Consider the following 144,179-nt stretch of genomic DNA (forward strand, 5'->3'; position numbering starts at 1 on the left):
GGGGTAACAAACCCAACTAGTACCCATGAGGATGCAGTTTTGATCCCTGGCCCCTCTGAGTGGGTTAAAGATCCGGTGTTGCCATGAGCTGTGGTGTAGGTTGCAGACTCAGCTCAGATCTGGAGTTGCCATGGCTGTGGCATAGGCCAGCAACTGCAGCTCCAATTTGACCCCTAGCCTGGGAACTTCCATATGCTGAACATGTAGCCCTAAAAAGCAAAGAAAGAAAGAAGGAAGGAAGGAAGGAAAGAGAGAAAGAAGAAAAAGAAAGAAAATGGAGTGCTTGTTGTGGCGCAGTGGTTAACGAATCCGACTAGGAACCATGAGGTTGCGGGTTCTATCCCTGGCCTCATTCAGTGGGTTAAGGATCTGGTGTTGCAGTGAGCTGTGGTGTAGGTCACAGACGCGGCTCAGATCGGCATTGCTGTGGCTCTGGAGTAGGCCGATGGCTACAGCTCTGATTCGACCCCTAGCCTGGGAACCTCCATATGCCATGGGTGTGGCCCTAGAAAAGAAAAAAAGAAAGAGAGAGAGGGAGGGAGAGAGAGAGAGAGAGAGAGAGAGAGAGAGAGAGAGAAAAGAGGAGAGAGAGAGAAGAAAGAAGAAAGAAAGAAAGAAAGAAAGAAAGAAAGAAAGAAAGAAAGAAAGAAAGAAAGAAAGAAAGAAAGAAAGAAAGAAAGAAAGGAAAGAAAGAAAGAGAGAGAGAAAGAAAAGGCCAGCTCCATCCAATCTCTCCATTTCTTACACTCCTACCCACCTACCCCTTGGGTGCCCAACTCTGTGGACCTCAAAGAGTTTAAATACCAGAGAAGAAAGAAAAGAGAACAGATTATGACAACGGAAAGTGATATGCAATAGTTTCCTGGTGTCTAAGTAGGTTAAGGATCTGGTGTTGTCACTGCTGTGGCTTGGGTTCTATCTCTTGTCTGGGAACTTCTGCATGTCCCAGGCACGGCCACCAAAAAAAAAAAAAAAAAAAGGAATGAAGAAGGTGATATGTAAGACTAACTCCTAAGCCAAGCTGAGGAGTTGAGGTCCTAACCTGGCTGAAGTGACAGCCATTGGTGACTTTAAAGCCAGGGTGGGGAATTGCATGACCAGCCTTGCTCATTTACCCAACCGCTAAAGCAATGCCACAGAAAACAGATGCTCAATCAAAAGGGAAGAATAATGTCATTTGTGGACACGTGGACGGACCGCGAGATGATCATATGGAGTGAAGTAAGTCCCAGAAAGACAAATATCACATGACATCACTTATATGTGAAATTTTAAAAAATGATACCAAAGAACAAAAACAAACTAACTCACAGACTTTTTCTTTTTAGGTCCGCACCTGCGGCATAGGGAAGTTCTCTGGGTCGAATCAGAGCTACAACTGCCAGCCATGCGACAGCCACAGCAACTCCATATCTGAGCTACATCTGCGACCTGCGCCACAGCTCATGGTAACACTGGATCCTTAACCCACTAAGGGAGGCCAGGGATGGAACCCACAACCTCATGGATATTACTCAGGTTCTTAACCCACTGAACCGCAATGGGAATGTCATGAACTCACAGATTTCTAAATCAAACTTACAGTTACCATAGGGGAAACCCTGGTGGGTTTAATTAGGAGGATGGAGAGGACATGTACACACTACTGTATAAAACAAATGACTAACGAGGACCTACTACAGAGCACAGGGAACTCAACTCAATAGTTTGTAATAACCTATACGGGGAAAAAAGAATGGATATATGTATATGTATAACCGATTTGCTTTGCTGTACATCTGAAACTAACACACTGTAAGTCAACTATACTTCAATAAAAAAAATTTTTTTCCTAGGGCCACACCTGCGGCATACAGAGGTATCCGGGCTAGGGGTCTAATCGGAACTGTAGCTGCCGGCCTACGCCACAGCCACAGCAATGCAGGATTCTTAACCCACTGAGCAAGGCCAGGGATCGAACCCTGCAACCTCATGGTTCCTAGTAGGATTCGTTAACCACTGAGCCATGATGGGAACTCCCAAAGTTTTTAAATAAAAATAAAAACAAGAAAAAAAAATTATTTTAATGGAAGAGAAAAGAGGAGAAGAGACTTCAGGAAAGGCTACTGTAACGGGGTTCTGTTGGGCTTCTGGATGCAAGATTATTAGTAAGGAAACACCCTCTGCTTCCCAGGCCAGCTCAGCCCCATAAAACCCAAGGCAGGGATCTGAGCTGGAGAAGACAAACCGCCAGCCAACAATGCCACATTCACACCACTTAACATTCTGAGCCCATCTGCCAATACCCACGTGTGATATCTGCAAAGTGACTGCCTTTAAGCACAAAGAGACTGACTCCCGAGCTGGAGCACTGCTCCTCCCCCCAGTTTGCTCATAAAAAAGTACATTTCCCCCTTGCCGCTTCAATCATTTCTATTGCCCCCATTTCATTCTTCAGTTCTTCCCTTCGAACAATAACAATAATAGTAACAATTGAAAAGACCGTTATCGAGCCCGGCACCGTGACAGATGTGAGTTCAGGTAATTGTTGAGACTGCCAACCTAATGAGGTCACTGACATATAAAGAGCATGAAGGATACACCCCCTCAGACAGCAGCACAGTCCAATGACAGAGCCTTTCAGGGGCTGTAGGACGGAGCCATGCTGATGAACTGAAAGGAACACATCTCCCTGCAAATGCAGAGGCCTCACCTTACTGAGACACATTATTTTGCTTTCAGCATTTGCAGCCCTCCCCAGCCCACTGCGGCCGAGCTTCCTGGAAGGCCTCGGCGACTTACCTGCTCTGAGTGTCCGGCCGATGGCCCACACAGGTGAGGGTGGCCGTTGTCTGATCACTGCCGTTATCGATCTCCTCCTGGACGGCCCACTGGTCTTCGCTGCTGAGTCTCACTGCCGTTATTTTCACACCCGCTGCTGCCTTAATTCTGTGGGGGAGGAAATAGAGAGAGATGTATGACCATTTTAAGTTCAAAACAGGGAGTCAAAACAGAGCCCTAGAGGGTGTAACCACATGGAAAACAGTATGGAGGTTCCTCAGAAAACTAAATATGATCCAGCAATCCCACGCCTAGGCATATATTCAGACAAAACTACAATTCAAAAAGGTACATGCACCGCTATGTTCCCTGCAGCACTATTCACGATAGCAAAGACACGGAAACAACCTAAATGTCCAACGACAGAGGAATGAATTAAGATGTACATACAATGGAATACTACTCAGCCATAAAAGGAATGAAATAGTGCCATTTGCAGAACATGGATGCAACTAGAGATTCTCATATTAAGTGAAGTAAGTCAGAAAGAGAAAGATAAATACCATATCATTTATGTGTGGAATCTAAATTATGGCACAGACGAACCTATCTAAAAAACAGAAACAGACTCATGGACATAGAGAACAGACTGTGGTTGCCAAGGGGGAAGGGGGAGCAAGTGGGAGGGACTGGGAGTTTGGGGTTACTAGATGCAAACTATTGCATTTGGAGTGGATAATCAAAGAGGTCCTGTCGTACAGCACAGGGAGCTCTATCTAGTCTCTTGGGATAGAATATGATGGAAGAGAGTATGAGAAAAAGAATGTATGTAACTGGGTCACTTTACTATACAGCAGAAATTGGCAGAACATTGTAAATCAACTATAATAAAAAATTTAAATGTATATACACCTAGAAGAGAGCGCCCCTTGCCTCTGGGAGAGGTAGAGAAGAGTGGCAGTAAACGGCTTTCCTTTGAAAACTAAGCATCCTGTTATTTTAACAAATGCCCCCAAGTCAGAGCCCCAGCATTTTGCTACATGAGTTAATTTTCTGTTCAATCAGCATGTTGGGAACCAGATCGCTTTCTGCTTCGGGGGTCCCTGTGGGACAGAGATGAGACAGACGGGTCTGGCAGGAGTGGATGGGATCTGTGGAGCCGGTTCTTCTGCTGGGGATGCCGAAGGGTCCCCTCGAGGTGGGAGGGTCTGAGAGGCTGCAGGGGCCACACAGGCCCAGGAGATGGCACCACCCAGGAGACAAGGGGGAAGTGGGCTGAGCTGACTACACTGTGGGGAGGACACAGGGGGACCAAGCCAAACTTAAGAGAAAAAGAAACACAGCATTTAGGCAGGATGAAGTGGCCAAAGCCTGCCTGGAACAATGTTTACGAAACTCAGTTTCCTAAGGAAAAATCCAAGGTGCTTTGGCCACTGAGAAAAAGGCTAAGGAGAGGTCACAGCCTGAATACCTGAATACTACCCTCATGTTGCTACTAAACCAGAATACATCTCCTTTGTAACCACATGGATTACAAAGCAGCCTCTGAATCCTCTAACAATGGCCTTGGAAGTTGCCCAGCTATTGTGGGCTTGTGGGGGTGCAGGGCGGGAGGCTGCCAAGGGCTGAAAGGAGTAGAATGAGGAGTAACCGCTTAATTAACAGGGAGGGGGATTCCTTTGGGAATGATAAAAATAGAGGTGATGTCTGCACAACACTGAGAGTGTACAAAAGGCCCCTGAATTGTTCACTTGGAAGTGCTACGCTGTCAGCAGTTCCCATTGTGGCTCAGCGGGTTAAGGACCTGACATTGTCTCTGTGAGGATGCAGGTTTGATCCCTGACCTCATTAGTGGGTTAAGGATCTGGAGTTGCCGCAAGCTTCGGTGTAGGTCGAAGATGTGGCTCGGATCTGGTGTTGCTGTGGCTATGGTGTAGGCCGGCAGCTGCAGGTCTGATGAGACCCCTGGCCTGGGAACTTCCATATGCCACTGGTGTGGCTATAAAAAGAAAAGAAATGGTACATCTTTTGTGAATTTTGCCTCCATAAAAAAAGAGAAAAAAAGAAGGAGAAAATCCAGGTGAACGGACCCTCCCAAGAGTGGCTGAAACTTTAAAAAGGGGATTAATCAAAAGGAAGGAGGAAAAAAAAGACCTGGAGCTCCCTGGTGACCTAGTGGTTAAGGATTCGGCATGGTCACTGCTGTGACTCAAGAAAAAAAGATGCAAAGAAGAGAACCTCTTTAGAGGCAGGATTTAGAGCAGCAGGAGGGATTGTTCTGGACTCAAGGGTTGTCCTAAAGCTCTTGATGTTGCTGCCCATCCTAAGGAATTCTGGAGTGGAATTAGGGGGTTCGAAAACTTGCAGAGCTAATTAAATTCAAAAGAAACATTTCTGGAAGTTCCCACTGTGGCTCAGTAGTAATGAACCCACCTAGTGTCCATGAGGACTCAGGTTCGATCCCTGCCTCTCTCAGTGGGTTAAAGATCCGGCATTGCTGTGAGCTGTGGTGTAGGTTGCAGATATGGCTCGGATCCGGCGTTGCTGAGGCTGCAGTGTAGCCAGCAGCTGTAGCTCCAATTGGACTCCTAGCCTGGGAACCTCCATATGCCACGGGTGCGGCGCTAAAAAGACAAAAGACAAAAAACAGGCATCATGATGGCTAAAATGAAAAGACAGAAAATAGGAAGTCTTGACATGGATGTGGAGTAAGAGGAACCCATATGCATTGATGGAATGAATGTAATTTGGTCCAGTCTCTCTGGCACACTATTTGGTGATGTCTACTAAATCTGAACTTCTGCAGACCCTAGAGCCCAGCACTTTCACTCGTAGGCATACGCCCAACAGAAATGCACATGTCTGCTCCCCAAAAGACATGTACAAGAAAGTTCACAGCAGGGCTGTCATATTAAACTCAATATGGAAACAGCCTAAAACATTCATCAAAAGCAGAACTGGTAGAATATATAGTCATGCAATGGAATATGACCACCATAGCAAGAAAGAGCAGCATACCAACACACAAGATATCATGGACGAACCTCCAAATATAATGCCGAGTGACAGAAGTCAAAGGTCAAAAAGTACAGAGTATATAACCCCATATATAGAACGTCTGAAACAAGCAAACTCATCTATGAGGTTGAGGTCAACATCGTGGTTACCCTTTGGAAGGGGGAGTCCTGGACCAATTCCCAGGGGGGAATTCTGGGACACTGACAATGTTTTATTTCTTCTTCTGGATGTTGATTGGGTGGTGGGTTGGGTGAATCCATCAGGCTGTATTCACGGGTACCTTTCTGTATGTTCCGGGTGCACTTTTATGTACATATGTTATAATTCAGGATAAAGTTCAAAACAAAGCAAGCAGACCTGGTGTGGGTAGCAGGAATGCCAGCTGCAACCATGGAGAACATCCACCATTGGATGTGCTTTCTCCAATGTCTAAGTTCAGTGAGAAGCCCCCCAAATGAGTCAGGCCACTGCCACCCTGGACACACATAGGGGCTCTTCCTCCAAACCTCCACCACCTCTTAAGGAGTCCAGGGTACAGTGTAACCTGAGACTTGACCTTGTCTATGATGGGGAAGCATCTTAGAGTCCAGATGAGCATTCCTCCTGGTTGGACCAATGACAGTTAATATCCCAGCTGTTGTAGACAAGCCATGGAAAGACATCTGGACTGCAGACCAGGCTCCACTCAGCAAGGATGAGAGATTGGGCAAAGACCCCCACCCCGGCCCCTGGCCCCTCCCTCTCATTTCCTCTATGTCTTTCCAGCTCACAGCACCTACCACCTAGTGAGGCACTAGAAAACTTGCTTGGTGAATACATGTAAATCTTTCTGTCTTATACCAAGGCCATGGTTTTGGTCGTCTACATCATGGATGTTCGGTAAAGGATTAACATTGATGGTTTGGTTGTCTACATAGTAGACATGCAGTAAAGGATTAATGTTGCCTCAGGAGAAGATGAATCCTTGCTCTCAGCTCTTGGGAACTGAGATCTAAGCCCTTGGACATCCTGCCTGATGAGAGTATCTTTGTTTACCTGGAAGCCTTGGGCCATGCCAGACCATCTATGCTCCTATATTTATAGTAGGGAGCTTTGGGCCACAGGGTATCAACCTGACCTCTGGAGGGACTCAGGACTAAGGTCAGCCAAGTGGGCCATTAGCCGTGTTTAAGTGACCAAGCTCTACAAACCAAAGCCTTGGTAAGGGTTTCTGAGGGCCATGCCCCTGGACCTCTACTGGATCCCACCCCATGTGCCTCTTCCTTGGCTGGTTTTTACCTGTATTCTTTCACTATATTACTATATCTGTACCTGTACCAGCTTTGCTGGGTTCTGTGAGTCCTTCCAGCAAATTATTGAACTTGAGAGTCATCTTGGAGACCCACAAACTCACAGCTGGTGCCAGAAGGGTGGGTTGGAGGACTTCATACGTTACGTCAAGTCTTTCACTGTCTGCTTGGGAAGGCATGCAATTAGAACTCTGAAATCATCAATGCCTTGAAATAATTTTCTACCACACATTACCCACTCAGTCCTAACATTTAAGAAGAATTTCTTGAGTGCCAGGTGCTGTGCACGAAGCACTAGGTAACACAAGATGAACAAGACTCAGTCCAGACCAGTCAATCTCCAATGATCTTGGCCACAGAACAAAGCATGGCTGACCTTCCTCCAGTATCCACTGTACTGTAGAAAAAGAACTTACTAACAAATGCTAAAATATTGTGGGCACCTTTTATGTGCCAAATACTGTCCAATACCTTACAGCATTAAGATGTATAATTCCCATACCACCCAAAAGTGTAGGTATTACTCCTGCTGCCATTCTCTGCATGACGAAACTTGAGCTGTCACAGGACTGGCAAATTGTGTGGGTGTGGCCAGGGGAGGGATATTTTGCATTCTGCTTTAGCCATAGGAAATAAAGAAGATTCCTATTTGGACAGCAAAAGACACGTGTAGACTGGTTATTGGAAATTCACCAGCTGAAATATTTAGATAAGCATGTTTACTAATGTTAGAATTAACCCAACAACCCACCACAAGGAAACTAAACTAATGATCATTCAAAAGCAAGAATGACTACAACTTTGAGATCACAACCATCTATGGACAATACTGGTGACGCCCTGAGAGTAAACTGTCCTTCTGTCCAAATACCGGTGGTGGCCCCCTGCCAGGAGCTTTATGCACACTGGAGCTGCTCAGAAATCTTGTGTAATTATAAGTAAGATTTTCTGAGGCCATGCCCAAGGGCCAGACACTTTCCCAGGAGCTTTACATAAATTGCATCGTGTTTTACCTGTCTGAATTCCTTTCGTCTCCTAACAACACAACGACCATGAATGGTATTGTCATTTCAGGTTTCCAAAGGAAAATCTGTGGCGCCAAAAGACTATACAACAGGATCACAGTTGGAAGTTGACTCTGTTGTGGAGGCAGGACCGAGTCCACCCATCTGACAGGTACATCTAAGGCACAATAGCTTGTGGTCACTCCAGGCTGCCCTGGCCTGGTCCCAGCCCCACCACTCACTCTGTCAAGCTGAGGCTCCTCCTCTCTCAAGAGAGGAAAATATAAGAGTGGTTGCAGTGGGTTGAATAGCATCCCTCAAATATTCATAACAACCCAGAACCTCAGAAGGTGACCTGATCTGGAAACAGGTCTTCACTGATGTAATTCATTAAATATCTTGAGATGGGATCATCCCAGACTTAGGATGGGCTTGAAGCAGTGAGTGGTGTCTTTATAAGAGAGAGAAAAGGAGAAGACACAGAGACACAGGAAAGAAGGCAACTGAAGACAGCAGGAGAGGCTGCAGCGACCTGTTCACAAACCAAGAAGTGTCAAGGATGGCCAGCAGCCCTCCGGGGGGAGGAGGGAGGGGGAAGGGAGTGGGATGGACAGGGAGTTTGGGGTTAGTAGATGCAAACTATTACATTTAGGTTGGATGGGCAGGAGTTCCCATCATGGCTCAGAGGAAATGAATGGATGCTGACTAGCATCCATGAGGACACAGGTTTGATAATACCTGGCCTCACTCAGTGGGTTAAGGATCTGGCGTTGCTGTGAGCTATGGCATAGGCCAGTGGCTACAGCTCCAATTGGACCCCTAGCTTGGGAACCTCCATATGCCAGAGGTGCGGCCCTAAAAAGATTTAAAAAAAAATAGATTGGATGGGCGATGAGATCCTGCTGTACAGCACAGGGAACTATATCCAATTTCATGACAGAAAATGATGGAAAATAATATGAGAATAAGAATGTATATGTGTGTATGACTGGGTCACCTGTTCTACAGCAGAAATTGACACAACATGGTAAATCAACTATATAGTCTAATAAAAAATTATAGAAAAAATTTTAGGAGTTCCCACTGTGGATCAGCAGAAACGAATCTAACTAGGAGCCATGAAGTTGCAGGTTTGATCCCTGGCCTCGCTCAGTGGATTAAGGATCTGGCATTGCCATGGACTGTGGTGTAGGTCACAGACTCAGCTCAAACTGGTGTTGCTGTGGCTGTGGTAGAGGCTGGCATCTGTAGTTCTGATTAGACCCCTAGCGTGGGAATCTCCATATGCCATGCGTGTGTCCCTAAAAAGCAAAAAATAATAATAATAATTAATAAATAAATAAAATAATTTTTTAAAAAAAATACATAATGACAAATTAAAAAAAAAAAAAAAGATGCCCAGCAACCACCAGAAGCCAGGAGATATGCATAGAATGGATTTGTCCTCCAGAGGGAAACAACCCTGCTGACATCTTGATATCAGACTTCCAGCCTCGTCAACTGTGAGAATACATTTCTGTTGTACCCAGTTTGTGATAAGCTGTTGGGACAGCCCTAGGAAATGAAAAGAATGGCCATCTCGTAACACTGCTTCATGGACAGAAAGATAACACAGTATAAAATGTGGGCATTGAAGTTCCCGTTGTGGCTCAGCAGTAATGAACCCGACTAGCAACAATGAGGATGCAGGTTCAATCCCTGGCCTCACTTGGTGGGTTAAGGATCCAGCATTGCTGTGAGCTGTGGTGTAGGTCACAGATGGGGCTCGGATCCTGTGTTGCTGTGGCTGTGGAGGAGGCCGGCAGCTGTAGTTCTGATTCAACCGCTAGCCTGGGAATTTCCATATGCTGCAGGTGCGGCCCTTAAAAAAAAGAGAAAGAGAGACTGACTCATTTACTGTTATCTTGAACACTTCTTCTTTTTTTTTTGTCTTTTTGTCTTTTTTGTTGTTGTTGCTATTTCTTGGGCCGCTCCCGCGGCATATGGAGGTTCCCAGGCTAGGGGTCCAATCGGAGCTGTAGCCACCGGCCTACGCAACAGCCACAGCAACGCAGGATCTAAGCCGCGTCTGCAACCTACACCACAGCTCACGGCAACGCCTGATCGTTAACCCACTGCGCAAGGGCAGGGACCGAACCCGCAACCTCATGGTTCCCAGTCGGATTCGTTAACCACTGCGCCACGACGGGAACTCCTTGAACACTTCCGATAGCACTCCTTTAAAAAAAATGTGGGAGTTCCCGTGGTGTCACAGCGGAAACGAACCTGACTAGGAGCCGTGAGGTTGCAGGGTCGATCCCTGGTCTTGCTCAATGGGTTAAGCATCCCACCATTGCCATCAGCTGTGGTGTAGGCCACAGATGCAGCTTGGATCCTGTATTGCTGTGGCTGTGGCGTAGGCCAGCAGCTGTAGCTCCGATAGGACCCCTAGCCTGGGAATCTCCATATGCCAAGGGTGCGACCCTAAAAAGCAAAAAAAAAAAAGTGGGCACTGGAGAAGTGCTATATACACATATATATTACATTATGTTATGTAATATTATATTGCTTTCTGAAGTAAAGGAAGAGATTAAGAAACTCAGTTGTCTGGGGAAACACATGCTTATATATTAATAACATATGTACATGATAAGGAGAAATACATTCTAATTTTCTTTGATTTGAGATTTTTGTGAAGACTGAGCATTCCTACATGCCTAGGGAAGCTGGATGCTCCAGGGTTAAGGATCAAGGCAGTGGTGGAGTTAGTGATGCCAACAATTAACTAGATCTGAGACTTTGAATAAACCATTGAACTTCTTTGAGTCAGTTTCCTCATCTACCAAAGGTGGGTTATAATAATATCTACCTATAGTGTTTTTATAATGAATATTAAGTGAATCACTGTATATAAAGTGCTTAGAAGACCGGACAAAACTCTACTTAAAAGAGACACATGCACCTGCATGTTCATTGCAGCACTATTCACAATAGCCAAGGACATGGAAACAACCCAAATGTCCATCGACAGAGGATTGGATTCGGAAGATGTGGTATATATACACAATGGAATACTACTCAGCCATAAAAAAGAATGACATAATGCCATTTGCAGCAACATGGATGGAGCTAGAGAATCTCATCCTGAGTGAAATGAGCCAGAAAGACAAAGACAAATACCATATGATATCACTTATAACTGGAATCTAATATCCAGCACAAATGAACATCTCCTCAGAAAAGAAAATCATGGACTTGGAGAAGAGACTTGTGGCTGCCTGATGGGAGGGGGAGGGAGTGGGAGGGATCGAGAGCTTGGGCTTATCAGACACAACTTAGAATAGATTTATAAGGAGATCCTGCTGAATAGCATTGAGAACTTTGTCTAGATACTCATGTTGCAACAGAAGAAAGGGTGGGGGAAAAAATGTAATTGTAATGTATACATGTAAGGATAACCTGACCCCCTTGCTGTACAGTGGGAAAATAAAAAAAAAATATTAAAAAAATAAAATAAAAAGTAAACAAATAAACAAAAAAAAAGTGCTTAGAAGAACACCTGGGACCAAAAAAAAAAAAAAAACAGATCAGAGTTAGCTATTGTTATTTTTCTGGCAATGAACCACCATATACTCTCCAGAGGTCACACACCCGGGCATCAAGCCCCAGCACCCCCCTCCCCCGTGAAATGTCCTTTTGGAACTGCCCTAGGTTCCAAAGGACCCCAACCATCTCCCCTCCAGATATGACTTCCTTGATCCTACTCCTTTTCCTTGGCAGAAAATTCCCCTCATATCCTAATATAGGGCAAAGTCTTCATTTGCTGTAGTAAATACACTTTTTTCATAAAGCTTACGCTAGAGAACATCCAACTCTCAACCCTTTGGGTTCGAAGGACATCAGTGTACACCTGACAAATTTTCAGGAATTTTCTGTGATTGCAGTTGACCAAAGAAATAATCCAATTCTTGTCTGTGTCTATCTAAATGTCAGAAGTGGGGCCAGTTTTAGAAGTGGCTCACTACAGAGGTTTAGATGATGTCCCCAGTTCCCTAGGCACCTGACTCTGTTCAGCTCTCACGTATGTGGGTTTTATGCACTGACAATTTCTCTTCTTGTGGTCACAGTGTGGTTGCAACAGCTCCAGATCTCACATCCTCATCCATAAAGGAAAAGCAAGATTCTTTCTCCCAAAACAAAATCCTGGAGCCAGGTTTTCGCTCATTGAATTTGACTGCATGTTCAACTTGGGACCTGTAACCCTGGCCTAGGAGGTGGAAGGACAATGTTCATTGGCCTGGCCAGTCAGTGACCATCCTGCACTAAGAGCGAAGTTAATACTATTTGAAGCACAAGGAAGGGGTTAGCAGGGAGTGGCTCCCCAAAGGAAATTCAAGTTACAGCAGAAGAAATAAATGTCAGGTATCAAAATCCCAAGCCTAAAGCCAAATTACTAAGATTCTGGCTCTCTCCTACACATGTTATAAAATTGTTCCTAATTCCAGTTCTTAGTCCAAATCCTTCCCAATTTTAGATTCTATTTGTTAGAACAATTTAAGCCCAGAAAAAAAATCCATGTCTTGAATATTCATCAAGTTTGTTTTAGAGAAATATTTTTAGGCTTGGTGATATTCTTAACGCTTGTTATTTAAAAACTACAATAATTTCAAACTATGTGACAACGATTAATGGTCTCAGCACTGTAACCAGCTTGAGGGATTTGGGGGCTGATGGAGGGAAAGATATGACCACAAGGTGGCAGTAGCACGCAACAAGCGTTGTCTGAGCAATGATTTGACAGGTTTGCTCGTTATGGAAGTCCCTCATAGCCTAAGACCTTCTAAATGATATGACACAGAGGTCACTAGCCAGGAGGGGAGGAGAGCAAGGGAGCCCAGCGGGGAGAGGAAGCAGCACACTGGACGTCTTTGGGTCAAAAGGCTCCAAAGGGCAGCCGCAGCTTGGGATCTTTTTTTTTTTTTTTTTTAAGTCTAGTTGATTTATAATGTTGTGCCAATTTCTGCTGTACAGCAAAATGACCCAGTCATACACATATATACATTCTTTTTCTCATATTATCTTCTATCATGTTCTGTTCCAAGAGACTGGATATGGTTCCTTGTGCTGTACAGCAGGACCTTATTGCTTATCCAGTCTAAATGGAATAGTTTGCATCTACTAACCCCCAACTCCCAGTCCCTCCCACCCGGTCTATGGCTAACAGACACTGGGAACAATTCTGCAGGGTATGCAAACCAAGCAGACTCTAAATTGCTAAAATAGGCTTATTTAGGGTATATTTAAAACAATGAGATGTGTAAAAAATTGTGTGGTTCTGACAGGCTTTTGAGCTAAGAGGTCCCAATCTGTTGTGAATAAATTAAAAAGATAGGGGCCAACCTACAGAGACCATCTTTGGCTCACTTATATAATAACTACTTTCTGACAGTTACCAAAACTTACATTTATACTTCCATAGGGTCTACCTTATACAGATATATCTTATCTGTATCCTTGAAGTTGTGGAATTACATGGGGAAGAATACATTGGCAGAATAAGGAATTATTTGTTGATGAACTGAGCCTTCAGGAAATCAGTCCCCACTCACACTTGGCCCTTGAATGACAGTGGCATGATCCCCAGCCCCAACGCCAACATCTCTGCTTCTTGGGGTGTGGTGGGGTTTCAGACTCTGCTGACTGTCAGCCTTACATACAGTGCAAATACAATGCAAATCTACTGCCAAGTGGAATTGGCTATCTTGCAATATTGGAGGATTGAAGAAGGCCAGCAAAGCTCCTGAGAAAAGGAATCCAGCAGGGAGCCACCAACCACCCCTCCAGAGATATTTACTGGCAGTTCACAAGTAAAGAAGGGGGGCGGGGGGGGGAATCACCAAGAAAGGCTAAATACTTCAAAAGAGGGCAGGATGAATAGCCAAGCAGAGTGAAGCTCTTGAGGAAAATGGGGAAGCCCTTAAATTCTTCTGCTAAGTTGATCCTTTTTGTGATCCTGCTGGCAATGTCAAGTGTGAAATGAAAAATGTAATATTGGGTAGTTACATAAAATAAGAGAAAAATAACCACCAAAAAATTGTCAAACAGGCAACACATGCTTTGTTCTGAGAAGGGGAATTAACTAAGACCGAAGTTTGTTTACGGTAAGATAAAAGAAATTTGTCGATCTGTATTTCATTTCTCAAGGAGGATGAAAAATCTCAATCAGGTTTCCTTTTTCACACGATTTAGACGATTTTATGTTTGCATTTTCAGTGGATTAATTTGAATTGGCCAAATATTCTTGGATTAAAGAAAACCTTCCCTCAATTTTTTTTTAAAAAAAGAAAAACCTGTAACACTTTTGTAGCTTTAAATGGCAATGCTCTAAAAAATGTATATTTGGAGTTCCCTGGTGGCTCAGCAGTTTAAGGATCCAATGTTGTCACTGCTGTGGCTCTGATTACAGCTGTGGCTTGGGTTCCACCCCTGGCCTGGGAACTTCCACATACCTTGGATGTGGCCAAATAAATAAACTAAAATTAAAAATGCATATTTTATGTGTAAAATACACTAACACTATGTTTTGGCAGGGAGCTGGCCTCCTCACAGTTCCTAAAACAGCACTTGCCTTCCTGCCTCTAAGCCTTTGCTCTTGCTATTCCCTCCACCTGGCAAAGCTTCCCCCACCCCCACCAACATCCACAGGACGCACTGCCTCATCTCCTTCAGGTTTAGGCAAATGTCATCTCACTGAGCCTTTCCCAGACCACCTGATCCAAAATAGAGCCCTGGGAGTTCCCATTGTGGCTCAGTGGTAATGAACAAGACTAGTATCCATGGCAATGCGGGTTCAATCCCTGGCCTTGCTCAGTGGGTTAAAGATCTGGTGCTTCCATGAGCTGTGGTGTAGGTCACAGATGCATCTTGGATCCTGCGTTACTGTGGCTGTGGTGTAGGCTGGCAGCTGTTGCTCCAGTTCGACCCCTACACCCTGGGAACTTCCACATGCTGCATGTGTGGCCCTAAAAAGCTAAAAAAAAAAAAATAGAGTCCTATTTCATATCCATAGCCTTTACTTCCCTTTTTTATTATCTGTCTTCCCAAATGGATGTAAGCACCAGGAGAGAGGGGATTTTTCCTTTTTAACTAGACAAAGATTCTATTTTTTTATTTTTTATAAGGAATGAAATTTACTATTTCTTTTTTATTCATTTTTATTATAGTTGATTTATAGTGTTGTGTCAATTTCTGCTAAGCATAGTGACCCAGTCACACTCACACACACACACACACACACACACACACACACACACTCTTTTCCGCATATTATCTTTTGTCATGGTCTAGCCTATCTATAAAACAGAAATAGACTCACGGACATAGAGGACAGACCTGTGGTTGCCAAGGGGGAGTGGGGAGTGAGTGGGATGGACTGGGAGTTGGGGGTTAGTAGATGCAAACTATTCCATTTAGAATGGATAAGCAATGGAATCCTGCTGTATAGCACAGGGAACTCTGTCAAGTCTCTTGGGAGTTTTTTCTTTTCTTTCTTTCTTTCTTTCTTTCTTTCTCTCTCTCTCTCTCTCTCTCTCTCTCTTTCTTTCTTTCTTTCTTTCTTTCTTTCTTTCTTTCTTTCTTTCTTTCTTTCTTTCTTTCTTCCTTCCTTCCTTCCTTCCTTCCTTTCTTCCTTCCTTCCTTCCTTTCTTCCTTCCTTCCTTTCTTTCTTTCTTTTTTTTAAGGGCCACACCCATAGCACATGGAAATTCACAGGCTAGTGGTAGAATCAGAGCTGCAGCTGCCAGTCTACACCACAGCCACAGCAACGCCAGATCCTAGCCACGTCTTTGACCTATGCCCTAGCTCATGGCAATGCCGGATCTTTAACCCACTGAGCGAGGCCAGGGATAAAATCCGCATCCTCATGGATAACAGTTGGGTTTGTGGCCACTGAGCTACCGCAAGAACTCTGGAATTTTTTTTTTTTTTTAATGTTTTGTTTCCTGCTTTATCCATGGCTCTGAGAGCCATGGCTGGGAAACTGGAGGTGCTTCATAAATGTTGGTAGAATGAAAGATCTCTATCTAAGGCACCATCTCTCTCTAGGTTGCTCTATAAATATCAGACTTTGAGGGCTGAAGATGTTCAGTAAGAGACAAAAGCTGCCAAGGACATGGGAGGGAGGCGTGTCGAAACCCCGAGGTCCACAGGTTCTTGGACTCTTAAGCACAGCAGAATCACCTTGTTACAGATATCTGGACCCCATCTCCGAAGACTGTGATTCGATAGGTCTGGGGCGAAACCCAACAGTACTGTGATTTTAAACAAACTGCCCCTCTGATGTAGGTGGTCCCCAGAACATGCTTGAGATAACGGTGTTTGGGACACACTGCAGACAATCACATTCTGTCAAGGAGAGTAACTGCCAGGGGACATCTGGCGTTCAGTTCACTTACTGAGATAAGCCCAGGCCTGGGCATTGGAGCATTTTCACATGTGATTCAGGAAAACTGTAAAGATACTTTTAATTTGGGTTCTCCCCACCATCCGCTTTCTTGGTGAGAAATTAACCCCAGAGAGAGAAGCATGCATCTCCCACCAGGCCCCTGGAGGCTGGCGGAGGCTGGAGGAGGCTGGCTCTGTTGAGAGCTCATTTCAAACTGTGACTGAAACTTATAAAGACTACAGGGCAGGGGAAAAAGTCAAGGTGAGGAGCCTATCTGCTGAGATGACCACAGAGCAGGTGGGGCTCCCTCCTGTCCAGGTGGCTAAAAACCTGGACACTGAGGATAGGTGATTTTTTTTTTTTTTAAGGGCCGCAAGTACAGCATATGGAGGTTCCCAGGCTAAGGGTCAAATCAGAGCTGCAGGTTCCAGCTTACACCACAGCCCCAACCGAGCCGCATCTGTGACCTACACCACAGCTTGGGGCAACGCAGGATCCTTAACCCACTGAGCAAGGCCAGAGATAGAACCTGAATCCTCATGGATACTAGTCGGGTTCTTAACCCGCTGAGCCACAAAGGGAACTCTGAAGATAGGTATTTTTGGTCTTAGTCCAAGAGAGAACGGGAGCCAGCTTGAAGGATAGACAACCATGCAGGAAAAATCACATCCATCAGAGCAGAGTATTGGGGTGGGCACGCATTTCAGCCCCCAAAACAGGGATGTACGGAGGGATCTTCACACAAGTGAGAAATACTCCAAAGCAACTCGTGCTGATTCCTGCGGGACTGTGCCACGCCCCCTCTTTTCTCACTGTTGTGCTTAATCTGTCACCTAAGAAAGTCAAACTGTAAGTAAACTGTATGTATAGCTTTTGACAAGTCAGAAATTTAACATTTTAGACAAGCCTAGGAATGGTTTTAATCACTTCTGTGTTTCTACCACGACAGGTGCCTTGATTTCGTTGGGTCTGTTCGTTTGCTATCATCTCCTGGGACACAGCTCATGTCAGCAAAGTTGACCTGTAAAGCCTTTGGGTCCCTCAAAGCAAGAGGGAACTGCAGATAAGAAGGGGGAGTTCCCATTGTGGCTCAGTGGGTTAAGGACCCAACGTTGTCTCTATGAGGATGTGAGCTGGATCCCTGGCCTCACTCATTGGGTTAAGGATTTGGCATTGCCATGAGCTGCAGTGTAAGTCACAGATGTGGCTCAGATCCAGTGTTGCTGTGGCTGTGGCACAGGCCGGAGGCTGCAGCTCTGATGTGACCCCTAGCCTGGGGACTTCCATGTGCCACAGGTGTGGCCATAAAAAGAAAAAGAAAGAAGGAACTTTGAAGTTGCTTCCACTCATTCCCAGAAATTTCCGCTCCTCTAGCCAAAGGTGCTCTGAGTGTGGAAATGCCAACACGTTCCCCTTTGCAGGAAGCTCCATGCAGCCGGTGAAGCTCATCTGATCCTCAACCACTCTCCATGACTTGATGAAACTGCCATTACATCATTTCCCAACCAAAGGAGACCTTCTGCAAGGCAGTCCTTTCTTCCCTGACTCCTTAGATGCTCAGCCAATCTCAAATCACAGCCCCTCCCACAGGCAAACCAACATCGCACACTGAACCTAGAACTTCCTATTGGGTCTCTCTTACTCTCCACTAGCTGGGCTGGTTTCCTAGGGCTGTTACAACCAAGTACCCTAAACGCATGGCTTAAAACAATTTATTTATTCTTTCTCAGTAACGGAGACTAACGGTCCCAAATCAAAGTGTCTGCAGGGCTGTGCCTTCTCCAAAGGCTCTGAGAGAGAAGCCTTCCTGGCCTCTTCCAGCTGGAGGCTCCCAGCAACCCTTGGCTGGTGGTGGCATCCCTCCCATCTCTGCCTCCATCATTACATGGGACTCCCCCTGCATGTATCTCAGTGTGTCCTCTCCTCTTCATATAAAGACACCAGCCACTGGATTCAGGGCCCACCCTCATCAAGTATGACCTCATCTCAACGAATTACATCAGCAATGACCTTTTTTCCAAATAAGGTCCGATTCTGAAGTTTCAGGCAGGACGTGAATTTGGGGGTGGAGGGGGACTATTACAAGCTTTGATAGAAGCACAAAGACAAAGAGGAGGAAATAGCAAAAGTTTTGCTTCCCTGAAGCATCAGTGCCTGAGGGGAGAACAGGAGCTGAGGAACCACAGGCAGGTGACACTAGACAGGAAGATGGGCTGACACCCTAGGGGAGGGGTAGACTTGCTCTCCTGGACGCACTCATTTCACAAACATCTATGGAGCAACCACTGTGCACTAAGGCCTCTTTCAGGGGCTGGAAAGACAGGTCTCTTTCGGAGTCCCCTTCAAGCAGGGAGAGATGGGCGATAAAGAAACAAATAAAGGGAGTTCCCATGGTGGCTCAGTGGGTTAAAGACCTAATGTTGTCTCTGAAGATGCAGGTGCAATCCCTGGCCTCACTCAGTGGGTCAGAGCTCGGCAATGCCACAAGCTGCAGGTTGCAGATGTGGCTCAGACGGGTGTTGCCATGGCTGTGGCACAGGTTGCAGCTACAGCTCCAATTCAACCCCCAGCCCAGAATTTCCATATGCTGCAGATGTGGGCATAAAGAGAGAAAAATAAAAATTAAAAAAAAGAAAGAAATGAACAAATGAAATATACCAGGTAAGTCATATGATCAATACTACACAAGAGGTAAGTTCTAGGACAGCTATTTCATCACTAAGATGAAGCCAAGAAGGGAAACGTGAATGAGAAATGGATATTCATTTCCTGGAAGAAAGTTAATTGCTCAATGATTATACTAAGGACATTTTAAGAAGGATGCCCTGTCAGCTGGATACTCCAAAACATGCAAGATTTTTCTCTCTCTCTCTCTCCCCCTATCTTTTTTTTTTTTTTTCTTGCCTTTTAGGGCCGCGCCCGTGGCATATGGAGATGCCCAGGCTAGAGGTGTCGAATTGGGGCTACAGCTGCCAGCCTATATCACAGCCACAGGAATATTAGATCCGAGCCGTGTCTGTGACCTACACCACAGCTCACGGCAACACCAGATCCTTAACCCTCTGAGCGAGACCAGACCAGGGATCAAACCTGTGTCCTCACACATCATAGTCAGATTCGCTTCTGCTGTGCCACAAAGGGAACTCCAACACGCACGATTTCTAATGCATGACCAGAGCTGTCTCATAATGACCTCACTTCAGCAGAAGCAGCACAAATGGCCCACAGGCAAACCAGAGCACCTCTCCTATAGCCCATTAATCAATCTCTCTGTCTCTCCCCCTCCCTTCCTCTCTTTCTCTTTCTCTCCCCACCCCATCCTTGCCCTCGTTCCCTTCTTCACAATTCCTTCAGCATTAAGAGAAGCATGTCCATAACTCTGTCTTGGGTCCACACATCCAAAACCAGAAAAAAGAAAAATAAGAAAGAAAAAAAGAACTAGACCCAGCCTAGTGCTTGTCATACTTAGCCATTTATTTCCTTCTGGTCCATACCATGTGCGGCAGATAAACTCTAAGGTGGTCCACTATGACCCCCAACTCCAAGTGGCCATACCTTTGTTTAATTCTTTCCCCCCCTGAAGTGTAGGAAGGTCCTGTGACTTACTTCTAACAGAAGAATATGGTAAAGATGATGAAATGTCACCCCATGGTTCCATTACATGTTATAAGACTCCATCTCGGAATTCCTATCTGGCTCAGCAGCAACGAACCCAATGAGTATCTGCTAAGTCTTGGGTTTGATCCCTGGCCTCGCTCAGTGGGTTAAGGATCCTGCGTTGCTGTGGCTGTGGTGTAAGCCAGCAGCTGCAGCTCTGATTTGACCCCTAGCCTGGGAACTTCCATATGCCAGGGGTGCGGCCCTAAAAAAAAAAAAAAAACAGATTAACTCTTGAGAATCTCTCCCCAAGGTCTTTGATGAAGTAAGCAGTCATGTTGGGAGACCCCAACATGACTGGGGCAAGGAGCTGAGGGCCAATAGCCAGTAAAAATCCAGGGCCCTTGCTATTCCTATAATACCAAGGAAATAAGCTCTGCCAACACCACCACTGAGTATGGAAGCATATTCTTCCCCAGCAGAGCCTCAGATGAGAATGCAGCCCAGCCAACCCCTCTATGGCAGCCTTGTGAGAAGGTGAGGAGAGGGCCTGGACTCCTGACCCACAGAAACTGCAAGAAAATTAATGTGTGATGTTGTTGAGTCTTTACATTTGTAGCAACGTTGTCATGCAGCAAAAGGAATAGTATGTTTTAAAATTTCTGGTTTGGCGGCCAGCACTTAAGAATCAAGCAATGTCATATAAAAATCCAGATTCCTAACATCTCTCAAAGGGCCACATGTATAACCACCTTGGGTTTACGGTCCTGCCCATTAGCACTGGCTTGGGCTGGGCAGCAGCCATGCCCCACCCCAAGCCAGGTCACCACAGTCCCCATCATTCCCTACAGCTTTTCTGACACTGAGGCTCAGTGTCAGCTGCACCTAAATTACTGCTTTTGCTCTACAGTTCTTCTCTGAGTTGAGTTAGGAGGAGATAGAAAGACTGTGTCCACACCTATGTCAACTCTTTCTCCATATCCAGTATTCTTTGGTCATTTATGTTACCAGCCTGGTCCCTGGTAGACCAGTTTCGACTCTCCGTCAGTGCAACAGCATCCCCTAGAGGGCATGTGAAAATAAGCAGGGGGATTTGCGGTTGCCCTGAGACAAGAGGCAGGGGACACTGATGGCATTTAAAGGATTAGGCGCAGGGATGCTAAATGCCCTGCCATGAACGGAACAGTCCTGCCCCACTCCAGATGCCAATAGTTCCCCCACTAAGAAACAATGTAGACATCTGATTTTTCAGCCTCTGTAGAGGTAATGTCTCCACTATCACCTGCCCCAAACACAAAGGGCCTGGGATTTCTCTCCCCAGCAAAATGGACCCAAGGCTGAGCCGCAGATACTCCTTAACTGCTCTGCCCTTGTCCCCGTGTGAAGGACATGCTTATTTCCGAGTGTTAGTGGACAGAACAGGAAGCAGCTTCCCTACAAATTCTGGATGTACTGGGTGATAGCCATGAAGACAATGCCTGCCACAATGTCAAGTCCATTATGGTCCCCCCATCGGGAATGTAGTCTGTTCGTCCACTTCACCTCTTTGCAAGGCCCCAGGTGTTGGCTCCCACCATGAAAACCAGTCCACCTTCAGATCACATGGAAACATCTGACGTGACAAAAGCCTCCCTCAACACAGAAAGCTTCATCCTCTATTTCCCAACCTTGGTCTCTGATCCTCATGCCCTGTAGAGTGAAGTTATTAACAATGCGTGCCTCTCTCATAGCAGAACAGTTCAATACACACCCACACGCAACAGAGGAAAACACACAGAAAAATACACACACACACACACACACACAAACCATGAACAGCACACAGCAGGGGGCAGGGAGGTTGATATTTTCTCAATGAATGGCTTCTCATGATCCAATTACTACGGCAATATTGTTTTTTGGGAACCTAGGATTAGTAAATGTACAGTAGTTAAGAACCAGAAATGCTTTTGAGATGAAAAGGGTTTGGAAAGCAGAGACAGTCTCAGGGCTTTGGCATTCAAAAGTGGCTAAGGAGCACACAATTTAATTTAAGGTCTATGCACTGCATATCCACTATATCTCAGACACTAACCACCTACTATGTGCAGGAGAAATAGGCAGTCCTAGGAAACAGACAGAATCATGATGACCATAGACTTTAAAGCTGTATTTCTAACTTAAAACATGGACTCCAGCTGTGTGACCTTGGAAAAGTCACTTAACGTCTTTGTGCCTCAGTTTCTTCATCTGTAAAATGGGACTATTAATAATAGTACCTCACAGGGTCACTGCAGGGATTAAATGGAGACAGTAAACACAAAACGCTTAGAACAGAGCCTGGCACATAAGGACTAGACAGGGTAGTGGTGACAGTAATGCCCAGGTGCTGACCCTTTCATTAGCCAGCCCAGCCCTAAAAGCTGACATTTCAAAGAATCATCCCTCCATGTTAAAATGCTAGAGACAGACCAAGAAGTGTAGCGAGACTATCATGAGTTGTCCAACAAGCTTCCAATCCTAGTCATCTCACCCGCAGAAAACCAGGTGCACAAGTAGAGTCTACCCAGCATCCATCTCCCTCTCCTGGTGCAGCACTTACTTGGACTTCCCTTGGGAGCCATTTATGCTCAGCTGAGGTACCTCAGGCTTGGCTGACCCCACCCTCAGCTTCAGGGATTGGTATGTTTAGCCAAGCAAAGCATTGTGTTCTCCTGGACAGTGATTGGTCCAAGGAGGAAGTATGTGACTCAACCAAGCCAATCAGAATATCCCATCCCCTGGCCCCAACTGATTGGCCCACAAATAGACATGTTACCCAGAATTTGTCAGGGAGAGTTGAGCCCAGCTCTCTTTTGACTAAGCAATAAGTGTTGCAAAAGAGTCCACCACCTGCCTGAGAATGAAACCAACAATGGAAAGCAAAAGCAATAGGTGGAAAGAGATGGCTTCCCAGTTATATTGTCTGAGCATCTGGATGCAGCCAGACCTGAGACTGTCTTTCAATTACATGAGCCAGTAAATTCCCTTTAAGCCATTTTGAATTGGGTTTCTTCTATTTGCATTTGAAAGTGCACTGACAAAAACAGCCAGGCTCTGACATTTGTACCCCTCAGAGGACCAAATAAAATTCTCCCAAAGTTCACAGGCAATACACATATAAAGTTACCACCTGTGATGCAAGGAAAGGAGAACAGATGGTGGAAGGATTTTCAATATTTCAAGCCTCTTTGTGAGTATAAGGAGCAAATATTAAATAAAGGAAATCTATAGAAACAATCAGAGATCTTCTCCCTTTCTGATATCCATCACCTCAGAATAAATATTAACAAACAAAGCTAAGGTATAAAAATTTAATTCATAACTCATAAATAACCTGACCTTTTATGGAATTACTTTCATTTTATGTCAAACCTGCTATTTGTTAGAATGTTTGGTGATATAAACTTTCAAATGCCTATTATAGAATGACTTTGTCATGGCAATTTAAAGCATTCTGTTTGCCATAGTGAATTTTTTTAATGATTTTTTTTCCATTATAGCTGGTTTACAGTGTTCTGTCAATTTTCTACTATACAGCAAAATGACCCAGTCACACATACATGTATACACTTTTTTCTTACATTATCCTCCACCATGCTCCATCATAAGTGCCTAGATATAGTTCCCAGAGCTATACAGCAGGATCTCATTGCTTATCCATTCCAAAGGCAATAGTTTGCATCTATTAACCCCAAATTCCCAGTCCATCCCACTCCCCCTCCTCTCCCTTCCACTAGGCAACCACAAGTCTGTTCTCCATGTCCATGATTTTCTTTTCGTCACAGTGAATTTTTTTCATCTCTTCTCCTCCCACCCAGACACAATCAAGAATCACCCTGATGCATTGGATATGTCCTGTTCATGAACACCTGTCAGTAATTTTCAATAACCTGGTATCCATAGCGCCCAAGAAATAAAGACACACACAAATCCATTTTCCCAACTTCATCTACCATCTAGAGTATGATGACCCCCAAAGTTATTTTTTCAACTTTCTTCTAAGTCCCAGATGCACAGTCAAATGAACACTTGAAATCACCTCTTAGACGTCTCAAAGGAGTAGCTCCCACTGTGGCACAATGGAATCAGCGGCATTTTGGGAATGCTGAGAAGCAGGTTCAATCCCAAATATTATAGGATACCACTTATAGGTGGCGTCTTAAAAAATGACACAAATCAACCTATTTACAAAGCAGAAATAGACTCAAAGACTTAGAAAACAAATTCATGGTTTCCAAAGGGGAAAGGAGGGAAGGATAAATTAGAAGCTTGAGATTGACAGATATACGTTACTATACATAAAAATAGATAAACAACAAGGACTTACAGGGAACTATATTAAATATCTTGTAATAACCTAAATGAAAAAGAATGTATATGTTCTTATATTCACATACATATATATGCATATATATGTGTGTGAATCACTTGGCTGTACACCTGAAACTAACACAACATTGTAAATCAACTATACTTCAATTTTTTAAAAAAAATTACATATCCAGAGACATATAAGATAAGGAAGCCCTAGGTCTTAAAGAGGTGGAGACATTTCAAACTTGGCTAACAGTTCCAGCGTGACACTAGCCAGAGCATTACACTGTTTGCTGTGACACCAAACTGCATTCCCAAGGTACATTTATCTGGTGAACTGTTCTTATCTTTCTAAAAGAAGAAACTCAATCAGGTAGGATTGTATCTGGGAAAACCCTCCCCCTTTCCTTCCTCCTGAAAGCCAAGGTTATTCCCCCTCAGAGCTTGGCACTGGCTGTTCCCTCTCAGTTCTCCCAGTGCTCCTTAGTTACGCCCGTCTCACTCTATTCAGCCTCATCACCCACTGATGTACCTTGTCCTGTGTCCACAAGCATTTTAAATAGCAACAAACAAATCATTAAGCAGAGAACAAAAAGGCAACAAACCGTTAAGAACAAACATGCAAAAAAGCAAGCAGATTCTAGTAATGTGCTTATATGGGATGGGCATTTTCTCACTAGCTGGCAGTGCTACAGAAGCATTCATAATACACCTCTCCTGTTCCCACTGAGGCTCAGTGGGTTAAGGACCCGATGTAGTCTCCACGAGGATGTGCGTTTCATCCCTGGCCTCACTCCCTGAGTTAGGGATCTGGCGTAGGTAGCAGATGTGGCTTGGATCCGGCATTGCTGTGGCTGTGGTGTAGGCCGGCAGCTGCAGCTCCAATTCAACCCCTGGCCCTGGAACTTCCATAGGCTGCAGGTACAGCCATAAAAAAAGAAAAAATAATAATACACCACTCCCCAATTGCGAAGACATCAAGAGCCCCAGTGCCAACCCATGTCCAGATCACACTTGGCCAGACCTTCTTTCTCCTCACCAGCCAGCTGACCTTTCCTCTCTCCCACTGCAGGCCCATCTGGACTTGGGTCCATTCAAAATCAACAGTACTTGGTTTGGCTCAGAAAATATGAGCACATAAACCCCCAAATACCAAGGATTTCTCTGTGCCTCCCCAATAGGGTATAAGCTTCACAAGATCAGAGAATTACATATTTCCTGATATAGAGTCAGCGCAACAATGGTACCTGGGAAATGGAAGGCACTCAAAGACTTGGTGAATTAACAAATTAATGAATCTCCCCCAAGGCAAATACCATATGACATTGATCTGCCTCCCATGGGTTAAATATGCTACTAAAACCCTGTCGTTCCTTGGAAGCTTGTTTCAATAAATCACTCACAGGGAGTTCCCGTTGTCGGTCAGTGGTAATGAACCCGAGGAGTATCCATGAGGATGCAGGTTTGATCCTTGGCCTTGATCAGTGGGTTAAGGATCCGGCATTGCCTCAAGCTATGGCATAGGTCATAGATGTGGCTCAGATTTGGCGTTCCTGTGGCTGTGGCGTAGGCTGGCAGCTGCAGCTCCGATTCAGCCCCTAGCCCAGGAACTTCCATGTGCTGCAGGTACAGCTGTAAAAAGCAAAAAAAAAAAAATCACTTTTATTTCCTTTAGTTGGCAAACCTACTAAGTGCAGAAAAGTCACAACAATAAAGGCATTTTTCCCTGGGAAAGTGGAGTCAGAGAGTTACCTTAGGTCTGTGTCAAACACAAATGTTATCAGCATCTGTTCTCATGGGACCTAGAGCATTCTGGTCCCTGTTACTAAAAAGGCTCCTTCTGAGCATAAAGTGCAAGGGGCACCGACCACTGTCAATAATAGGGTCCATCAGGCAGCCTCCAGCTGCCAAGATCCTGTGCAGGATGGGAAACAAGGGGCTCAGGGGGGCTGCCCTCAAGAGGCCAAAGATGGGAAGCCAAGAGCTAGGAGCCAGACTCCCTCCACCCTTGGACCCCAACTCTCAAGAGGCCACTCACAGGTTTTATTTTTTTTCCTTTTTAGGGCCATAGCTACAGTATATGCAAGTTCCCGGGCTAAGGGTTGAATCCAACCAGCAGCCACAAGCCTAAGCCACAGCAAAGTGGGATCCGAGCCACAGCTCAGGGCAACACCAAATCCTTAACCCACTGAGCGAAGCCAGAGACCAACTGGCATCCTCATGGATACTAGTCAGGTTCTTAACAGCTGAGCCACAGCAGGAACTCCCCACACACAGTTTTTTATCCCATCAGATGTAGTCAGAAAGGAACAGAAATAAGGAAAAGACCAAGCTTTCATCTTGTCAAATTTTAAAATGCTGGCAACTCATTCAATTTTTTTATTGCCCGAAATGAAATGCTAAAAAAAGTTATTTTTACCTATGTTTCCAGGATGTGGGACAAACACCTGTACCCTGAAGGGCACATGAGAAGGTTTCAGGTGGTATGACAAGGACATAATATTAAATAATCTTGAGTTTAAAAAAAAAAAAGAGAGAGAGTTTTTAATCCTTATCAACCCTTTTGATTAAATCAGGTGGAAAGTTCCAGTCGATTGTTTTAATGTCTTTAACCTCCTCTAACACTTGCAAATCTCCCCTTTAAAAAGACAAAGCTAATGAACCCCCAAATCGAGGCATTTTAGAGCCTGCCACCATCTAGCTTGAAAGTTATGACAGTGGCTTCGGTGCCTAATTATTATGAGAGTTGCCTTCTATTTACAGCAAGTGATACTGGCTTTCCATTTATAGAAGAAATAGAAAGTTTCACTGTAGGTAAATTTACTTTAATAAATATACAAGTTGATGTAAAGGAAAATATTAATGGAACAATGGTACTGGTGATATGTACAGGTAGAAGAAATAGTAACATCTGAAGGGAAAAGACAGTGCCAACAGTGCAGTGCCTTTGGTCAGGATTCCCAAGGTGAGATGGGCTTAGGTGATAAACTCATTCCTGTCATAGCAACACCCATATTTTAAGGAGTTCTGGAAAAAAAAAAAAGTAAAGCCAGAAAACCAAGAAATTGATCTTCCTCCTTAAGGGAGCAACATAACATTTTCTTTTAAGAAAAATGTATTGCCCCCCTCAAAATGGGTATCAGTTGAAATGAAAATAATAAAGGAAAAAGAGTTTGGGAAAATGGGAATTCAGGGAAATGCCAGTTTCAGAGATGACCTGGATTCGTTCTTCCAGGCGGCCTCCCCCACCTGCTGCAACGCTGCAGCTATCCCCCAGGGGTCTTGGAGCTGCAAATCAGAGAGGCAATTTTCTACCAGGAGTGGTGGTCTCCCTGCTCAGCTGAATTCAGCTAAGACAAGGGCAGCAGAATCTGAGAATTCCACTCCAGGTTGGGTTTGCTCAACAGCTCAGATGAAAGAAGAAAACAGATCTGGAGGAGGAATCAAGCTGCTAAGAAGAAACGGAGTTTATCTCCAGTTGTCAAAACACTCTGCTGTGGAAGACTCAGCCCCCCACCCGGCCCCACCCCACCCCTGCCTTCACCTGCCTACCTCCCTAGGCTCTACTGCTGCTGAACAGCCAAGAATGGGAAGCCACAAACGGAAAGGATTTTCAAGCAAAGAGAAGGCAAAGAAAACAGATTTTTCAAGAGCCGAACACCCACCACTTTCACAAATTTAGACTGAGCCGGAATAATCTGAGGAGTGGTTCAACCCTGAAACACATTTCAAGAACAATGTTATTAAACTGACCTTAATGGACTTTCCGAGCATCAAATTACAGCCATCAAACCACCCATCTTTCCCAGACCTTTATACGTTTCCAGGGCCTCTGCATTGGGGTACATCTCAACTGATCTAATTGTTTTATGATTAAGAAACTGAGGCTCAGAGGTCCCGTCATGGCTCAGCGGTTAAGAGCCTGACTATGAGGACATGGGTTCGATCCCTGGCCTCACTCAGTGGGTTAAGGATCTGGCATTGCTGTGAGCTGTGGTGTACATTGCAGATGCTGCTCAGATCCCCCATTGCTGTGGCTGTGGTGTAGGCCAGCAGCTACAACTCTGATTCGACCCCTAGCTTGTGAATTTCCATATGCTGCATGTATGGCCCTAAAAAGACAGAAAGAAAGAAGAAACTGAGCCTCAGAGGAGTGAAGTGATCTGAGTAAGTTTCTGAAGATCCAGGACCAGAACTCAGGTGTCTTTTCTCTCTGCCATCCAGTGTCATGGTTCATTAAGAATGTACCTTGTTCATGCTCTTACCCCAAACACCCTGGCAGAATTATCATTCAGTATCCTGGGACCATCCCTTGGAATGAAAAAGATAAAAGCAGGTGATCTCAGCTAGAAAAATAGAGAGGTTAAACTGCACTGAGAAACTACACTGGCCTTAGAAGAAAAGATGAACCATATCCTAATTCTTTCTGTGTTTTAGGGATCTAAAGATATTGGGAGTACAATGGAAATGATATATGTTTGATATAAAATCATATTTTAATAGCCTAAAAAGTCAAAACACTCAAGGATGGATATGTTAGAGTCCTTTGCTTGCACACAACGGAAACTCCTTCTGGTCAGCTTATGAAAAAGAGATTTATAGGAGAGATACTGAGCATCTTGAAGACTAAAGGGGCAGGCTGGAGACCCAAGCACAGAAACGGGCCCATATCTAGGGCAAGTGTCTGGCAAAACTGTCACAGAGACCACCTGCTCAGAATCACCAGACTCCACCCCAAGCATCCACTTCAGTGGGCACTAAACATCACATGTACCTGGGATCTGTAGTAACTGCACTTCCCACTGATATTCAAAAATAATCCCTCCATAATAATGCACACCACCTGTGGACCAGCCAGCAGAAGGAACACAAAACTGTGCCCAAACCAGTCTCTGTGTGAGTTATGCATGTAAACACGAACATACATACATGCATGCATGCACACGTACATGCACAGGAACAGAGCAGGCACTTGTGAAGCATCCCACCCCATCCCCGAACCTCAGCGCACATGATTTCAGCACAGCCCTGGTGGACAGCTCCAAGCACCTCGGCTCTTAGCCTTGACCAACGTGTTCTTGGCTTCTCTGATGTTTTCTCCCAGTTACCCCAGGGTAGCCTTCAACCAGTTAGGATGGAAGTCAGCAGATAAATTCTCTAGTTGCCCCATAATCCAGTGGGACAACTCTGAGGTGTCTTCTATACAGTGCCATGGGGGACGAAGCCCCAGGAACGTTTATAAGCCTCTCCTTTCCCCACCTCTCACTTCTGGTTTCTGCCATCGCTTCCCAGATTAACCATCTGTGCCTCTAATTCCTTGTCCTAGGATCTGCCTGGGACTTCTGTGCACATCTTACATTAGCTTATGCACCATGCAAAGCTCTTCACAGAAGGAGGGTGGGGCCTTGGACTCCCAGCAGGTTGGAAGTTGTGTGGAATATAAACCCCCAGTGTTCTACCAGACCCACTTTTGATTGCCCTGAGCTGGGACAGACTTAAGGCAGACTTTGATTTAGGACCCCTGCTGTGCTTAGGATTGAGGCTGACACATACAATCAGTGCCTCTCTTTCTCCATATCTCTTGAACCTGTAAGCGTCTGGTCAGGAGAACAGGGACAACCCTGAGCATTTCAAAGAGAGGACACTAGGATTCCCTGGTGGCTCAGTGATAAGATCCGGCATTAACCCACTGCAGCAGCTTGGGTCACTGCTGTGATGCAGGTTCAATCCCAGGCCCAGGAATTTCTGCATGCCATGGGTGTGGCCAAAAAGAAATAAATAGAATAAAATATTATTTCCCAGAGGAAGTTATTTCAATAATCATTTTAATAATTATTATTACGTCCCAGAAGCAATAGAGGTGGGAGGGAGCACGGCACTAGGAGGACACAGCCATCCGTAGAGGCGCCACATCGTATCGGCTCAAGGCCTTGCAGGCCAGCGTGGTTAGCCTCTGTGCGATGCAAAGACTTTGAGGCAGAGGGTAGGAGTGACCAGACTGGCATGTGTGTAAGGCCACTCTGGTTTGCTGTGGGGAGAATGGACGTGTGGGGCAAGAGAGGAGGCCAGTGAGGAAAAGATACTGCCTTGCTCTCCAGGTAAGAGGCGATGGTGGTTTGCACTGCGGTGGTGGCATTTGAGATGGAGCGAAATGGTCAGTTTCAGACTATGTCTGGAAATAAAACCAACTGGAGTGTGAACTACTGTAAAGCCTTAGCCTGTAGAATCAGGACCTTAGGAATACATGGCTTTCTACGTAACTGGTCTTTTGTAGAAATGGGAAGTGGTTCTTTAATGTCACACATGCAATAATAGGAGGATAAACTTAAGGGAAACAAAGACACACATATGTACATAAAAACAGGGGAAGTTTGGAGTTCCCATAGTGGCTCAGTGGTTAACAAACCTGACTAGTATCCATGAGGACACAAGTTCGATCCCTGGCCTCGCTCAGTGGGTTAAGGATCTGGCGTTGCCGTGAGCTGTGGTATAGGTCGCAGATGTGGCTCGGATCCCACATTGCTGCGGCTGCGGCGTAGGCCAGGGGCTACAGCTCCAATTAGGCCCCTAGCCTGGGAACCTCCATATGCCACGAGTACAGCCCTAAAAAGACAAAAGACAAAAGACAAAAAAAAAAAAAAAAGCGGAGGAAGTTTAATCCAGGGAAGGGATGACTTTATTATGTATCTCTGAAAAGCTCAATTAAGATTAGCTCAGCAGGAGGTCCCATTGTGGCTCAGTGGAAACAAATCTGACTAGTATCCATGAGGAGGCAAGTTCCATCACTGGCCTTGATCAGCATATTAAGGATCTGGCGTTGCCCTGAGCTGTGGTGTAGGTCAAAGACGTGGCTAGGATCCTGCATTGCTGTGGCCGTGATGGCTACAGCTCTAATTTGACCCTTAGCCAGAGGAACTTCCATATGCCGTGGGTACAGCCCTAAAAAAAAAAAAAAATAGCTCAGCAGGGTGGAGGCATCCTAGAGATGATCATACTAAGTGAGGTTAATCAGAAAGAGAAAGACAAATACCATATGATATCCCTTCTATGTGGAATCTAAACTATGACACAAATGAACCTATCTAAGAAACAAAAACAGACTCATAGACATAGAGAACAGACTTGCGGTTGCCAAGGGGGAGGGTTTGGGGGATGGATGGAGTGGGAGGTTGGGGTTAGCAAAGGTAAGCTGTGATGCATGGAGGGAATAATCAACAAGATCCTACTATATAGCACAGAGAACTATATTCAATGTCCTGTGATAAACCACAATGGAAAAGAATATTTTTAAAATAGCATATAGGAGTTCCCGTTGCAGCTCAGTGGTACGCAGGTTCAATACCTGGCCTGGTGTTACTCTGAGCTGTGGTGGAGGCAGCAGATGCGGCTTGGATCTGGCTTTGCTGTGGCTGTGGTGTAAGCCAGCAGCTGCAGCTCCAATTCCACCCATAGCCTGGGAACTTCCATGTATCGAGAGTACAACCCTAAAAAGATAAAAAGAAAAGAGTGTATATGTGTATATACACATATATATAATTTTGAATGATATAATATATACACACTTTCATATATATATATATATGAATCACTTGGCTGTACAGCAGAAATTAATAAAACATTGTAAATCAACTATACTTCAATTAAAAAAAAAAAAGATTAGCATAGTAAGAAGTTGGTAGAAGGACAGAAAGAGGAAGTAACAGTCCCAAAGCCAGGGACCAGGGTCACCCGAAGGATAACTGAAACACAGTGGGCTCATCAATCAGAAGTGCATCTGCTGCCATGGATACCGGAGATGCCCAGATCAGATAGGAAGAGGGTAGAAAACCCCTGCTATGCCTTCCTCCAGGCCTCCAGTCCTTGGCCCATGCAGCTGGCTGGAGGGAAACTGAGCTGCACAGGGTCAGTCCCCTGGGATACAGGCAGAGCAAAGGAGCCTCAAAGCCTGGATCTCAGGGCAAGAGCCCCACTCCAATCGCTGATCCCTTCAGCGCCTGGGAGGATGGGTTGAGTTCCTTGCCCACTGTTGTGGGTGGAAATGGTGGCCCCCCAAAGGTATCCCCCCCCCCCTGCAATCTATGAATGTGACCTGTTTTGCATAAAGTAATTGGGTAAGGAGCTCACGATGAGGTCATCCTGGATACGGTCAGACCCTAAGTCCAATGACATGTGTCTTTATAAGAGACAAAAGAGGAGGAGGCACAAAAAGGCACACAGAGAGGAAGACCACGAGAAGACAGGCAAAATGGGGCTCTTACAGCCATGAGCTAGGGAACACCAAGTGTTGCTGGACATCGCCAGAAGCCAGGAGAGAGGCTGGGAACAGATTCTCCCTCAGACCCTCCAAAAGGAACCAATCCCACCCACACCTTGACTTGAGGCTTCCAGACGCCAGAACTGAGAGAGAAGAGCCATTTCTGTTACTTTAAGCCACCAAGTTTGCAGAAATTTGTTTCAGCCACCCAAGGAAATGAATACATCCATCATTGGCTCCATTTTTTTGTTTTGGACCCTGGCATTCTCTACTTTCCAAGTTGAAGGTAGGAGTTCCCATTGTGGCTCAGCAGGCAAAGAACCTGACATAGTGTCTGTGAGGATGTGGGTTTGATCCCTGGCCTCGCTCAGTTGGGTTAAGGAGTCAGCATTGCTATAAGCTGTGGTGTAGGTTGTGACGCAGTTCAGATCTGGCACTGCTGTGGCTGTGGTGTAGGCCAGCAGCTGCAGCTCTGATTCGACCCCTAGCCTGAGAACTTCCATAGGCTGCAGATGCAGCCCTAAAAAGACCAAAAAAAAAAAAAAACTAGCCACAGTTAAAGAGCTGCCAAGTGAAGAAACTTGGAGCCAACCATCCCAGCTACTACTAAAGAAACAAATCCAAAGGCAGCCTCAGATGAGGTAATCTCAGTGAAGGGGACACATGCTCTCAACTAACTTCCCCAGTCTCCAGGCATCCCTGCACCAGGCCACACTCTCTTATTAAAGTACCATCTGTATTAGCACTTGCTTAATATTTTCTTTGAAATCTTTTCACTGTGTTTATATAAGTCTATCTGGAGAGGAAGCAATATGTCAGCACTTGAATTGAAAAAAATCAATATCACTTTTCATAAAAAGAAGAAACCTTTAAAATAAGCACCATAAAAAACAATGGTACTGAATTCTTGCCAGCCATTGCTGCCTGCCAAAGGATCCCAGCCTGGAGTGTAGGCTCTCACTGTTCAAATCAAAACCAAAACCAACCAAATAGGAGATCAGCAAGTGGTTAGGGGATGCAAGAGATTTGGGAGCATCAGAAACTGTCTCCCTGACTGAACCAGGATAGAAAGAGGATGCAGAAGGAATCAATTCTCACTGGGTAACTCAGTGTTACCTAAGCACCTCTGTTTGATACTTGAAAACCTACATTCATCTCAGGTGCCTCCTGAAATATTTTTTCCACTGTACTCATGGCTTTCAAAGTGTAAGGTGCAGACCAATTTAAGGTGGTATCTAGGATGAAGTTAAAGAGCCTAGTAACTTTTAGAGAAAGTGAAACAACAAAAGTAAGACCTCATGGGAACATAGCAAGTGACTAAATTTATATGTAGGTCTCACCAAAGAGAGCCTACCACTTTCTCTGGACTCCAATCATGTTACTATGGGAACATGAGGCAGTGGCCAGTCAAACTTTCTAACCACATTTTCTAACAGAATATGATGTACACTCCTTAAAGGCAGCCACTGGCGGCTCGCCCACCCTAGGAGGCTAATTATGTAACAGAGCTGACCTCCACATTCCTGAGTCCTGATTTAATTTCTTCATGTCAGTTGAGTTTCTTTCAGGACAAAAGCCAAGGGGTGTTCCTCTCTTCCATGACTGGTTATAATTAACTCCAAAAATATTTGTCCTCTAGCAATGAAATGGTCTCCATACAGGCACCTAGGGAGTCACAAAGGAAGGTTTGGCACTAGATTCTGAGATCTAGTAATAAAGCAAAGCCTGGGCACTCCTTCTCCCACGGAAACTCACCCCCATCTTTTAGTCTTTTAGTGACTATTGCATATTTAAATGAGTCCCCATCCACCACGATCACAGATTAGATTCAGAGTCTGCGTTCTTAGAGAAAGCAACAATGAGCTGGATTATTCATACACACATACACACACAGAGGTGGCTCTTTTTTTTTCTGCATCTTAGCTCAAATATTATGGTACATTGTGTGCCATCCAGTTACAGTCCAATTTCTGACACTATTTCCATAATAGCAAAATTTACATACAGATGGCAAATAAATAAAACCTTTCTGCTGCATGGCCTGCCATCCTGATGGTCAGCAAATCCTATTAGGGACTTTATTAACCTGCTCAGTGATGGAACTGTTATATCTGATCTTAGGGATTTCAGCTGTGCAATCCAGTCCTGCTACAAAATAAAATTTAGCTCCCAACATGTTTCTGCAACACGAAGCCACCAAAATTGAGGGTTGTTTTTTTTTTTTTCTTCTGGAGGCAGTGTTGGCAATAACCACTCCTTCTCATTTCTCACTTGAGCCACAAATGGTCTCTTTTTGCTCTCCATTTTATTGAAGAGCACATAATTGCAATTAGCCAGTGAGCCCTGAGGGAGACAGGCTGACTGACTGACACACACGATTGCGATTGCCAGCAAGAATAAACGCCCCTAGATATGCCAGAAAGAACAGGAAGCAATGGGGGTGGGGTTAGGAGGGGGCTTCTGAAATGAAAGAAGCATCGGGGAGGTCTCCCTCCTCATGTCTCCCTATTTCAAGTTGCACCCTGGCAGGAAACATCCAGGACTCAAGGGACTGACTCATTTACTGATTCGAACCAGCCACCTTCTATATCTACACAAGAGAAGGACATGGTTCTCTCTGCCAACTCTTGAAACAACACTGTAGAATATTGGAGAACTTCCTGTGCCGCAAGAGAATGTAAGCGGCAAAGTCATCTCAGATCTAAGAAGGATGAGGCTCCAGGGAGAGGATTTGGGGGAGGAAGGGGTCTTGGTAAGACCTTTCCTTTTGCCCTAATAATGTCCTTCACATTCAAAGTCCAGAGCAAGACTCTTATGAATCATACACCTGCCAAGAATTCAGTGTAAATCAATCCATTCCCAAAAGAAAAATCTGTGCTCTTGGGAGTCTCAAACTCATCCTGAAACAGAATGGAAAACATAGGAGAGGACCAGGATCAGAGAAGGTAAGAAACTTCTGAATCACCAGCTCACTGTATTAAATGTTATTTTATTGTTTTCCATTGTAGAACATTGAATTCATTTTCTAGGGCAACCATAATAAAGTACCACAGACCAGGCGGCTTAAACAATAGAAATAAATTTTGTCACTGATCTAGAGGCTGGAGGTCCATGATCAAGATGCTGTCTGGGTTGGAGTTCCTGTTGTGGCTCAGCAGGTTAGGAACCCAACTAGTATCCATGAAGATGCAGGTTTGATCCCTGGCCTCACTCAGTGGGTTAAAGATCCAGCATAACCATGAGCTGCAGTGTAGGTCTCAGATGGGGGCTCAAGTCTGGTGTCACCATGGCAGTGGCTGTGGCATATGCCTGCAGATGCAGCTCCAATTCAACCCCTAGCTCGGCCATAAAAAGTAAAAAAAAATGTCATCTGGGTTGATTTCTTCCAAGGCTTCTCATCTTGTCAATGGCCAACTTCTCATTGTGTCCTCACATGGCTTTTTTCCTTTTGTGTGTCCTCATCTTCTCATCTCATAGATACCAGTCATACTGGATTAGGGTCCATGCTAATGACTTCATTTTACCTCTTTAAAGACCCTATTTCTTTCTTTCTTTTTTTTTTTTTTTTGTCTTTTTCCCTTTTCTAGGGCCACTCCCGAGGCACATGGAGGTTCCCAGGCTAGGGGTCCAATCGGAGCTGCAGCCACCAGCCTACGCCATAGCCACAGAAACGCGGGATCTGAGCCACATCTGTGACCTACACCACAGCCCACGGCAATGCCAGATCTTTAACCCACTGAGCAAGGCAAGGGATCGAACCCGATACCTCATAGTTCGTAGTCAGATTCATTAACCACTGCGCCACGACGGGAACTCTGATAATTTTTTTTTTTTTTTGCCTTTTGTCGTTTTTTAAGGCCTCACCCACGGCATATAGAGGTTCCCAGGCTAGGAGTTGAATCGGAGCTGTAGTCACTGGCCTACACCACAGCTCACAGCAACACTGGATCCTTAACCCACTGAGCAAGGCCAGGAATCAAACCCACGTCCTCATGGATGCTAGTCGGGTTCATTAACCACTGAGCCATGACAGGAACTACTCGGACCCTATTTCTAAATACAGTCAATTTCTGAAGTAGGGAGCTTGGCAGTTGTTAAGATTTCAACATATGGATTAGGTAGGGGCACAATTTGGTCCATGACAGGCATCAACCCACCCGAATTAACTGCTGCATCCGGGATGTGAAGGTGTGTTCCTCCCCATTTACTGAGTCCTAGCTGCCACCTGCCAGGCATGTGTGGTCCCTGCTTGCATGAAGCCAACATGCCAGTGTGGGAGAAACAGACAAGAAATCAGTGAACAAATAAGTAGCATGGTTTATTACCAGGAGCGATGAGTGCCAGGAAGAAAAGAGGCTGGAAGACGGAAGCGTGGTTAGCATTGGCGACCACATAGGAAGGGTCAGGTAGGCTTATAGGAAAAAGGGATATTTGAAGTAAGAAATGAAAGGCGAGGCGGGACCCACATAAGATGGGAGTAGGGACCCCTAGGGGCCAAAAGAAAGTACAGGCAGTAGGAACGTGGTGGGAGATTAGATGGGAGAGGAGGACATTTTTCAACATCCTTCTCATGTTATTGCCTGTACCTTCAGGCCACAATCAAAATCACCACAGATCTGCAATCGGAAAGGTGACGTTTCACTTTTCACTTGCCTTCTAACTCAATCAGGATTTCAAATACTGCATATAACGTGTCCACAACTGTGGTCCTCACCAGAGAGAGACGGGCAACTTTATTTCTACTCCTGCCCTCCAGAAAAACGTCTTGAACTTTGATCCCGGAGTCTCAACCCCAAGGGCAGGCAGAGAGCTCCTTCAGCAAAACCCATCAGGGCAGGAAACCTGGGAAAGCTTTTCGATTTCCCTTTTAGAGGGAAAACGCCCACAGATTGCTTAAGTAGCAGGTGCCACCGCCTTGCCGTCAGTGACAAAAAATCATTACTTGGGACCCTGGAGGTAAAGTGGCAAGTTTTCTTATTCTGGATTTCAAATTTAATTCGACTCAAGGGAGACTTCACGAGCTCTAACAGGCTGCTGGTCCTCGCCGGGGACCCAGACTGCCAAATCAGCAGTCCCCGTCTGCAGAAGCTCATAAGCAAAGACACTGACACAAATTCAGTTAATTGCAATGTGCTGGGATAAAGGCTAGATCAGACGTGTGAATAAAACACTCCCAGAACACAGAGAAGTGCTGGTGAATTTTCTTGCAAAAAGTTTTGCGGATTTAGACCAACCAGATAGAAATAAATGCAATTAAAAATCCACCTAACCTTAAAATTATGGATTATAGGTTACAACTGTTGCATAATGCATTGTCTTCCTCCTTGCTGGTTTTAGGAAATCTACCTAAATGACAGTGAATTATAGTCAATCTTAACATAATGGAGGTAAAGACCATATTTTTCTTTTTAATGGAACCAACAGAGAGATGACTGGTATGCTACACTTTTATTGGAAATCTGGTGAAAGTGGCACCAAACGTTACTCCGCTGATCACAATGAGAGGATTACAGAGTGTACTCTGCCTCTGATTAGTACACACCCCTTTGAATTTCTCTAAAATTATTTATTGCCCAAGTCATTGGCAAACAACAGAAAAATAGTGAAAGAGCAAACTGAACTAGCTTCACACTCATAAATCACATGGACCAGATCTACTGTGCACACAATTACTTATTTATTTTCATAAAATTCCCAGCCACTTTAAAGTGAGTGGTGAAAGTAGGAAGGTCACCCGATTGTGTCTTGGAAATCTACAAGGTATACAGAGGAGTTCTTTCAGGCCCTGGGAAATTAGCCCCACCAGGACTCTGAGTTTTGTTTCATCATTTAAACACACACAGGCTTCCCTCAACTTTAGAAGAAAGAATCCCTCTGATGCCCTAGGTTCCCAGTTTGCTCTCCAGCCTCCCCTCCTCTTCCTAGCCGAATGCTGGAAATGATGTTGAAAGACCTCATCCTCCCTGTAAACATCAAATCATGGGTAGTCGACGCTGCTCATTGCACACCCATCCATTTCTTCCAAGGTCACTAGACCAGTTAAATATCTACAATTCCCTACTCACTGTGAGTGAATTTGATCATGAGAACAACTGGGCCATTAAGCATTAATCAAAAGATGCCAATTGATGCTTGTGAGAGAGCTCCCTAAGGCAGGGCAGACTCAGGTGCACCTGATTCTTTGCCCCATCTCTCTCCTTCCTTCCTTCTGCATGAAGTGTCGATGTGATGGCCACCACTGTGGCAGCCATCTTGTGACAATGAGGGAAAGGCCAAGGGAATCAGACAATCCTTGATGCTCTGACATCCTTGATCCACTGGATCAAAACCTACCTGTAGATGTTCTTGCCTTTCCCTAAGACTATCTCTGTTTTGGTGAGGTCAGTGTTCTTTGGGGTTTCTACTACATACAGGTGACCTTAATCTCCAACTGTTATACCTTACAGATCACTTACCCCTAAACCCCTTTGATACCCAAAAGTCCATGAATCATCTTATTAAAGTAACCAATGGCCTTCATATGCAAAATGCAGAAGATAATTTTCATTTCCTTGCCTGACCTCTTAGCAGCAATCACCTCTGTTGACTCTCCCTTGTTTTCTGTCTCTTGTCTTGGTTTACGTGATATCATGGGCTCCTGATTTTTTTTCTGCTCCTCCTCTGGCTGCTCCTCTGAACACACTCCTCTGTTATTTATCAAACTATTAAATGCTGGAGTCCTTCAGGAGACAGTCATTAAGCCCTCTTTTCTTCTCAGCATTTTTACTGAGAAGGTATCAAATTCCCAAGGCGTCAATTACTACGATCAAACGGCCCAAGAAACCCAAATTTTCACTTCAGGAAAGACATCTATCTTGAGCTTTGGATTCACATTTATAGTTAGCCTTTTCGACCTCTCCATCCAAACATCCAACTACAATATCTGAAAGTATCATTTCAGTGGATAAATTTAATAGCCAAATAGAGAGGGCAAAGGAAAGAGTCAGTGAAGCTAAAGGTAGGTCGAGAGACATTATCTTGAAAAGAATAAGAATGAAGACAGAAAAAAAATTAGAAGACCTCAGATAGCTGTTAGATTGTCTAAATGACAGCCTATAAGATAAGCAGAGGAGGAGTTCCCGTCATGGCTCAGTGGTTAGTGAATCCAACTAGGAACCATGAGGTTACAGGTTCGATCCCTGGCCTTGCTCAGTGGGTTAAGGATCCAGCATTGCTGTGAGCTGTGGTGTAGTTGCAGACATGGCTCGGATCCCACGTTGCTGTGGCTCTAGTGTAGGCCAGTGACTACAGCTCCGATTAGACCCCTAGCCTGGGAACTTCCATATGCTGTGGAAGCGGCCCTAGAAATGGCAAAAAGACAAAAAAAAAAAAAAAAGATAAGCAGAGGAGTGAGACAATGAGACAGAAACGATTACAGAGTGTAGTTTGCATCTACAGGTCTCAAAGTGAATGAAATACATAAATATACAAATTCAAGTACACAATAATCTCAAGGCAAGATAAATACGAGAAGACCATGCTTCTGCACATCATCATTAAGCAGTTGAAAGGCACAGACAACAAACAAACAGCAAGAGAAAAACAATGCATTCCCTACAGTGGAACAATTCCATGCATGGCTGTCATCTCACTAGCAGCTATGGAGGCCAAAAAGAGGGAAACATTTTTAAAGTGCTGGAAGAAAAAATAAATCTGCAAACCCAGAATTCTATAAATAGCAAAAATACTCTTTGAAAATGAGGATGAGATAAAGATATTTTCAGACAAAAGGAATTCATTGCCGGAAAATTTGCACTACAAAAAACTCCCAAGAGAAGTCCTACAAACTGAAGAGGCCATGAGGTGGTTGGAGTCCTGGCTCTGCCACTTTCTGGCTCCATGACTCTCACACAAGGGACCTAGTGCTTCTGAACCTCTTTCTTCATCTGGAAGTAGAGGAAACAGATAAGTTCCAAAGCTGTTATGGGGATGCATGAGATCTAGCAGGGAGCCTAGCACAGGATGGGGACTCATTAAGTGCATGTGGTAGGAACTTGAGGTTCCATAGTCTGTGCTGCAGGAAGCTTTCAGTTTCCACTTAGATGTTGCTGAGAATGGAACCAAGCATCACAGGCAACATTGCTGACAAGTGCCTCCTATGTTATCTCGTGTACTCCTCACAGCCATCCCCAAAGATAGGGGCCATCACTAATTCTACTATACATTACAGGAAGGCAAGGCTCAGAGAAGTAAAGTAACCTGTACAAGGTCACACAGCCAGGAAGGGGAGTTGAAATTTGACCACAAGCCTTACTGAGCTTTCTGTGAAATCTTGCCTCCCAAAAGTGTCCTGGGGGATATTACACTCTTTGATCATGCCGAACAACCCACACACACCCTCCTGTTTTCCTTTACTTGATCAAAATCTGACCAGCCTCTGCAGCCTCTTCTTCCAGGAAGCCTTCCCTGGTTAACCTCCTTGGACCGCACTAATCTCACTTCTCTGATGTCACTTCCTGTCCACACCACTTCCTTGGGGACTTACTCTATAACTTGCATTGCTAGTTAATGTTCCGGCTCAAGAATGATAGTCACCTTAAAGCCTTCTGAACCCCTAAATGTACAGAACAACTTCCTCCAGTTCAACAGAGAAAGTCTAGTGACTTCTGTGGTGACTCATTGCTATTGGCTCACTTTCTTTCTTTTTTTTTCCCCCATTATAGCTGGTTTACAGTGTTCTGTCAATTTTCTACTGTACAGCAAGGTGACTCAGTTACACTCAGTTACTGCACAGCAAGGTGACTCAGTTATACATTCTTTTTTCTCTCCTTAGAAAACTCTACATAGAACTACCATATGACCCAGCAATCCCACTCTTGGGCATATATCCGGACAGAACTTTTCTTGAAAAAGACACATGCACCCACATGTTCATTGCAGCACTATTTGCAATAGCCAAGACATGGAAACAACCTAAATGTCCATCAACAGATGATTGGATTAAAAAGACGTGGTATATATACACAATAGAATACTACTCAGCCATAAAAAAGAACAAAATAATGCCATTTGCGGCTCACTTCTTTATACGTATTTAAATAAGTGATGAATTTGCTGTATAGCAGAAATGGACAGAATACTGTAAATCAACTGTAATTTTAAAAATTAAAAAAATAAACAAATAAATAAGAAGTAATCAGGAAGAGCCAAGATTTTCGTGTAATATCCACTTCTGATTCATTTATTTCAAACTTTACTGGAGCTCCCATCGTGGCTCAGTAGTTAACAAATATGACTAGGAACCAGGGGGTTGCCGGTTTGATCCCTGGCCTCGCTCAGTGGGTTAAGGATCCGGCGTTGCCGTGAGCTGTGGTGTAGGTCGGCAGCTACAGCTCCAATTGGACCCCTAGCCTGGGAATCTCCATGTGCCGTGGGAGCGGCCCTATAAAAGGCAAATAGACAAAAACATATATGTATATTTGGCTTAAGACAAATGCACCAAAATAAAAACAAAAAAATAAAATTTCAAAAAAAAAAAACTTTACTGCATTCTAGGCAAGAATCATTGACCAATGCTAACAGTCATGGGCAAAATATAACGTGAAAGAGGATGTAGATGGTTGCAACGTGTCTTCCTACCTGTTATTATTACTAATTACAAAAGGGGGAGTTCCTGTTGTGGCACAGTGGTTAATGAATCCGACTAGGAACCATGAGGTGGCGGGTTCGGTCCCTGCCCTTGCTCAGTGGGTTAACGATCCGGCGTTGCCGTGAGCTGTGGTGTAGGTTGCAGACGCGGCTCGGATCCCGCGTTGCTGTGGCTCTGGCGTAGGCTGGTGGCTACAGCTCCGATTCGAGCCCTAGCCTGGGAACCTCCATATGCCGCGGGAGCGGCCCAAGAAATAGCAACAACAACAACAACAAAAAAGGGGGGGGGCGGGAAGCATGCTTGCAGTGGAGACACTGGAAAGACACCACTTTACTTAGGTGTTTACATAAGTAAATATCACTGGTGATAAGACATGTGGACATCATGAACCTCCCATTTGACACCAAGAAAGACAAGCACTTCATTGGGATTCCTGCTAAGTACACACATCCTCAACCTCATCATGAGAAAACACCATAAAAAGACCAAATTGAGGAACATTCTCAAAAATAATTGGTCAACTGGAAAGAAAATCATGGACTTGGAGAAAAGACTTGTGGCTGCCTGATGGGAGAGGGAGGGAGTGGGAGGGATCGGGAGCTTGGAGTTATCAGACACAACTTAGAATAGATTTACAAGGAGATCCTGCTGAGTAGCATTGACAACTATGTCTAGATACATTGCAACAGAACAAAGGGTGGGAAAAAAATGTAAATGTAATGTATACATGTAAGGATAACTTGATCCCCTTGTTGTACAGTGGGAAAATAAAATTAAAAAAAAAATAATAATTGGTCAGTACTCTTCTAGGGTATGAAGGTGAGGAAAGAGAGAAAAAGAAAAAAGAAAAAAAGACTAAGGACCAGAATTCAGCAAAGTAAGGAAATACAACAACTCTAAATGCAAGATCCCGGATTGGATCCTGGAGCAGAACAAGGACATTGCAGGTACCAATGGTACTTTTTTTTTTAATGGCCAGTTTAAACAGCCTCAGCATGTGGAAGTTCCTGGGCCAGGGACTGAATCCAAGACACAGCTGCAACCTATGCCACAACTGTGGCAATGCGGGATCCTTTAACCCACTGCACCAGGACAGGGATCAAACCCATGCTTCTGCAGGGACCTGAGCCACTGCAGTCAGATTCTTAAGCCACTGTGCCTCACCAGGAATTCCAACTGGCACTTTTTAATAATATCTTTAAATTAGTTCATAATATACCCATGTTAACGTCCTAGTATTGACAGTCATACTGTGGTTATGTGGCATGCTTACAGTAGGGGAAATCTGGGGGCTTGTAACTTTCCTATAAGTCTAAGATTATTTTAAGACAAAAAGTTTTAAAAAAATTAAAACGAATGAAATGAAGTTTAAATACACTGCATCGTGGAGTTCCCTCATGGCTCAGCAGATTCAGGATCCAGTATTGTCACTGCTGTGGCTTGGGTTACTGCTCTGGCACAGGTGCATCCCCAGCCTAGGAACTTCTACATGCCACAGGCCAAATAAATAAATACATAAATACACTGCATTGTTTGTTTCCTTTGTGACATAAAGCATGGATTCTGTATGATTTTGTTTATTTGCTTGTTTACTGTCTTCCTCCTTGGAGAGTATGACTTCGATGAGGGGTGGAAGAAGGTGGTAGTTTTGCAAAAGAAAGAAAAAGAAAAGCAGAAGCTCCCATGTGGCTCAGTGGTAACAAACCCAACTAGTATCCGTGAGGATCCGGGTTCAATCCCTGGCCTCAGTGGGTTAAGGATCCAACATTGCCGTGAGCTGTGGTGTGGGCTGCAAACATGGTTGGATCTGGCATTACTGTGGCTGTGGTGTAGGCCAGCAGCTGCAGCTCCAGTTGGACCCCCAGCCTCAGAACCTCTGCATGCTGCAGGTGTAGCCCTAAAAAAAGATGGAAAGAAAGAAGGAAGGAAGGTAGGAAGGGAAGGAAGGAAGAAAGAAAAAGAAAAGCAATCCAATGATGGATGACACGTAGTATAGGTGGTCGCAAAATATCTGTTCCATCAATGACAAATGGATTCAAGCCTAAGGCTCACCCACCCCACAGTCATGAACTAGATTCTCTGCCTCCGACCGTTCCAATCTCCCTTCTGCCAGATGCTGAAATAAAGGAAGATGGTCTAAGCACTCAGGGGATCTAGAAGGCTTTGAAGCAGCTGACACTCTCAGCCTGGAGCATTATCCAGCATTGCAAGGTACAGAACACAACCCTGAGGAAGTGGCGTGCACAGGAAGAGGTGTTTGACAGGAAGTGGCAGACAGGAAGTGATGTCAGAGAAGGTCATCCGTGGGAGAGACTGAGGCTGATCAGAAGGTGGAGCCTTCTTGATCCCAAGGATGAGAAAGTCATTGGCAGCCAGTTTTCCCAAAGCCTGGTCTTGGGTCTGCAGATGGTCCTGATGTTGCACAGACATGGCTTAGACAGCAACAAGTCACAGGGGGAGACAGTCACCCCTGCAGGATGTGTGATAATTTCCAGGAGAAAGTTTCCACATGGCCCCCATCTCTTTACAGCACATGCTTTCAGACAGAGAGCCGACCTCAGGTTCATGGCTTCCACAGGTGACGGTACCTAGAAATTAGTAATGGGTTTGGAGGGACAGTTCTTTGTTTTCGATGATTCCCCTCAACCTGCAGAAGTTTCCAAGTCAGGGATCGAACCCATGCCACAGCAGTGACCTGAGTCACTGCAGTGACAATGTCAGATCCTTAACCCATTAGGCCACCAGGGAACTCCGGCAGTGGTGTGTAGTTTTTGGCTGTTGTTATTATCATAATTTATCTTTACAATACCCTTTCCTGGGAACAAATAATACTGGTTTCTATTTAGTGGCAGATGTGAGATGCATTTTTTAAATGCATTTATTTACATTTTAAGTGATTTGATGAAAAGAGTAAATAACAATTGCACACAGAAGGCACATGGATATGACTTAACTTCTGATGGTAGGATGTGGTGTTATCTGATTGGACAAAAAATATCCCAAAGGTGGTGTATGAATTACCCAAGTTTCAGATATGTGGGCACAGCCCACTTTTTAATTAGAAATGATGAATCCATTCTCACACTGTAGCCTAGAGGCCAATTTTGCCAGAACTGGATCCCCAAGCATCCCAACCTTCAATATTTATGAAATTCTTACTTATTTACTTCATGAGTTCACAGTCTTGATCATTCACACCCTTCATCAAAGCACAATGCCTGGGAACACTTCCAAATTCACTCATTCATCCAACACATGTTTCTTGAGCATTTACTGTGTGCCAGACGGTGTTCTGGACCCTTAGGACACACCCCAGAACAAAGAGGACAGAACCCCCACCCTCACGGACCCCACATTCTAGCAGGAAGTGATGGGCCGTAAACAATGATGCATTGTGTGTCATTATGTCCTGGGGAAGGGAAGTGGGTCCTTTTTTTTTTTTTTTTTTTTTTTTTGCTTTTTAGGACCAAACCTGTGGCATATGCAGGTTCCCAGGCTAGGGGTCTAATCGGAGCTACAGCTGCCAGCCTACACCACAGCTACAACAACGCCAGATCTGAGCTGCGCCTGCGACCTACCGCAGCTCACAGCAACACCAAATCCTTAACCCACTGAGCGAGGCTAGGGATTGAACCACAACCTCATGGTTCCTAGTCAGATTCATTTCCACTGAGCCATGATGGGCACTCCACAAGTGGGCCTTTTAAAACCCTGATGGCTGTGGCTGAGAGGAAGAAAGTAGTAGGAGATGAGTTCAAGTGGATGGTGGGGCCAGGTCATGTGGGGTCATCCTTTGGCTTTTGCTCAAGGATGGACAGCAGGGGGCAAAGATGAAGGCTGAGAGAGCTGCCAGGGGGCTCCTGTAGGCATCCAGCCAAGAAGGAACACTGGTTTGACCTGGGCCACAGCAATGGAGATAGTTCAACTCTCACTGCTTTATAGGAGAAGCCCCACGATTTGCTGATGGTCCCGATGTAAGGGGTGTATCAGAAAATGGCAAAAGTCTATCCTTCTGAGCAACCAGGAGGATGGGGTGGCTACCAAATGAAATGGGAGAATCTGGCTGAGCACAGAGCCAATGGTTCATGATCACTTAAATTGCCCCCGTTTACAGATGGGGAAACTGTGACACGGAGAGGTTAAGTAACTTGCCCAATGTCACCCAGCTGGTATGTGGTGGAGCCAGGATTTGAACCAAGGCTCTCTGGCCTTAGAGTCTACAATTTTTTTTTTTTTTTTGGTCTTTTTAGAGCCACACCCATGGCATATGGAGGTTCCCAGGCTAGGGGTCAAATTGCAGCTGTAGCCACCAGCCTATGCCACAGCCACAGCAACACGCTATCTGAGCCATGTCTGTGACCTACACCACATCTCACGGCAGCAACGAATCCTTAACCTACTGAGCGAGGTCAGGGATCAAACCCACATCCTCATGAAGCCAACACTGGGTTCTTAACCTGCCGAGCCACAGTGAGAACTCCAAGAAAGAGCTATTTTGATAAATCAAAGATAAAAGTTTCTCAGGATCATGCCTAATCTTGGAGACATTATAGATGGAATAGGGAAATCTTCATATTTCAAACTTCCTTGGTTTGAAAGACTTAGCCTGAATCCAGCCTAGCATCAACCTGCCAGCAGCCCAACCCCTCTCAAACACACTTTTTAACCCTTTGTTAAAAGGCTTTTCAATATATGATCAACTTTAGTGTTTAACAGAATCTATTTCAGTGTTAGAGAATAACCAATTTAACCTTTGTTCAAACTGGCCCTGATACAATATGCAGTCAGAAATAGCAATGTGACATGTGAAAATTGCACACATCTGTCCCCTTTCCAGATGTCTTCAGCTTTGAAATTAGATCTCAGCGAATCTTGTGCACATTCACACTTTGATCTGAGGCCTCGTCTGAACCAGAATAAAAGATGTCACATTTCATTCATAAAAGACATGATTAAAATAGACAATCGGTTAGGTTGAAAAATAATCCCCCTAGACCTGAAAGCAGAGTTTTATTTTGAGAGTTTGAATATACAAAAAAACAGACCATAGGGAGTTCCCGTTGTGGCACAGTGGTTAACAAATCCGACTAGGAACCATGAAGTTGTGGGTTCGTTCCCTGGCCTTGCTCAGTGGGTTAAGGATCCGGCGTTGCCATGAGCTGTGGTGTGGGTTGTAGATGCGGCTCGGATCCCGCGTTGCTGTGGCTCTGGCATAGACCGGTGGCTACAGCTCCAATTCAACCCCTAGCCTGGGAACCTCCATATGCTGTGGGAGCGGCTCAAGAAAAGGCAAAAAGACCAAAAAAATAAATAAATAAATAAATTTTAAAAAACAGACCATATATGATGACAGAAGCCTGACCCACTACTTTGCAGCAACCAGGCCACAAAGCCAAACCACAACCTTTGCGGCAATAAGCCCAGAAAGGTCGGAACTTGGTCCACAACTGGCTGCTGCCCTTTTTATGGCCTCTGCTTGCAATTCAAGGTCAACCAGAAAAATCCAAGTATGCTTCCCAGACCTGTCACATAAGATGCTCACTTCCAGAGTTCTTGTTGTGGCTCAGTGGGTTACGAACTCAGCACAGGATCCACTCAACGTGAGGATGCAGGTTGCATCCCCAGCCTTGCTCAGAGGGTTAAGGATCCAGCATTGCCATAAGCTGAGGCATAGGTTGAAGATGCGGCTCAGATCGGGTATTGCCGTGACTGTGGTGTAGACAACAGTGCTGCTCTGATTCGATCCCTAGCCCAGGAATTTCCATAAGCCACACGTGTGGCCTTAAAAAGCAGGGGGCGGGGGGGAGTGAAAAAAAAAAACTTCTAGTGAGCCTGCCTCCAGCTTCTCCAAATCATCAGCCTCCAATCAGAGCAGACCTGAGCCCCCCTGTCTCGATGATAAACTTTCCCATTTCCCTGCCTGCCTTTGAGTCTCTGCCAAATGCCAGTGATGGTGACTGACTCCCTTGTCATAGCAAGCCCTGGATAAATAGGCTTGGTTTGTTCTCCTTTGAGTGATCTTTGTTTATTTCCACAATTTCAGAGCATTGTTCTCTGGCCATAAAGTATAGCCATCTATACTCAATATCTAGAATGGAAAAAAATCTGAAAAAGAATGCACACACACACACACACACAAACTGAATCATTTTGCTGCACACTTGAAACCAACACAACAATGTAAATTAACTGTATTGCGATTTTTTTTTTTTTAATGGCCACACTCACAGCATAAGGAAGTTCCTGAACCAGGGATTGACTCCAAGCCATGGCTGCAGTCTACCCAGCTGGTCTGGCAATGCCAGATCCTTTAACCCAGTGCACTGGGCTGGGGGTCAAACCTTCACCTCCACAGAAACCCACATCACTGCAGTCAGATTCTTAACCCACAGTGCCACACAGGAAACTCCTGTACTTACATTTTTTTTTTTTTTCTTTGCCTTTTAGGGCCTCACCCACAGCATATGGAGGTTCCCAGGCTAGGGGTCTAATCAGAGCTACAGCTGCCAGCCTACACCACAGCTCACAGCATTGCCAGATCTTTAACCCACTGATTGAGGCCAGGGATTGAACCCACAACCTCATGGTTCCTAGTCAGGTTCATTTTTGCTGCGCCACAGTGGGAACCCCTCGATTTTTTTAAATGAGAATTTCATCCTTGTGTAGGAATACAATTGATATTTATATACTGGTTTTATTGTTCCATAATTTACATGTGAATAAAGCTTCTGTAAACCCCTCCTCCAAAAAAAGAAAACAGTCATATGTAAGAAGGCATGAAGACAAAAATCTCTAGATGCTGACCCAGTTAAGATTCAAGGGGTAAAGGTCAGTCCCCATTTAGACAGAACAGCTGAAAGTGTGCTTCTAAAAGAGAGTTATGGGATTCTGCCTGATAACTCAAGGGGACAGTGAGAGGGTCAGACTGTCATGTGAAGTAGACACATGGGACCTCACAGCCCGAGCTCAAAGCAGATGTGCTGCTCTCAAAGCAGATGTGTTAACCCTGGCTTCACACCAGAATTTCTTGTCTTTTTTTTCTTTTCTTTTTGCCTTTTCTAGGGCCGCTTCTGCGGCATATGGAGATTCCCAGGCTAGGGGTCCAATCAGAGCCAGAGCCACAGCAATGCAGGATCCGAGCCATATCTGCGACCTACACCACAGCTCACAGCAACACCAGATCCTTAACCCACTGAGCAAGGCCAGGGATCGAACCCGCAACCTCATAGTTCCTAGTTGGATTCGTTAACCACTGTGCCACACAGGAACTCCACACACCAGAATTTCTTAAGGGAGCTCTTAGAAAACAGAGAGGCTCAGGGGCTGCCCCCAAATACTTTGCTCTATGTTGTCTGATCTGCTGTCTTACAAGGGTCTTAGTTCATGTTTGTAAGTTTCCTCCCTACTCAAGATACTCAGCAATCAATAGCCACTTGATAACCTAACAAGTCACTGATGCCCAAGAGTTGATTTCCATCCCATCCAACCCAGCAAAGCCTCTTACCTGAGGGCGAAGTGGTCTGCCTCAGAGCTGCTGGTCAGAGAGACCAAGAAGGTGGCCGCGTCCCCTTCCCGGACAAGGTTCAGAGGTACCGAGAGGACAACGTTCTCATCCAGGCTCACCAAGGACCACTTCAGATCGTCCTGGGTTGGGTAGACCACGACACTCCCGATCCTCTCCCGGACAGGGGACACTGGCAGGGGGCTGTCCTGGCCTGAGTGGATGTTGTTCTCCCACTTGCCATCCTCCTCCAGGGGACACTGGCCAGCCTCATCTGCCGGGTAGAGCGTGAAGAAGAGTTCCATGGCTGTGCCGCCCAGCAGGGCCGGGATCTCCTCCTCGGGCTCCAGGTCCAGCCCTGAGCTGAACCACTCAGGCAGCAGCTCCAGCTCAGCCACACACAACCCCGGGGCCCCCTGCAGCCGGCAGCTGGCCGCCACCTCCCTGGCCTCCGGGAAGGCAAACATCTTGACGCAGGGTAGCTGTTCCTCTGGGTCGCTGTCGGCCCAGGCCATGCCAGTGATATAAAACAAGGTCTGCACTTTGGGTCTGTTGGAGTAAATGGAGCTCTCCAGGATGTGGGCTTTCAGCTTCCAGTTGAAGGGAAACTCGCCCATGTTCCCAAAGGGGGCCGAGGTCAGCAGGAGCTCCCGGGGAACCGTCTCCTCGGCTGAAAAAGGCCCATAGGTGGCATTGACGCTCGGGGGGCTCCTGGCTCGGTAGATAAAGAAGGACTCCACCCGGGCCTGCAGACTGGAGTTCCTTGTCACGTCCTGGTTGGCCTCTTTAAGGAAGAAGGACGCCTCTGCATTAGAGATGTGGAAGCTGGCGGGGAGGTATGCTGGGAGCGAGGAGAACCTCTGCAGGCTGTCCACGACGGCACGACTCTGCATCACTGCACGAGAAAGGGGAGCAAAGGAAGCGTGAAGGCCGGGTCTGCACAAATATTGTATAATATCACTTACATGTGGAATCCAACCAAAAAAAAAAAAAAAGAGTTCCCATCGTGGCTCAGCGATAACGAACCCGACTAGTATCCATGATGATGAGGGTTCAATCCCTGGCCTCGCTCGGTGGATTAAGCATCCGGCATTGCCGTGAGCTGTGGTGTAGGTCGCAGACGCTGCTCAGATTTGGCATGGCTGTGGCTGTGGTGTAGGCTGGCAGCTACAGATCTGATTTGACCCCTAGCCTGGGAACTTCCATGTGCCATGGGCGCAGCCCTGAAAAGACAAAAAAAATAAAAATAAAAATAAATAAATAAATAAATAAGATACAAGTGAACTTATTTACAAAACAGAAAGAGACTCGTATATGTAGAAAACAGCATTATGGTTTTGGGGGGAAGAGAGAGATTAGAAGGTTGGGATGAACATAGACACACTACTGTATATAAAACAGATGACCAACAAGGACCTACTGTATGGTTCTGGTAAGTATACTCGATATTTCTTAATAATCAATAAGGGAAAAGAATCTGAAATAGAATACAAATATAACTGAATCACTGTGGTATTCGGGTGCTACACATCCAAAACTAACATGACATTGTAAAGGAACTAGATTTCAATTTTTAAAGATTAAACAATTTAAATTTAAAACAAAAATTCTTCTTCTTCGGAGTTCCCGTCGTGGCGCAGCAGAAACGAATCTGACTAGGAACCATGAGATTGTGGGTTTGATCCCAGGCCTCACTCAGTGGGTTAAGGATCTGGCGTTGCCATGAACTGTGGTGTAGGTCACAGATGCAGCTCAGATCTGGCGTTGCTGCGGCTGTGGCGTAGGATGGCAGCTGTAGCTCCGATTCATCCCCTAGCCTGGGAACCTCCACATGCCGTGGATGCGGCCCTAAAAAGCAAGAAAATAAAAAATAAATAAAACAATAAAATAAAATTCTTCTAAATAAATATGAAAAAAAGAGAGAGAATTAAACACAATGCAGTCTCCCCCCAACACACCGCCCACTGGCCACACCGATTCAACCTCTGGGCCTCATCACAGTGAAAGTCCTGTCATTACATAATGTGTGCTCTCAGGATCTTCCAAAAGAGCCAGGGTAGAGTGGGAAGGAGCCCCATTTACCACTCACCCAGGAGTCCTGTGGCTGAATTCCATCCTCTTGGTCTTACAAAGCCCCAGACCCAGAAGGTCATGGTCATCTCTGCTGTAATCAGCCTACAGGGATTAGGCTGCCCGCCCACCCACCGAGCTACAAGACAACGAGGTTTCAGAGCATTGTATGCAATGTGTTAATGCGTTCTTCCTCTGATATTTATGCTTCTTCCCATCACTCCGAGATGTGGCATCTATCTGGACATTTAGACAGCTCCTAATTCTTTTTGAAATGAGAGTGCATCTATGGCTTAGCATTCTCACTTCTAGAAATCGCTCTCTCCCAACTACGAGGGAGAAGGCATAAAGATCTATTTATCTACAAGGATGTCCACCACAGCATCCACCTGAACTGGAAACAGACTGAAATGTGCTAGAGCCAGGAGCCTCGACTGGAATCCTGGCTCTGCCACTTCCTAACTGAGCAAATTTGAGCAAGTTACTTAATCTCTCCATGCCTCAAATGTCCTCATATAAAGTAAGATATAAATATAATTTATTGTAAGGATTAATGAGTTAATAAATATGAAGTGCCCAGAACAGTGCTGACGCACGTAAATGCTCAATCTTCACCTGCTATCATTATTATTATTAGTTTAAACCATTCCAAAATTTTATCAAGAGGAGACCAGGTAAATTATACATTTTTATAGACAGCTGTGAGAAAAATGAGTCAGGGCTACATGAATGTACTTGAAACGAGGTCCACAATATGTCATTAAGTATAAAAAATTATAAATGTATCCCATTGTAAATCAACTATAATTTAAAAAAACAAACATACACCACTGTATATAAAATAAATAAGGATTTACTGTAAAAAAATTATAAATGCATCATATATGATCCTATTTGGGTAATTTTTATAGGTTTTTTGGGTTTTTTTATGGCCACATCCATGGCATATGGAAGTTCCTGGGACAGAGATCAAATCCAAGCCACAGCTGCCACCTACCCAATAGCTGAGGCAATACGAGATCCTTTAACCCATTATGCTGGGCTAGGGATCAAACCCGCAACTCTGCTGTGACCTGAGCACTACAGTTGGAGTCTTAAACACTGTGTCACAGCAGGAACTCCTGAGTAATTTTTTAGGATTTCATATGTGTATGTATTAATGTACATATATTTATGCTTATTCTGTCTACAGAATCCAAAATGGAAAGATTTTTGCTTTCTACCACCTATATTTCTACTTTCTTCAAATGTGTTACAACAATGTACTACCTTGTTAATTAAAATATGTATAAAGATACATAAACATGTATATGTATATATGCATGCACCTCTGTATATGTGTGTGTATCTCTTTCAAATGGGAAAACACAAAGAGCAAAGACCCAAGAAGCTTTTTCAAAGTGCAGACAGCCCAGCAGGAAGCAGCGTCAGCCAATCAGACCAAGAAGAAGCAGGGATTCTTCCTTGCCCTGAAATAAACCTCTGCCCCTGGAACCTGGCTTCCAAGCAGAGCAAGAAGACATAAACCTGGCAGCAGTGTTTAAAAATGCAGCCTCACCAGAGGACAAAAGGCAAATAAATACTCCGTTTACTGACTCTGACTCCTGGAAACATTTTTTTTTTTTTTTGCAGCCGTTACAAATTCTGCTAAATACTATTTTCTGTTGATTTGAGTATTTTTTTGGCCTTTTCAGGGCTTTTGTGAGCCTCCTTTTCCTGGAGAATGACAAAATTGCAATTAGGAGATTGGGAAAAAATACAGCCCCAAAGGGGCTGACGCATCCTTCCTCCAGAAGGCGTTCAGAAGGCAAGTTCTCTGAAATGCTACATGATCTCACTTACATTCCCAACCTAAAATAGTCACATTCATAGAAGCAGAGAGTAGGATGGTGGTTGCCAGGGACTGAGGTGGGTGGGGGGGAATGTGGGAGGATGTGGGTCAAAAGGGTACAAAGTTTCAGTTACTCAAGACGAATAAGTTCTGGAGATCTAATGCACAGCAGTGTGACACAGTTAACAAGCTTGTACCTTGTTACTTGCTAAGAGAATAGGTTTGAAATGAAATCTTCTCAACAGATGATATCTATGTACAGGTAATGGATATGTTAATTAGCTTGATGATGGTGATCATTTCGCAAGGGACACATATACCAACACGTTAAACCGTGCACTTCATGTTTAAAAAAGTCTTTTTTGGCCTCACCCCTGGCATGCTGAAGTTCCCACGCCAGGGATTGAACCTAAGCCACAGCAGCGACCTGAGCAGCGACAACGCCGGATCCTTAACCAGGATGAGCCACCAGGGAACGCCCCTGTACATTTTAAATATATACACTTCTTATAGGTCAGCTTTATCTCAATAAAGCTGTGAAGAAGAAGAAGAAGAAAAAAAGGAAAGAAAGAAACTTCTCAAGCATCATCAATACAGCCAGTCCTGTGTCAGATTATTTACTGGAGGAGGAAGGTTATTACTTATTCACTTCTCTAACTATCTATCTAACTATATATACTACTCACTTACTATGTTTCTAGCACTTGTAGGGGTAGAGCAGGGCAAGACCAAGGTGGTTTCTGTTCCCAAGGAGCTGGTAAACTTTGGAGAAAGGCACAGCTAACATACACAAAGCAATTATAAAAGTGAGTGTTCAAACTCTTAAAAACACCTATCCCAGGAGTTCCTGCTGATGGCCCAGTGGTTTAAGAATCTGACTGCAGCAGCAGAGGACACCACAGAGGCAGGGGTTTGATCCCTGGCCCAGTGCACTGGGTTAAGGATCAATGTAGTTGTTGCTCAGATTCCATCCCTAGCCAGGGACTTCCATACGCTGCGGGTATAGTCTTTAAAAAAAAAAAAAAAAAGCCATCCCAATAATTCTCCACCTAGGAATTCATGCAAAGAAAATACGAGCTCAAGGAGATTAATCTGCAAGTGTCATCACAAGCATGATTTATAACAGCAACACACGAGAAGCAACCTAAAAACTCATCATGAGGGCAATGATTATATACATGATTAAACCATTATTCTGTGCATGATGCTACGCCATCATCAGAACCATGATCCCAACAAATACGTAGAGTCGTGATGCTTACATGTTAAGTGAAAAAGCAAGCATCAAAATTTGATTTAAATTATATCCCCAATCTGTCTAAAATACATTTTAAAATAGTATCTGTTTCATGTATGTAATAGACACACCTAGGCAAACATGCGTATGATATGCTCACTTTCATACTGTAGTCCCGTGTTTCATCAAGAATGTATCCAAAGATCGGGTGGGATTTGGATCAAAGATAGAGGAGGGAGCCATGACTTTGAAGAATTAGCCTCCTCCAAAGGAAAGTTTTAGCTGTTGCCGCCACCAAGGGGCAATTTGTATTTTGACAATGCCAAGCAATGCAAAAGCACCATTCCAGATGAAATCTAATTTGGGGGGGGGGGTTATTTCTCCCTCTCCAAACCAGGAAGGTAAATTCCAGGTGAACTTGCTCATGAATTAATTGGCAACAAGGGGACATCTGTCTTGCACAGCTCGATGATATCCTTCAGCAGAGATAGGTGGGCACCCAGCCAACCAGGTTTGGAAAGAAAAATGTTCAAATTTTACCTAAGGACAAGTTTCAATTCTGACTTATTTACAGATGTGGAAAAGGAAATTAAATAAATGAAAAGTTGCAACTGCTCCATTTTCACTGTGGATTAATTGTTTTTCATTATCATTTACGTCGCTATTTGATATCTCTCAAAAATCGATTTACCAGAAATTTAAAGCTATGCCTCCTCTCTTCTTTATTACGGCCAAAGCCTACATTTTATCTGAAATTACAGTGTGAGGTTTACAATCCTATCCCACCATAAGTCAAGCAAAATGCAGTACAAATTTTGTCTGAAGGCTTATATGGAAAGCCATAAACATCAGCTGCCAGAGCCTCATTTTGTCCTCGAACCAGATTGCAACGAAATATGATATCCGAATTTAGGAGCCTTTTATGAAGCCATGGGACTATACATCCAGAGTCTGCGAAGCTAACATCCCCTCTCTTTAGTCCCCTAATGTCATACGATGGCATCATTTTTCTTCCCATTGGCAGGTAGACCAGGGGGCCGGAGTTCTGAATGTGAAATGAGGCTCTACTCAGCCTGCTGATTTCATAGAGGGTTTTTTAACCACCCAAATGAATGAGGTGGCTCCTGAGAGCAGAAAATGAGAAAGTCTCAGTGAGGCCCAGCTGCAAAGGGCTTCTCATCACGACCCTCCTTATGAGCCAAGAAGAGAATCAAACCCGGGTCCATTGAGAGCAGAAGGTGTGCCAGACAGACGCTCTCTGGGTAACAGATGATCTGACTCGATGGCTCCCAGGAAGCCCCAGAGAGAAATTCTGGTGGAAACTGCTTCCCAGAATGAAGCAACTAACTCCCAGTGTGCCAGGGATCCTGGCAGGGACTCTGTGACTCCAAGCGCCTGGGTGGATGTCACTGCTGTTCTTTGGCACACAAAAAATACTCCTGGGCACATACCTTGGTCAGGACTGGAGGGACCCGTGGCCCCAAGATAATACTCCTGCCACCCACAGACAAACCTTTTCATCACCATCACCAGCCCTGCCCTGGAAGCTGATTACCAGCCTCATGACTGCTGGTCACCCACCTGAGGGTCGAGGCCTATGACATTTCTGCAGCTGAGTTTCTTCTTCTAATTCCCATAAGATAACATGTGCATGGACAGCCAGAAATAGAAGGCTCTCTTTGCAGAGGGCCAGTGGCTGGGTCTTTGAAAACCACCAGCAAGAGAATTTGCTCACTGATCTATCAAAGTGTAGTCCTGACAAACAGCTGACAGTTCACTGCCACCACCTGGGTACCCCCACCAAGTGGATGGTCCTGGTGGCCAGGAACTACAAGGAGACTTTGGAAGCATTTACATCCATTCTGAGTGATGCAGTGGATATTGTTTCTGGGGCAGATCTTCTTCATACTCGAAGTAGGAGCTCCTTTGTGCTCGTGTTTTCCTGTCTATCTCCATGCTGTTTCTGTGTCTTCCTCCATGCACCTTGCACTTGCTGAGGAAGCTCATCATCAACCTGTGAGCAGAGCAGACTCCTTCAGCTCAAGAAAGGTTTCTCTGACCAGGGACTCCAGCCCCACCCCTGCTCATCTTTGCATCACAGGGAACTACATTTCCCAAGTTCCCTTGCTCTCTGACTTCCGAAAGTGATCAGCCAATGGGAAACTCTGGTAGAAGATGGACCAGGGGAGCTATTTCTCACCCTTGTCTCCCAGTATTTAATGATTTAATGATAGAAATTGTGCCTCTTCTCAGATACCAGCCCCTTTCGGAGCTCCCACTGTGGATACAGCTCTCTTAAGTAGTAGTTCTTTTTTTTCTTCTTCTTCTTTCTTCTTTCTTTTTTTTTTAGGGCCGCACCTGCAGCATATGAAAGTTCCCAGGCTAGGGGTCGAATCAGAACTGCAGCTGCTGGCCTACACCACAGCCACAGCAGCACCAGATTTGAGCCGCCATCAGCCACCTACACTGCAGCTTGTGACAGCGTTGGAGCCTTTAACCCACTGATCAAGGCCGGGGATGGGGGGAATCCGCATCCTCATGGATACTAGTTGGACTCTTAACCTGCTGAGCCACAACAGGAACTCCCGGCAGTAGTTCTAATCCTTACTGGATGGTTCCAGCTTCTGGGTTCCAATAATCCAATTTCCCCACTTTGTCCCTTAGGCCCAAATGGTAATAGCTCACGGCTGTTATTCATTTCTGGATTACTTTACCATTCTCAAAAGGTATTTACCATGCCAGACTTGGTTTCTCAGATCTTCCATCTCCTGAGTAACTAATTCCCCTGATTAAATTCCCTCTATGGAAATAACTAGAGTGATTTCTGTTTTCGTGCCTAAAGCTTGACTAATACATCCGCTAATCACTCCATCCTATTATATTTCTTCAAGGCCACTACCACCATCTGAAATTAGCCTTTGTGCTTTTACTTGTTTACTTATTTTCTATCCAGGCTCTCCATTAAAATTCAAGCTCATGAGAGCAGATAATTTGACATCCCGTTTATTGCTAAATTTCCAGTACCTAGCAGAAGAAACTAAATAAATATGTGCTGAGTGAATGTCCATCAATTAAGAATGCCTTGGTTTAATGCTTGAGAGAATAAATCTCTCTGTGTTCTTTCTGAGCCTTTCTTTGGCTTCTTCCCAGGGTTGTTAATAGATACCATTAATATTAACAAATCATTGGTCCATCACATTATCACTCCATTCATTTCCTCTCAAATATCGCATCGCTGTGGTCACTAAGCTGGTTGCTAGGTTTGCCAAGCAGAGACCTGAAATTCTCATAGGGAAGGAGAAAAATATCACTTAAAGGGGAAACACAGCCTTCACCGAGTACCTGCTGTGTGCTAACACACCTGGGTGTATGTAACTGCCACATCCGCTGATGATCACAATGGTTATGATATGAGGCGTTTTAGTCCCTTTTGAAAAGTGGTGAAACAGAGGCCCAGAGAAATCAAGCAATTTGAACATGCTCGAGGTGAGGATTCAAACCAGCTCTGTCTGATTCCAAAGCCTTTTCCACTTCTCTAACTGCCCTCAGGCCAAGTGGCCTGGTGGCTGTACAGTGAAGCCAAGGAGTTAGTAAAAACTTAACTATTGAATTCAAAAGCCGCTAGTATAAAAGATGGAAAAAGTCAGCCGAGTTTCTGACTTTCTCAACCAGATAAAATACACCACAGCTGAGAAAGGAGAGACCAAACAGACAGGAGGGCCTGAGGCCACCAGAGCTGAAGAAGCAGGAGCTGAATGCTCATGAGGCCAGATTCACAGAGGAAATCTCTGCATGGCCAGAGAGGTTCTCATCAGTCTATAGTCACAGGTGACTGTCTCCCCTCTCAGGTACCAGCCTGGATTCCCAGGTAGACCAGGAGAATAGAAATGGTTGACAGAGGGCATCTCAACTCAGCTGCTGGCAAAACAGCCAGTGAGCCATACATTTAAGGTAGAAATAGATGTGGAAAAACATTGCTACTTATAAAGCACCTCACATAGCTTAGGGCCTCGGAAGGAGGAGCCAGTGAAATAAGTCAAACCAAATGCTCTCAGATTAAGGAGGAGATTGCATGTGGTTATTTATTCATTAACAATCAGCTGTGGTGGAACGATATTGCATATCCCATTCTGTTTGCTCCCACCCCCAAGTGTTATCCCATCATGGTACCCTGGGGACCAGATCCTTCCACACCTCAGCATGAACATGAGTTGCTGACCGCAACTATTTTCAAGAGAAAATAGTAAAAACTTAACTATTGAATTCAAAAGCCACTAGTATAAAAGATGGAAAACGTCAGCCAAGTTTCTGACTTTCTCAACCAGATAAAATATACCACAGCTGAGAAGGGAGAGACCAGCTGGCCATCAGGCGGGAGGACTGCTTGCCATTGTCATGAGACTCTTCTCAAATCTCAAGCTGGGGAGCCCTATGTGGCCAACATGGGTTGTTCACACGGACAGGAAGCAGTTAAAAAGCAGGCTAGAAGCAGGAAGCAGAGGGAAGCAGGCAGAAAGTGGACAAAAAGCAGACAGGAAGTGAGTAGGAAGCAGACAGGAAGTGAACAGGAAGAAGACAGGAAGTGGGCAGGAAGTGGACAGGTGGTGGGCAGAAAGCAGGCAGGATGGAGTGGGTCCCTTCTCCCACCTCAAGCCTTGCAGTCTCCTTCTAGCATCCTCCCCAGACCCCACTAGTAGAGTCTCACAGGAAATAACTGGCTAAGAGAAATGTGTTTTTCGGATTCCAGCCGCAGAATTACAGATCAGAGAATAGAAATGAATTTGGAACTAAGACTACTAGCAGATCCCATGGGCCAGAAGAGAAAATTGAGGCACAGAGGTATTAAGTCTAGTAAATGATGGTGCCAGGTCAGGATTCCAAAAAATTGGCTCACAGTGTACACCCCTAAGTACTGCCCTACAAGACTTCACATTGAGGAAAATGTAGGAAGGAAGAATTCATATTCCTTGATCTCTGGAATGTCTCATAATTTCTTCTTGGTCCAGAAGGAGATGGGTAAACTCTAGCTAAATGGATAAAATAAAACCCAGAAAGTGAGAGTTTTTAGAGAAGCAACAAGGAATCCAGAGTTGTATGTCCCCATCAGAGGCTGCAGGACTCCTAGGTACTGTAGTTTGTAGAACTATCCCTGGCATAGAGAACATAGGACTAACATCCAGTCTGAAGGAAAAAGATAAGGAATTTGGGTGGAACACATTGGAATTAAGGTGAAAGGGAAATGACTTTTCAGACAGCTGAAAATACGAATGTGTCATTCAGAAGGAGATGGCTCTCTATTTCATCTCCACACAAAAATAAGCTCTGCTAAGACAGTTCAACACCATAACACAGGGATTCTGAACCCTGGCTACATCATAGGTACACATGGTATGAAATGTATATATTATACCTGGTCCTGCCCACCAGAATTAATTTAAGTGGTCTCAGGTGGGGGTCCAACTGTTTCTGTGTTCCCTAGATGATTCAACTGAATAGCAGTGTGGAGAACAACCACTAAAAGGTCAAAGCTGGTACACAGTAGGTGCTTTATGTATACAAGTTTCCATTCCTATCTGAAAGCAGAGCATTCCTATGAAATCTTTCATAAACCAAAATGGCACAAGGCAGAGAAGCAATTACCTTAGGGTGCATCTTGCTAATAGATGGACAAAACAAAGGAAGATAAGGCACAGGTGCTCACAAAGCCATGGCTACTTTTTTTTAAATTTGGGTCTGCACCTAACATGGAAGATTTCCAGGCTAGGGATCAAATTGAAGCTACAGCAGCCAGCCTATGCCACAACAACAGCAACACCGAATCAGAGCCACATCTGTGACCTACACCACAGCTCACAGCAACGCCGGATCCTTAACCTTCTCAGCAAGGCCAGGGATCGAATCCAAATCCTCATGGATACTATTCGTGTCATTTCCACTGAGCCACAACAGGAGTCCCTTTTTTTTAATTTTTTTTTTTTTTTGTCTTTTAAAAGCCAGGGCCACTTGACGCTGAGATGCTGAGTATAAGAAATAAAGGCAACGAGAAAACAAGAATGGAATCATCAACATCATAGTCATCATTTAGATAATCCTTATGATATACCAAACATTAGTCTAAGCATTTCACAGGGGGTAACTCACTTAATCTTCGCAGTCTTTTGATTACAAGGATTTAGTTATTATCCCCACTCATAGAGGGGGAAACTGAGACATGGGGAGGTTAAGTGACTTGCCTAAGATCCCAAAGCTAGTAAGTAGCAGAGGTGGAATTGGATCCAAGCTGTCAAGTTCCGGGCAGAGTCTGCCCTTAGCCACGATATTCTGCTGCCAAAGAGAAGCTTAGCAAGCAAAGTCTACATTGTAAGAGCTTCGGCAGTGACTAAAGGGACTGCCAAAGTGCCGCTGAATTGCCCAGCTCTCAAAGCACAAGATGAGGTCACCAGTTGGACACCGTTCATGAGATGAAAACAAGAAGCAAGCTTTTCCTGGCTCTGAAAGCAATTCCTCCGGTGGTGGTGATTCCCCGAGGAACTCAAAGTTGTCCCTACAGTGCCCTGTGAGTATTAGCAAGCTTCCTATAGTGAGGTCCTTGTGAGGTGGGAAGCAACAGCGAAGCACCATCGAGCAAAAGTGATTCTGTAGAGGACAAAGGTGTGTGAGCCAAGACAGCTGAGAGCTTGTAGAGGGTCTGGCGTGATAGAAAAATAAAATCCAGAATGAGATCCCAAAGGAGACCCTACCCTGCTAATTCTCCTCCAGGAATGTGCTTTCTTAGCAAACAAGGCAAGGACTTAGAAAGAGGTTAGGAGCAGAACTCTTGGGACCAGATTCTCTGGCAGGATCTGGGGGCATGAATAGTCTACATTGACAATCCAAGACCAATCTACAAGGTTTAAAGCATAAAAAACAGTATCAATATTTTGCTCACAATGCCCACCACTGCTTTTATGCCCCAAAAGTCCTCTCCGGCATCCCCACACACAGACAGACAACAACATGGGGACCCAGGAAGAAGAGGGCCATTTGCAAGCCAAGGAGAGAGGCCTCAGGAGAAACTAGCCCTGCCGACACCTTGGTCTTGGACTCCAGCTTCCAGAACCATGGGAATAAATTTCAGGTGTAAGTTGCCCCGTTCTGTAGTCCTCTGTTATGGCTACCCCACCATGCTAATATCAAGGGATTTCTCCTCTTTATCAAACTTCAATCAGCTAGTCTTGCCTGGTTTTGGTCTTCATTTCATCAAGATGCCCAAAACCCAGTCAGACTCTTACTTGAAGATGAAGGTTTGCCTGTGGGTGTTATGGATGCCTCTCCACTTTCTGCCATGTTTCTCTATGTATTTTCAAGTTAGAATGAACATGTCTTCTTGCTTCTTTAATCTAAGAGAAATACTAACATTTTTCCCTTAAAAGAAAGAGATGGAATTGGAACTTATTTTTTTTTTATTTGGTTTTGGTTTTGGCCACACCCGAGGCACAAAGAAATTCCCAGGCCAGGGATAGAACCCATGCCACAGCAGCAACTCAAGCTGCAGCGTGACAATGCCAGATCTTTAACCCAATGAGCCACCAGGGAACTCCTGGAGTTTGATTTTAAGCAGCAGACTGAGCACATTCATTGTCTCATATTTCTACAGAAACTCCAGAGCAACAAAAGCATAAAAGTACAGAAAGGAATAAACCTATGATCAAGAGAAATGGAGGAGGGCCACCTGCAGATAAAATATTTCAACAAATTCATGTAAGATAATATGTGGATGAAAGAGCACGGATGGGCAAGACAGCAGAGGAAAACTTGAGCTGGAACTCCTCTGCCCTCTGGCATCCCCTGAGGGGCTCTGGACTCCATGTTGGCACATAGAGTGAGGACAGGAGTGGAAATGGAGCTGAAAAAACCAAGGAAGTGACTGAATTCTGTAGCTGGGACACCCACTCCAGGCAGACCTCCTCCAAAGTCCCATCCACAATAAAAGGCTTCATCTTCACCTCCTGTCAAATCTCAACTCTTCCCCTAGGAAACTGAATTAACCCTTGATGGAAATGTCAGATGTAAAACTGGGTGGTGGGGCTCCCACCCTGAGAGGGGATGAAGGTGGAACAGTCACGGTGCGACCGTGAGCAACAAAGTTACACACTGATTCAGGGAGTCTGAAGGAGCCAGGCTCACAGCATGAGATTAAAGGATAAATCCAATAACATCAGCTCTTACTTGCCTAAACTTAACCAACATGACTGGAGTCCTTATAAGAAAAGGCAATCAGGACAGAGATACACATGGAAGGCAGACCAGGTGAAGACACAGAAGGAAGACAGCCATTAACAAGCTTTGGAGCCAGGGGCTTCTCTGTAACTTACAACCAAACATAATGTTAACTGCTTCTAAAAAAAAAAAAAAAGGAAAGTGAGTAAGAAGTGTAAGTCAGCTAAATTCTCATCTTTTACAGAGAGAGCGCTACTGTTTAAATTTGTTAACACAAGGAATAGAGGTGGGGGAATGGTATGTGAAATGACAGAAATAATCACCGCTAACAGAACAACATGCAGAAAAGGCTGGACCTGGCTGACCTGAACTCCCCCCTTTTTTTTTTAATTCAATTAATTGTATTATATATATACAGTTTACAACCATCATCCCAACCTAATTTTACAAAATTAGGGGAGGGAGATCAAAGATACAGAGGGTTGGAAGACTATGGCCTTTCTTTGCAAGTTACCCTGTGCCATTTTATTTTCCCCATCTGGATGTGTGACTGTGAAGATGAGCAGGATTCATCTGTGTGAACCCCAAAACTAGCCAAGCAGGGGAGGACAGTGTGGAGTGAAGGGATCTCAGCAATGAGGCATCATGTCTGTGGGAGATGGCTACTTGTTCCAAAAAAAAAAAAAAAACAGCACCAGAAACCTTCCACCCACAGTCTGATACATGGCTGCTCAGCCAAGGACCTCCCAGCCTCTCCCGCATCCAGGCAAGACCATGTAACTAGTTCTGGCCAATGAAAGAGGATCATGGGTTGCATATGACCTTGAAGCTGCAATGGCTCTCTTCCCTTCTAGCAGTGAGAAGCAGGGGACTCTGAGACCTCAGGCTATGGCAGAGCCACAAGCTGGAAAGAGCCCAGACCCCTGAATCTCCATCTGGAGGAGAGCCATCTGCCAAATATGGCACCCATGTTGGATAGGAACAAGAAATAATCTTTTCTTTTTTTTTTTCTTTTTTTTTTTTTGCTTTCTAGGGCTGCACCTGCAGCATATGGAGATTTCCCAGGCTAGGAGTCAAACTGGAGCCACAGCCCCAGCCCCAGCAATGCAGGATCCAAGTCATGTCTGCAACCTACACCACAGCTCAAGGCAATGCCAGATCCTTAATCCACTGAGCAAGCCTAGGGATTGAACCTGCACCCTCATGGATGTTAGTCGGGTTCATTACCACTGAGCCACGATGGGAACTCCTCTTTTTTTAATTCAATGAATTTTATTATATTTATATATTTATAGCTTACAACCACCACCACAACCTAACTTTACAACATTTCCATCCCAAACCCCAGCTCATCCCTCCCCCCACCAACCTGTCTCCTTTGGTAACCATAAGTTTGTCAAAGTCTGTGAGTCAGTTTCTATTCTGCAAATAAATTCACTGTATCCTTTTTTTAGATTTCACATATAAGTGATAACATATGATGTTTGTGTCTCACTGTCTGACTAACTTCACTTAACCATGACTCAATAAGATACATGTACCCCAATGTTCATTGTGGTATAAAGTATAGCCAAGACATGGAAGAAACCTAAATGTCCATTGATAAAGAAGTGGATAAAGATGTGGTACATATACACAATGGAATATTATTCAGCTGTAAAAAGGAATGAAATAATGGCAACTTGCAACAACATGGATGGACCTAGAAATGATCAAGAAATAATCTTTTGGTGTGTTAAGCCACACCTGGGGTTTATTTATTATGGTAGCTAATGACGGCTAACTAATACAACATCATAGAAGCTGACAATTCAAACAGCTGTGATCCCAACCCTACCAAAAGTTGGAACACATCTCACATCTCTTGATAGAGTGTGTAAACTGTGCTTTCATTAGCAAAGGGATACAGACACTCGGAGAAACAAAGTGAAGAGCTGTTAAGCCAACGTGAGAGGTTTCCACGGGGCACCAGATGTAGAAAGAGCATCATTAAACGGATTATATAGATCTTAGTGACAGTAATTTTGACCTCCTATAGGCACCGTCAGCTGTTAAACAGTAGGAAATGTTGATGACCTTGTTCTAATTTCCATTTATATTTATTCTAAATTGGACACCTTGGAGAGGGTTTAAATAAGAGAGGGAAATTCACTAAGTAGCCCTGACATCTTTCCCACTGTCTGATAGGGAGGCAGCTGAGGCTTACAAGAGGCAGAGGACACCTGGGCTGGAGTCCCAGGGCTTCCATCAGCTCCATTTATGTACTGAGACCAGTCACTTCACCCCCTTGAGATTCAATTTCCCTCTGTGTCAAATAAGGTGTCACTTCCTGCCACCCATCAGGGACCCACCATAAGGGAACCCAGTAACATGACTTGTTATTGTACAACTTCATTAGTAGGAATGTCATACGTGGAGTGCCTTTGCTTTGGATTTCTCACTAGTTCGGACTAGCCTTCCCATCCTCTGGCCATTGTCAATGTCAAAAAAGCCATTCTCTCCAGCACAGAAAATCCACACTATGAAAGTCTAAACAAAATCGGAATTTAATGGCAGTCACAGCTGGAGAGAGAGGTGAGCTTCAGGTCTGGCTGGATTCAGCATTTAAACGATGTTGTCAGCATGCATCTTCACAAACATTCTTCAACGAGTGAATGGAGAAACAAAAGTGGTACAACGATTGAATGGAGAACGACTTGGCAATGAAGGAGGGCAAATGATGGATAAACATGCAACAGCATGGATAAATCTCAAATACACTTTGCTGCCTAAAATAAGGCAATCTACTGTATATTCTGTTTGCAGGCCATTCTAGAAACATCAAAACTAGAGGGACAGAGAACAGAGTAGTGATTTCTAAAGATCAGAGGCTGGGAAGGATTTTAACTATAAACATTCAAAACAAAGAATTAGGAATGGGAATGTGGAACTGTTCTGTGTCCTGACGGTTGTGTTGGTTACACCATGCTGTGCATTTATCAAAAACTCATCATGCTAAATGTCAAAAAGCTTGAATTTTATTGAAAGTAATTTTTTAAGTTTTTTTTTTTTTAAGGATGCATTTTCATCTATCACTCTGCTCTCTTCCATGGAGCTGGCTTCCTTCTCAGTCACCACGTCATAGCAAGATTAGCATCACCAAAAGGCTCATATTTTCCTGCCTTCAAATCCAGCAAGAATCAGGAATGGTCTCCTGAAACTTCAGCAAGAAAATCTCAGGGTGGTCTCCTTGTCTCTGATGGGTCACATGCCCATCCCTAAACCAATCCCTGTGGCCAGGGGAATGGCCTGTTCTGATTGGCTCGTCCAAGGTCATGTGTCTCTTTCCGGGTGCCTGGAGATAGATGGGATTTAGTTGTGATATGAAGTGGTGGGTTGGGCGTATTTTCCAAAGCATCATCAGGGTACCACTTTGACAAGAAGAACAAGGATATTCTTCATAGGAAGCAACACAAAACTCCACTCTAATACCCAAGTGAACAGTTCACACCAAGTCAAGGTTGATTTCCTCACTGCCAGTACTACTCTCAACAGTATTGATGTTGAAAAAGAAAAAAGCAGGATTATGCCTGAGACCATAAACCAGACATTTTAGCAATAACCCTGAAGAATTGTGTTGCCTTTAGAGTTTGACATACTCTATATGAAACATGAGTTGGAGAAGCTGAACACAGGGCCCCAGTAAACCACCCTCCACTGCAGTGCTAATACGCTTACTTTAGCATACTGAGTCTTCAAAAGTGATCTCAGCAGGTAGTGACAAAACAGAAGCATATGCAGGGCTGGCTTCCTAGGCATATGACCTACACAGCTGCACATGGCCCCGTGCTCAGAAGGGCTTGAGCTTGGCTCAAGGCCCTGCAGTGTCACTCTATACCTCCGAAATGCTTAAGGGTTTCACCTTTGAACTTATGCTTGTACATGGAGTCTGAGAGGACAATGAAGGTTGCACACGAGCATGTGCACACAGGGTATGTGTAAGTGCTTGTCTACTGGTGCTGTTTTTGCACATTGTGTCCTGGTTGCCCCATGAGCACAGTATTCCAGCAGACCCAATGCATGGGGGTTCCGCAAGACACAAAGGCAGCACAGGTAAGTGCAATGCATCTACAACAAATCATCGGAGCCCCTGACAGCTTAGAGAGCCACACTTGTCGTCCAACCAGAACCTTCTTCAAATGCTGGGAAGAAAAGGCAAAGGCATTCTAAGAAACACAGCCAGCCAAGAAATCCCATCCTATTCTTTCTTAGTCCTTTTATTTTCCTGTATTAGCCAACAAGTGATGCTGAAAATAGATACCATGGAAAGAAAGGGAAGAGTTCCTTTCCTCCCAGTCTTTCCTTCCTCTATCTGAGCTGAAGCAGAGAATGCTGGTAGAATGTGCATGTATCCAGGAGTGAAAGGAAACCAGCTGAGTTACTTCTGTGCAGCATTTGCATGGTTCCAGTCAGAACAAAATGTGCAAGCATGCATGAGCTACAAAATATGCATTGTGTCATTTTGAGGATCCTGCATGTGGGTCGATTGCTCTTCTTTTTTGCATTTACAACTGGTATTGCACAGCTAAAAGATGAATGATGGACCACATTAAGAGAATGAAAGTGAAAACTCCTATGTATGATCATCTCAACAGGTGCAGAAAAAAAGCAACGGACAAATAACACACTACTAAGCCAGACTAGCCTGGTTCAATCCAGAATCATTCGTGGAACATCTTTCCTTCTCTTTCTTACTCTTTTTTTTTTTTTTTTTGCCACTCCCGCGACACGCAAAGTTCCAGGGCCAAGGCTCAAACCCAAACCTCAGCAGTAACCAGAGCCACAGGAGTGACAATGTCAGATCCTTAACCCACTGAGCCACCAGGGAACTCCATCTTCTCTAATTTTTTTAACCACAGTTTGCCATTTTCAAAAACCTGGAGTAACTAGAGAAAGGGAAATAAAAGCTGTCCCGTCTTTGTGGCTGTTGCCTGAAGACTCTGCTTTACTGAATCTTTAGATTGTTTTTTAAGAGTTAAGAGTCTAAACAGCATGAGCTCAGAAGCCTTCAGCATCCCTCTTATACGATCCTTTGGACTATTCAACTGCTTGAAAACTTCTTTTCACCTACCACCAAAACAAAAAACAAAAAAAAAACCCACACTTGAGAGTATTTTCTGTGTGAATTAATTTCTCCAGACAATCAAATCAAAGTACCCTAAGATGCAGACAGTACAGAGCTGTAACAAAAAAGACAAGTGGAGGGCACAGCCTGCTTTCAAGGAACTTAAAATTTTAGTTGAGAAGACAAGCCTCCATTTAAAACATTGATAACACAAAGAGAAAGTAAAAGACGTGTTGTTAACTTGCCTGATATAAGTCCTATGTGCTGACAAATCTCGGAAAAAGAAGAGATAAATTGGTTGGAAATTCTCACAAGTTTATCATGAGTAGGAGCCAATGAAGGAAATCATCATAGTAACAACAAGGAATTGTCAGGTGCCTATTGTGGGCCAGTCACCATTCTAACTGCATTGTGTGCATCAGCTCTTTTTTTTTTTTTTTTTTTTGTCTTTTTAGGGCTTGTACCCACTGCATATGGAGGTTCCCAGGCTAGGGGTTGGACCAGAATGTAGCTGCCAGCCTAGGCCATAGCCGCAGCAAAGCCGGATGTGAGCTGCGTCTGCAATCTACACCACAGCTCACAGCAACTTAACCCACTGAGCGAGGCCTGCATCCTCATGGATGCTAGTCAGATTCGTTTCTGCTCCGCCACAACAGGAACCCCTGTATCAGCTCTTTACACATTTATTCTTGACACAATCCTATGAGATAGAATATTATTCTCAGATTATCAAATTATTAATATTATGATAATAAGTAATATTATTATATCCATTTTATAGATGGAAAAACAAAGGCACAGAGATGTCGAAAAACATGCCTAAGGTCAAACAGCACATAAGGGGTACAGCCAGGACTGAGCTCCAGAGTCCAACTCTGATCACTAGTCTCTGCTGGCTCCCAAAACCTGTAACAGTTTTGTGTATTTTCTTGTTTGGTTCCAAGGGCTCCATTATTGCTTCTGACTGATAATATGTCGCAGAATAAAACCCATAAAGAACACAAAGGAAGAAAAAGAAACTTCCTTCCACACTGGCCCCAGGGGCTATACCATGAACCCCTGTCATAGGTAAAACTACTCCTGAATAACATCTCTGGGGAGTCTCAGTGGAGAAAAACAAAAACAAAAACAACCCCAGTCCCTTTGTAATCACCTTTAATTCAGAGTTTATTCTGGGTTGGGCAAGGTCATCTGGAAATGAAGGGACACACAGGACAGCACTCCTGAAAGAGGAGGCAGCTCCCTGGGGATGCCGCAGCCCGGGACGCCCCATTTGGGGTACTGAGTTCACCCCTTGCTATCCCCAGCCCAGGGCTCCCCTCTACTGCCGCCTCTGCCGAAACAGGGGCCTCGTGCGCGGCAACACTGCCACCTAGTGGCCGAGGCTGTTCCCACTGGGCGAAAAGCAAATGGTCCGTTCCCCATTTCCAGAGCTGAAATTTGGGGCGATTTCGGGCGATTTGGGGACTTTAACCAAGACCCACTGCTGTTTTCTGGCAGAAAACCATTAGACAAAGCACGACTCTATAGGTCAGATTTTTTGCTGCAAGCAACAGAAAGCCCAACTCGGGTGCGCTTCGGCGAGAAAGGATGTCGCCTCCCCGCAGACCTCAGCCTGGGACAGAGGGGACTACAGGCAGCCAAGTCGGAAGGGCGAGCATCCTACACAACTAGGGTCCCAGTGCTCGGGAAGGGATCCTAGAAAGTGAACCTTGGTGGGAGGAGACACTGCAGAAACCACAGGAAACACAGCTGGATTTTCCCACAGCAAACAGGTTACAATGATCAGGTGATGCGAGCTGAACAATGAGCCCCAGGCTGCCTCACCCACCCCAAGATCTTTAAAATCCTTGAACCCTTTCCTCACCCTTCCCTTTGTCCACCAGTTTCACCCTGAGAAATCGCAAAAAGGAGAAAAAATCAATTTTTGTTACCAGTCACCTGCTTCCAAGGCAAATTCTGGAGGTTTTATGAAAGGGCATTTCTTCCCTTTCTTCCATTGTATTGGTCCCAGGAGGAAATGTCTCCCGTCTCCGACTCAAAAACTATCCCTGTTCTCCCCTCTCAGAGACCACCTGAGTGCTGAGGGGCCACAGTGGGGGAAGACGTGAAAACACCGACCCCAACGGGGATGAATCCAGCATGTGTGGTGACAGCGATGCAAGGACAGACCCAGGTCTGAGATGTCTGTTAGGGAACAGTCTCCAAGGGACGACACAGCCCATCACTTGCCCTCCATCCAGCCAGAGGGCCCTCAGGCCCTGCCCACACTCCTGACTTCCTTGAAGCCCCCCAAACCCAAGAGGGAGGGGAGGAGCCTGGACTCCAGAGTTGGTGACCTTGGCTGGAGAGTCTGCCCACCTCTCAGCCAGCTGTTTACTGTGGCGAGCACCCCAGCCCCACCCCGCCCCACCTCCAGGAACACAGGAAAGAGGGAGATCTACCTCCTTGGGTTTGGGGGGGCACCAATGACATGGATCAGGCATACCCACTGCCTTAGGCAGTGTGGGCTGCTGTAACAAAATACCATAGACAGGATGGCTTGAAATAGACAGTTATTTTCTCACAGTTCTAGAAACTGGGGAGTCCAAGATCAAAGGGCTGGCCAAGCAGGTGTCTGATGAGAACTCACTTCCTTGATTCAAGATGGCCAGCTTCTCCTGTATCTCCACACGGCAGAGAGAGGAGGCTCTGCTGTCTCTTCCTCTGCTTAGAAGGGCACTTATCCTAGCATGGGGGTCTCTTCCTCATGACCTCCGCTAAACCTAATCACCCACCCACAATTCATCTCTTGATACCATCACATTAGAGGTCAGGGCTTCAATGTAGGAATTGGTGGGGGGGGAGGGGACCACAAACGTTCAGTCCACAGCACCATTCATCCACCAGGCATTCATTCAGTGCTTATTATAGGCCAGTCCCATGCCAAGCACGCATGTGGGGGGGACAGTGGACCCGTGCAGTCCTGCTCTTATGGAAATTTGCCTAGTATGGAGTTTGAACATAAGCCATCCTGGTAAAGGAAAGCAAGAGGCATGACAGCAAAGTGTGGCTAATGGGACCTTAATGGAACCAAAGAAGATGGGACCTACAGCATCCATCAAAACCTCATGTCCCCTTGGAACCTCAAAATGTAACCTTAGCTGGAAATAGGGTCTTTGTAGATGTAACTGGATCCCACTGGATTAAATCCAGTGATTGGCATCTCTCTAAGAGAAAGGAGAAGGATTTTTCACACAGAGAAGCCATGCGAAGACAGGGGCAGAGATCGGGGGCCATGCATCTAGGAGCCAAGGACTGCCTGAGCCACAGAAGCCAGGAGAGGGGCATAGAATGGACGCCCCCTGGTGCCTCCAGGAGGAACTGATCTTGCGGACGCTATGATTTTCCACCTCTGGCCTTTAGAACTGTGAGAGACTAGGTTTCTGTTGTTTTAAGCTGCCCAGGGTGTAGTCATGTGTTACAGCAGCCACAGCAATCCAATACAGTGTTCAAAGGATGAATGGAATGAACTAGGTCAAGGGGTGGGAAGGAGGCAGGGGGGAGGAAAACAGCACAAAGGACCACAGGTGGGGGACCCAGAGCCCTGCTGGAGCAGATGTTGGGGAAGAGAGAGAGAAGCAGTCAGGCTGGAGAAGAGGGATGGCCCAGGTGACTCAGGGCCAGGTAGAAGCCCCTGGATATTGTCTGGACTTCATCCCAGGGGTAATGGGAAGCCTCTAAAGTGGCTTACGTCATGGGAACATGGCACCATTCAATGCAATTAGAAAACCATCACCCTGGAATGATGGAGAATGAACTGGAAGCAGGAATGACTGAGACAGAGACACTCACGAAGGTCCAAGTCATAGAGGGTGGTGACCTTGCTATACAAAGGGACCTAAGATGATCCCTGCCTGTCTCCTGCCCCCACGTTGTTTACTTCTGGAGACTAGGCTAGGACCATTAGCCCCAAGACTGCTGCGGTCAAACTCAATTTTCACATATGCAATTGCTTTAAATGGAGCCCAAAGCAGAGTTTTAGCCATGTAGACCCTGCTTGCTTTGCATATGCTGTGAAGCAACCTCTGCTACCTTTGATAAGAAAAGCCTGGGTTATAAAACACTCCCTGGTGCTACAGCCCTTTGGAGCTCCCAGATCAGAAGGACCCCCACACACACACACACAACAGGCACGCCCCCACTGAGCTGGTGAGTGAAATCCTGGACGCATTAAAAACAAAAAAACAAAAAACCCACCCCCCGGGCATTTTCTCATCTCCCCTGGGAATGTTCTTGCTCTCTCATGGTTCCCACCATCTTGCGGTCCCATCTTTTTTTGGATCATCTCCAACATCCTCAAACTCACCATGTTCTCTACTGCAAAAAAGGGCCACCAGGATGTGGAGAGACAAGGCAAGATATTAAGTAGACTGGGAAATTACTTAGATACAGTGGGAGGGGAAAGGGAGCTGAGAGAAGAGAGAAGAATTAAGCATTTTGGTGGGTTGAGGCTGGGACCCAAGGGTGGGACAGTCCCTGAGAGGAGGGGAGCAGCCTTTGGAGGAGGATAAAGCATTCTGCTGGGGGCATGTGGGGTCTGAGATATGAGCACACCCACCCCATAGAAAAGCCCATGGTGTCAAGCACTATACTCTGCGGGTAGAGCTCAGGAGGGACCCTGAGCGAGGGAAATATGTGGGTGTTGTCAGAAGGGAGGGGAGGAAGGATCCCAAAGAGTCGCCCACAAAGTGGGGAGAGACACCCCAATGCCTGATGGTCTGGCAAGGGACAAGGAGCCCACAGAGAAGGCTCGGAGGGGCATCCACGCCAGGGCCAGAAAAGCAGATGGACACAAACATTCAGTCCACAGCACCATTAGTCCATCAGGCACTCATTTGATGCTTATTACGGCCAGTTCTGTGCCAAGTACACAAAGTAGCAGGGACAATGGACCAAGCTGTCAGAGGAGCCATTGGACAGCTGGAGAGATTTCCGAGAAGGTGAACCCCCACCCCCACCAGTGCCCCGGCACACACGCACAAGAAGCAGCCTGAGCATTTGACAACCGCATGGATGAACTCAGTGGAGACAGAGTGACAAGAAGATGGTGACGGGGTGACAATGATGGTAGAGAGGAGTGGGCAGGACACCAGGAAGAGAAGCACCAAGAAGAGACAACTCTTTTAAGAAGTGTGGCCCCAAAGGAAAGATCAGAATAGGAGTTAGAGGATCCTCCCCTTGGATCTGGTCTGAAATCTTCTCCCAGTAGCTCCACCCCATTCCCTCTGGGTGTCGCCTGGTGGAGACAGAAGTGGTATCTTCACCAGCATCCTACTGAGTATCTCCCGTGGACTCTGGAGCTGAGACTAGGGCACAAAATCTCAGTTTTGCAAATCCCCCTAATTCCTAATTCCTGCCACCACCCCCCCCCCTTTAAATAGCATGAAGCTGATGTTTACCACCCAGGTTGCTATGACAACGGAGTGTCAGCGTGTGCTCCGTTTTGAGCTCATATGGTTTTATTGAAAACAGGTCAATGAAGAGGGCAGGTAGATGTTTCAGCAGAATCTGAAGTACTGAGATCGCTGAGCCCAAGACCAGTCACTCAAGAAAAGCGTCATTTTCTCCAAAGCAATGAATAGATCACAAATCCGTTCTTCCAAAGGCCAAAGGCATGGGGTCTGGCCAAATGCCAGACTCTTAGGAGTCATCTTCTTATCATTAGGCATTTGTTAGTTGCCCCCCTCCCACCCCACCCCCAATATCTATTTCTCTTCTCTCTCAGTGGGGAAAACCTTGGCCATTTGGTCATCAATGGGCACGGACCCAATGCCAGCCATTGGGATATGAATCACAGAGGGATACAAGTTCTGTGGACCCTCCCCACAAAAGAGACCTCCCCTCATGTCAAGAACAGTGCGATGAGAGGATGAGCAGCCCGGGAAATGCAGAGGGATTCCACTGTGCTGAGTAGGGGGCTCAGAACTCCAAGGACCTAAGTTAGAGACCACACCGCAAAGAGCCACCCGGAAGTCATCGAAAAGTTGGCTGCTAGTCTGAGTTGCTGCCTCTGATTCAAGGAATTCTTGCATGCACACATCTGGAATCCACAGCACCCTGTGAGGTGCCACGACATGTGCAGAAAGAGGAGAAACTCCCACCAGAGATAGCAAGCCAGAAAGTTCCATCGAAGAGTTGGAAACAGAAAGCCGAAAGTCCTTAAAAATAAAAAAAAAAATTTTTTTAAAGGCAAAGAGAAATATACAACACCTTCTTGCACCGTAAAAATGAGCCAGGTTCTGACAAAATAAGAGGCCCGGTGTTTCTGGAATTCTTTGCAAAAATGTCAAATCTCTGATCAATGGCTTTCAAATGCCAACAATCCATGCATTCAAATCATAATTCTTTGAATGCTTAATGAGTAGGTACATTGACAAACAGATTACTTTCTAGTCATTTCTCCAATGTTGCCACTTCTTCCAAACTGATCCAAAACAAGCCCGTCTGTACTGGAAAATCTCTCCGATTTCCATGAAGTGAGTTCTTTTAATGTCATTCTCCTCCTGCCCGGATTGTGAATGCTTCTCACATAGCCACGCATTTTACGGTGCATCAGAACATTCGTGTTTTGATGAGAACTCAAAAGGCTTCTTGTCGGCTGGGAGGTTGTGCTCTTCTCTGGGTTTCATGTGTTTGTGTTTGTACCTTTATCCGTATGTTCCCAGGACGTGGCAGCTGTGTCCTGAGAAATCGTTTGTGTTCCTTATTCAATGTGCAAAAATTGTAAAAGTGATGCAGTTGGCGCTGCAGGCTATGACATATTCCCCCAGTTACTAACTCTCTCCATGGAAAGGATTCCAGAAGGAATCACTTGTTTTGCATTTCCAGCAGCTAACGGTCCACACCGGTGAGCTCAAGGAGTTTTAGCTGAACCTCACTGAAGTTGGGGTTATTATCTCCCCAAACTGGAAGATGCCACCTCTTAATTCTTTGGCTGAAAAAAACCCCAAAGATCAGATCTAGTGCAGTTTGGGGAGGCTAGGGGTGAGGTCACGTGCTGCCTGGTGCTTTTCACTCAAAGGATAGAAATTGATCATTTGACAAAAATCCATCCCAAATCAATCTGCACGTATCCTTTGACTGAGTAATTGCACTTCTCAGAATGTATCCTACTAATATACCTAGATATATGTGAGATAACAGACATGCTAGGTTCTTCTTGGAAGTAATCATTACACAAGCTAACACTTTACCTACAATGTCTGGGTGCCAGGTACTGCTTAAGCACTTTATAAACACAAGTTCCTTTCATGCTCACAACCATGGGAGGCAGGTAGGGGAGACCAGGAGCTCCACTGAAAGATGAGGAAGCTGAGAGGTATTGTGAGGGGAAACAGCTGGGCTAAACATTTCTGCAGGGTCCGAAGCCTGGAAATGAATCAAGTGTCCGTCAACACAAGAGTGGCTGCAGCAGTGATGGGGCAGCCTCACCAGAGACTGAAATGACAGCATGTGAAAAAATGCAGCTCTATGTGTTAGAGAAAGATCTCTAAGACATATTGTGTGTTAAGTGGAAAAAAAAAAAATAGGTGCCAGATAATCTTCGCGTTTTACTAGTATTTGAGAGAGAAAAACAAACTATATATAGTATGCGTATATACATATATATATAATACATGGAAAGACATGTTTATATGCTTTTCCAGTGCATGAAGTTCTCTGAACGCACTGGGGAAAAGCTAATAAAATTGGTTGCCTGTGCAAAAGAAAACTGGATTGCTGTGGGGCAGTCAAGATTTTTTTTTTTTTGGTATTATAATTACCATATACACTTTTTTTTTTTTTTTTGGTCCTTTGTCTTTTTAGGGCCATACCCCAGCATATGGAGATTCACAGGCAAGGGGTCAAATCTGAGCTGTAGCTGCCAGCCTACGCCACAGCCACGGAATTTGAGTAGTGCGGAATTTGAGCTGCATCTGTGACGCACACCACAGCTCACAGCAACACCAGATTGCAGACCCACTAGGGGAGGCAAGAGATCGAACACACATCCTCATGTATACTAGTCAGGTTTGTTAGCCACTGAGCCACGACGGGAACTCCAATACTTTTTTTATTATAATCATTTTCATACTTTTTGAGATTTTTCAACCATATGAATGGATTTTGTCTTCAAATATTTTAATAGATTTATTGAACTATGCTTCATATATCATAAAATGTACCCATTTGAAGTGTGCAGTTTGACATGAATCTGTACAGGTGCATAATCATCATCACAATCCTGTTTCAGAACCCTTCCATCGCCCCCAAAATTTCCTGTGCTAGTTGCAGATACCCCCCCATTCCCAGCCATGGCCCCAGGCAACTACTGATCTGCTGTCTGTCTATAGAGTTTTTACCTTTTCTAGAAATTCATACATGTATGCAGTCATACCATATGCATACTGGCTTCTTGCACTCAGAATAATTATTTGAAAGTCACCCGCATTGTTCCATGAATAAGTCGCTGGTTTCTTTTCATTCCATTGAATGGCTATGCCATTGTGTGTTCACACACTCATCAGTTGATGAACATTTGGGTTGTTCCCAGGTGGGGGCAAAGATGAATAAAACCGTTAGGAACATTCATAAGCAAGTCTTTCATTTCTTTTAGGTAGATACCTAAGAGTGGAATTGTTGAGTCAAAGAGCAGATATATGTTTTCAAGAAACTGCCAAACTGTTTCCTCAAGCAAATGGCACCATTTTACACTCCCAACAGCAGGGGGTTCCAGTTTCTCCACATCCTTGTCAACACTTGATATCGTCAGTTTTTATTTTAGCCATTCCAGTGGTTGTGCAGAAGTATCTCGTTAGGTTTTGTTGTTGTTGTTGTTGTTTTGTCTTTTTGTCTTTTTAGGGCCGCACCCATGGCATAGGGGTCCAATTGGAGCTATAGTTGCCAGCCCATGCCTCAGCCACAGTAACGCCAAATCCAAGCCACATCTGCAACCTACATCACAGCTCACGGCAATGCCAGATCCTTAACCCATTGAGCAAAGGCAGGGATTGAACCCATAACCTCATGGTTCCTAGTCCGATTCGTTTCGTAACTCCAAATGTTAATTTTGTGTGTGTGTGTCATTAGTTTTAATTTGCATCGCTCTAATGACTAATGGTGTCGAGGATCTTTTTCTATCTTCACAAGATTAAATTTAAAAATCTGAAACTAACTTCTAGAAATTCAGAAATTTCACAAAAAAATGAGGAACTCTGTTTTCCCTCCCCCAACTCAGAAAAATCTGACAAATCTGACATTCCTAGAGATCCAACACCTCTATTCCAGAACTCCTGGTTTCTAACTTTTCTGGGACTTAGAAAAGCAACACAACAAAAAATACAAACAACTCATACAACTCAGCAGCAAAAAAATTAAAAACCCAATTGAAAAATGGGCAAAAGACCAGAACAGACATTTCTCCAAAGAAGACATAAGGATAGCCAACAGGCACATGAAAAAATGCTCATCATCACTAATTATTAGAGAAATGCAAATCAAAACTACAATGAGGTACCACTTCACACTGGTCAGAATGGCCATCATTAATAAGTCCACAAATAACAAATATTGGGAGACGGTGTGGAGAAAAAGGAACCCTCCTACACTGTTGGTAGGAATATAAATTGGTACAATCACTATGAAAAACAGTTTGGAGGTATCTCAGATAACTAAATATAGAACTGCCATATAATCCAGCAGTCCCACTCCTGGACATATATCCAGACGAAGCTTTCATTGAAAAAGATACAGTCACTGCAGCACTATTCACAAGAGCCAAGACATGGAAACAACCTAAATGTCCAACAACAGGAAGAATGGATTAAGAAGATGCGGTACATATGCACAATGGAATACTACTCAGCCATAAAAAGAACAAAATAATGCCATTTTCAGCAACATGGATGGAACTAGATGAAGTAAGTCATAAAATGAAAGACAAAGACCATATGATATCACTTATATCTGGAATCTAATATATGGCACAAATGAACCTGTCTACAGAAAAAAAAAAAACAAACTCATGGACACGGAGAACACACTTATGGTTGCCAAGAGGGAGGGGAAGGGAGTGGGAGGGACCGGAAGTTTGGGGTTAGAATGAATAAGCAATGAGATTCTGCTGTATAGCACAGGAAACTAGATCCGATCAGTTGTGATACAACATGATGGAGGATAATGTGAAAAAAAAGAATGTATATGGATGTATGGCTGGGTCACTTGGCTGTGCAGCAGAAATTGACAAGACACTGTAAATCACCACAATAAAATTTTTTTTAAAAAGAAAAGAAGGAGTTCCCGTCGTGGCGCAGTGGTTAACGAATCCGACTAGGAACCATGAGGTTGCGGGTTCAGTCCCTGCCCTTGCTCAGTGGGTTAATGATCCGGCGTTGCCGTGAGCCGTGGTGTAGGTTGCAGACGCGGCTCGGATCCCGCGTTGCTGTGGCTCTGGCGTAGGCCGGTGGCTACAGCTCCGATTAGACCCCTAGCCTGGGAATCTCCATATGCCACGGGAGCAGCCCAAGAAATAGCAAAAAGACCAAAAAAAAAAAAAAAAGAAAGAAAAAGAAAGAAAAGAAAAGCAACACAATGTACATATTGCACATTGGTTAACATCTTCGTGAGGCCTGGAGCAGCATCCTTCTTTTTTTTTTTTTTTCCTTTTTAGGGCATATGGAACTTCCCAGCCCAGGGGTCAAATTGGAGCTGTAGCTGCTAGCCTACACCACAGCTCACAGCAACGCCAGATCCTTAACGCACTGAGAGAGGCCAGAGATTGAACCCTCATCCTCATGGATACTAGTCCGATTCATTTCCACTGTGCCATAATGGGAACTCCTCAAGCAGCATCCTTTAATCAAACAAACCATGGTCCCCAAGTCAAAGACAGGAGTATCATCCATCCTCAGGGGCATAAGGAGAGTTTTTATAAGTGAGTGCAGGCGAGGTTTTACCACCAAATGACTGCTGAATATTTACCCAAAGCATTTTAGTTCTCAAAGCTTTGAGACCGGGGGTCTGTAACACTTGCTCCCTCTAAAAAAGGTACGTGCTTTCCAAATCCCAGTGGTCCCACAAAGAAGACCAGCCCGATCTCTGCAGGCATCTGCCCTTGTCCTATCATGGCCCGTGGAGTTCTACAGGCCATAGATCTGGTTAAATGCATTTGCTTCCATTTAAGTCAGTCGAAGACTCTGGGATCTGCTTAGATACCCCCCTCTTGGAACCTCTCCTATACTTAAAGAATGAAATGACACCTGAATTCTTGACAGAGCAAACAAACCCGTTCCTTTTCCTAGCTGAGTTCACCCTAGCAATCCTACCTGCCTCCACCCCCCATCCCACCCCAATCCCTACACCCCACCGCATCCTCTCCGCAACAGGCCTGCCCCAGACTCATAAAAGCTGACTGTTTCAAGACCTACTGGCAAATCTTATTAAAGTAATCCCCCCTCCCTGAACCCAGATTATTACAGCCACCTTTATGGCAGAATAAAAATTAATTTTCTCAGCTATAATAAGAACGATAAGAATGAATCATTTGGGACCAAATAAAGATTACAATTAGCTCCAGCAGAATAAATCTAAATTTAACGCAGGCCAGTAATTTCTCTCTGCTCCTATTTCCTCCATGGTTCCTGTACGAATGAGGCCGCTGCATTAGACTCCCTGGCAAGCTGGGCCATTGTTGATATGGTTCCAGTGAGGGGCTCCAGAGGCAAACCAGGATCAAAGCCAACACTCCAAACAAAGGCTGTAGGCTTAGTTCAGGACTCATAGACATTACGGAGGGAGGCCGGGTCCTTGTCAGAAACAATTGCTTGTGCTGCCTGAGACAGGTAGCTCCCTGTGGACATGTGTGTTTGGTTAGCATGCATCATAACTATTTACCCCATTCTGGTAACTGCACCCTAGTTTTCCTTTGGGAACTATCTCCTCCCTCTCTTCATACTTCAGGTAGCTTCAATTCCACTCTCATTTCCAGGAATGGGTACTTGACTCAGGCATAGATCCAGCACATGTCAGTGATAATGAGGCACAGGACTTCTGTTTGAAATATTTGGCAAGAACTCTTTACTCCCTCTGGACTTTACTGTGAGACGCCATCTTATTCCCATAAAGATACACAGAATAAGCTAATTCTCTGGGGAAATCCACGACAAGGAGAGATATTAAGTCCTGGTAACATAATTTGGACTGCTGGATCAAGCCACACCTGAAGCTTTTCAACTCTGCTTTTTAAATTATATGAGCTGGAGTTCCCATCGTGGCTCAGGTTAACGAATCCAACTAGGAGCCATGAGGTTGCCGGTTCGACCCCTGGCCTTGCTCAGTGGGTTAGGGACCCAGCATTGCCGTGAACTGTGGTGTAGGTTGCAGACACAGCTCGGATCCCGAGTTGCGTGGCTGCGGCGTAAGCCGGTGCCTACAGCTCCGATTAGACCCCTAGCCTGGGAACCTCCATATGCTGCAGGAGCAGCCCAAGAAATGGCAAAAAGACCAAAAAAAAAAAAAACTATATGAGCCAACACATTTCTGTTTTCCCTGTTTAATGTTTTCTGTCTCTTGAAACCAAAAGTGCCCTTACTGAGATAATCATTTCTTGGTATTATGTAGAAAAATAACCCCTTCATTAAACTGGGCCCTCTGTGATAATAAAGGCGGTGTCCGATTCCTTAGAGGGCTAGGAAAGATAGGATTCCACCTAGCAAGACATAATGCTGCATATCTAGGTCCCAGGCAAGCAGGAAAGCAAGGGGGTGATACAAGGAGCATGACTGTTCAATCAAGACTTGGGTGCATACTCAGGGTTAACTGGACAACAAGCTCAGCTTCCCAAAGGACCAGGGCCTTTGCTCTTCCCCAGGAGGTACGGGCCCAAGCTTCTCTGGAGTGGGCTATTGGCATTCCCAGACGATTTTGATAAATAACTGACACTCCAAGTCCCCACTGCCTGGTATCAAACAGCCTGGAAATTCCCCCACTAGCAAAGCTGCTCTCTGCCTAAGTCCAGCAAAGCATGGGTAAGCCTGAGCAGCTTTCCTCCATGCAATGCAAACCCGGAACTGTGTGTCCAATAGGATGGCCAGGACCCCGAATAGCCTTCTCTGGGGCTGATGGGAAGATGAGACCAGGTCTTTCTCCCCCTTCCTCCTCACTAGCCTGTAAATATCCTCTATCCCCAATAAACTTGGTCCCCTGTGACCTCATGGACCATATCCTCCACCCTGGTGCACAACAGATAGCCAGCCAGATAGATCTGGCATCCAGCCTTTAAGGAGAAAGAGGAGCTGAAGTGGTCCTGGAAAGCCTTTGCCCTCAGATTGCTCCACCAAAGAGCAAACCCCTCTCTGCTCTTTCTCCATTGGAACAGAGCGCCTGCCCTCTGGGGTCAAAGAGAAAGGCCCACCCATGAGCGGAGAGTGGACAGGCTGCCCCACCACCAGGGGTCATTGAGAAGGAGGGCAGCCCAGCCCAAGCCCGAGGGGAACCAGAGTCAGCGCCCTTCCCAGCAGGATGCAGAGGTTAGTCTGAGATCACCATTCACTGTGGGATCTGTAATGGGTCAGGGTCATCCTGTGGCCAAGAGAAAAGAAGCAGTGTTTGTGACCAGAATAGAAGAGGGAGGCTGGGAAGCAGCCCGAGTCAAAACCACTGGTCCTCATGGGGTTTTAAACGTGAGACAGTAGAGTCATTGACAGGGAAGCATTCGGAGTAACCAGAGCAGAGGTCCCTGTTGTGTGGGGGGTGGGGGGGGCACGTCATCATTCCACCCCCCTCCTCCTTCCCTCCACCTGTAGCTCTCACTTGGTGAATGACTTCATTAACATCGCTAATAGCATCTATAATGCACACTGCATGTTCACCAGGCACCCAGCTCTGAGCCAAATGCCCTGCAGGCGCCATCATCCCAGCAAACCCCTGCATCAACCCTGCAAGTGTGACTGCAGGTGCTGATTCTTCCCCTTCCAAAGGTGAGGAAACCGATGCTCAGAGAGAACCCAGCTCTTAGCCAAGGTCATGGAACAATCCTGCCACATCTGTCCGACTCTCTTACCATGACACTGCCCGAACCACCTGGGAAACCAAGGTCCCATCGATGACCTCAGGGAACACTAGGGACCCTAGAGGGTCAGTGGCCAAGGAGGAAATCAAAGACCTCTAGTCCAGTACCTTTCAGGCTTACTTTTTTAGCTCAGACAAACGATTTTTAAATATATATCATATTTAAGATTTACAAATAAATGTTTGAAACATACCGAATGCTCACCTACCACCACTCCACTGAAGAAATAAGTCATCGTTAGTCACCTGAAGGCCCTGGGCCCCCTCCCATCACATTCCCTTCCTAACCCCAGAGGCACCCCTTTACCAAACTTGAGTTCACCACGCTTGCATCTTTGGTTACTCTGATTACCACATATAACATCTACTTACACTGTGACATGCATCATTGGTGGAATTTTCAACTTCATATAAATAGCAGTATCCTCTATTCCTCCACAATATGCCTTTTCCACTCCACACTGTATATGTGAAATTCCCATCTACTGACGCACGTTGCTGTCACCCACTTGTTCTGCTACTGTACTGTATCCCATTGTATGGAAATACCATATGGGTCCACTCTCCTGCTGGATATTGAAGTGGATTCCAAGTTTCCATGATGATCTATAGTGTTTTCAGAAACAATTTTCATACGTGTCTCCTTGTTGACACTTATTTGCATTCTCATATACCTAGCAATGGAGTTTCCAAGTTGTTGCAGGAAAGAACAACTTTCTTGTGGGGAAGCCAATGAAGAGGGGTGCTAAGAGCTTTCTGGATGCAGCAGAGATGGATCTGGAGCCCCTCCCGGTAGTGCCCACTGACCCCTCTTAGCAGTCCCAGAAGGTGAAGGTTCAGGGTAGAAGCGATTGGCGAAGGGTCATCCATTAAAGAAATGGCAAGACCAGGACTAAAACCCAGTGTCCTGCTCCTAGTCCAACAAACGGCAAGGTCAAAGGGCTGGGAGAGAATATCACCCTCTTCTCAGTGCTGCCCAGCTGGCAGGCCCCGGGTCACACCTTGCCTGGTGCTTTCGCACATCAACTACCTAAGGGAGGAGGAAGCAGACAGGCTCCTTCTATGTGGGTGCATGTGAAGCCACAAAAAGCTCCTGATGAATTTAAATAACTGTATTTAATATTTGCACAGCACTCACTGTGCCAGGGGCCGCCCCAAGCACTTGGCATGTATTAACCCACTTTCACCACCTTTTCGACAAGCCGAGGTACCATGGTCAGCTTACCGTGCCATGAAATGGAGGCACAGAGAGGTTCACTAGCTCCCAACCACACAGCCAGCAGGAATAGAGGCAGAATTTGAACCCAGGCAGTTGCAGGTTGCCCACTCTTAGCCTCTCCTGGCATCTAAGGATGCACATGAAAAGTCATCTGCGGGACTCACCCTTGAAAAGACACCAAAGAATAACTGGAAAGCAGGGACCACAAGAAAGCCAAGCAAGCACAAGCTGAGCCAGGAAGGCAGTGCAGAGAGAGGGAGCAAGCGAAAGTGAGGAGGGGCTTGGGAGAAGCCCTGCCACCCACGTTGTCTCTAGGAACCTCTGCACCCTCACACCCAGGCAAATTATCTATGGGTTGCGACTGGCAATTGCGCTGTGCCTTCCCTAGCCCCAATCTACCTCCTCTGTGAGCACACCTGCCTGGCCTCTGGAACGGATCGAGTTGGCAAGCCCAGGAGGATTCTCTCTTGAGCGAGAAAAAGAGAAGCCAGGCCAGGCCGCCAAAGAACCTGACGCTGATAACCGCCCCCCATCCCCTGACCCAGGAGCACCGCGCCCACCCACGCCCTTGGGGCCAGGGTCTCTCCAGCCAGCCGGCCTCACAGACCTCCCAGGGGGCCGCGACGCCAAAGACTGCGCTTTGCATAAAGAAGACGGGTCTCTTCCCATCTCAGTTCATCTCGCGTCTAATCTATGAAAAGAACAGCCGGGCAGCCCAGTGGCGTCAAAGAAAGGAAAGTCCATCCCGACTCCTAACCCCTTGGACTCAGCCGAGAAATGACAACAGCCCCGGGCAACATCGCTAATTCGGGCTGGAAGAAAAGATCTTTGTGCCTCCCTCGCCAGGGTTCGTGACCTTGAGCTGTTCCCAGCTTAAGAGGATTGACCCGGTTGAGCCCCGCCCCCTCCCTCCCCCAGCCTCTCGGGAGCCTGTATGCAGAGGCGCCTACCAAATGCTAAGCAAGATGCCCACGGGAGTCCGAGGGTCACCTGTCCCCCGGCCCCTCCTCCCTCCCCCAGAGCAGAAGGCAGTTTCCACTTGGGAACCTGCTCTGAGGCGGGGGAGGGGGAAGGAAAGGGGAGGAGGAAGGAGGCGGTGCTTGCCTCCCGCTCTCAAGTCGATGCCAAATTTCAGCAAAACCTCCAACAACTACGGAGGGGCCGTAGCTGCACAAAGGAGGACCCCCGTCAATGTTTTCAGACGCCCACACAGCCAGTCGACGCTAGTTCACTAAGGACGGAAGCTGGGACCGCTTCTGGACGGCAAATGGGATGGAGTCTTTCGGAGAAACACAGCATCACTGAAATCACCCCGTGCCCTCTGCAGAAGTGTTCCGCACCCGGTTACATACAAGTTCCCACGCTGCTCAGGCGGGTGCTGGAGAGAACAGAGGCAGGATGAGAGGCACTGGCCCCAGGCATAGGAGTTCCATTCAATCGGAATGTATGCCAAAGGCCCTCCTGCTCCAGGAGATAGATAGACAGAAAGGACTGCCTTGGTGACACACAGCACCAACTGCGGACTTTGCAGGGTCCAGTGCAATGAGAACACTCAGGACCCCCAGTTCAAAAAATGATTAAGAGTTTCAAGACGGTGACAAGAAAGTGTGGCACCCTCCTGAGAGTGTCACCCTATGTAACAGCAAAAGTCACACACCCATGAAACACCGAGGATGCACGTGACATAAAAATAGTTCAAACCAATGGAAATAAGGAAGCAGGGAGAGAAGGAGTTAAGGGGAGTCAAGAAAGAGAGGAAAACAAAGGAAAAGAAAAAAGAAATATATTGGGCCATGCAACTCACAATCCAGGAATTGTTTACGCCTGCCTGGACCCAGAGATTCACATAATCATAAATGTCAATGTTTATTGAGCCTTGCTGCGTTTCAGCCACTGTTCTAAGGGATTTACATGCATTAACTCATTATAACAACCCTCTAGGGCAGGTATTTCTACTGTCTCCATTTTTTTTTTTTTTTCTTTTTAGGGCCACATCCATAGCATATGGAAGCTCCCAGGCTAGGGGTTGAATTGGAGCTACAGCTGCCCGTCTATGCCACAGACATAGCAATGCTGGATCCAAGCCACATCTGCAACCTACACCACAGCTCACAACAATGCTGAATCCTTAACCCACTAAGCAAGGCCTGGGATTGAACCCACATCCTCATGGATACTAGTCGGGCTCATTACAATGGGAAAGCCTCTACTGTCTCCACTTTTAAGAGGAGGAAACAAGGGACAGGACAATTAAGTCACTTGCCTGAGATTCCAAATCTTGTCCAGAGCCAAGCCAGGATTCAACCCCTTGCCATCTGACCCATGCTCAGGCTAGAAGTGTCACAAAGAAATCAGAGTCTGCATCGTAGGCAGAAGCAGGCTTCTAAATGACACAGGCAGCACACAGTGGCCCACGTGGCAGAGGCATGGGTGGTGGCTGCCAGCAGAGGCAGAGATTTTAAGGGCGATCTGTCTGTGGGTTTACAGTCTATGCCTTAGAGAAGACCCATTCCAGGCACCGCCCCTTCAAGGGTCCCAGGTAACTCCACCATAAAGGACAAGACAATGGACCATGGACCAGGGAACTTGACATGGTCCATAGAGCCTGCTTTGTTGCCTCTGAATCCATACCTGAGTCTTGACAGATTCCTGCAAGATGAAACCTGTAAGAGCAGTCCTCAGGGGGGAAGTGCAGAGCAGACACTTCTTGGGTGGCTGCCCCAAGTGAAATGCAACCATCCAGATGCATTAGCCGCATCATTCATCAGACCTCCAGGAGCCAGGAGCAGAGGCCAGTCTCCCCAGAGAGGGTGGCACTCAGCCTGGGGCTCTCCAAACTGTCTGGAAACATCTACCCAGGGACCCCAGGGGGGCTACTCCAGGAGCAGCTCTGGCAGCAGCCAAGTTTTCAGTCTGAGCATGGGTTTCTTGCCAATCTTTGAAAACAGCTCAGCTCCAGCCTTCTTGGAGAAATGGTGGATTCTGAAGCAGGAAATGGACCAGATGAACCTGGAAGAGCTTGTGCCAGGAAATAGGACAGCACTCCAGAACCGACAGTGATATGTCAAGGGGACACGTGAGCCAGCTGGAAAGGAGCGCCTGCTGGCCAAAGTTGGGATGATTTAGAACACGCAAACAAGGAATGACTCATTGGCCAAAACACATCAATGTGTTAAAAATCAGTGAAAGTCAAAAACTAAAACAGGGAAAGTCCACAAGGCTGGATTTTGGCTTCTCTGGAAAAACTTGAAGATCTGGCAGCCTCAGACCTACATTCCCATATGAACATGACTGGCCAGAGCTGGGGTGTCTCTTACAGGCTGAGCGCATGGTCTCCAGTTTGTCACAGTCCCCACTACTCTCTATTACCTGTCCTAGGGAGAGAGTGCCAGAAGCTCATGGTTTCCAAAGGTTCTTCACTCCTTTACACTATGTACCTGTTATTTTGGTCTGAAATGTCCTCCCAATCTGGCACAGTCAATAATCCTTGGACGTCAAATCTGGCCAGACCAGCAAAAGGAGCTGTCACTCCAGTTTCTCCAGGCTGCATCTGATGAAACCAAGAAGGAAATCTCAAGCTGCCAAAAAAAAGATGTATCATATTCCTCATCCACTCTCCCTGCCCTCACCATGCACCTTCTGAACTTCCTACTCAATGCCCTATTTGTTTGGGGTTTCAAGCAGAGGGGCAGCATGAAATGACTTACATTTTTAAAGGTTCATTCTAGTTCCCAGATGAGAGCAGACTATAAAGAGACCAGCGTAAAAGCGGGAAGACATGATGGGGTCATGGCAGATCCCAGGCAGAGCATAATGGGGCTTGGATCCAGGCGGAGGGGGGAAGATGCCATCAGATCCTGGCTATCTGAAGCTAAGGAGGACAACTTGTGCACCTGAGCAAACCGGCGGGATGAACCGCCATCAATCGCCACATGTGTTCTGTGAATGTAAAATTTTCATGTCTGTTTCAATTAGTTTAAATCCCAATTAACTTTGATTCTAAACCACCATTCCAACACTGCAGCTGCCTCCCTTCCATAACCCAGGATCAATATGGTCTCACTTTTACAACAGCGACCAGGATCCCCTATGACTAATAAACAGAGATGCCACATGAGGTGAGTGCTAAAGAGCTGGGAACATCCTTAAGTGAGAATTTCCCTCTAAGGGCCACGGGCTATGGAATTCTTCTGCAAACTCCGACACACACCCACCTTTCGTCACACTCAATTATGTCGAAGAATATGTGAACATCTTCCCAAAATAGCGCAGAGGAACAAGCAGGAAAAATTCCACCCCAAAACGTCTTTTACAGAAGAGTTTGGAAGCCTGGAAACAGGTGTGTATAATTGAACACTCTTAGAACCAGAACTCGGTGACGGGCTGCCTGACGTGATGTCGTCTTTCATTTTTATAATTGCTCAGCCCCGTGCCTTGAGTCAAGGATTCATCCTAAGACCATTTGTCAAATCGACAAGCCCATTCACAGATGGATGGGAGGTGCCCTTCTCTTGCCTCTCTCTGCTCGTTAAGAGCCAGAACCACTGAGTAGGGGGAAGGGAGAAAGGTCACCTGTGTCTCTCTGCGTGGCTGGGCACTGTTGCCATGGTAACCAGAAGCCTAGCTGACCAAGTGTCCAGGGAGAGGCAGCCTCATGGAGTCCCAAGGCTGGGAGTTTTCAGAGCAAATAGAAGAGCCTTACCTCACTGGGGGAAGGGAGTAGTTATATTGACTTGAGGAAGGGGATCTAATTTATATGCCTGGCTCCTGACTTAAGCTTCCCTACTTATTAATTGTGGACTCCGGAACTTACTCAAGGGCTCTGAACCTATTTTCCACATCTGTAAAATGGGAGGCACAACGGGTGTTGTGACTTAAGGAGATAGTATAAGGTCTCAATGCCTTGAGTAGTCCTCAGTGACTCTGTTACCATCCTAGCCAAGGCCACATGGCCATCCTCATCCAGGTCTCCTACAAGCCATGGCACTCCCCACCAGAAGATCTGGCTAAACACCCATGCAGGATTAAGGAAGGCTTTGCACAACTTGTGGTGGATGGTGTTTTCCAAAGATGGCCACGCTGGGATATCCATGCCATGCACCCTTCTTACAATGGACATCTACACACCTCCATGCCCCTCCTGTTGAGTTGAGTCTAAGTTGGCCTGTGACTACAGTAGAAGTGATTCCATGTGTCTTTTGAGACTAAGGCAATGCAGCTCCTGCCTGGTCCCCTTGGGATGCTCAGCCTTGCAACCAGCTGCCATATTGTGAGGAAGCCAGGCAGCCACATGGGGAGCCCTCATGGAGGCATTCTAGCTACAGCCCAACTGAGGTCCCACCGAGAGCCAGCATCAACCAGCAGACATATGTAAGCAAGTCTTCAGATGATTCTTTCCAGATGCCCCAGATGAGAGCAAATGTTACAGAGACATCTGTCCGCCGAGCCCTGCCCCAATCGTAGATTAGAAAACAAAATAAATGTCATTGTTATTTAAACCACCATGTCTTGGAATGGTGTCTTATGCAGCAATACATGATCAGAACACAAATGGCAATTTTCACTTTGAACACAACTCAAACTGTTCACACTAAATCTCCTTGAGGGCGAAGCCAGGAGACAGACTTTGCCAAGGAAGCACAACTCCATTAGCTCTTCAAGAGTGAACTCTAGAAGGAGAAGAGTGGGTACTGTTGTATTGTCCATGTCCCCTGAGAATAGAGATTCATGATAAGGGCCATGTCTGAGTTTTCCCCACCTAGAACAGAGCCTAGTACATAGTAATGTTCAGTGTACATTGGTTGAATGAATAAGAACATACAACACAAAAAAGATTCAAATAATTAAGATCCTAGAGTGTAGGAATTTTCCATCTTGATGGACACTGGCAACCACAACAACCAAATAAAAGCAAGCTTTAAATATCCACTCTTTCTATCCTTGAAAGAATCAGTATCTGGCTAGTGGAAGAAGGCAAATGAAGTGATATTTTTCAAAGTTGTTCCTACCTATGAAAAGAAAGAGAGCATCTTATTATGTATATTATACAAGATAAAAGGGTTATAAAAATACATAACGTAAGAGTTCCCTGGTGGTTGAGGATCTGGTGTTGTCACTATTGTGGCTCTGGTTACTGCTGTGGCGCATGTTCAATCCCCGGCTCAGGAACTTCTGCATGTCACAGGCACGGCCAAAAACAAATAAATAAAGAAGAATCTGAATGTTTCCTGTCTAGGATTTCATCTCAGGACTGGCTGTAATAGTGGATCACTGGAGTCAGGTAAATGCCAAACATTTGAAGAAGAGCAAATAAACCATGGTGCAATGAAATATTACACAGCAGGTAAAAATAATGAGAGAAGTCTAAATGTGTGGACATGGATAGGTCTACAAGATATATTGTTGGCTGAGAAAAAAAGAAAATTGCAAAATACTGTGACCAGTACAAAACTTAACATTTTAAATCACAAAAATAATACATTGTTCATGGTTCTACATCTAAGTAAAACATAAAAATGGTTTGCAAGGGTGTTTCATAAACTCATAATTGTGATCGCCTGTGGAGAGGGGGATGGAGTTATGCAAAAGAGAACATCCATCAACTTCTTCTGTAATGTTGGGGGGGGGTTCTAATAAAGAAATCAAAGTCTCGTTGCAAATGTGACAACATGGTAACAGCTGACATTTCAAGGTGCTAAGTACACGGATGCTGGTTACGCTCCTCTTTGCACTTTTCACATTATTTCTCAAAATAAAAATTACGATTTGAAAAAAAAAAAAAAAGAAACTAAAGGCTTTTCACACTGGGCTGGTGAGGCTGTGAGTAACAACACCATTTTCTCTGGCAATTTATTAAAACAGCAAATACGTCAATCTTTGGACACAGCAATCTCATGCCTCGGTGTCCACCCTGGAGAAAAGCGTCAGCACTTATGGCACAGATGTCAGGATGTTAACTGAACACTGTAGCAGCCGAAACTTGGAAATAGCTTAAATGTCTACCAGTAGGGGAAGAACCACCCAACTGGGGCAGCCCCACATTCTAGAGCTGCCTCCAGCAGTGGCAAAGAGTGACATGGACATCTCTGAGTTGGTCTGAAGTCATCTCCACAATATAGGGTCAAGAGAGAAAAAGAAAGCAAGTTGCAAAAAAAATTATGTGAAGTATAGCATTTATTTTTTTAAGTACTATATTTTTCTACAGGAAAATATATTTATACTTAACTGCATAGAAAAGGTCTGAAATAAAGGAAAAGTTGTAATAACTGTGGTTACCTCTGAGGAGGAAGTGGGACAGAGAAGTGGGGCTTGGATGTTGATCACTATTGATGTTAGCCCTCCTTATACCATTTTCCTCTTCACACGGATAAATAATAATAGCAGCAATAATAATAATAATGCAAACCTTAAGATAGTGCTTCCTATTTGCCAGACACTGTTCTGAGTGCTTTTCACATGTTAATCCATTTAATCCAACCACAGCCTTATGAGCCTATGCAATCATTATTCCTATTTTACAGGAAGGATCCCAAGGCACAGAGAGGTTAAGCTTACCTAAATCAAAGAGAGTAACAACTGCAACAGACTGAAACATAATAACAATGTATAAATCCATGGGTTTGTAATAAAAAGGCACAAAACCTTCCTGAATCTACAACATTCATTTACTCCTTAAAAATGAGGGCTCTCCAGAGTTCCTGTCATGGCGCAGTGGAAACGAATCCGACTAGGAACCATGAGGTTGCGGGTTCAATCCCTGACCTCGCTCAGCAGGTTAAGGATCCAGCATTGCTACGAGCTGTGGTGTAGGTCACAGGCCCGGCTCAGATCCCCCGTTGCTGTGGCTGTGGCTGTGGCATGGGCTGGCGGCTACAGTTCTGATATGACCCCTAGCCTGGGAACCTCCATATGCAGGTACAGCCCTAAAAAGCAAAAAAAAAGAAAATGAGGGCTCTCCATGTGCCAGACAGAAATCCCTGGTCTTGCGGGGTGGGCATTTTAGTGGGGAAAAAAAAAGGCTATCCATGGAATAAAAAAATAAATTGTATAGGGGTGTTAGACAGTAGCAGGGGTTGTGAAGAAAAATAAAGACAGTAAAGACAAGAAGGAGGATAAAGAATGTTGGCAGGGGGAGTTCCCATTGTGGCTCCAGGGGTTAAGGACTTGAAGTTGTCTCTATGAGAATGTGGGTTCGCTACCTGGCCTTGCTGACTGGGTTAAGGAGCCGGCACTGCTGCAAGCCCAAACCACAGTGTAGGTGGCAGATGCGGCTCAGATCATATTTTGCCATAGCTGTGGTGTACGCATCGGCTGAAGCTTAGATTCAACCCCAGCCCAGGAACTTCCATTCGCAGCGGGGGGGGGGGGGGGGGGTCATACAAAGAAAAACTTATTTATTTATTTATTTATTTTAAATTGGCAGGGAGTTCTCTCATGGCACAGCTGGGTTAAGGATCCAGCACTGTCACTGCAGCAGCTTGGGCTGCTGCTGTGGCATAGGTTCCGTCCCTAACCCTGGAATGTCTACGTACTGTGGGCACAGCCAAAAACACCAAAAAAAAAAGAATGTTGGCAGGACTGGGGTAGGATGGTCTCAATGTTAGAAAAAAGGGGGACACTTCTCTCAGCAAGGACCACTGGCATAAATGTCTGAGGAGGTGAGGGTGAGAGAAAGGATGAGATCCCAGGAAGAGGGAACAGCAGGTGCAATTGTCCTGAGGTAGGAATGTGCCTAGGAAATACCAAGGACAGCAGGAAGGTGGTGTGTCCAGCACAGGGAAAGTAAACAGGCGGTCACAGGCCTAATGGAGAAGGCTGATCACTTTGAACACTCTGGTCCACCTTAAGGACACTGGTTTTTACTTGGAATGAGACGGGAGCCAGTGAAACATTTTGAGCAGAGGAGGAATGTGGTCCAGTGTACACTGAGCAGAGCTGCTCTGGCTGCTATGGGAAGAAAAGATTGGGATGAAATGGGGCCAGGGAATAGGAAGACCAGGCAGGATGCTACTGCAAGAGACCAGGCAAGTGATGATGGGGGCTGGGAGCAGGGTAGGGCCGGACAGGTGGGGAGAAAGGGTCAGATTCTGGATTTATTTGAAAGGGAGGGTCTTGAGAATTGCTGATGGCTTGGATGTGATAGAAGAAGAGGAACCAAGGATGGCTCCAGGCTTTTCAACTTGAGCAGTTTGGAAGGATGGAGCTGCCTTTGACAGAAATAGGGAAGGCTGTAAGAAGAATGGGTTCAGGGCCAAGACCAGGTAAGGAAGAGATGCCCATGAGACCTCCATGGAGAAAGGTCACAGAGACAGTCAGAGAAGTCTGGAGCTCAGGAGAGACGCTGGTTAGAGATAAGATGAAAAAGCCTCATGCACCATCTCCTAAAACCTGAGGTTCCAAGAGTTACATGGAACCACAGGTGTGTTTTGTTAAGCCTGCATAGTATTTTTCATTTGGACTGACTGCCTGCATTTCTCATAAAAGTCCAGATTACTAGCCTCTGTTGAAGAATTCGGAAGATCTGGCAACTGATTTCCTGCCTGGAGGTGAGCAGTGTCTACCCTCATTAGACGAGGCAGTGAAGGCAGCCCCCAACTGGCCAACCTAACTCACCATCCCACCTGCCTGGCTCCCCCAGGGCATCTGAGTTTCTGTTCTAGGCACCAGACTTTAAAAAAAAAAAAACACACAAACAAAAAACGTTTGACTACTGCTAAAGCCACAAAACTAGTGAAGCCTGGAACTTTGGACTTTTTCCCCTTATCTCTCCAAAAAGCAGGTTCCAAGACTCTTTCAGACAAAACAAACTAATACGCTCTTTAAACTTCAGTGGACTATGAAGTTGTTAAACACATACGGCCACAGAGAAAGACAGAGACTCAGCACAAGGCAGCCATGAACAAGCACAAACAGTCCATCTGGTCCCCATTTGCCTCCTGTTTCAAACTTGAGATCCCCACCAAAACAAAAATAACAGGTCGGTAACGTGTTAGGAAGCCATCAGCCACACCACAGCACAGAGATTTCCACTCCCTGCCCCAGATTAGCCAAATGAGGATCAATGCATCTATAAAATGCAATGACGTGTTAACACAAAACTTAAAAAAGATTAAAGGCTTCTTAGCCCCATCTTAGGAAAACCTAATAAAGAATTAACTGTCCGCATCATCATGGAATTTCACTCAAGGTTTTACTTTATGTCAAGATTTCTTAGACCATTAACTTTTAACAGACAAGCTTCCCCCAGCTTTGGGACATGTGGCTTCCATCACACACAGCACTGAGACGTCATTAAATGTGGACTCCTGCTTCCCACTGAACTTCAGGTATGGGCTCCGGCTGACACATCTATGCTAAGACAAATCCCGGCCTCCAGACAGCAGGTGGAGTTTTGCAGTTCAAAGACATCAGCAACAGTCACTCCCACAGGCCTCTGAGAGCTGAACTGGAACTCCCCAGTCCAAACTCTTCCCCATGTTGGAGTTCTCGTTGTGGCTCAGCAGGTTTAGAACCCAACTAGTATCCAGGAGGATGCGGGTTCCATCCCTGGCCTCACTCATTGGGTTAAGGATCCAGCATTGCCACAAGCTGCAGTGTAGGTCTGGATGGGGCTTGGATCTTTGGCTGTGGCTGTGGCTGTGAAGTATGGCGGCAGCTACAGCTCTATTTCAACCCCTGGCCCAGGAACTTCCATATGTCGTGGGTGCGGCCCCCAAAAAAGAAAAAATTTAAAAGAAAAATAAACTTTTTCCCATACCTGACTCCCATGGTGGCAACTCCTGGAGGAAGTCAGAGGATAGAGTGGAAAATAGGTGGGTGGTCCTAGTAAAGCTTCAGAAGCATGACAGCATACTCCAAGTGGCCAGGGTGTTCTCTCCATGAAGCGAGTGTCCAACCTCCCCCAGAGGTGCTAATAAGAAGCAATGAATCCCACATCCTGAAATAGCCAAGCTTATGTCTTATCTCCAGCAAGGTGAGGGTTCCAGCCAAGTGACTGTCACAGAGGATGGTGACTCATAATCACTGTTTTCTTTTTTTTTTTTGTCCTTTTTGTTGTTGTTTTGTTGTTGTTGCTATTTCTTGGGCCGCTCCCACGGCATATGGAGGTTCCCAGGCTAGGGGTCGAATCGGAGCTGTAGCCACCGGCCTACGCCAGAGCCACAGCAATGCGGGATCTGAGCCGCGTCTGCAACCTACACCACAGCTCACGGCAACGCCGGATCATTAACCCACTGAGCAAGGGCAGGGACCGAACCCGCAACCTCATGGTTCCTAGTCAGATTCGTTAACCACTGTGCCACGACAGGAACCCCTCACTGTTTTCTTAAGTGTAATACACATATCAAACAATGGTAGGTGACATGGGAATACACATTTTTTTTTAATGTTAACAATATTTATTTTAATGTCTATGAGAACAGCCATATCGTGGCAGGAACTACTAAAGGTTCTCTCTCCCCTTCTTTTATATCAATAAAACCCCCAAAATTTAGCCTCTCAGAGGAGATTGCATATCCTGCTTCCCTTGCAGCCAGGTAGAGACATATGACTGAGTTCTGGCCAATGGAATTTGAGCAGAAGCAATGACAAAAGGGAGTGTGTCCTCCGTATCCTCTTTCTGCCTTCCCATTGGCAAAGAGTGACCACCCTGGACTGTGTGGTTGAGCATCATTTAAGGGATGGTGGAACAAGATAGGAATACAAGTCCCTGATGCTACACCAACGTTGGACTGCTTCCATCCTGACTCTGCTTATGTGAGAGAAAAGTAAATATTTGGACTTATTTATGCCACTATAACAATGGGGTGATTTGGGGGTCTCTCTGATGGTAGGCACCCATGATTCCACAGATAGCATTGCATAGGATGGAGAATTTGTTTATAAAACAGTGAGTTGAGTTGACTTAGAGAAGTATAAAGAAAAGACTACCCCTGGATTAGCAGGTGTGCTGTTCTGGGCTCACTTAGGATAGTGTAGGAATGTCATCATTTTATGAGAGGATTCCCAAAGCTGCCACCATAAATAAACTTTAGCATCAGCAAAAACACGGGTCCAAAGCACTATGTTTTTAGAAGTTAGATGTTTTCTCAAAACGTCCCTAGGTAGCATCATTTTTAACTTTTAAACAGAAAGAGACTGCCTGCAGTCTTAAGTCATTTCAGAATGATGCTATAGCTACACATATATTCTACATCAGGTCTCACCTCTCTGCGTGAATAACGTAGAAATCAAGAAGGTGGATAACAAAAGTGGGAAACAATTGTTTCCTGGATGATTTGGGAGTGCAGCAAGTCCACCCATTCTTAAATGATTTGGGAGTGCAGCAAGTCCACCCATTCTTAAATATCTTCTACTTTCAGGAGTCGTGGTGCCTGAGACCCCACCATCAAACACCATCAGGCTTAGCACTGCCCTTTGCCACCTGTATAAAAGGCTTTAAAAATCTTACGATGCACCCACACTAAATAAGTTCCTTGAAGTTAGCTAGCATTTGGCTTAATAGATGACTTCCTCATCCACAAGAAAGATGGAGAAAGCAGTGAGAAGTGTGAGCTTTGAGAGGAAGGAAGGAATCTTTGAAAGATGGGAAGAACATTGGATAGGACAGTAAGGCTTTGGGGGGCATAATTTATGTTCCAGGATTTTGCCCAGTGGTAAGATGAACACAGAATAACAAAGAGGCAGGACCATCACTGGTTGGAAGAGAAATGTATTCCCACTGCCCAGCAGGGACCACAGGCTGACGCTGATGGCCTCTGGGGACACCCCTGCAGCGTGTCAACCCACAGGTCCCAGGATGGACTCTCCAATACTCAGGGCCACACTCTTTGATGCTACTGGTTGACATTTTGGACACCCCCTTCCCTTGAGCATCTCACTTCTCTTTTTTTCTTTTTAAGGCTGCACTTGAGGCATATGGAAGTTCCTAGGCCAGGGGTCATATCAGAGCTGCAGCTGCAGCCCTAAGCCACAGCCACAGCAACTCAGGGAGCCGCATCTGAGATCTGCACTGCAGCTTCCAGCAATGCCGCATCTTTAACCCACTGAACAAGGCCAGGGATTGAACCCACATCCTCCTGGATACTAGTCAGGTTCTTAATCTGCTGAGCCACAATCTCAATTCTTTGTTGTTTTTTTGTTTGTTTTGTTTTTTATTTTGTTTTGTTTTGTTTTTTGTCTTTTTGGGGCTGCACCCATGGCATATGGAGGTTCCCAGGCTAGGGGTTGAATCGGAGCCATAGTGGCCAGCCACAGCCACAGCAATGTCAGATCCGAGCCACGTCTGCAACCTACACCTCAGCTCACGACAACGCCGGATCCTTAACCCACCATGCAAGGCCAGGAATCAAACCTGCATACTTATGGTTACTAGTCAGATTCATTTCTGCTGAGCCACAACAGAACTCCCTAAGCATCTCAGTTCTTGATTTCACATACCTGGTTGCAGGTAACTGAAGGCAGAAAACAACTACTCTATCTGATAAACCCAGTGTAAAGCAATTCATGACACACCATAGGTGTTTAATAAGTGTTGATGGGATGGAAGACCAACATGGGCAGCTGCTAAAGGGTCCTGCTCAACTTCAAAAGATGTGGACGATGGATGGTGTTGGGACAGCACTAAGCCAGAAGTTTGGCCATCTCCCACCCCTACCCCACCACCCAGGGCTCTCCATGCAGAGGATCTCACAAAGAGGCCATCTGGGAACAGCGGGCCAAGGGAAGTCCTCAGAGGTGGGACCCCATCAACAGCTTGGTACATATTGGGTCTACACCCGTGGCAGGAAGGCTGAAATGACAATGCCACCTGTGCACCTGCCTGGGGACAGGAGATAAATGCCTTCCAAAGGGTGATGGGCCCCTCTTCCATACTGTGGTATAAAGATGCTCACTCTAGCAAGTGGGAAAAGCCATCCAATGCTGACCCAGGCAGGCCTAGAGAATGAACCCGGGTGTTCTGTTTCCAGCACAGCGACTTCCAGGCCCATGGAAAGGGGTGGAAGAGAGCCAAGAGCACAGAGACCAGGTAAAGCCATCTCTCCCACTGCTCCCCACCCCCAGACAAGCTCATGAATGGTCAGGCTGTTCACACAGACCAATTACAGACAAGACTGCATCCTCCACAGCAGCTGGAAATCTTCAAGGCCTCCTGTGCATGGCTAAGAGATTACCCACCCAGGGCTGGTGGCTTAACAGCTTTCCTTGGCTCCTTTCATTCTGATCCCTGACTTAGCACAAGGAGCCTGGCGAGCCTCAGTGCCCTCCAAACAGCCTGCTTCTGATTCCAGGCTTCTTGGCACTGCCTAAAGGATTTGCAGCCAATACTCACTCACCTATATACCTATTCATTTGGACAAACACTTGTGAGCACCTGCTATGGATCAAGGTCCATGCAAGGCATTTAGGACCCAGCAGATAACAAGACCTGCGTGGTCCCTGCCTCAACAGGTGGATGTTCTCACGGGGAGAGACAGAGAGCAAACCACAAGCATAGCAAGTAAATGATGTAGGGGTTGAAGGTGATGTGAGCGATGAGGAAAGAGGGCAGAACCAAGAAGGATTGGTGTGCCGTGAGGTCAGGTTGGGTGACAGTGTGAAGAGAGAGGTCACCCAAGGCCATGTTGGGTGGCAGGATCTGAGCAAAAATGGAAGGTGAGGGAGTCGGCAAAACAGGTATCTGAGAGGAGCACTCCTGGTGGAGGAAATAGCTGGAGCAAAGGCTCAGAGGTGAGAGGTGCCTGCAGGTTTGAGGAAAAGCTAAGAGGCCACGGTGCATGGGTGGGGAGGAGATGGGCTCAGAGACCTCCCAGGTCAGATCGGTCAAGGATTGGGCTCTTAACTGAGATGGAATTCTTACAGGTTCTGAGCAAAGGAAGGAGATGGTCAAACTCAGGTTTTAAAAGGTTCCCTCTGATTTGGAATAGCTGAAAATTCTACTGCAAACTCAAAGGCAACCACTAATGAAAGTTTTTAAAAAGAAAGCTAATTAATATACTGAGAAAGGAGAAGGATGTAAGATGTTCAGTTAAAACCTGAGAAGTTGGAGTTCTCTTGTGTGTAGCAGGTTGAGGATCTGGCATTGTCACTGCAATGGCTTGGGCCGCTGCTATGGCATGGGATTGATCCCTGGCCCAGGAATTTCTACATGCCGTGGGCATGGCCAAAAATAAGTAAATAAATTTTTCAAATAAATTAAAAAGCAGAGAAGCAGAAAAAAAGGTGGAACCCAAAACAAACATGGAACAAGGACAACGAAGAGAAAACAGTAACAAATATGGTTGGAAGCAACCAAGATGCTGTTCAACAGGCAAATGGAGAAACTAATTGGTGCATCCCTATGTCCATACAATGGAAACATATTCATCAATAAAAATGGGCTATTAAGCCATCCAAAGACAGAGAGGAACCTTACACACACTGCCAAGTGAAAGAAGCCAATCTGAAAAGCCTGCATACAGTATGATGTTCTGAAAAATGCAAAACTACGGGGACAGTACCAAGATCAGTGGTTGCCAGCATTTCAAGGAGAAGAAGGCATGAACCAGGAGAGCATAGGGCAGAAGATCCTTAGGGCAGTGAAACTCTTCTGTATGATACAGTAAAGGTGGACACATGACCTTCTGCATCTGTCAAAACCCACAAAATGCACAGCACAGGGAGCAAACCCTACTGTACCAGGGACTTTAGTTAGGAATAATGTCTCACCATTGGCTCATCATTGTTAACAAATGTTCCATGTTAATGCAAGATGTTAATAATAAGGGAGACCGGGGTGGAGGGAGTACATGGGAACACTTTGTATTTTGGGCTCATTTTTCTGTAAACCTAAAACTGTCCTAAAAATTAATAAATAAATAAAGGCAGTTAACTCTTTAAAAAGGATCCCTCTGGCCCCTCTGTTGGGAAGAGACTAAAGACAAAAGAGTAAGTGGAGAAGCAGGAGGCAGTGGGGGAGAGAAAATAAACTGATTCTGGACATATTTGAAAGGTACAGTCAAGAGGATGTGAGATGAAAGATCAAAAGAAGTCGAGGATGACACCAGGGTTTTGGAGGAGGAATCGGCACCAAGCGGGCTGAGACTGTCTGGGAAGGACTGCTGGCCGGAACATCTGTGTTGTTGCAAACAATCCTATGGGCTTCATCACAGACCCACGCACATGGCCTTTCAACTCCAAAGGCCCCAGGTTACTCCAGCAAAAGCCAGGTGTGAACACATATGCACCTTTATGTTGGTGTTTACACTGGCTTTTGTATCTACCTGCAGACCTAAGCAACAACTTGAGGACCCCCCAGCTCGAATGCTGCCCAGGGCCAGGCAGGGGAGGTAAATGAGTGAAGCAGGCCAGGGGTGAGGCAAAAGGGAGTGGCGGGGACTATGGTTTGCAGAACTCACCCCCTCCTCAAGGCAATGCAGCTCTTTAGTTCCAGCCCACTGCTGTCTAACATGAAGACTGGTCCAGGGTGGCTCAATCTCATGATTTTTCAAGAGAACCTAGAAATTTGGATTTTTACTTAAAACCTCTCTATTTTTAAAGGTTGGCAACTAAACTTTTTCTTTAATTCTCTGTGGGGCAAACCAAGCAAAACACATCCACGGGCAAGATTAGGCACATTCCTACCCACTGTAACTTCTGTTCTAAAGGGTCCTAAGATTTTTATGATTTTAAAGGGGGTTTCCATTTGAATCAGAAAAGTCTTTTTTTCTTTTTAGGGCCACACCTGCAGCATATGGAAGTTCCCAAGCTAGGGGCTGAATCAGAGTTACAGCTGCTGCCCTACACCACAGCCACAGCAACACTGGATCCAAGCCACATCTGTGACCTATACTGAGCACATGGCAATGCCTGATCCTTAACCCACTGAGTGGAGCCAGGGATGCAACCTGCATCCTCACGTACACTATTTCAGGTCCTTAACCCATTGAGGCACAAAGGGAACTCCTGAATCACCAAGTATTAATGGGCTGGAAGATAGTTTTTTTTTTTTTTTGTCTTTTTGCTATTTCTTTGGGCCGCTCCCGCAGCACATGTAGGTTCCCAGGCTAGGGGCCGAATCGGAGCTGCAGCCGCCAGCCCACGCCAGAGCCACAGCAACACAGGATCCGAGCCGCCTCCGCAACCCACACCACAGCTCATGGCAATGCCGGATCGTCAACCCACCGAGCAAGGGCAGGGACCGAACCCGCAACCTCATGGTTCCCAGTCGGATTCGTTAACCACTGCGCCACGATGGGAACTCCTGGAAGATAACTTTTGATAATAGTACATCAACAAATAGTATTAAAAGCAAAGCAACAGTACAATATAAAACACCTGCTGGGTACTAGGTCCTGGTATGTATATTCACTTAAATCTTGCACAACCAATTAACCCCATTTTATGAGTGAAGAAAATCAAGACAAAGAGGTCACCTGCCTGGAATCATACTGCTATCATGTAGAAGAACAGAGGTATGAATGCTGAAGTTCTAGATCTAGGGTCTATGTTCTTCGCCACTAGGCTACACTGACTTCTAGACACGACTATTGTTTATAGATCTATTAGCATTAGCGCACTTGGCTACTTAACTAAGTCAAAGCTAGAATTCAGTTTGACACATACATTGCAAAGCACTGGAGCTAAATGACGAATAGGCAACACACATTTACGTGAGTCTAGTACCATTCCTAGGAGCTTTATTTATTTATTTTTTATTACTCAATGAATTTATTACATTTGTAGTTGAACAATGATCATCACAATCCAATTTCACAGGATTTCCATCCCACAACCCAAGCACATCCCCACACCCCCCAAACTGTCTCCTCCAGAGACCATAAGTTTTTCAAAGTCTGTGGGTCAGCATCTGTTCTGTAAAGAAGTTCAGTCTGTCCTTTTGTCAGATTCCCATGTCAGTGAAAGCATTTGATATTGGTGTCTCATTGTCTGACTGACTTCACTTGGCAGGATAATTTCTAGGTCCATCCAGGTTACCATAAATGCTGGTATTTCGTTCCTTTTAATGGCTGAGTAATATTCCATTGTGTACATGTACATCTTCTTGATCCACTCCTCTGTTGGTGGACATTTAGGTTGTTTCCATGTCTTGGCAATTGCAAATAATTCTGCAATGAACATCGGAGTACATGTGTCTTTGTGACCCATGGTTTTCTTTGGATAGATGCCCAGGAGTGGGATTGTTGGATCAAATGGTAGTTCTATGTTTAGTTTTCTGAGGAATCTCCATACTGTTCTCCGCAGTGGTTGCACCAATTTATAATCCCACCAACAGTGTACTAGGGTTCCTTTTTCTCCACCCCCTCTCCAGCACTTATTGTTTGGAGACTTTTTGATGATGGCCATTCTGACTGGTGTAAGGTGGTACCTCAGAGTGGTTTTGATGTGCACTTCTCTAATAATGAGTGATGTTGAACATCTTTTCATGTGTTTTTTGGCCATCTGTATGTCTTCTTTGGAGAACTGTCTGTTTAGATCTTCTGCCCATTTGTTGATGGGGTTATTTGGTTTTTTTTGTTTTTTTGTTTTTTTGTTTTTTTTTTATATTGAGCTGCAGAAGGTGTTTATAAATTTTGGAGATCAACCCCTTGTCAGTCGATTCATTTGCAAGGATTTTCTCCCATTTTGTGGGTTGTCTTTTCATTTTGTTTAGGGTTTCCTTTGCAGTGCAGAAACTTTTAAGTTTAATTAGGTCCCATTTGGGTTTTTTTTGGTTTTCGGTTTTTTGTTTTTTGTTTGTCTTTTTGCTATTTCTTGGGCCGCTCCCGAGGCATATGGAGGTTCCCAGGCTAGGGGTCCAATCAGAGCTGTAGCCACCGGCCTACGCCAAAGCCACAGCAATGCGGGATCCGAGCCGCGTCTGTGACCTACACCACAGCTCACGGCAACGCCGGATCGTTAACCCACTGAGCAAGGGCAGGGACCGAACCCGCAACCTCATGGTTCCTAGTTGGATTCATTAACCACTGCGCCACTACGGGAACTCCCCCAGTTGTTTATTTTTGCTTTTACTGTCATTACTCTAAGAGGTGGATCTGAGAAGATGTTGCTGTCGTTTATGTTGGAGAGTTTTTGGCCTACGTTTTCCTCTAAGAGTTTTATAGTGCCTGGTCTTATATCTAGGTCTTTAATCCATTTGGAGTTGATTTTTGTGTATGCTGTTAGGGAGTGTTCTAATTTCATTCTTTTCCACATGGCTGTCCAGTTTTCCCAGCACCACTTATTGAACAAGTTGTCTTTTCTCCACTGTATATTCTTGCCTCCTTTGTCATAGATTAGTCAGCTGTAAGTGTGTGGGTTGAATTCTGGGCTTTCTATCCTGTTCCACTGATCTATATTTCCATCTTTGTGCCAGTACCATACAGTTTTGATGATTGTTGCTTTGTAGTATAGTCTGAATTCCAGGAGCCTGATTCCTCCAGCTCCATTTTTCTTTTTCAGGATGTCTTCAGCTATTCTGGGTCTTTTGTGCTCCCAAAAAAAACTTTAAAATATTTTGTCCGAGTTTTGTGGAAAATGTCCTTGGTAATTTGATAGGGATTGCATTGAATCTGTAGATTGCCTTAGGTAGTATAGTCATTTTGATAATATTAACTCTTCCAATCCACAAGCATGGTATGTCTTTCCATCTATTTGTGTCATCTTTGATTTCTTTCATCAGCGCCTTATAGTTTTCAGAGTACAGGTCTTTTATCTCTTTAGGTAGGTTTACTCCTAGGTATTTTATTCTTTTGGATGCGATGGTAAACGGGATTGCTTCCCTAATTTCTCTTTCTGCTCTTTCATTGTTAGTATATAGAAATGCCATCAATTTCTGTGTATTAATTTTGTATCCTGTGACTTTACCAAATTCATGGATGAGCTCTAACAGTTTTCTGGTAGTCTTTAGGATTCTCTAGGTATAGTATCATGTCATCTGCAAATAGTGATAGTTTTACTTCCTCCTTTCCAATTTGGGTTCCTTTTATCTTTTACTTCTCTGGTTGCTGTGGCTAGGACTTCCAATATGTTGAATAGTAGTGGTGAGAGTGGACATCCTTGTCTTGTTCCTGATCTCAGTGGGAATTCTTTCAGCTTTTCACCATTGAGAATGATGTTCGCTGTGGGTTCGTCATATATGGCCTTTATTATGTTGAGGTAGTTTCCCTCTGTGCCCACTTTCTGAAGGGTTTTTAACAGACATGGGTGTTGGATTTTCTCAAAGGTTTTTCTGTGTCTATTGAGAGGATCATATGGTTTTTATTCTTCAGCTGGTTAATGTGGTGTATCATACTGATCGATTTGCAGATATTGAAGAACACTTGCATGCCTGGGATAAATCCCACTTGATCATGATGTACAATCCTTTTAATGTATTGTTAGATGCGGTTTGCTAGTATTTTGTTGAGGATTTTTGCATCTATGTTCATCAGTGAAATTGGCCTGTGGTTTTCCTATTCTGTGATATCTTTGTCTGGTTTTGGTATCAGGGTGATGGTGGCCTCATAGAATGAGTTTGGGAGTGTCCCTTCCTCTGCAATTTTTTGGAATAGTTTCAGAAGGATAGGTGTTAACTCTTCTCTAAATATTTGATAGAATTCGCCTGTGAAGCCATCTGGTCCTGGACTTTTGTTTGTTGGAAGTTGTTTAATCACGGTTTCAATTTCAGTTCTTGTGATGGGTCAATTCATCTTTTCTATTTCATCTTGGTTTAGTCTTGGAAGACTGTACCTTTCTAAGAATTTGTCCATTTTTTCTAGGTTTTCTGTTTTATTGGCACATAGTTGCAATAAATGTAACTTATGATCCTTTGTATTTCTGTGATGTCTGTTGTTACTTCTTTTTCATTTCTAATTTTATTGATTTGAGTCTTCTCTCTTTTTTTCTTGATAAGACTGGCTAAGGGTTGATCAATTTTGTTGATCTTTTCAAAGAACCAGCTTTTCATTTCATTGATCTTTTCTATAGTTTTCTGTTTCCGTTTCATTGATTTCTGCTCTGATCTTTATGATTTCTTTCCTTCTGCTAACTTTAGGTCTTGTCTGTTCTTCTCTCTTGAGCTGTTTTAGATGTAAAGTTGGCTTGTTTATTTGAGCTTTTTCTTGTTTCCTGAGATGGGCTTGTATTGCTATAAACTTCCTCTTAGAATGGCTTTTGCACATCCCATAGGTTTTGGAGTGTCATGTCTTTGTTGTCATTTGCTTCTAGGTATTTTTTAATTTCCTCTTTGATTTCTTCAGTGATCCATTGGTTGTTTAGTAGCATGTTGTTTAGTCTCCATGTGTTTGTGTTTTTTGCAGTTTTTTTTCTTGTTGTTGATTTCCAGTCATGTAGCATTGTGGCCAGAAAAGATGCTTGATATGATTTCAATTTTCTTAAAGTTACCAAGGTTTGATTTGTAGCCCAGGATGTGATCAATCTTAGAGAATGTTCCATGTGTGCTTGAGAAGAATGTGTATTCTGTTGCTTTTGGATGGAATGTCCTATAGATATCTATTAAGTCCATCTGATCCAATGCTTCATTCACGGCCTGTGTTTCCTTATTGAGTTTCTGTCCAGATGATCTGTCCATTTCTGTAAGTGGGATGTTAAAGTCCCCCACTATGATTGTATTATTATTGATTTGTCATTTTAAAGTTGTTAGCAGTTGCCTTATATATTGTGGCGAACCTATGTTGGGTGTGTAGATATTTAAAATTGTTATATCTTCTTCTTGGATTGATCCTTTGATCATTAGGTAGTGACCTTTCTTGTCCCTTAAAATAGTCTTCATTTTAAAGTCTATTTTGTCTGATATGAGTATTGCTACTCCAGCTTTCTTTTGATTCTTGTTCACATGGAATATTTTCTTCCATCCTCTCACTTTCAATTTGTATGTCTCCCTAAATTGAAGTGGGTCTCTCGAAGACAGCATATATATGGATCTTGTTTTTGTATCCATTTAGCCAGTCTATGCCTTTCGGTTGGGGTGTTTAGTCCATTAACATTTAAGAAAATTATTGATAAATGAATTAATAATTCATTTATTGATAAATGAATTATTTATATTCATTCTCACAACCCTAGGAATTGTTACTGTTACCCTTTGACAGATAGGAAACATAGGCTCAGAAAGGTTAAGTAACTCTCCCAAGGTCACACAGTTGAAAAGTAATAAGGATGGAGCCCAGGCAAACTGGTTTTGGAGCCTACAGCCTTGTCTAAGGCAGTCGCTGCCAGCCATATGTGCTCACTGAAACTCAGAATGTGCCTTCTGTCATTAAGGGACTGAAAGTTTACTTTTATTTTATTTTAATTAATTTAAATCTACAAACTGACATTCAATTCAGTTACCAGAGGAAATTTAGTGTGAATCTACTTTTGCAATGGCACATTTTACGTGACTTAAACAGAGATCAAGCATTTCCGATGAAAAGTGGACACCCAAATTGAGAGGTGCCATAAATATGAAATTCTTACCAGAGTTCAAAGATGGAATATGAAAAAAAGAAGGCAAAATACCTCATTCATAATAGGTTCATATTGATTACATGGAAAAATAACATTTTGGATAATCTGGCTTAAACAAGTTTTTTTTTTGTTTTTTTGGGTTTTTTTGCTTTTTGCTTTTTTAGAGCTGCATCCATGGCATATGGAAATTCCCAGGCTAGGGGTCAAATCGGAGCTACAGCTGTCAGCCCACACCACAGCCACAGTAACACAGGATCCAAGCCGTGTCTGCTGACCTACACCATAGCTCAGAGCAATGCCAGATTGCCCACACACTGAGTGAGGCCAGGGATCAAATCCACATCTTCATGGATATTAGTCAGATTCACTTCCACTGTGCCACAACAGGGAGCTCCCAAAATACTTTTTTTGGGGGGGGCACACTTGGGGCATATAGAAGTTCCCAGGCCAGGGGTCAAATCCAAGCCACAGGTATAATCTACACCACAGCTATAGCAATGCCAGATCCTTTAACCCACTGCACTGGGCCAAGGGATTGAACCCACCCCTCTGCAACAACCCAAGACACTGCAGTCAGATTCTTTTTTTTTTTTTTTTTTCTTTTTAAGGCCACACCTGCTGCATGTGGAAGTTCCTGGGCTAAGTAAGGGTCGAATCAGAGCTGCAGCTGCAATTTACACCTCAGCCACAGCAACACCAGATTGGAACCACATCTGCACCCTATGCCACAGCTTGCGGCAACACCAGATCCTTAACCTGATGAGCAAGGCTAGGGATGGAACCTGCATCCTCACAGACACTGTGTTGGGTTCTTAACCCACTGAGCCTCAACAAGAACTCTGCTGCAGTCAGATTCTTGACCCCCTATGTCAAGCATCAAGTCCCAAAATATGTTCTTAAAAATCCCACCTGTTTCTTTTTACTTTTTAAACGTGGCTACTAGAAAACCTTAATTTTCTTCTTTCTTCTTCGTCTTTTTTTTTTTTTTTTTTTTTTTTTTTTTTGCCTTTTAGGGCTGCACTAGCAGCGTGTGGAGGTTCCCAGGCTAGGGGTCGAATTGGAGCTACAGCTGCCAGCCTACACCACAGCCACAACAATGCAGGATCTGAGCCACGTCTGTGACCTGCACTACAGCTCACGGCAACGCCGGATCCTTAACCCACTGAGCGAGGCCAGGGATCAAACCTGCAAAGTCATGGTTCCTAGTTGGATTCGTTTCTCCAGCACCACTATGGGAACTCCAAAAAACCTTACATTAAACATAAGGTTTGCATTTTGTTTCTGTGGGACAGGTCCACACCGGGCAACTCGGCAGCCAACATCAACCATAGATAACTGTTACTATTCATGTTACTGTCTGCAACAATGACATTTAGCATCAGTACTAAGTGCCTCCCATTTGCATGGTCCATCATTTCGATCCATGATGAATCTGTGAATAATGTAGCATTCTTGTTCCCATTTCAAAAACGGCTAAACTAAGGCTCTAGTCCGTCTTCCCCAAGGCCAAGCCACTGATTGATGGTGGAATTAAGTCTCAGATTTAAAACTGAGCCTTAAGCATGACACAGACCTGTTTCCCACCCTTTGGGCTACATTTATAATCAGTGCACACTGTATTTGGAATTCAAGGGAGAAGTATAAGGAGATACAAGACATGGTCCTAGCACAGCAGTGTATCCCAGACTGCCTTTTTCTAACACACACACACACACACACACGACTCCTGGTGGAGACAGCCAGCCCATGTGACCGGCATCTTCCCAGAATGTCTCCTCCAGCCCATGATGTGAGCTTCTGTCCCATCATTTTGCTTCCATGTTCCCTTGCAGCTCCTACCCAATGGGCTCCCACCCACCCTCCCTCACCTCCATCACTGCAGGAGATGCTAGCAGACCTTCCTTCCTGGAACCCTGCTGGAGGAAGCAGCCCTGCCCAGGGCTCTGGGGTCCTCCCACTCCAGTCCAGACACAAACATGTCCCCTAAATGATTTCTAGAACAGCAGTGCAAGTTAATTGTCATAATAGTGGGCTTCTTTTTTTTTTTAACCAACAAGCAATTTTACATCTCTTTTGTCATTTTATTGTTTAATTATGCTTGACTATTGTTAACTTTCTTAAAAATGTATTTTGTTGACGTGTAGTTGATTTACAATGTTATGTTAATTTCTGCTGTACAGCAAAGTGAATCAGTTATACATATACACATATATATTCTCTTTCATATCCTTTTCCATTATGGTTTATCACAGGATACTGAATATAGTTCCATGTGCTAAACAGTAGGCCTTATTTTTTATCCATTCTATCTATAATAGTTTGCATCTGCTAATCCCAAACTCCCAATCCATACCTTCCCCCACCCCCTCCCCCAACTATAATTAACTTTTGATCACATCCTTTTTGTGCTTTTCTATTTCGTAGTATTTGCTTATAGTAGAAGAGTTAAAATGCAAAAAAGGTTAGGGTAGTTCTTCTACACACAGTCCTACACTTCTTGCTTTTTTTTTCCCCTGCATAGTTTTAATCAGTTGATAATCTCATTGTATACACAGCTTTCATTCTGCATTTTTCCTCCCACTTAAACACTTTCTCTTTTATTAAAAATTCCTCATACACATTATTTGTAAAGACTATCTGATATGCCATTAAATGGCTCTACCACAGATTTTCTAAACCATTCTCCTGCCTTAAATCAGCATCTCATATATTTTGAATAGCCTGGCTTTGGAGTCAGTCAGCTGGGTGACTACTTTCAACCTGAAACAAGTGACAAGCTTTCCAAGCCTCCATTTCCACATTTATAGGATGGACAAGTTGGGCTCATAATTCCTACCTCAAAGATTGCTGGAAGGATTAAAAAATGATATATGGGCAGTCCTTCCACAGTTTCTGGCACACATCAAGCATTCAATGGCAGCCAAATTATTTTATCAAAGAATCAAATCCCCCTCATTGGGGAACTAAGTTGTTTTATATTTCTTACTATCATAAATAGCACTGTAATGAACATTTCTGTGCATAATGTTTGATTCACTTTTTGCATTTGAGATTATTTCCTTTTGATAAATTGCCAGCCATAGAATTACTGGGTCAAACAGTACATGGGTAACACTGAAATCTCTGCCAGTTCTGGCTTTGTCCAAAAGACACTGCCAGCAATGCCAGCATGGCTGTTCCACTATTTGCTGCATAAGAAACTACCATATGATCAGCAGTCCCACTCCTGGGCATCTATCTGAAGAAAACTGTAATTTGGAAAGATACATGCACCCAAATATTCACTGCAGCACTATATACAATGGCCAAGACATAGAACCAACTTAAATGTCTGTCAACAGAGGAATGGATAAAGAAGATGTGGTACATACATACAATGGAATATTATTCAGCCATTAAAAAAGAATGGAACAATGCTATTTGCAACAACATGGGTGAACCTAGATATTATCATACTGAGTAAAGTCAGCCAGAGAAAGATATCATATGATATCACTGATATAGGGAATCTAATTTTTAAAATGATACAAAAGAATTTATTCACAAAACAAGAACAGGAGTGACCACTGCAGCTCAGCAGCACCAAACCTGACTAGTAACCATGAGGATGCAGGTTCAACCCCTGGCCTCACTCAGTGGGTTAAAGATCCAGCGTTGCTGTCCGCTGCGGTACAGGTTGTAGACGTGGCTTGGATCCCACAGTTGCTATGGCTGTGGTGTTCGTAGGCCAGCAGCTGCAATTCTGATTAGACCCCTAGCCTGGGAACTTCCATATGCCACACGTGTGGCCCTAAAAAGCAAACAAACAAATAAAAAACAGAAACAAACACACGGATTTCAAAACCAGATTTAAGGTTACCATTGGTAAAAACATCAAAAGGAGGGAAGAATTAGGAGGGAGGGAATAACACATATACATTATTGTATAAAATAGAAAATTGATGAGAACCTACTATACAGCACAGGAAAATCCACTCAACAGTCTATAATAACCTCTATGGGAAAAAGAATGGTTTTATGCACATGTATGACTGATTCAATTTGCTGTACATCTGAAACTAATACAACATTGCAAGTCAACTGTACTCCAATAAAATTAAATTTTGAAAAAAAGAAGATTGTAGAAATCCCTTCATGGCTCAGCGATTGTTGCAAATTTTGGACATTTCTCCCAAAGAGAGTTGTGGGGTCTACTTCCCTTCCCCTTGAGTCTGGACTGACTTGTGGCTATACAGCATGGTGGAAGGGGTGCTGAGTGACACCTGAGTCTAGATCCTCAAAGGCCATGTAGCTTAGTCCTAATATCCATGAGGATGTGGGTCCAAACCCTGGTCTCGCTCAGTGGGTCCAAGATCTGGCATTGCCGTGAGCTGTGCTGTAGCTCACAGATGCGGCTCAGATCCTGCATTGCTATGGTTGTGATGTAGCCCAGCAGCCGTAGCTCCAATTCGACCCCTAGCCTGGGAACCTCCATATGCTGCAGGTGCAGCCCTAAAAAGACCAGAGGGGGGAAAAAAAAAAGAAGAAGAAGAAGATTGTGATGAAACATGATGGAGGATAATGTGAAAAAAAAAGAATATATATATATATTAGCTGTATAACTAGGTCACTTTGCTGTACAGCAGAAACTGACAGAACATTGTAAATCAGCTACAATTAAAAAATGAAAGAGGAGTTCCCGTCGTGGCGCAGTGGTTAAGGAATCCGACTAGGAACCATGAGGTTGCAGATTCAATCCCTGCCCTTGCTCAGTGGGTTAAGGATCCGGCGTTGCCGTGAGCTGTGGTGTAGGTTGCAGTCACGGCTCAGATCCCGCGTTGCTGTGGCTCTGGTGTAGGCCGGTGGCTACAGCTCCGATTGGACCCCTAGCCTGGGAATCTCCATATGCCGCGGAAGCAGCCCTAGAAATGGCAAAAATACAAAAAACAAACAAACAAACTACTCCCACCGTTAGTGGCGTAGACCAACACCATATTATAGCTCATGGACCTTGTGGGTCAGGAATTCAGATCAGGCACAGAGGAGACAGGCTGTCTGCTTCACAAAGATGACGGTCTCAGCTGGGGAGACTCAAATGGCTGGGCTGACTCTTAAGATTTGGACTTGATTCACATGGAGGCTCTTCCACTTATACTTCTAGCACCTGGGCTTGGATGGCCGGAAGGCTGGGCTCAACTGTCAACCAGGGTGCCTATCCTTGTGGCTAGGGCTTCCTCTCAGCATGGTGACTGGACTCTGAGATGAAATATTTTAAAAAGCAAAGTTCCAGGAGGACTAAGCTACATGGCCTTTGAGGATCTAGACTCAGGTGTCACTCAGCACCCCTTCCACCATGCTGTATAGCCACAAGTCAGTCCAGACTCAAGGGGAAGGGAAGTAGACCCCACAACTCTCTTTGGGAGAAATGTCCAAAATTTGCAACAATCGCTGCAACATCTTTTACCATAAAATGGCTCAATCAAGTCATGTGAGGGAAATGAGTATGCTCTTCTCTATAACAAGCAATCACAAGAGTCTGCGAGATTTTGCCAACTGTGAGGGAGAGATTGAGTCTCCCACCATGATTACTTTCTCTCCATAATGATGCATGTTCATAAGAAGGCGGGCCCCACCTGGGGTCCCGCTAGAGGCCATAGCACAGAGCTCCCCAGCTCCCAAAACAATCAATCCCATGACCTTGGCTAAAAAACTCCTGGCTGAATGAAATATCCATTGTCCTTGCATGTCCAGCAACCATTCCCTACACAGTCATTAACAACATCTCAATTTTCTTTTCGATTGGTTGGACATGTGACCCAGACCTGGCCAATCAGCACTGTCCAAATGTCTGGCCACAGTAATGAGTTCAGAAGCAGGTGCCTGACCCTGAAAAAATCCAGTGAAAGTCAATCTTGTTACTTCTGCTAAAACAATTGGGGAAGATAAGCTTTTTTCCATCACCAGCGATAAGGATGACATTAATCTGATGGCCACAGGCTCCTCCTTGAAGGGGCAGTCTGAGAAAAAGGCCAACAGCCAAGGATGGAGACACATTGAGTCCTGATGGTCTCATTTCAGCCCCTGGATACAGCCATGCCTGAAGCTGTTCTTCCCAGATATTACAGTTTTGTGAGCCAGTCTTCTCCTTTCCTTAATCCAGTTTTGAGTTGCATTTCTATCACTCACAAATAAGATCTCTAGCTACTACATGGAATGTCTCATCGTCATCATTTCCTTGACCTTGCTCTTGTACCCAACATCAGCTGCTGCAGTCCAAAAAAAAAAAGAAAAATCTTCCCTGGCTGCAAACTACCAGTTCTGAAACAAGAGAAATGGAAACATTTCACGTTTGTTCCAGTTCATAAAACCTTTCAAGCTAACACCTAACATCTCCCTCCCATGCATTCTGTCACAGCAATTTAAGAAATAAAATGGGGAATAAAAGTGTTTCTAAGCAACAAATTATATATGTAATGGGGGAGGGGGAGGAGAATTAGAAGGTTTAATCTAGTTAGAATCTATTTCCATTTTCCTTCTGAAGTTGCTACCTGCATGAAACCTCCACATGAGAATGAAACAAAGGTTGAGCTATTTTAATTCTTCTCTGATACACTGGTAATGAATGCACCCTGGAAAGACTTGAACGGTGATACTCGGCATAGGCAAATGAGTGACACTACACTATTCTGTTTTTAAAAAAATTAAGTCTTTGGATACTGTATTAGTTTTTTATTGCTGCTTATGAATTAGCAGAAATGTAGCAACTTAAAACAATGACAATTTTAAGGGGGACAGAATTTTCATTTGGGGAAGAAGAAAATATTCTGGGATGGTGATGATGGTTGTACAGCCATCAGAGGGTACTTAATGAACTGTACCCCGAAAAAATGGTCAGTTTTACAATTTTTTTTTTTTTATGGCTGCTCCTGCAGCATATGGAAGTTTCCAGGCTAGGGGATTGAATCAGAGCTGCAGCTGCTGGCCTATACCACAGCCATGGCAATGTCAAATCTGAGCCGCCTCTGTGACCTACGCTTCAGCTTTCAGCAATGCCGGGATCCTTAAGCCAAAGAATGAGGCCAGGGATTGAACCTGAATTCTCTTGGAGACTACACTGGGTTCTTAACCTGCTGAGCCACTATGGGAACTCCTACCACAATTTTTCAAACACAAATTTCACAGTTTCTGTAGGTCAGAAGTCCAAACACAGTGTGTCTAGGTTCTCCACTCAGACTCTCACATGGATGGATTCAAGGTATTAGCTGGCTGTATCCTTATCTGAGCCCAAGGTTCTCCCCAGCTCACTCAGGTTGCTGGCAGAATCCAGTTTCTTGTGGTTGTAGGACTGAGGTTTCCCTGATGGATGTCGGAAGAGGGCTATTCTCAGCTTTTAGAGGCCAGCTGTGTTCCTTACCACATAGCCCCTCTATCTTCAAAGCCAGCAATGGAGACTCTCCCTGGTAGAAAATCCTTCTAACACCTCAAATCTCTCAAACTTTTTGGTCTCTAACCCATAGACCTTGATTTGCAGGGTCTGACAATTAGACTGTGTCCGCCTGGATAATCTCCCATTCTTCAAAAAAAAAAAAAAAAAAGTGCCATAAAATGTACCCCAGTTTCAGGGGTACTATCCTTCCTATTCACAATCCCAAGAATCATACAAGGCAGAGGGGGTGGGGCATGTTAGAGGCTGTTTTCAATTCTGTCTGTTACACATGCCCTAAACTCCAGCAATTCTAAGCTAAAAAATATTTCCCAGAGAAATCTTTACACTTGTCCATAAGGAGAGGTACAAGAACACTCACTGCAACATTGCTTAACATAGTGGAAAAACAGCAAGAGGCCAGAGTTCCCTTGTGGCCCAGTGGGTTAAGAATCTGGCACTATCATTGCAGGGGCTTGGGTCGCTGCCGTGGCACAGTTCGATCCCTGGTCCAGGAACTTCCATATGCCCTTGGAGTGGCCTGGAAAAAAAAAAATGCCATTACCAGGAGAATGGATGAATAGATTGTGATTTATTCATGCAATGGAATACTATACAGCAACAGAAATGAACTACAGCAATGTACATCAGCACGGATGATTCCCACAGATATAGCAAGAGAAACATGTGGCAGAAGAATGTGTGTAGATGCTATTTATATAGTTTATAAATATGCCCCATGCTTTGTGTAGCTCATGATTACCTAAAAGAAGAGAAAACTTGGGAGTTGCCTTCGTGGCGCAACAGAAACAAATCTGACTGGGAACCGTGAGGTTGCAGGTTCGATCCCTGGCCTCACTCAGTGGGTTAAGGATCCGGCATTGCTGTGGCTGTGGTGTAGGCCAGCAGCTGTAGCTCCTATTGGACCCCTAGCCTGGGAACCCCATATGCCACAGGTGCAGCCCTAAAAAGACAAAAGACAAAAGACAAAAAAAAAAAAAAAAGAGCAAACTTAAGAAAAAAATGCCAAATCCAGGTAGTAAATTCCTCTGGGGAAAGAGAAGTAAATGAGATCTGGGAGGAGCACGTAGCACACTGATTGCAACAGTCATGTTTCATTTTTTCAGTTGGGTGGTAGGCGCTTGGTGTTCATTAAAATATCCTCTATATCTCCTTGGAGGCCTGGAATATTTCATAATTTTCCAGGTAGCAAGGTTTCATAAATCAATAAGAATAGAAAGTTGAAACTGAAACTCTAGAATTGCCGGCTGTTCAGACGCTTCAGCAGTTGGGTGATTCTGATGTATAACGAGCTACTTGAATGAATTACAGCCCAGCACCCGCCAAGATTCAAGGACGCCTTTCATTTTATTTCCGTTTTGGATCTGAAAACATACCAACTTTGTGGATTCTAATGAAGAAACAATCACCAGCCAGAAAAACACATGTTGCATCTCCAGGCTTCCTCTTGAACACTATCCTTGATTTAAGGGAGATGTAAAGCATAATGAATTATTGGTGGGGGATTGAAGAATGTCCAGATATGTCACCAGTATGACCAGAGGGAGAAATTCTCTAAGAGCCTGGGGGATATCACCAAGGCGACAATGGCCAAGGCCAACATGGCTTTAGAAATCCTAGAGGCAGCATAGCCTGACGGCTGCACCCCAGCACTCTGGAGCCTCTTGGGTTTGGATCCACCCTTGGTCACTTCTGCTGTGTGACCTTGATCAAGTTACTTGATCTCTCTGTGCCTTGGGTCTCTGTCTGCAACAGGTAAGTGATGAAAAAAAACCCTTCACTGGGCTGCTCTGGAGCTTAGATGTGTGAACACATCCAACATGTACAGTACCTGGAATACAGCCCGGCATGTGGCAGACGTTTGATGTGTCAGCTATTGTCATCATCAGTCTGCATGTCATTGTAAAACAGTAGGGTCCTAACTTAGTGGTTGAGGGCCCCAACGCCAGAGCTTGCCTCCCTGAGTTCAAATCCCAGCTCTACCACTGAAGAGTTATGTAGCAAGTTACACGCCCTCTCTGGGCCTCAGTTAACTCCCCTGTAAAATGGGGGTGATGATAATAGCAGGCAAGATTGTGAGGATGGCATAGATTCATATGAGAAAGGCCATGCAAGAGTGCGTGGTGCCTCTGTTTGGGGAGCTTTATTCTGTGCTCACTCAGAAAGAGGGAGAAACTAAACCTGGAGTTCCCATTGTGAGTCAGCAGATTAAAAACCCAACTCATATCCACAAGGACATGGGTTCAATCCCTGGCCTCGCTCATTGGGTTAAGGATCTGGCACTGCCGTGGCTGTGGCATAGGCTACAACTACAGCTCCAATCTGACCCCTAGTCTAGGAACTTGCATATGCCACAGGTGTGACCCTAGAAAGAAAAAAGAGAAATAAACAGAAAGAGGGGGGGAAATACCCTCTCCAAGGACCAGATGGTTACGTGCATGTTTGGAGTTGTTTATTATATAAATATAATGTACAGGAGGGGGAGGGAGGGAGTGGGAGGGATCGGGAGCTTGGGCTTATCAGACACAACTTAGAATAGATTTACAAGGAGATCCTGCTGAATAGCATTGAGAACTTTGTCTAGATACTCATGTTGCAACAGAAGAAAGGCTGGGGGAAAAATGTAATTGTAATGTATACATGTAAGGATAACCTGACCCCCTTGCTGTACAGTGGGAAAATAAAAAAATAAAATAAAATAAATATAATGTACAAATACTTCAGGCTCTGAGCAGAGAACAGGTGACATGGCCAGGCCAGGGAAAGGCAAGACTGCAGAGCCGGGAGTGTAGGACCCTGCCCCACAGAACATTCCAGATCAAGCTGGACAGAGATTAGACATACTCCCTCAGAGTTGGGTGAGCTGCCATCACAACACAACTCCCAGCAAAAAAGGTTAAGATCCTCAGAATCACCCACCAGCCAACGCCAAGCTACAGTCTCCTTTGCAAGCTTCCTGCTCACCCTGTACGGCACCTGCCCTGTGAGCTGGCCAGGGCCACTGGCTACCTGCCATCAGCCACTTGGGGCAGGTTTTTTTAAGCCAACCTCCACTCCACCACCCCACTGTGAGGAATGTCCCTAAAATAGAGATTCTCAAAACAAAAAACAAACAAACAAAAAACCCCAGATAGTCTCAAAGCAGGTGATTTCCTCCCAGGGGACGTTTAGCAATGGCAGGAGATCTTTTTGGTTGTCACGACACAGGCAACACTGGCATCCAGTGGGTAGAGGCCAGGGATGTGGCCCAACATCCTCCAGCACCCACAGCAGCCCTTGCAATAAAGAATGATTTCTCTATTTCAACCCCCAAAGCTGAAAAACCTAAGGCTCTAAAAATATGGCCAAGGTCATTTTCTTAGAGGTGACATTCAAGTACACGCCTGGGCACTGTCTTAACAAGCTGGAAACCACCAAGGTCACCAACAATTAGGGACTAGTTATAAAAATCAATCAATCAATCAATCAATCAGGCACCAGCACTACAGTGAAAAGCCAGGAGCTTTTTAAAAGAGAAAGTGGGGAGTCCTTGCTTTGACACAGTGGGATCAGCAGTAGCGTCTTGGGGGCACTGGGACACAGGTTCAATCCTTGGTCTGGCACAGTGGGATTTTTTTTCTTTTTTCTTTTTATGGTTGCACCTGTAGCATATATAAGTTCCCAGGTTAGGGGTCGAATCGGAGCTGCAGCTGCTGGCCTACACCACAGCCACACCAATCCGTGATCCATCTGTGACCTACATGGCAGCCTGTGGCAATACCAGACCTTTAACCCACTGAGCGAGACCAGGGATTGAACCCACATCTTCACAGATACTAGTTGGGTTCTTAACCTGCTGAGCTACAGCAGGAACTCCTTCTTCTCTAATTCTTTTTTTTTAATTTTATTGAAATACAGTTAATTTAGAAGGTTGTGATAATTTCTGCTGTATAACAAAGTCATACATATACACACATCCAATCTCTCTCAGATTCTTTTCCCGCATAGATTGTCACAGAATATCAAATAGAGTTCTCTGTGCTCTACAGCAGGTCCTCCTTAGCCAATCATTCCACATACCTCAGTGTGCATGTGCCAATCCAAACCTCCAGTCCATCCCTCCAGCCCCCTCAACATGTCCTCTCTAGCAAACATAAGTTTTCAAAGTCTGGGAGTCTGTTTCTGCAAATAAGTTCATTTGTATCAATCTCTAATTCTTTTTTTTTTTCTTCCCTTTTTAGGGCCACACCTGTGGTTTATGGAAGTTCACAGGCTAGGGGTTGAATCGGAGCTGCAGCTGCCAGCCTACACCACAGCCATAGTAATGCCAGATCCTTAACCCACTGAGTGGAGCCAGGGATCGAACCTATGTCCTCATGGGTACTAGTCAGGTTTATTACTACTGAGCCATGACAGGAACTCCAATGTCATCCTTGCCTTGCTGCTACAGCCCAGCATCTACAACAAAGCCTGGCACACAGAAGTTTCTCAATAAATAATTGCTAAGTGACTGAATGAACCCACAAGTATGCTCAATGCTCCTATATGCATGGAAAAGTCTCAGAAGGGAAACATCTGATGCTACTGGCTGCCTCGGGGAAGGAGACCTTATTTTCGATATATACCTTTTGGATTTTGAACCATGTACATGCTCATTTGTTCCAAAATTTTAGCTAAATAAATAACAAGACAAAATGTCATTCTATTCATAGAGGGGAAAAAAATCTCTTATCTCTCTCTAGAAATCCACGTCCCCTAGGAAACGGAGCTGTTAGCCATGCTTGGTCTCTGCTCTGCATCCTTTGGGGTTGAGGGGAGGGGAGAACAGCACAGGTGATGAAGGCAAAGCAAAGTCAAGAGATGGATGTTCAAGGACCAGCCGTGACTGCTGACTCACTGGGAGGCTTTGGAAATCTGCTCTCCCCAAGCCTCAGTATCCTCATCTGTGAAATAATGGAGTTGGACATCGATTGCAAGTTCTGTCCTAAAAATCTAGCATCCCTCCCAGAGAGAGTGGCAGACAGAGCAGCAGCCTCACAACCTCCCTGGAGTCAGCACATCTCCCCAGGAGGTGCTGTGTCCTGGATTTCCACGTGGGAGCATCCGTCTTGATCCCCATCATCACATCACAGGAGCACCACAGGGTGCTACTCTGAGGCTAAATTATTCTACTCGACAGATTACCTCACCCCCTTCCCTGGTAATTTATGCTCTGGATTTGGCCCTATCGATGCTTCATTATGGAGACTGACACTCATGGTAATTACGTGTTTACTTAGCCAGATTATTCATTCCTGGCATCTTCCTGGGTTTGATCACTCCTATTCCTTTATCAAGGACAGCAGAGCACCTTACAATGATGCTCCAGTGAGAGCTGGTACATAGTGGGTACAGAGGATGAGCCCTGGTAACTCCAGTTTTCTCACTTAATTCTCATGAGTTGGAAATACTGTGCTGGAATATAATACATATTCAACGGGTTGAAATCAATACCAATTTTGACAGCCGAAGCTCAAACACTTGGCTAGAATATGATAAGGAGGTTTTGCTGCTAAAATAATACCTTACGTTAAGAAAAACCTCATATGTACAAATCCAAAATCACAAAGCAGAACTCTTTGGTGACTTGGCATTTTACAAAAGCGTTTGTCAAAAAGGTTTCTAATTGGCAAGTCCCCTGCAACTTCTAAAAGGGGGCTTGTGGGAAAGCTAATCAAATTGAAACTGCACACAGTTGTTTGAAAACAGAGCTGCTGCCTAAAGGGGGAACTTGTGCCGGAGGCTCCCTTGAACTTGGGGTTCCAAGATCCTCTTTCTCCTGCACCCAGCCCTCCACGGCACCCAGGCTGAACCAGCTGGACTCCCAGGGCCACCCAATAAAGACGTGTAGGACCAGCCTCCTGAAAGATCCACAGTGAGATGGTTGTCCAAGAACAGGGCGCAGGAGAAGAAGGGCAGAAAGAGGAGAGAGAAGAAGAGTAGCCACTACCAAATATTAAGCACTTTCTGGGTACCCAAAACCAAGAAAGCAGTAGACACTCGGTTATCTCACACTATGTTCCCATGACTCTCTTAGTGTTATGAGAAGAATCTGAGGTTCAGAGAGGACTTACCTAAGGTCACACCATCCTAAGGCAGCAGCACCTGACTCTCTGATCACCACATCCAGGCCATTAAGCAGTACACTTCCATACTCTGCCAAACTCCATCATCCTAATCACATTCCCTGCCTAGGAAATGGGTGTGAAGGTTAGGGTCAGTGGGTAGGAAGGTAAGAGGGGTAGCAGACAATGTGGTTGCCCTCGGGGAGCTTACAGTCAACAGAGTCCAGCTGACATTCACAAGGAAAGGACACCAGTGCCTACATAAGAGGCTGTTTAGGGGATGTGTGTGGAGGAGAGATGGTGAAATGTTATAGGCATCGGAAAAAGGCAACATCTTTAGGTCCTGAAAAGACCAGGCATGGGTCAAGTGGGTGGAGCTTCCCTAAGGAGGGGTCTGAGCTGATTCCTGAAGGACCAGAAAAATCTGGATGAGCTGGCAGTGAGAGAGAAAGAGGGCAGGCAGCACAGAGTATGCTGGGGGCGGGGAGCAAGAGACCGGGAGTTAATCAATGATCAGTTGGAGTGGAGCAAAGGAAGCACAGAAGGGAGTGGTTAGAAATAAGACTCAGGTGGAAAGAGGCTAAACCAAGGATGGCAAGGAAACACATGGCACCACCTCCCATGTCCGGGACAGACATCAGTAGCAATTGTAGCATTCTCTCTCACTGAGCGTCAGAACCCTTCTTCTTTTTTCCGCTTTTTTAGAGCCGTACCCACATGGAGGTTCCCAGGCTAGGAGTCAAATCGGAGCTGTAGCTGCCAGCCTACACCACAGCCACAGTAACGCCAGATCCGAGCCAGAGCTCACGGCATCGTGGGATCCTTAACCCGCTGAGCAAGGCCAGGGATCGAACCTGTGTCCTCATGGATATTGGATTCATTACTGCTGAACCACGGCAGTAACTCCCCAGAATCCTTCTTAACACAGGCTCCAGGGAGACTTTACTCTGACCAGTTTGATTATGAGATGGAAATCTCTTTGCTATCACTCCTAATCAAAGACAGGGAAACACCGGCACATTATAGAGGGAACCTATTGTGTGCCAAGTACCAGGCTACATTACTACTCCCCGTCACCATAAAAAGCACACTTAGTTATGAATATTAAGATTCAGGAAACTTAAGTTCCAACACAGAAAGCAAAAGAAAGACGGATCCACGTGGGTGTGATTTCAAAGCCATACAGCAACCTCCTTCGCAGCCCCCCAACCTCCCCAACACACCACCCTCCACCACCCAAGTCAGAATTTTAATTCTGTGGGGAAACATTTCAACACCTATTCTGCGACCCTACTAGCCAAACTGGACTCCCAAGGCCCCCACACCTCCAAAGCAAAACCCAGGTGCTTCCCGGTTCCCGTCCTGACTTCCTAAACTCACTCAGTTTACGCCTGCGTTCGCTTTCGCATTTCGCAAACCTCCCTTCCCGTCCCATGCTGGCCTCCGCGATTCAGGGGAGCGCCTCCCAATCAGGGGGGTATGTTCGCATCCAGGAACTGCTGGGGGCGCCCCGCTGGGGTGCTTTCTTTCTCCCTCTCCACCCCCAAAGCCAATCCGCCTGGGATTCATTTTGGCAATAATTCCTCCGTGTTCCCTTACAGAGAACTTGACTTCGTCGTTCTCTAATTGAATTGTTGTCATGGAAATCACTTTCCTTTGCTTTGAAAGGACTTTAACTAGAGGCCCGCTGATTTCTCACTCCTGCCTTTGACAATAACCAGCTCTCTCCGGGCTCGCTCTGCTCTCCACTCCCGGCTCTTCCTTTAATGATCAGTCTTTCCCCCATATCTGGAGTCAGGGCAATAAAGTTTTGGGGGTTGCTTGTCTAATCCTTGCTGCAGTGTTCCACGCACAGTTCACTAAAGTCTGCTCTCCACTTTTTGGGGCCGCGGTGAAATTCACTTCCTGGCTCCCTTGTGAGTGGGCGGAGTCACGGGACTCTTCTGGCCAATGAGATCTGGGCGGTCCCTGCTGGGCTGCAGCATCCAAAGGCAGATGTGAGACACTCCCTCGGCCAAAACAGCCAGCAGCCCACGAGGATGGCCGCTTGCTCCAGCGGCCTGGGTCCCTGCATGAGGACGACACGGAGCAGAAGGCCCCAGCTAGCCTGGAATGGACATACTGATGAGGCAATGAATAAAGGTTGTTACTTTAAGCCATTGAAATTTTGAGCTGCCTCGTTATCTCGGCTTATTCTCTGATTTGCCCTCCATCAGAAAAGATATTTAGCCTCTTTAAACTAAAACTGGTTTCTCAAGAGGCACTGGCCCCAGTCATCATTCTGAGGACAGTCCTGTGTTTTAGGGGGATCCCAAGTATCCGGGGGCTTCATCTCAGCTCTGCCACTGGTAAACTACCTGATGAATGGCAGGTCACTTAACTTCTCAATGCCTCAGTTTTATCGTCTGTAAAATGGGAATAAAAATAATACCTACCTCTAAGGATGGTTTCAAGGTTGTTTAAATTAGTTAATCTATGAAAATTAGAATAGCACCTGGCACTTTAATAAATATTAGTTATTCATATAATCACTGATACTTTGATTATTATCATCAAGGCATGCACTCTGAAAAAAATTTTTTTCCGATCCCCTTGCTATACAGTGGGAAAATAAAATAAAAAAATAAATTAAAAAAATTTTTTTTCCTTTTCTTTTTAGGGCCTCACCTGTGGCATATGGAAGTTCCCAGGCTAGGGGTCGAATTGGAGCTGCAGCTACTGGCCTAAGCCACAGCCACAGAACACGGGATCTGAGCCACATCTGCAACCTACACCACAGCTTGCGGCAAAGTGGGATCCTTAGCCCACAGAGCAAGGCCAGGGATTGAAACCACATCCTCAAGGACACTAGTCAGGTTCTTCACCTGCTGAGCCACAAGGAACTTCTGAATTTCTTTTAATGCTGGAATTAAGGTTATAATAAATCATCCTGTTCAGGGAGGTCTCCCAAGACGATCCACAGTGTTAATATCTCACTAGAAGGACCCATGGGACTCAGCATATAGCTGTCCTTATGGCTCAGGTTTATTGCCTAAACAGATAGCAAGGGAAAAAGACACAGGCAGAATGTGTAAAAATCTAGGCACAATTGAGAACTTTGTCTAAATACTCATGTTGCAACAGAAGAAAGGGTGGGGGAAAAAATGTAATTGTAATGTATACATGTAAGGATAACCTGACCCCCTTGCTGTACAGTGGGAAAATAAAAAAAATTATTAAAAAAAAAATCTAGGCACAGGCGTCCTTATACTCTCTTCCTCCCACCAGCGTTACAACCTCACTCTTCTCTTAGCAATAAAACACAGCAGCAGACATGGGCTGTTCTGGCCAGGAAAGCCCATTCGAGACTCAGTGGCCACAGTTCTTACTGGGGGCTAATGATACAGGCACCTCTCTGCCGAAATTCCAGACTCTCCTAAAGAAAGCAGGTGATGACCATGAATCACATGATTTGTACAGTCTGGGAGCAGGGAGCCCCACTTATCATTTAGGAAACAGTTCAAGTGCCAAGTTTTCAGATGCCAGCCAACAGCCAACCTTGCAAGTAGCCTTTTCTAAGGAATTCAGCCTTTTGTCTCCAATACAAACCCTTTTCTGCACACATCCACACTCTCCAAAGACCCATACGGCCTGGAGTGGACCTAACTTAACTTGAAGAGGGGGATGGAGTCTGCCAATCATGGATGAGAACCATGGAGGTCAGGAGGATGTGGGGTCAGCTGGTCCAGCCTGTGCCCTCCAATCCAGGGAAGGCAGAGGGTGGTTCCATGCTGAATACCCCCAACGCCAATGACCCTCTGCTCTACCCAGCCTGGCACTGCTTCCTGGTGAGCAGGACGCAAGGCAGAGACCTACGCAGTGCTGGGCTAGAGTTAGCCATTCCTGCTGCAGCAGAAGTGGTTCACCTGATAGTCCATCCCTGGGTGACCTCCAACCTAGGCAGAGCTGTCGCTTCCTACAAGAGTCCCCCTCTCTGCAACTCTTTCCAAGATTTACCACCTTGAGAAACAAGATCTTCCTCCGTATGCCCCAAACCATCCTTTTCTGCTGTTAACTCCATTCGCTCTCATGGACAGCAAGAATCAGTGTTTAATATCTCGCCCTAAAAAATGAAATGTGAATATTTGACAAGAATGATGGCATGGTCTGCTGGCTCTCTGTGGTCTGAATTAAATAACCCTAATCGCACACTCCCTTCTCATGCTAATAGAATCTCAGTACTCAAGTGTGGGGCTCCTTAGCCAGTCCTGACTAGTGCATGTAAATTTAAAATATAACTGCCTACATACCGATGGATAAAGAATTGATTAATTAAGTCATAGTACTCCATGGTTGTTTTTTGTTTTTTGTTTTTTTCAGAGCCACACTTGTGGCTAAGGGTCAAATCAGAGCTGTAGCCACTGGCCTATACCACAGCCACAGCAACACCAGATCTGAGCCATGTCTGTGACCTACACTGCAGCTCACAGCAATGCCATATCCTTAACCCACTAAGTGAGGCCAGGGATTAAACCTGCATCCTCATGTATACTAATTGGGTTCATTGCCACTGAGCTGCAACGAGACCACCTCCATGGTTTTTGGGTTTTTTTAATGATAAAATTCACATTTATTGACAAGTTTTCTGAAAGTAAAAACAAATGCGAATTATCTACCCTCACTTAAAAACAAGGAGAATTCATGTAAAATCCTGGATTTCTTGATTCTCTAGAAGGGGGTCGTCAGACTCTTTCTGTAAAGGGCCAGATAGTAAATATTTTAGGCTTTGGAAGTCAAATGGTCTCTGTTGCAGTCACTCGACTCTGCCATTATGGTGTAAAAGCAACTGTAGACAATACACAAATAAGTAGTCATGGCTGTTTTCCCAATAAAACTGTATTTATGAACATGGGCAGCAGGATTTGACTCATGGGCTGTGGTCCACCATTTCCTGCTCTAAAAGCCAGAAAGCCAGAGATGGGCCCTTTCTCAATCCTTTCATCCCAGACCTATTATGAACATAAGAGCCACAAACTTAGATACCTGGAGGGCTCCACGGGAAATGCAACTGAGAGAGGCAGACAGCTAGGAGTGGTGGTGACTAGGGTAAAATGAAGAGGTCCAGACTGCTCCCATCTGAGAATGTTGACCCAATGTGAACAGAGCTGATGTTTCTAGAGATGCTAGAAATCCCAATTTTCACAGGAAATCTGTTTTTTGTTTCTGTGTTTTGTCTTTTTAGGGCTGCACCCACAGCCTGTGGAAGTAACCAGCCTCAGGGTGGAATCCAAGCTGCAGCTGCCAGCCTAAGCCACAGCCACAGCAATGCCAGATCCTTAACCCACTGAGCGAGGCCAGGGATCGAATCCACAGCTTCATGGATACTAGCTAGGTTTGTTACTCCTGAGCCATGACAGGAAATCTGTTTTTAAATGATAGCCATCAGGCCAATTTTTTTAAGCCACTCTAGTAGTTATCCAGGGAAACCATAAACAATGACCACAAACTGGGTAGCTTAAAACAAGAGAAATTTCTTTTTTCAGAGTTCTGGAGGCCAGAAGTCTGAAATCAAAATATCAGTGTCTCTGAAGACTCTAGAGGAGAATCTGTTCCATGTATTTCTCTTACTGGTGTGGCCAATCCTTGGCATTTCTTGGCTTGTAACCCATCCCTCCAGTCAATCTCTGCCTCCAAGCTCACATGACTTTCTCCCTCTGTACCTCTCCTTGTCTTATAAGGACACCATCTTACCTGATTAGGGCCCAAGCGAAGGATAGTATTGTGACTTGACTATGTCTGCAAAATAAGGTCACATTAGCACATGCCCAGGATTAGGACTTGAACATATCTTTTTGGGGGAAACAATTCAACCTATGACATCCACGCATCCAGCTCAGGGTCCTCCAGTTCGCAACTTCTACATTAAAATCTAAATGCACTGGAATTCCCATTGTGGTGGGTTAAGAACCCAATTGGTATCCATGAGAATGCAGCTTCAATCCCTGGCCTCTCTCAGTGGGTTAAGTATCTGCCACAAGCCATGGTGTAGGTCACAGATGTGGCTCGGATCTGGTGTTACTATGACTGTGGCTTGGACCTGCAGCTGCAGCTCTGATTCAACCTCTAGCCCGGGAACTTCCATATGCTGCAAGTGCAGCCCTAAAAAGAAAAAAAAAAAACTAATACACTGGGAGTTCCTGCCATGGCACTGTGTGTTAAAAATCCAACTGCAGGAGTTCCTGATGTGATGCAACAGGACCAGCAGTGGCTCTGCATTGCAAGGACACAGATTTGATTCCCAGCCTGGCACAGTGGGCTAAAGGATCTGGTGTTGCCACAGCTGCAGCATAGGTCACAGCTGTGGCTTGGATTCAATTCCTGGCCTGGGAATTTCCATGTGCCATGGGTATAGCCATAAATTTTTTAAAAATAAAAAATAAAAATAAAATAAAATCTAATACATTAAGACAATGTGATAAAAGATGTCTTTCTCTAGAATCCAAGATGATGCCCAAATTGGATTTTCAGGAGGACCTGCACTCCCACCTGCCTTCTCTCGGCCTGTCCCTTTTCCAGATTAAAACATCACACGGGCCCTTTGGAAGGCAAGTTGACTTCCCTGTGTTCTGACCGTCGTCACTGCACCAGCTGTCAGGGGAGATGCCAGCGCTTCTGTTTATCTGACTGACAGCTGCACTAGGATCAGGTCAAGGCCAAGGACAAAGCAAGCATTGCTTAACAGACAGGTAGTCTCCAAAGGCACAAAGGACTCACGCCGATACAAACACTTAAGGTTTCCCCACTGAGAAAAAAACATCTCGTTCCCAACTCTAGCCCAGGCACTCAGCCTTGACTAACACTCCAAATAGCCTTGAGATGCCCGGAATCAAGCACAGCCCAGAGCCAGCTCATCAGAGATCACGTCTAATGATGGTTAGAATGGAGTCTGGGCGAGATAGTTCATTTCACCTGATGGCTTTGTTCTAATTAACCAAATGCCCAGAATGACTCTGTGTCATTCTGGCCATTGCAATCAGACCCACAGTCTGAGCTAAACAGCTGAAAAATACTCAAAGAGGTCACCTCAGCGGTGACAGCTGCTACCACCAGCTGGAGTCGGCTGACCCCAGTGAGGTCAGGAGAGAAGGCAGGGCAGGCATAGACTTAAGAATGCAGTTTGGTCTATTTTCCTTGACCTTTTATTCAAACACCCAACAGATGCAAACTATGAATTCAAATACAAGAATGAATGGATGAAGGTCACCCCTGGCATTGACTTTTCACCTCATTTCCAATACATGAATGGCCAGAGTTAAGATCCCATGGCGATGGAAAGGATATTTTTCCATTTTCATTAATATTTACCTTTGAAAGATTTATGAGATAAAGATTTCCAAGGACGGGAAAAACAAAAACAAAACTACCGTAAAGCTACAAAGACAAGATATACGTAATCTACCAATATAGATTTCTAACTATCTGGCCATTTGTGCAACTCCTACTCACCCTTCAAAACTCATTTTGATAGATGAGTGGATTAAGAAGATGTGGTACATATACACAATGGAATACTACTCAGCCATAAAAAAAATGCCATTTGCAGCAACAGGGATGCAACTAGAGACTCTCATACTAAGTGAAGTAAGTCAGAAAGACAAATACCATATGATATCACTTATATCTGGAATCTAATATACAGCACAAAAAATCTAGTCTAATCTACAGCACAGAAAAGAAAATCATGGACTTGGAGAACAGACTTGTGGTTACTAAGGGGGAGGGAGTGGGATGGACTGGGAATTTGGGGTTAATAGATGCCAACTATTGCCTTTGGAATGGATAAGCAATGAGATCCTGCTGTATAGCACTGGGAATTATATCTAGTCACTTATGATGGAGCATGATAATGTGAGAAAAAGAATGTATATATGTATGTGTGACTGGGTCACCTTGCTGTACAGTAAAAAATTGACAGAACACTGTAAACCAGCTATGATGGAAAAAATAAAAATCATTTTAAAAATAAAAATAAATTTAAAAATTTTTTACAAAGAAGATGTGGTACCTATATACAATGAAATACTATTCAGACATAAAAAAGAACAAAATAATGATATTTGCAGCAACATGGATGCAACTAGAGATTATCATACTAAGTGAAGTAAGGCAGAAAGAGAAAGACAAACACCATATGATATCACTTAGGTGTGGAATCTACAATATGGCGCAAATGAACCTATCTATAAAATAGAAACAGACTCACGGACTTGGAGAGCAGAGTTGTGGTTGCCAAGGGGGAGAGGGAGAGAGTAGGATGGATAGGGAGTTTGGGGTTAGTAGATGCAAACTATTACACTTAGGATGAAGAAGAAATGAGGTCCTACTGTATAGCACAGGGAACTATATCCGGTCTCTTCGGATAGACCATGATGGAAGATAGTGTCAGAAAAAGAAAGTGTGTGTGTGTGTGTGTGTGTATACACATGCAGGGTCACTTTGCTGTACAGCAGTATTTGACAGAACATTGCAAATCAACTATAAAAATTTTTTTAGACCTGAATAGACATTTCTCCAAAGAAGATATACAGATGGCCAGCAAACACATGAAAAAATGCTCGACATCACTGATTATAAGAGAAATGCAAATCAAAACAACCATGAGATACCACCTCACACCAGTCAGAATGGCCATCATTAATAAATCCACAAATAACAAGTGCTGGAGGGGGTGTGGAGAAAAGGGAACCCTCCTGCCCTGTTGGTGGGAATGTAAACTGGTACAGCCACTATGGAGAACAGTTTGGAGATGCCTTAGAAATCTATCCATAGAACTTCCATATGACCCCGCAATCCCACTCTTGGGCATCTATCCGGACAAAACTCTACTTAAAAGAGACAAGTGCACCCGCATGTTCATTGCAGCACTATTCACAATAGCCAGGACATGGAAACAACCTAAATGTCCATCGACAGATGATTGGATTCGGAAGATGTGGTATATATACACAATGGAATACTAATCAGCCATCAAAAAGAATGACATTATGCCATTTGCAGCAACATGGATGGAACTAGAGAATCTCATACTGAGTGAAATGAGCCAGAAAGACAAAGACAAATACCATATGATATCACTTATAACTGGAATCTAATATCCAGCACAAATGAACATCTCCTCAGAAAAGAAAATCATGGACTTGGAGAAGAGACTTGTGGCTGCCTGATGGGAGGGGGAGGGAGTGGGAGGGATCAGGAGCTTGGGCTTATCAGACACAACTTAGAATAGATTTACAAGGAGATCCTGCTGAATAGCATTGAGAACTTTATCTAGATACTCATGTTGCAACAGAACAAAGGGTGGGGGAAAAAATGTAATTGTAATGTATACATGTAAGGATAACCTGATCCCCTTGCTGTACAGTGGGAAAATAAAAAAATTTTTTTTTAATTTTTTTAAATAAACTCAAAAAGAAATAATGTTATATATACAGAATGAAATACTACTCAGCCATAAAAAAGAACCAAATAACGCCATTTGCAGCAACATGAATGGAACTAGAGACTCTCATACTGAGTGAAGTAAGTCAGAAAGAGAAAGACAAATACATATGATATCACTTATATCTGGAATCTAATATACAGCACAAATGAACCTTTCCACAGAAAAGAAAATCATGGACTTGGAGAATAGACTTGTGGTTGCCTGGGGGAGGGGAAGGGAGTGGGAAGAATTGGGAGCTTGGGGTTAATAGAAGCAAACTATTACTTTCGGAATGGATTAGCAATGAGATCCTGCTGTGTAGCACTGATAACTCTATATAGTCACTTATGATGGAGCATGATGATGGGAGAAAAAAGAATGCATACATGTATGTGTAACTGTGTCACCATGCTGTACGATAGGAAAAAAAAATTGTATTGGGGAAATAACAATTTTAAAATTTTTTTTAAAAAAGAAATAATGTGAAATTGGATTGTTATGATCATTATACAACTACAGATGTGATTAATTCATTTGAGCAATAAAAAATTTAAAAAAAAACCTCACTTCAGAGCTACCTTTCATCTAGGAAACTTTACCCAACTTTCCCAGGTAAAGAAAATCTCTGTCATAATCTAGGTTTTCCTCCTATCCAAAGTCCAAAGTCACATCACATCAATCTTGTTTCTTTTTTTCTCTCTTTTTTTTTTTTTTTTTTTTTTTTTGGTGCATGCACAGTGTATGGAAATTCCCCTGCCAGGGATCGAATCCATCCTACCCAATAGCTGTGGTAACTCAGGATTCTTAACCCACTGCACCAGGCCTGGGATCGAACCTGCACCTTCAGAGCAACTCAACCCACCGCAATCGGATCCTTAACCCCTGGCACCACTATTCCTTTCACTTTTTCTGGGAAGCATGTGGCTGATAAGGGCAAGTCATTCAGCTCTTTATCTCTGACTGCTTTATCATCAGACTCCTAATGGGCTCTGCCAAACATTTCCTGGAAGGATGAGCCTGAACAATAAGTAAGTCCCTGAGGGAAGGATAAAGATGAGGAAAACTTCAGAAGATCTCAGACAAAGGAAGCAAGACTTACATCCCACAGAAGGCTAAAAGAAATATGATTTGATAAGAAAAAGGCTAAACCCACCAACAAATCCTATGCCTGCAGAGTACCGAGGAAGCTCTGTGAGCCAAGTGAGTTGGAGTTCCATGAAAAGAGAAAACTTCAAGTCAGCTTGAAGGTGAATTAGAGGCACAGGAAAAGGTAAATTACGGAATGGTGTTGTTAGTTGTGTGTGCGGTGGTCTCTAGGACACCTGTGATGCTGCAGTTTATAATAAAAAGAAAAAATAGGAGTTCCCGTCGTGGCGCAGTGGTTAACGAATCCAACTAGGAACCATGAGGTTGCGGGTTCGGTCCCTGCCCTTGCTCAGTGGGTTAACGATCTGGCGTTGCCGTGAGCTGTGGTGTAGGTTGCAGACGCGGCTCGGATCCCGCGTTGCTGTGGCTCTGGCGTAGGCCTGTGGCTACAGCTCCGATTCGACCCCTAGCCTGGGAACCTCCATATGCCGCGGGAGCGGCCCAAGAAATAGCAACAACAACAAAAAAGACAAAAAGACAAAAAAAAAGAAAAGAAAAAATACACATTGGTGCATCATCCCTGTTCCTAGCACAGAGCTCCTAAAACTCTTAAAGTTTCATAAGTGATGAGAGCCAAAAAAGATGAATGGTGCATGTTTGGCAATTCACAACAAGCCCCTTTCAACACGCCTCAGTTTATATTAGGTGATTTTTGGAAAGCCCCAAGATAGCCAGTGGAGGGGCCTGGTTGCCAGGGTAACCAGTGCATGATTAGAAGGTTGGAAGGTTCAGCCCCACCACCTGACCCCCAGGGAGGAGAGAGGGGCTGGAGGTTGAATCAATCACGAGTGACCAGTGATTCAGGCCAATGATCATTCCTTTGTGACAAAGCCTCCGTACAAACCCAGAAGGGTGAGGTTCAGAGAACTTCTGGGTTGAAGAACAAAAGGAGGTGCCAGGAGGGGGGGGGCACCTGGAGACAGCAGGGCAGCTCTCTCCCACAAACCTTGCCCTGGGCATCTCTGCCATCTGGATGCTCCTAAATTATATCCTTTTATAATAAATTGATAAACAAACTGTTGCCCTGAGTTCTGTGAGCCATTCTAGCAAAAGGCAGAATCGTAGGAGGGGATAGTGGGAAATTCCAATTTATAGTCAGGAGCACAGGTGACAACCTGGACTTGCCATTGGCATCCGAACTTGGGGGTGGTCTTGAGGAACTGAGCCCTGCACCTGTAAAGATCTAATGCTGTCTCTAAGTAGACCTTGTCCGAATTGAGTCCAATTGTAGGATACCCAGGTATTGTCACAGAGAATCATTTGGTGGTGTGGGGAAACCCCCACACACACACACATCTGGAGGGAGAGTGTGAGAGTGGAGAAGACATAGAGTTTTCCTTTTCAACACCCTTAAGTGACATCCCTCTTTTCCAGCCAAGTTCTCAACTAATTAAAACAAAGAAGTAAGGCCATTATACCTAAATGTCCATTGATGAATGAATTGAGAAGATGGGGCAGAGTTCCTGTCATGACTCAGTGGTAATGAATCCAACTAGTATCCATGAGGATGTGGGTTCAATCCCTGGCCTTGCTCAGTGGGTTAAGGATCCAGCATTGCTGTGAGATGTGGTGCAGGTTGCAAACATGGCTTGGATCTGGTGTTGCCGTGGCTGTGGTATAGGCTGACAGCTATAGCTCCAATATGACCCCTAGCCTGGGAACTTCCACATGCTGTGTGTGCAGTCCTAAAAAGCCAAAAAAATAAAAATAAAAAACAAAATAATGCCATTAGCAGCAACATGGATGCAACTAGAGATTCTCATACTAAGTGAAGTAAGTTAGAGAAAAACAAATACCATATAATGTCACTTAGATGTGGAATCTAAAATATGGCTCAAAGAACCTATCTACAAAACAGAAACAGACTCACAGACATGGACAGACTTGTGGTTGCCAAGGGGGAAGGGGAGGGAGTGGGGTGGACTGGGAGTCTGGGGTTGGTAGATACAAATTATTGCATTTGGAGTGGATGAGCAATGATGTACAGCACAGAGAGCCATATCCAATCACTTGTGATAGAACATGATAGAAGATAACATGAGAAAAAGTATATCTATGTATGAGTGGGTCACTTTGCTGTACAGCAGAAATTGACAGAACACTGTAAATCAACTATAATTTTTAAAATTTAAAAGAAAGAAGTAAGGCTGTTTTGGATCCAAGTATCACCTTTATTCCTATAACATTAATATTGGATAACTGAGCCTGGTCTTCCATTTACAGGGAGGTGGATGTCCTCATATTGAGGCCCAAAGCGGGACAGGCTGGCGGCGATCCCAGGTGGCCCTGGATACATCAAGGCACAAGGAGATACCATTCTGCACCCATTAGATGGGTGACAACTGAACAGTCTGGGAGCAAGTGATGACAAAAATACAGAGCAACCAGAATACACCTCCACGTGCCGGTAGGGGCAGAAACCTATCCCACCGCTTTGGAAAACAGTTTGGTAATATCTGGTCAAGCAGGAAATGCAGTGAACACATGACCCAGCTATCCTAGACCCAAAGCCTGGCGAATTCACACAGGCGTGCTTTAGAATACATGCACCACGCTATTCCTACATGCCGCCTCGCTCATTAGAGCAAAAAAGCAGGAAAGCATCCAAATGTCTGCCGGCAGTAAAATGGATAGCTTGTGATTCATTCCCACCATGGAGTAGTATACAGCTGTAGAGAAGGATGGCTTACTGCTGCGGATTGCAACAAGGATGTACTTCCCACATGCAACATTTAGTGGAAGAGAAGTGACCCCAAAGAACACTCAGAGGACAGTTTCACTTACACATGGTTTGCAAAGAGTCAAACCAATAGCAGAATTCTGGGGTAGGCAAACATCACACGGCAAAGGAATGAGCAACTCAAATTTGGAAAAGGGGTTCCTTAGGAGGGGTGAAGGAACAGAGTGGGGGTGGGGGAGCCCAAAGAAGGCTTCAAAGCAGAACAGGCACTATGTGTCACCCAAACCCAGACAAACATTGAGAGTGAAAAGGGATGTTGTTAAGGGTTTCACTGAAGTTTCCATTGTGGCTCAGCAGGTTAAGAACCCGACTAGTCTCCATGAGGATTCAAGTTTGATCCCTGGCCTCACTCAGTGGGTTGAGGATCCAGTGTTGCTGTGAGCTGTGGTGTAGGTCACAGATGCAGCTCAGATCTGGCGTTGCTGTGGCTGTGGTGTAGTTCAGCAGCTATGGCTCCAATTTGACCCCTAACCTGGGAACTTCCATATGCCATAGGTGCAGCCCTAAAAGGCAAAAAAAAAATTAAATAAATAAATAAATAATAAATTCTAAAAAAAAGGTGTTGGGGAGTTGCTAAGACAACAGAAGAAAGCTGGGAAAAAGAAGACATATTGTCACCCTGTATGGGTCATCCTTTTACCTACTTGGTAGGTACCTTGGTGTTTGTTCCTTGTATGTTCTTATTTCTTATTTTTAATTCATCCAGGTGATTTTGCAAGTATTCAAGTCTGTAAACAAACAAAAAAACCCATATACCCATATATATACATATATGTATGTATGTATATACACACATATGCACAAACTGGCATCTAGAATGGCATCTTCCCCAATGCCCTACGGCAAAGAGCATCTCCTGATGAGTTTGTGGGCAGCCCTCCTGACCTCAGCATCTGGCTGCATTTGAGCTGAGAATGACATTTAGATGCAAACAGATGAGCCACACAGTTCAGAACACTGGAAATGGAAATGCCAACATCTGTAGCAGAGACAGGTAATGACCCGCCAGCCAAGGCCACGACATTAAATTAATCCTTAATGTGTTTAAGGGCTTTTTCGTCTTTCATTGGGTCATTTAATAACTCGACGACTCACTTCTTGCCTCCGCCTTCGGCTCCCCCATCACCATGGAGACGATTGTGAATCAGCTATCATAAATAAAAATAATCCAACGGCACACGCCCGCGCCACATGCCACTTGGATGCGGTGCCAACTCGATTTTATTTTTTGTGTGTGTGCTCAGAACTCACGGGAGCTCAAGCAACACAGGATGTCTCTGGAGGAAATGGATATGACTCGGTGGCTGTTTAAAGACAGGTTTGTGCTTATCAGACCCTAGGTTGCCTCTCACCAACCACTGGACCAAAGCAGGAGTCGGCTGCCTGAATGGGAACAACCCTTTGGGAGACAGGGGTGTGCTATTCATCAATAATTCTGTTACTGGGGAGTTCTCGTCATGGCTCAGTGGGTTAAGAACCCGACTAGTATCCAGGAGGATATGTTCGATCCCTGGCCTCGCTCAGTGGGTTAAGGATCCAGTGTTGCCATGGGTGCAGTGTAGGTGGCAGATGCAGCTCCAGTTCCACCCCTAGCCTGGGAACTTCCACATGCTGAGGGTAAGGCTGTAAAAAGAAAAAAATTCTGGTATGGAAACAAACTACTCCTGTGCCCATGAACAGTCCCCCAAAACTATCCAAGAAGACCCCCTGCCAACCATCCATCTCCTTTGCCTCAGCGTTCAATGCCCTCCCAGGTCTGACCTCACTAGCCCTTTCCCAGGTGTCTGCAATGTGGACAGACCCTCTACCAAATGTTTTCAGGAAGGTAAAATCCCAGGACTGGAAGGTTGTTCCCTTCTTAATTCTCCCAAAATGCTTCTCCTAAAAGAGAGAAAGCCTCAGTGTCTTGCTAATGAATCTCTCACACTTGGCTGATTGCCCTCGTTATCCAAGCGACAGCAAGCCTCCGTCTGAGAGCCTTTGGCAAGCCACTGTCTGGAGCTGGAATTTAAGACCCTTGTTTTGCTTTCATTGTCTTTATTTTGAAGGGTTTCATCTATTTATGGCAAGTGACACTGGCTTTTGTTTGCAACCCTGATAGAGAGCCAGCTTTTAAAATAAACATATTTAAGTAAACCAAGGAGTCAATTTTAAAATTACATGTTACATTTAAAATAGCACAGGAATAGTACAGATGTGCACTCCCACCCCCCAAAAAAATACTGTGAAGGGAATACAATGAAGACCAAAGATTGCAACACACAAGCTCCTTCATGTTTCCTCTGTTGTTTCTACGTATTTAGGTGCTAGACATGGACGTAGTAAGTTCGCAGTTCAATTCTGCTGAATATAAAGGAGGAACAGAGACAGCAGAAAAGGGAAGCAGAGGTTGGGATAAGCTGAGTGCCAATTCCAGAGACACCTCTTACCACCCCACTCTGACCAAATTTTATTTATTTATTTGTTTGTTTGTTTTGTCTTTTGTCTTTTTAGGGCGGTACCCACGGCATATGGAGGTTCCCAGGCTAGGCGTCGAATCGGAGCTATAGCTGCCAGCCTAAGCCAGAGCCGCAGCAACACAGGATCCGAGCCACCTCTGCAATCTACACCACAGCTCATGGCAACACTGGATCCTTAACCCACTGAGTGAGGCCAGGGATCGAACCTGTAACCTCATGGTTCCTAGTCAGATTCATTTCTGCTGCACCTCGACGGGAACTCCCCTGACCAAATTTTACAATTTTTTTCATTCAAAGCTGCACTGTGAGAGGTCAGGAATGGCAGACTCTCAACAGCAAACTATCCTCTTCTCCACAGACACACCGGTGGCAGACATTACCAATCAATAGTGGAACTCTTTCCCATCACCCATAACAGCAAGACGTATGCAAATATTTCTAACACATGAAAATGTTCTAATAAAGTGTGAAGTGAGAAAAGCTGTTTTTAACTCGGGCTGTATTTTTGTATTTTTCCTGTGGGCTACTGCACATGCTGTTTTGGAAATAGGGAACAAACACACACTTGAATGAGAAAAGAAAGCTGCCTTATTCACACACCAGTCAGAACTAAAAAACAACCCATTGAACCCTGGAAGTTTAGAAGATAATTTGAAAACTATCAAATTGGCTTTTTTTAAATTATAACAACCACTATTGCTGAAAGTGCAGTAAAATAAAAAATAAAACAAACAAAACCCCTCTGATATTGTTGGTAGGATGTCAACAGATAATCTATCTAAAAATTACTTTAGCAACATGAATTGAGGCTGAAAATTAATCATACCCTTAACCCAGGAATTATAGTCCTAAGGATCTAGAGGAAGTAATTTTTTAAAAGAATCAGAGATACAAGAAAAATCAATTCATTGCAATAAAACCATGGCAGTGAAATATCACAACATCCTAACTGCTCAAAAGTATAGGGGGTTGGCTACATTTTAAAAGGTGTGCCCTTGCATAGAAGGGCTATGCCACTTACAGAAAAAGACATAGGAACATGCCTCAAAAGCTCATGGAAAATTGGGGGGAAAAAATCAAGCTATAAACCTTTACATTTAGGGTAATCATTTCAGGTGTGGGGGAGTAGTGTTTGCATGCATGTTAATATACACTCTAAAAATACTGGGAGAGGAGTTCCCTTGTGGCTCAGTGGGTTAAGGATCCAGCATTGTCACTGCTGGGCTCTGGTTATAGCAGCCAAACCTATAACATACCTAACACAGACAATCTAAGTGATCAATCACGCCCCATGCTGGATCAGACAGGACGAGGGAAATTTAAGGTGATGGTACAACCCCTGGACACCTGGATTTCTTCTTTTGTTTAAACAAGGAGAAAGTTCTAATTCATCTTTGGGTCAGAGAACACAGTATATCCTCTATTTCCTCTTCCAAGCTCCCTTGACAAGTGACTGTGCTGAAAATCCTCAGGACATGGGTAAAGAACTAATTACTAGGCTCCAGTCCCAGTGCAGCTCCCACATCTCTCTAATCTTCAAGAAAAATGTCATTTACAGCATCTCTGCCAAGGAACCAAAAAGGCTGCCTGCCTCACGCCACAAAGGCCCCACATTTGGCACCGTGCTTTCTGCAGCCAAGAAATCATTATTTTTCGTGCTATCACTGGAGGGAGGGGAGGCAGCAAGGAGACCCTCCAAGTTCCTGGAACTCTAACAGTACTCAGAAGCCCCTGGCCCCAGCATCAGCTGCCAAGGTTACAAACGCTCCGGTGATGAAGCCAACACAGGGGAACTGGCCCAGGTGCACTCGGCAAACTGCAAAGTAGCTGTAGACATAATCAGGGGTGGATCCTGGGGCCCAAGATCCTACAGGAGAGGGTCTTGCCTCAGGGCTGTTATTATTATGGCAGAGGAAAACAGCAGCTCTGGCAAAGGACCAAATGAATCATAACAGCTGGTAAAAGATATTCCAACTTGGGAGTTCTCGTCGTGGCTCAGTGGTTAATGAATCCGACTAGGAACCATGAAGTTGTGGGTTCGATCCCTGGCCTTGCTCAGTGGGTTAAGGATCCAGCGTTGCTGTGGCTGTGGCGTATAGGCCAGCGGCTACATCTCTGATTCTACGCCTAGCCTGGGAACCTCCATATGCCGTGGGAGCAGCCCTAGAAAAGGCAAAAAAAAAAAAAGATATTCCAACTTGTTAGTTAACAAGGTAGAGGTTCTTCTGAACCATCTCTGAAGGCAAAAACCAGCAGCGTGGGAAGACTTCCAGGGAAACAAAAACAGGGTGCTGGGAGGTGCAGAAATGAAGGCTGATCTTGGCTCCAGACTGCTGTGTGACCCTTGGGAAATGCTTGCCCTTTCTGAGCTTCACTAATCTCCCTTGCTTTAATCTTAGTTTATAGGGAAATTATTTACATGGCTCAACTTCAAAAAGCAAGAGATTGCCAAGTGAAATATTTCACTTCCACTATGGTCTGGTAGTCACTCAAGTCCTCAAGCAACCAATATTATCAATTTCTTATGAACATTCCAGAAATATTTTATGCATACAAAAGCAAGCAAGCAAGCACTCGTGCACACACATACCTAAATTCTTTTTTCTTTTTAACCATAAATATTTGCATACTATACCCTGGTCTGCATCTTGTTTGGTTTTGTTTTCCACTTAGCGTGTCCTTGGGTTACCACTGAGAAGGAGAGTTTTCACTCTTTTTTTTAATGGCTATATATCTCTGCATTATATGAATGCACCAGAATGTATTCAACCAGTCCCCTCTTGATGGACATTCAGGTTACTTCCAGCCTTTTGCTGCTATAGGGCCACAGTGAACAACCTCATGCAGAGGTTGATTCACACATTAATAATCTCTCCAAGTATGTTCCCTGAAAGGGAACCCAGGGCCCTACCCAGCTGTGGCAGAAAGAATAATAGCCCCCCAACAAGTCCTCATCCTAATCCCCAGAACCTGTGAGTGTCACTCTCCATGATAAAGGTGACTTTGCAGCTGTGGTTAAAAGTTCAGGATTTTGAGGTAGAGAGGTCATCCTGGATTATCCAGGAGGGCCCAATGTAGTCCCAAGGGTCCTTAGAAGCCAGAGGCAGGAGGAACAGAGTCAGAGAGGGGATGTGATGATGGAAGCAGCTATCAGAGTGATGAACCCTTTTGAAGATAAAGGAATGAGCCCTAAGCCAAAGAAAAGGCAAGTGCCTCTAGAAGCTGGAAAAGCCAAGGGAACAGATTCTCCCCTGGAGCCTCTGGGAGGAACACTGCGCTCTTGATTTTAGCACTTCAGACCATTTCAGACTTCTGCCCTCCAGACAAGATGATAAATCTGCGTTATGTTAGGCCACTAAGTGTGTAGTCATTTGTTACAGCACCGATAAGAAACTAATACATGACCCAAAGGTTTCCCCAAAAGCAGCACCCAGGGCCGTGCAGGCTCTCTTATTCCACGATTCCGAGATGGTTGTGACTTTCCATGTCTGGTCCAATCTGGCCATAAACCACTACTAACACATTCACAAATACCAGGGTTGCACCTCCAGATTACATGTCCCGGGCCACCCCTCGCATCCGGAAGGAGCACCAAAATCCATGGTCGCACCGCATGTCTGACTTCCAGTTGGAAGGCTGTGCTTTCGTACCCACATCTCAGATGCACAGCCACTTCAAAAACCACCCTGAAACCATTCATTCATTCTTTCTTGCAAGAACAATCTACTGGCCACCAATAAAGGGTCGGGAGCTGTTCTAGGTGCTGATGTTACACCACGGAAAAAAACTACTCTGAGTGTTGGGAATATCATGCAGTGAACAAACACAGAAGGTCCTTGCTCCGTGGCAGGCACTAAGTACATTACATGTAAGAGCTTGTCACAGATCACAGCAACCTTACCAGGATAAGTGTTGTTATTCTTGCGCCTATGGTACAAATGAGGAAACTGAAGCCCAGACATTAGATAGCTTTGCACAATGTCACAAGCAGTATGGTTTTATCCACCTCCCAACACCATTCAGCAGGAAAGGACCTGGTCACATCATATTTTCATTCCCCTCTGTGCTGTCTTCCATGTTTAGAGGGTACAGAGACATGAGATAAAGAAAACCTCCAACCCGGGGGTGGGTGGGGTGCCCAGGGTCCCCACGAGATGCAAAACCACCACCCCCAATTCCACAGGATAATACTTAAAAGCAAACTCAGTTGTTTAGTTGAGGAGAGAAGGAGAGGGTGGTTGTAAGTGGGAAACTGCTGGGTAAAAGCTTCCCCTGCTGTGAGCTATTCAATTCATTCATTAAGGATGAAACAGACTCCAATCCACTTCACACCTAAGGGACCCAGGAGGCCAGTTTATTGCATCTGGGGGTACCAGGCTCTGCAAGGGGCTTCCCAATCAACTGTCTGCCTGGTAGAATCCTTCCACGACCTCTTAGCTGAATCCAAGGGTCAGAAAGTCAAATGCCTGCAGGGACCAGACAGCGACGGTGAATGAACAGAGGCAGCCAAGGCACCTGCTTGCATATTAAGTATGGAGGAATGATCTTTGCTTCTACTAAACTGTTCTCTCCTATTGTTCTCGAAACACACCGCCCTCTGGAATTACCTCTCATTTTTGACACAGTCTGGGAAACAGAGAAATCCTTGTCTACCATAAGAAAAGCTATGGTTCAAGGAGGATTATGAATGATAACTAACAGCCTCAGTGCAAGAGAAAAGAAGGGGTAGTGGCAACTGCAGCAAAGTGCTGAGCCCATGCCTTGTCCAAAAGGGACACGGACTAGTCAGCTACACTCCAGCAGTCTGTTTCCAAGTGGGAATACAAGGCCAATGTTGCCAGAGCTTCCTCTGTTTCAAGACAGACCAGAAATTCAGATATTTATGAGCAATAATCTAGTTTTTTTATGTTGGCACCTACTTTTTTAAGACACTCTATAAGCAAAACAAAACATATACTCAGCTCAAGGGGCATCATTTTGCATCTTTTGGATGCAATGAGAAATAAGGGCCATGGATTACAGAAGCAAATTCCAGTTCAGGAGCACATACAACCCTCCTTCCTGGCCTTTCTCTGGTTTAAAAAAATCTTCCATTCAGCCTCCATGTAACTTAGATATTCTGAAATCATTACATGTTCCTGCAACATCATTCTATCAATAAAACTCATTGGTTAAGCACATATCTATTAATGATTTGGTTTCCCTAATCATGAGGCATTGCATATTAATAAATGCAGATAGGAGTTCCTGTTGTGGCTCAGAGGTAACGAACCCAAATTGTATCCATGAGGATGCTAGTTCAATCCCTGCCCTCCCTCATTGGGTTAAGGATCCTGTGTTGCTGTGGCTGTGGTGTAGGCTGGAACCTACACCTCCGATTCAACCCCTAGCCTGGGAACTTCCATATGCCAAGGGCGCAGCCCTAAAATGACACAGAAAAAAAGAATAATAAATAAATAAATAGGGAGTTCCCATCGCGGCTCAGCGGTTAATGAACCCATCCCTGGCCTCGCTCAGTGGGTTAAAGATCCGGTGTTGCTATGAGCTGTGGTGTAGGTCACAGATGTGGCTTGGATCCTGAGTTGCTGTGGCTGTAGGCCGGGAGCTGTAGCTCAGATTAGACCCCTAGCCTGGGAACCTCCATATGCCGAGGGTGCAGCCCTAAAAAGACAAAAGGACATAAATAAATAAATAAATAAATAAATAAATAAATAAATAAATAAATAAATAAATTCAGATAATACATCCCGATTTGGGGTCATGGAAATAGGGTGATGGTCTATATAAATTTGTCTTTCCACCGAATATAACCAATGAAATCATCAGCATCTCTCTCTATCTTTCAGCTGACCAGTAAAACCCATTCCACCAGACATTTAAATCAGACAATGACATTAGAGCAATTAAGACCAGATGGTTCACAGCCTCATTCTAGGGGCTAGAATAGAAGCAGGAAGAACATAACAGTGCATTTCAGGTCCATGAAAAAGGATCTGTCACTCTGGGAAGACTCACTCTGAATTTTCTGGAAGTCAGTCAACAGTGATCTGAGAACAGTGATCTCGCACCATTTTGCAGGAAAAGAAAAAACAGGCAATGAAAACACAGAATTTAAGACAGGACCTGTCTTTGCCCCTAAATCACCTGGACCAGAAACCTCTCACTGGGCAGATGTATTAGTCAGGGTTCACTAGGGAAGGAGAACCAACAGAAGATGTATAGAAAGATTGATTTGGGGGAATTCCTGTCATGGCTCAGCACTAATGAACCCAATTAATATCCACAAGGACTCAGGTTTGATCCCTGGCCTCGCTCAGTGGGTTAAGGATCCAGTATTGTCATGAGCTGTGGTGTAGCTGTGGCTCAGATCTGGCCTTGCTGTGGCTGTGGTGTAGGCTTGAGGCTACAGCTCCAATTCCACCCCTAGCCTAGGAACTTCCATTTGCCACAGGTGCAACCCTAAAAAGAGGAAAAAAAGAAAGATTTATTCTGAGTTGGCTCACATTATTATGGAGACCATGATCTGCCATCTGCAAGCCAAAGGCCCAGGAAATTTGATGGTGTACTTCCAGTCCTGAGGACCAGAAGAACTGATGTCCAAAGGCAGGAGAAAAGAGATGTCCCAGCTCAAGCAGAGAGAGTGAGTTCCCCCTTCCTCTGCCTTTTGTCCTATTCAGGCCATCAACAGATTAGATGATGCCCAACCTCATTGATGATGGTGATTTTCCTCATTCAGTTCATTGATTCAAGTGTTAATCTCTTCCAGAAACACCCTCACAGACACACCAGAAATAATGTTTTACCAGCTCTGGGCATCCTTTAGCCCCAGTCAAGCTGACACGGAAAATTACCCATCATAGACCTCTTGTAGGAGGAATCTAAACTATGACTCAAATGAACTTACCTACAAAACAGAAACAGACTCACAGACATAGAGAACAGACTTATGGTTGCCAAGGAGGAGGGGGGTGGGGGAGGTATGGATTGGGAGTTTGGGATTAGCAGATGAAAACTATTATATATAGAATGGACAAACAACAAGGTCTTACTGTATAGCACAGAGAACTACATTAAATATCCTGTGATAAACCACAATGAAAAAAAAAATATATGTAATTAACCATCATAGGAGACAATAGGTAGAAGCTGCAAGTTTCATGGAGTTACCAAAGTAAATAAGACAATCAGCCAAAGCAAACATTTGATTTCTCAGAGTGAAATATGCAAACCTCATGATGCGGAAGGTGACTAGGTGGAACATAGTATTATTTTAGGTGATGGACAAGGAAAAAAATTTTAGCACATGTATTTACTTTTTTTATGGGTATAATTACTATTTTTATTAACACTACTTTTACTAAATTCACTGACATTGCTATATTCTAAGAGGTTTAAGGGTGTAAGGGAAAACAGCATAACATACTAACAAAATTTAAGGGGTAGTATAACTGTACCTCTGTATGGGGACAAGCCCTGTAGGGTAAAAGCTCAGGACTCGGACCCTTGGTTGCTGAACTCAGATAAGACACACCAAGCAGTCTTGTCTGTTTATAAAAAACAGACTTAAGGACCAACAGCAGCAGGATTGGAAAGAACCGATTCAAGATGATGGGGGCCAGTCTGAGTCCAGTTAGCTGGGGGCTGTTGCAGCTCAAGTCCAGGATAGGGAGAATGGCTCTTGAACTGTTCTGAAATTGCTGGTTTCCAAACAAGGTCTTAAGATGCTTTTCCCAAACAGAGTATATTTACCTTAATATGAGTGAGAAAGAAACACAACCAGCACAAGAAACCGGGATAAACAAAGCAATAAGATTTACAACTTGGGACAAAGCTAAGCTTGGCGCCTAAGTTTAAAAACAAGTGGGTCAGGAGTTCCCATTGTGGCTCAGTGGTAACAAACAAATCCAACTTATATCCATGAGGATGCCAGTTAAATCCCTCAGTGGGTTAAAGATACAGCATTGCCACAAGCTGTGGTGTGGCTCAAAAATGTGGCTCGGATCCCATGTCGCTGTGGCTGTGGTGTAGGCTAGCAGCTGCAGCTCCAACTAGAACCCTAGCCTGGGAACTTCCTTATGCTGCAAGTACAGCCCTAAAAAGCAAAAAAGAAAAAAAAAAGTGGTTCAATTTCAAAACAAATATTAAGAAGTCATAGTGTCATCAGTATATGATAACTAGGTGGTTAGGAAGTAATAGCAGCTTGGGAAACACTGGAACAAATTAAAGTAAAGATACACTGCAGGGACCAAGAGTCACTTTGCAAAAAAAAAAAAAAAAACACACAGAACCTAGCATAAGACTTGTACATAGATGGAGCTCCAAAAAACGTTGACCAAACCTGTAAATGCATGATAGTACAGCAACTAAATGAAACACATCCCTGGACACCAACACCCACTCTGATCTCTCCATCTTAGCTCCATCCCTTTGGCACAACATCTTTCATGGATATCAGTGGCTTCTACCAAGTTAGTCTGCAAACATGGCTCATTCAAAAGGAAAACATAACTTCTGTGATTTCGAGAAGGCTTCCCCTCAGACAGCTGCTGCTGAGTGTGCAAATGAGAAAGAGATTATCTCCTCTGGGTCAACAGGACTCATCAAGAATTGACTGGAAAATGCCAAGGGGGGCTTGGTCCAAAGCCACAAGGCTGGCCGGACACATCCTTCTCCTCTTGTATCCTTCCGATTCTAAATCTCAGCTCCTACTGGTACGTGTGTCCTCATAAATCGAAACTGAAAATCAAAGTGACAAGTTCTCGTGTGCTGCCTTCCCCCATAAACAAGCAAGATTTATACCTTCCCAGGGCTATTATCCAGGCACATTTATCTTTATTTCTGTGCGTAAGTAATGGGTGCGACGCCTCTGCTGACAAGTCCCGGGGGA

The 144,179-nt window shown here is 44.8% G+C and overlaps 1 protein-coding gene across 1 annotated transcript; it reads right to left on the reverse strand.

Annotated features, from left to right (window-relative positions):
* Positions 1 to 2,619: 2,619 nt before the first annotated feature.
* On the reverse strand, positions 2,620 to 67,068 carry LOC125116922 (transmembrane protein 132B-like). Its single transcript, XM_047762631.1, has 4 exons — positions 67,023 to 67,068; positions 49,812 to 50,703; positions 2,782 to 2,928; positions 2,620 to 2,671 (listed from the first exon to the last, which is right to left on the reverse strand). The coding sequence occupies exons 1-4, from the start codon at positions 67,066 to 67,068 to the stop codon at positions 2,620 to 2,622; spliced, it is 1,137 nt and encodes a 378-aa protein (XP_047618587.1).
* Between the last annotated feature and the right edge of the window lie 77,111 nt (positions 67,069 to 144,179).

This window comes from Phacochoerus africanus, chromosome 15 (assembly GCF_016906955.1).
Source record: "Phacochoerus africanus isolate WHEZ1 chromosome 15, ROS_Pafr_v1, whole genome shotgun sequence".
Taxonomy (NCBI): Eukaryota; Metazoa; Chordata; class Mammalia; order Artiodactyla; family Suidae; genus Phacochoerus; species Phacochoerus africanus.

Bases quoted from the DNA above. Each gene is read 5' to 3' on its own strand.
- LOC125116922 (XM_047762631.1), bottom strand. From the start codon at position 67,068: ATGTACAAGCATAAGTTCAAAGGTGAAACCCTTAAGCATTTCGGAG. The intron at 50,704-67,022 runs GTATAGAGTGAC...TTTCTCGTGCAG, and splicing joins AACCCTTAAGCATTTCGGAG to TGATGCAGAGTCGTGCCGTC. The intron at 2,929-49,811 runs GTAAGAGGCTTT...CCTCCCCCACAG, and splicing joins GCAGACCACTTCGCCCTCAG to AATTAAGGCAGCAGCGGGTG.